Source organism: Anoplophora glabripennis, unplaced genomic scaffold (genome assembly GCF_000390285.2).
Source record: "Anoplophora glabripennis isolate ALB-LARVAE unplaced genomic scaffold, Agla_2.0 scaffold87, whole genome shotgun sequence".
NCBI lineage: Eukaryota > Metazoa > Arthropoda > Insecta > Coleoptera > Cerambycidae > Anoplophora > Anoplophora glabripennis.
In genome coordinates this window covers 975,795-1,119,973 of record NW_019416928.1, presented here as the reverse complement: position 1 = coordinate 1,119,973, position 144,179 = coordinate 975,795, and the positions used below count along the sequence as shown (strand labels likewise).

At 31.5% G+C, this 144,179-nt stretch overlaps 11 protein-coding genes and 1 pseudogene across 11 annotated transcripts in view; 8 read left to right on the top strand and 4 right to left on the bottom strand.

Annotated features, from left to right (window-relative positions):
- Positions 1-4,833, top strand: part of LOC108907179 (antichymotrypsin-2-like) — an 11,133-nt gene extending 6,300 nt beyond the window's left edge. The window contains exons 3-7 of the mRNA XM_018710728.1: positions 536-827; positions 906-1,226; positions 1,330-1,505; positions 3,308-3,431; positions 4,619-4,833. Coding sequence (XP_018566244.1) covers positions 536-827; positions 906-1,226; positions 1,330-1,505; positions 3,308-3,431; positions 4,619-4,734 — 1,029 coding nt within the window. The 3' untranslated portion in view covers positions 4,735-4,833. The remainder of the gene's footprint in view (positions 1-535; positions 828-905; positions 1,227-1,329; positions 1,506-3,307; positions 3,432-4,618) is intronic.
- Positions 4,834-25,766: 20,933 nt separating this feature from the next.
- LOC108907177 (venom carboxylesterase-6-like) lies at positions 25,767-45,056 on the top strand. The gene is made up of 11 exons (XM_018710726.1): positions 25,767-25,854; positions 26,038-26,175; positions 28,674-28,796; positions 28,849-28,999; positions 30,814-30,999; positions 33,233-33,429; positions 38,226-38,400; positions 40,152-40,321; positions 42,328-42,469; positions 44,627-44,753; positions 44,816-45,056. The coding sequence occupies exons 1-11, from the start codon at positions 25,786-25,788 to the stop codon at positions 45,000-45,002; spliced, it is 1,665 nt and encodes a 554-aa protein (XP_018566242.1). The 5' UTR covers positions 25,767-25,785; the 3' UTR covers positions 45,003-45,056.
- Positions 45,057-47,314: 2,258 nt separating this feature from the next.
- Positions 47,315-51,954, top strand: LOC108907191 (heat shock 70 kDa protein cognate 3). Its single transcript, XM_018710750.1, has 4 exons — positions 47,315-47,419; positions 47,804-47,952; positions 49,853-50,723; positions 50,825-51,954. The coding sequence occupies exons 2-4, from the start codon at positions 47,828-47,830 to the stop codon at positions 51,800-51,802; spliced, it is 1,974 nt and encodes a 657-aa protein (XP_018566266.1). The 5' UTR covers positions 47,315-47,419; positions 47,804-47,827; the 3' UTR covers positions 51,803-51,954.
- Positions 51,955-54,524: 2,570 nt separating this feature from the next.
- Positions 54,525-60,705, top strand: LOC108907175 (integrator complex subunit 10). Its single transcript, XM_018710724.1, has 13 exons — positions 54,525-54,726; positions 54,783-54,850; positions 54,901-55,034; positions 55,092-55,207; positions 55,257-55,475; positions 55,589-55,698; positions 55,751-55,950; positions 57,003-57,188; positions 57,256-57,443; positions 57,503-57,673; positions 59,595-59,744; positions 59,801-59,895; positions 60,150-60,705. Exons 1-13 carry the CDS (start codon positions 54,589-54,591, stop codon positions 60,307-60,309), a joined length of 1,935 nt encoding a protein of 644 aa, XP_018566240.1. The 5' UTR covers positions 54,525-54,588; the 3' UTR covers positions 60,310-60,705.
- Positions 60,706-77,929: 17,224 nt separating this feature from the next.
- LOC108907167 (protein atonal-like) lies at positions 77,930-78,310 on the top strand. Its single transcript, XM_018710711.1, has one exon. The coding sequence runs from the start codon at positions 77,930-77,932 to the stop codon at positions 78,308-78,310; it is 381 nt and encodes a 126-aa protein (XP_018566227.1).
- Positions 78,311-89,303: 10,993 nt separating this feature from the next.
- Positions 89,304-89,746, bottom strand: LOC111692025 (annotated as a pseudogene).
- A 2,012-nt stretch (positions 89,747-91,758) lies between these two features.
- On the bottom strand, positions 91,759-92,288 carry LOC108907166 (cuticle protein 19-like). Its single transcript, XM_018710710.1, has 3 exons — positions 92,274-92,288; positions 92,129-92,194; positions 91,759-92,073 (listed from the first exon to the last, which is right to left on the bottom strand). Exons 1-3 carry the CDS (start codon positions 92,286-92,288, stop codon positions 91,759-91,761), a joined length of 396 nt encoding a protein of 131 aa, XP_018566226.1.
- A 4,806-nt stretch (positions 92,289-97,094) lies between these two features.
- LOC108907165 (adult-specific cuticular protein ACP-20-like) lies at positions 97,095-97,552 on the top strand. The gene is made up of 2 exons (XM_018710709.1): positions 97,095-97,139; positions 97,238-97,552. The coding sequence occupies exons 1-2, from the start codon at positions 97,095-97,097 to the stop codon at positions 97,550-97,552; spliced, it is 360 nt and encodes a 119-aa protein (XP_018566225.1).
- Positions 97,553-99,480: 1,928 nt separating this feature from the next.
- Positions 99,481-99,992, bottom strand: LOC108907163 (cuticle protein 19-like). Its single transcript, XM_018710708.1, has 3 exons — positions 99,978-99,992; positions 99,848-99,916; positions 99,481-99,795 (listed from the first exon to the last, which is right to left on the bottom strand). The coding sequence occupies exons 1-3, from the start codon at positions 99,990-99,992 to the stop codon at positions 99,481-99,483; spliced, it is 399 nt and encodes a 132-aa protein (XP_018566224.1).
- A 5,873-nt stretch (positions 99,993-105,865) lies between these two features.
- Positions 105,866-106,378, top strand: LOC108907162 (cuticle protein 19-like). Its single transcript, XM_018710707.1, has 3 exons — positions 105,866-105,880; positions 105,942-106,010; positions 106,064-106,378. The coding sequence occupies exons 1-3, from the start codon at positions 105,866-105,868 to the stop codon at positions 106,376-106,378; spliced, it is 399 nt and encodes a 132-aa protein (XP_018566223.1).
- Positions 106,379-116,744: 10,366 nt separating this feature from the next.
- LOC108907161 (adult-specific cuticular protein ACP-20-like) lies at positions 116,745-122,338 on the bottom strand. Its single transcript, XM_018710706.1, has 3 exons — positions 122,330-122,338; positions 117,253-117,321; positions 116,745-117,185 (listed from the first exon to the last, which is right to left on the bottom strand). The coding sequence occupies exons 1-3, from the start codon at positions 122,336-122,338 to the stop codon at positions 116,745-116,747; spliced, it is 519 nt and encodes a 172-aa protein (XP_018566222.1).
- A 6,971-nt stretch (positions 122,339-129,309) lies between these two features.
- LOC108907160 (sarcoplasmic reticulum histidine-rich calcium-binding protein-like) lies at positions 129,310-139,496 on the top strand. The gene is made up of 5 exons (XM_018710705.1): positions 129,310-129,324; positions 131,437-131,511; positions 132,981-133,315; positions 133,993-134,047; positions 138,837-139,496. Exons 1-5 carry the CDS (start codon positions 129,310-129,312, stop codon positions 139,494-139,496), a joined length of 1,140 nt encoding a protein of 379 aa, XP_018566221.1.
- Positions 139,497-144,179: the final 4,683 nt, after the last annotated feature.

Sequence of the window (144,179 nt, the reverse complement as noted above, 5' to 3'; positions counted from 1 at the left end):
AGTTTCCAACTTGCACCAATCAGATTACTTTTTACTGTATACATTTTTAATTTTACCTTTTCCAATACCATTTTGTTTTCTCTTGCTGTATTTTACTATTTGATCTCTATACTTTATTAATTTAAACGGATATTCTCTCTAAATTCATATTTTCTTATAAACTGTCACTTTATTCTTAACTGTCACTCAAATTAAAATTATTCTCCTGTCACCATTTATCCTAGTATGTCTTTACTTAATGTATTTTTCATTTACTTTCAATTTCTACTTAATAATAAAACTTTTAATCAAATCCAACCTGTTACAGTATATTACCCCAAATTTAAGAGTACCTAAACACAGGGTATTCCATTAAAGAAAAAGCAACATTGTTTCTTCATAACTTTTTTACTGATCCTGTGTACTTAATTTTTCTTTATTGTAATAGATCTTAAAAAACCCTAAAACGTTTATGACTTATGATTTTTCGATAGCTTTACCTTTAGCTTTACTTTAGCTTTACTTTAACTTTAGTACCTAAATTTAATTATTTCAGGAACTTTTTAAAAATCAACAAGGTAACTTTGTCGTCAGTCCGCTGTCAGCTGAGGTAGTCCTAGCTCTCACCAATGAAGCCGCAAGGGGAGAAACAGCCGCAGAACTGACGACAGGTCCCTCTCTGCCCAGTACCAAAGAAAATACACAAAAGGCAATCAAATCTATTTTACTAAATCTGAAGAGATCCGATAGACGATTCAAGATATTCACTGCCAGCAAAATCTACACCGACAAAAGCCTGAAACTAGAAGATGACTTCAAGACAATCGCGTCAACAATTTACGATTCAGGTAAAGATCGATTATCAACTGTTTAATTCTTTTGGTTGCGGTTGTGACTTACTTAACATTTACAATTGTATTTTCTAGGTGTTGAAAGCGTTAATTTTGCCAACAAGGAAAAATCGTCTGCAACAATGAATGATTGGGTAGAAGACAAAACCAGTCATAAAATTAAAAGCTTAATCAAACCCGACGATATTCAAGACAATACTAAGGCTATTTTAGTCAACGCTCTTTATTTCAGTGCTAAATGGACTTCTCCATTCAACAACTACACCACAAATAAGAAAAAATTCTTTAAAACCAAAGACGATTCTGTTAACGTCGACATCCTGAGTCAAGTCGAATATTTCAACTACTATGAAAGTCCAACCCTTAACGTGAAATTTTTGGAACTCCCATTCGATGGTAAGATTTACTCGTTTTCCTGTTTTTTTTTTCTGTGCACTGCGTCTATAATTTTACACGATTTATATATGTATATTTTTAATGCATCGTACAATTTTTTTAGGCATTGACATGCAAATGGTTATCGTCTTACCGAACGAAAAGGAAGGATTAAAAAGTGTGGAGCAAAATATAGAACAACTGTTGGCTCCTCAGCCACTCAAGAACGAAAGAGTTCATGTGGAGTTTCCCAGTTTTACTATAGAAACTAAAATAAAGTTCATTCCTATTCTGAAGAACGTAAGTAAACATAGGAACAAAAAAAATGTTCGAATTATTCGAATAATGAGTTTAACAAAATGTAGAAACTAAATTATTAGTGTCCGGTAAGTGTTTATTAATCTTTTGGCAGCATAAGACCGTTAAAAGATGGGTCAAACTTTACCACTAGATTCTAGGATGAAAATTAATGGGGAAAAGTCAAATTGTAATGTTGTTCATAAACGCTTAGTTTTCGAGATTATAGTGTGTTGAAGTTGAAAAATAAAAACGATTCTCAGGCATATCTCGGAGATACGTTATGGGATTTTTTTCTAATTTGGTATGAGAAGTTTTAATGGGGACCTACATCATTTGCTGCGATTTCACGTCAATACAAAAAACCAGTGGCGTGCAAACAATATTTTCGAAACCTTTTTATAAAAAATAAATGTTACGACACTGCGTAAAGCGGAAATAAATAACATTTTTCAAATTTCAACACCCTGAATCTCGAAAACTAAGCGTTTATGAGCAACACTGTATATAACATTTCCCCATTAATTTTCGTCGTAGAATCTAGTGGTAAAGTTTGGCCCATTCTTTAATGGAAACCCTATAGAGTTGTAGAGGATGTCAAAATAATACTAAGCCTTTTATAATTTCTTCTATCCTCAACGGAGATAACTGATCCCAAAGGAGTGTGTACCTACATTTAGATCCTAACTTTGAAACCGCCTTGCATAGGTACTTTAATAAAATTTCGGTGTTGTCTGTTATAAATAAATGTCAATGAGTTGATGTTAAAACTGATCTTTTACTATTAGAAGGAATCCAGAAACGGACTGGTCCCAACACATGTCGTTTCAAAATTTTGACAGACGACTATCAACAGAAATTATTATTATCCAATGCTTCTAAACGTTTCGCTGTTGCCATCTTCAGTGGTGACTCTCAGTAGCGGCGCAGTGAAGGACGTCGAAACGATTGCAAACTTTGGATTGGCGACCAGTTGCAGAGGTCACTACGGAACGTTTCAGAACGTCACAATTGCCTGAAGAGCGGTTTCGTCTGTAGTGGCCTTAGACCCAAAAAGAACCGAAATGAACATTAGGGCGGACCTAGGCGTTGTACTAACGCGTCTGTTCCCACAGAGCTTAGCCCGGTAACAACAAATGGTCAAAGATTCCTAGCTAAGGTTAAAGAACAAAGATTCCTAGCTAAGGCTAAAGAAGTCAAAGGTAATTCTGTAAGTGGCAGCGACCAAGTTCCAGGTCCCAGGTCGCGGCCATAATATTAAAAATGATCACTCCGACAAATTAGACTTTTTAATTCTATGAAATGACATTCCAGGATTGTGTTGAATCTGATTACATTTTTGTGTTATTTTCAACAAAAGTTCTTTTCCAGTATTTACTGGTGTTGAATAAATGAGTTCGTTTGAATGACTCCACGTTAAAAGGACTAATGGAATTAGGTCGGACGACTTTGGCGTCTACAAAATAGGTCCGTCTCGACCTATTTATAGCACTAAAAACATTTTATAAATATTGACACACTAAATACTCAAAATGAGATGGTGCACAATCGAGTACGTAGCTACTTTTGAACAGTTGTTGAGGTCAATTTGTTTCTGGATAACTTGTCATATTAAAATATCGATTTTAACGTCAAATCATGGACATTTATTTGTATTACACTGCGTCAAAATGTATAAAGAGGTTTCAAAGCTAGAACCCAAACGTAAGCCTCTAGGAGGAACATTAGAAAAAAATATAGTGTTATTTTAACTTCTTTTATATACCTGGGAGAGAGACAATGGCTTGACTATCTCCTTTTTGCAGTTGGGAATAAGCAGATTGTTTGACAATGCCGACTTAACAGGACTGTCTTCAAATTTTAAAGAGCTTTACGTCAGTGATGTAATCCAAAAGGTTTTCGTCAAATTCACCGAATCCGGTAGAGCAAGTTAGTATTTACCTACCTACTAATTTTCAAATTTAAGAACTATAATTTTGTTAAGATTATGACTATATTTCACTGTGCGACAAATATCAAAGTAAATAACAATTTAAATGATTTTAATAATTTGATGTTTCAAATCATATGAATCAAAATTTGTATGAAATTAATCGTGGTTAATTAACATCGGTTCGAACTTTCTGTGACATAAATTTGAGTATTATCAATTCATTGAAGCGATAGTAAAAATTAATAAATACAGGATACTGTTAGGTTCAGATTCGCGAATTTCTATTTATATTTTATCTCTATCCATCTATTTCTGATCTATCTCTTTATCCATCTCTCATCTATCTGATTTATCTATTCACCTGGTGATCATCCAAGTTTCTACTTCAGTTTTAGTCAGCAAGAAATATTTTTACAGAAAAAAATATTTAATACTGCGATTGTGTATAGAAATTAATATGTACTTTATATTTTTTGCACAAAAACTATTATATTTACGAAGAAAAGAGAGAGATAGTGACAAGACAACAAATTTGTTTCATATAAATCAATATTTCTAAAATATCTCCGAAATGCAACTTTTTTTATATCGTTTCTTGAGATCGCAAGAAAATTTCCTAAAATTTTGGTCTTTTCTCCTAAAAGAATGGTAAAAAAATAAGAGAGGGAAAATGTTGTGTAATTATCTTTTATATTATCCTTTTTATTTTCGAACTTGGAAAAAATTGTACCGGCCAAAGTTGTAGACAATTTTCTTGTGATCTGAAAACCGTACATAAAAAAGAATGGAATATGGCATTTTTCAAGATACAAGTTAAACTTTATACATTACATTATTTTTATATATTTGTATAGAACGCTTTAAGTGATATAATGTTTGTTACGTCTATCCCTAACATCTTATCTCTTATTATTAACAGTCTCTAGACTAGACTTCCTTATTATTCGAGATATCCTTATATGCTGTAATCTAGAGGAACCTTTCTATCCAAATAAGTGTGTTCAAAAATGAAGAAAACACAGGTTTAATAAATATATCCGATGTGCAACATTAAATTGTTTTTCTAAGTACAGTTTTGAAATCACGAAAATTTTGTATAACTTTGATCCGTGCAATTTTTCTAAATAATTATGTATACATTTATTTATATCATTTATGTTCATTAACAAAAAATTATTTTCAGGGGAACGCGAAAGATCGGCAGATGGTTGCACTATCTTCCATGCCGATCATCCATTTATATATTTGGTCAAATCGCATGGAGTGGTTCTTTTTGTCGGGCGCTATACAAGTCCCTGAAGTACTTGCTGATGAATAGATTTTAAGTATAGAAAATGTAAAACGTTCCTTTGATCTATTGATTAATATGTACAAGTAAATAAACTGTTGTTCATTTTTTTGGGGATCTTTCTAAGTAAATAACGTTCCAATATGAAAGTTGTAAATTGTATAAATATCTAATAATCTACCTATAATATGCATTTTAACAGAAAAAATTCACAGTTTATGTTATTTTCTTTTATTTTACACATTTTTGTGTAAATTCACAAATTGTTTTCATAGAGATACAATAATTTCTTTCACATTTAGAAGTTTAGACTCGATTGTTATAATCTTTACCTACGACCACTACTGTAAATACTTAAAAACACACCGTCTGCGATCAATGCAAGATTCCTATTACGTACAGTAAACAAATCGCACAGTCTTCCTAGCAACCGCCTAGCAACGGTCAATACAATACTGTTTGTATTGACCGTTGCTAGGCGGTTGCTAGGAAAACTGTATGATTTTTTTACCAAGCTGTGCGATTTTTTTACCGTACGACGTAATAGGAATCTTGCATTGATCGCAGACGGTGTGTTTTTAAGTAATTAAAGTAGTGGTCGTAGGTAAAGTATAGTACGTAATACGTGGTGTAATGCAATTACGCACTCATTCGTGCGTAAAATGCTTTTTACAACACTTATTACGTAATATACTATAAATAATTGATGTTACTGTACGAACAATTTTTCAAGATGTGTATATGCTTATATACTACACTCAAAAAAAATTATGTAAAATTACACACTAGATCTTAATTAATTAACACAATACACAATTATTAAGTACTAACACTTTCATAACTAGTATTAGTCGCATAACATATGAAGGCGATTGCTTAACTAATTCATGTTAAACGATAATTGAACGCAAAGATCTAACTGTTCAACTGTATACAGGGTGTAACTTTGAATTGGGGGTCATACAGAGTGACCCTTTTTAAATTACGGGCCTGAATATCTCATCGGGGAAGCCATTAATCCCAAATTAAACCTTATATAAGTTGTTGGGTTCGGAGGGGGACATCGGATGGTGACCTTTGACCTTCAAGGTCATCTGAAGGTCAAATTTAATTTTTTAAATAGGAATATCTATTTTTGACCCGGGATTCAGAGAGAGCGTAAAATTTTACGTTTAGACATACCCTTCTTTGAATTACGTTTAAAAGTTATTTCAATTACAGAATATTTTAAATTACGCACCTGAATCCGGGGAAGCCACCAATCCAAATATAACGAAAATATTACGAAAGTTGTTGGGGTTCGTAGGGGGATACCGAATGACAACTTCAAATTGACCTTGACCTTGACCTAAACCTCCTAGGCCAAAGGTCAAATCTATTTTTTATTTTAATAAATACCTCTATTTTTTGATCTCGGATTCAGAAAAAGCGCAAAATTTTACATTTAGATAGGTACTTAATGCTGGTTTACTTATAGATAGATACGTTTACTTTAAACTCTTCTTTTTCGTGAAGGTCAAAGTGAAGGACGCCATCCGATGTCCACCTCCGAACCCAACAACGTTCGTAAGGGTTATTTTCGGATTGGTGGCTACCCTTACGAGATATTCAGGTACGTAATTTAAAATATTTTGTCCTTGAAATAATCTTTAAAGGTCATCCCAAAGAAGAGCCTTAAGTACCTATCTAAACATAATTTTCTCCGAATATGGGGTCAAAAATAAGAGGTTTGTATTTAAAAAATTAGATTTGACTTTCAAATTACCTTGAAAGTCAATGTCAAGGTCAAATTGAAGGTCACCATACGATGTCCCTCTCCGAACCCAACAACTTTTAGAAAGTTTATTTTCGGATTGGTGGCTTTCGATTAATTTAATATGTCTATCACCGATTGGCTACGGAAAGGGCCGGATAAGAAAAATGGGTAGAAACATACCGTATTTTGTTTTATTTTTTTTTTATTATGTTCGGTTTAAAACAGCAAAAATAATTATTTTAAATTTGTTTTATTTACAATTAGTAACATACTTACGACGAATATTATTATAATTATAGTCTGTTTGGAAATGAAAGAGAGTAATAAAACCCCGAGATAAGAACCGGCCATGAGCGTGGTGATATTTCGTTTCAGGTAATTATCGGGTAACACTAATGCTAACAAAAATGACAGGGATTGGAAAATGGACTATCTACAGACTTTTAAAGGAAACAAAAAATGAACAAGATACTGTAAATCCCCCAAATTCATCTACAGGGAGGTCAAAAGTCGTTATAGATGATTTCTTCAAAAATGTCATTCGCAGAAAAGTACACTCATTTTATTTTTAAAAAGAAATACCAACGCTAAACAAAATTTTATGTGAACTTTCAGAGAACAACGATTTGCCAAAAATCAGTAGAAGCAAATTATGGGTCGTCTTACGAGAGTTGAATTTTTGCTGGGAAAAGCAGAACAGGAAGTCAGTTCTTATCGATAAAGATGAAATTATTTATTGGCGAAGATCCTACTTAAGATCAATTAGAAAATTCCGTGACGAAGGGAGGAATATTTTTATTATCTAGACGAAATTTGGGTCAACGAGGGATATACTGTAACAAAAGTATGGCAAGATAAAAATGTAAAAAGTTTTCGACAAGCATTTTTGGATGGACTTTCAACAGGGTTCAAGGCACCTTCAGGTAAAGGGCGAAGATTAATAGTGACACGTATCGGTAGTGCCAGTGGTTTTGTAGATGGCGGTTTACTTTTATTTGAATCTAAAAAATACAGGTGACTATCACGAAGACATGAACGCAGATGTTTTCGAAGAGTATTTTACACAGATGTTGGATCTTATTCCTCCGGGATCTGGAATTGTCATGGATAATGCCAGTTACCATTCACGGCAGACCGAGCGGACGCCTACGACTGCTTGGAGGAAAGCCGATATAATTCAATGGTTATCCGGAAAAAACATTTCTTTTGAAACAAATATGGTGAAAAAGGAACTTTTGACACTTCAATCTTAATAAAGATCAGAAAAAATATGTTATCGATGAAATGGCAACAAATCACCAAATAACGGTACTACGGTTACCACCTTATCACTGTGAACTTAATCCAATCGAATTAGTCTGGGCGCAGATAAACGGAGATGTAGCGCGAAATAATACGACGTTTAAATTAAATGACGTGAAAATTTTGTTAAAAAATTCCTTGGAACGAGTAACTGCAGATAACTGGCAAAGATGTATACATCATGTACAAAAAGAAGCGGAGAAAATGTGGGAACTCGATAATTTAATTGACGTTACTGTGGAACCTATCATTATCAATCTAGGAGACGAAGATAATTCATCAGAATATTCAGAGGATGAATTTTAATATACCTACTTTTTTATTTTCTTTATTGTACATTTATACAACACTACATTTACTCACCATAATTTGAATTTTCAAAATACATATATTTTTGTGTGGAATACAAGTCTATTCATTAAATTTAAATAAATATTTTGGTAATAATATTGAATAATTTTATTTGAATTACTAAAAACCCTCTTAACACGGTTATGATGCTTAAAGTAGCCTCATGTTTTGAAATGCTGTTTTTATATTGTTTACTTATAAGAGAAATGGACCGAGAAATTGAAGCGGCACACAGTGGGAAATATTGGAAAAAATTGTCGCCACTCGCCAATTTTCATCGTCTCGTCGTGATTTTTTTTTAATAATCTCGTGGTAATCTGAGTTTTCATATTGCGGTGAGGTTTTTTCGAAAATTCTTTTTTTTTATTTTTCAATGCTTAGGGAGCGCCCAACCTCAATGTCGAAGAAAAAATTTTTAAATACTCGATGTTCAGTTGTAGAAAAAAATGTTTAAAAAGTATCTGCTATTAATAAAAATGGATTATTATGACCCTTGATGATATATTTGGAGTTAGGTTTTTGAAGAAAAAACATCAGATATGTCATCAAGAGTCATAAGGGGCGCTCCCTAAGCATTAAAAAAAAGGGTTTTTCGAAAAAACCTCACAGGAATATCAAAATTCAGATTACAACGAGATTATTAAAAAAAAATCACGACGAGACGATGAAAATTGGCGAGTGGCGAGAATTTTTTCCAATATTTCCCTCTGTGCGGCATAGACAAAGACGGATTGTCGGGGATTAAATAATTTTAGCTACCTGCTACAATTTAGTACAGTCCGATCACACAAAGTTTTTTTAAAAGTACACCTCATCTATACGGAAAATACATAATATAAAAATATTGAATATAAGCACCAGTAGGTACTACATTTATTTACGATTTGCATACATAATAAGCTTTTATTACTCTCTTTCATTTCTAAACAGACTATAGTGTTTGATAGATCATGTCAAAAAAATATGATGACTTTAAAATGACACGTCGCTAAGCCATACAAAAGCAATCTGTCTTACTAAATTATTTTAGAATATCTAGAACTAATACAATTTATCTACTCCCACTATAGTAAATATACTATTAATACCTTGTTTTTAAGGAGGTATGTGGATTTTACCGTAGAAGTGGAAGTTGCTATTGACAACGGCAGGTAAGTAAGGTAACTTACCTCCCTATGAAAAAATGCGATTTCGAATTATAAATGCATATTTTATGAACAAGTAAATAGAAATATTTGATGAACATTACATTACATGAATGAATATTTATAGTATTTGTACAGTTATTATATTTAGTAACATTTATAAAATCTCGCGGTGACTAATTGTCACATTTTTCTCAAAATGATTTGAGCGCTCTATTTCAGTCGCCGGAGGCTCAATACTATCTGACTGATCCATTAAAACAGCATGATGTTACGAAATACTAGGACCTGGAGTTGAAGTGTTATTTAAAGAATCCTATTGGGGATTTCATTTTTGTTATTTAAACTGTCAGCAACATAACTTTCTGTAATTGTGGCTGATTTCCACCCACCATGTGTGTTGATTGCTAATACATCAACTTCTGTATTAGCTAGAAACGTTGCCGATGGTCTTTGGAATGAATGGCCTGTATATGTTTCAGGATGTTCTAATTTCAAAAACTGTGCAATCTTATTAGGAATAATAGAAAGGGTATTCTTGCCGAATAATTGGTTGTAACATCTACCTGTTTGACAGCGCGTAACAAAGCGTGAAATTTTAGTTTTAATTTCCAATCTAATCTTGATATTTTTCTTGAGAATTTCTAGGTGAGAAACAGAACCCAGACGAGAAGTAATTGTAAACGTACGTGACATACCATTTTTAGAATCTGGAATTGTAACTACAATAATGTCATCGAAATTTTTGAAATTGACGTTGTCCTAAGTAAGTTTGCATAACTCATCAGAACGGCATGCTCCTGTCTAAGGCCTTTATTAGCAAAAATGTGTTATCGGATGCCTGAACGAGAAAATCGTTGATTTTTTATTGATTTCTCTTGTAAAAACGTTTGACTTTCTATGTGCATAGCCGTCATTTATTACGTTTCAAAAATCCTCTCAACTTGGGATATTTTGATATATCTACATTCTCCTATACGAAAATAGTTGAGTTAATCATTGAGTCATAAACTCGCCGGTGACTTTAAAGTTCTTGACTTCTCCATGAAATATGCTAGCAGTGACATTTCAGAAACACCAGTATTTTTGTTCTGTCACCATTCTTTGAAATTTCTATATGCTCGTCCGTAGCGCATTTTCGAGTTCTCGGGCAATAAAAATTCGCAGGCAACATTTGCTGCACTTTCTATTTGAAAATCACTCACTTAGAAATCATAATTTAAAACCAGCAAAATTGCAACTTTTATGTAGTTTTGTTTATAAATACCTTAGAAACGACAAAATCCAAACAACCAAGGCGACTTTGCAAAATTTCGAATAATGTCAAAATGAATTGATTAAGAAATGTCAAAAAATAAAACCTAATCCTTATTTCATGAACCATTTGATGAACTGTGGGAGCAGATAAAATGTTATACACCACGCAGCAAGCTATGTATAATTTACCAGTTTCGGACTCTTTTGGTAGCTAAATAATAAAATAATTTGGGAGGTAAATAATACTTACCTCCTTTATGGTCTAAATAACGATTCTAGTCGTTTTAAAAAGGTAACAATTTCAGATTCGTATTCAGGGGAACACGTACCTACCAAAAAACGGACTCCGACGTAAAGTTACACCCTGTGTATTATAATTATTAAATAAATAGTCCCCTTGATATTTTATTTATAATTTTGGGAGGAAAATTGTTAAGTAAATTATAAAAATATCACCGATTTTGCCTTATTCTCGTATCATTGAAAACACAGCATTGCAATGCATTTTATGTCTAGTCATTTAATTCACATAATAGATTTCAACCTTATACTCTTTACCAAGCAGCATCCACAGCGCCGCATCCATAACAAGGGCGCCGTGATGCCTGGCGTCCTATTGGCGTCTTGTGCCCTTAGTCCCATTTTCAATTTATTGACAGAGAAGTGACGGAAAAATATATATTTGTTTATAAATTGAGCTGCATATTAATACAAAACGGTACTAACCAGGTATGGCAATGTGTTATTAGTGTTTACCGTGTTTTAAATCAAGTGTTAAATCATGAATAAGAAGACTCATATTAAGCTGGTGTGGTTTTTAGTGATATTCGTCAATTTTGTAAGTATTGCTTTAATTTAACTTAAATGATAAATGTGCGGAATTAAAAAATAATTATTATTTTAACTAAATTCAACAAATATCTGAAAAAAACTTTGGGAAAATTCGTTTGAAATTTATGTATAACAATTATTGTAATCGATAGATAAGTAAATAAAAACTTGTCACATACGAATATATTGATTGTAATAGTAATAACATATTTTACCTTTGTTTTAATTATTTCTCAGTAGCATTTTTTAAAATAATATACTGCCCTACTTCGGAAGAAGACCGTATGTGCACATATGACAGTTTAAAAAAATTGCAACGAGATATTAGGCATTGAAGGTAATAACTTAAGAAATGAAAAACAAATATTTTTTATGTAGGTATTTCAAGAATGTTAGAAAACTTTGCAATTTCAATAAAAACTGCGTCACATATGTTGTTTTGTCTTAATTTTAAGATTTTGTTAGGTAAAAATGCCGTATGTGCAGTATGTGCTACATTTTCAACAGAAATTAATAGGAGAACTAGAACATGTACATCGTATACATGATATTTTGGATGTTTTTACAGGATATTTTACAATTTTTAATATATTGTGTTGCAAATAATGTTTAATTAAAAACAACGCATGTGAACACATACGAATTTAATTTGTTAAAAAGTTCGTATTTCAGCGCTTCTGCTAGAGAAGAAAACCATATGTGGTTACATGCGGCGTTTATACTATGTTTAAAGAAACAAAAACGATATTTTTTGATATTTATAGATGGGTATAATGCGATGTAGATTTCCAAAATGTAATTATCTCAATTTGTCACAAAACTGCACATACGGTCTTTTTCCGAAGTAGGGCAGTACCTAGATATTGAAAGTTTAGTAATTACTGTAAAAATAATTGAAAGTTTACTCAAGTAACTAAAAAATAAGGTTATACTCGTGATTTAACCAGGAAAAACAAAAACTTCTGAAAATATGTTCTGACAAATATTTTCTTACTATATACTGTGATGCTCCTATTAAGATAATTAGTTTTTGTAGTTCTATGTAATATATAGTGTCGAGCGTCAGTGGAAATATAAATTTTAAATATTATTTTTAGAAAATATATTTTTATTACTTACCAGGCTAGCTTTTTTTTGTTATCACTCAATTTGATTCTGAAATATAAATTGTAAATTAAAAAATTATTATTTATTTTTTTTTATCAAGTGTTCTTGATTTGAAATGGGATTCTATTTCACGTTTGATAATTTTAATGACAATTAGATTACCTATGTCAATTTTGTATAAATAATAGACATCAAATTTAATAGAACATGAGGTCTTATCTCAGTAGTCGGTTCAGAAAATAGGTTTTACTTGTAATTAACTTTGTTCAAAAAATTAAATAATATTGTTGTAATCTGTGTTTAAATTTTTATATTGACAATTAATTATAAATATATAATCTTTTTTTAAATGTCCCTATTTATCCTGCGATAACTTATTTCTACTCTACAAACTTACATTTACTTATTACCTATACATACCTATTGTCCTTTCTTTATTTTAATGTCCACGATTTTAAGTAGTAATTTTCTTTCTGCTATTTCTCTCCTGTCTTCTTCCTTCTTTTCGTCCACTCACTCTCCCCTTTTTGTCAATTTGTTCCTTTCTCTGTCTCTTGTATCGCTCTACTGGCTGCAATTTCCTGACTCGCCGTAATAGCTCCTACTCCTTATCTCCTTTATTCCTAGCTACGACAATTCAAATAATTTTACTAATATGACTATTTGATTATTACTCTTTAGTTATCTGTCAAACTTTGTGTACACCCTTATTCTTTCTTCAAACACAATTTTTCTCTAATTTTAATTTTCTCTGTTGTTATCTTCGTTTTTTTATAGTTTCCTGCACGATAAATAACAATTTTGTATTCTCCTTACTCCTTAAGAACATTTCCTTTCTTTTTCTCAGCAACTGATTTTCACTATCAGCTTCGTGTTCTTTTCCTTTCGTCTTCTTTAATTTATTTAACTTTTTCTTATACAATCTTCTTTTTCTGTTTTGACAATTATGTATATCTCCTCTCTCCTGTCTTATTTATTCATTTTTTCTGTCTCCATGATTACCACTGCACTGCACTCTCTTTTTTAAATACAATTTTTTTCTTAACTTATTCTTATTAATTTAACCAGTCAGATTACTTTTTAATTTTACACTTCCAATTTAACCTTTGCAATACTACTTAATCCTTATTTTACTATATACCCTTATTTTATAACCACTTTTATTAATTTAGATTGATATTTCATCTAAATTTATATTTTACTTTAAATTGTCATTTTGCATCTAATTGTCATCTTAATTTCAAATCTATTACTTAACTCTTAAATCGTCATTATTTGACATTAATCTATTTTCATCCTAATTCTGAAACTTAAACTTTTGATTCATCTCAATACATACAGTGCCCCGCGGTAACGAAACATTAGACATATTTCAGAGACTGCTTCGATTTTAATTTTGAAAATTTGTGCAATAGTATTTTCGGGCATGCCCTCCTCAACTAAAATAATGGCGTCCACCTAACTCTTCCGGTGATACCGGAAGTTGACGTCATCTTATTATTATTAAATTTTAAATTTTTTTGAATGGAACACCCTGTATATTATTACAATTTTGGATTCTACATCAATTTTTAGGTGAACTTTTATAAAGGTTTCCTATTCTTAAAGTTAACCGTTTTTGATATATTTGTTTTTTTTTTAATTAAAAAAGCACTGCTTAATTCAAAAGGATGTGTATTTTACAATAATAAAGTTAGAGCGATAAAATTTATAGGGGACATAACTAAAACTCTAAGTTTCCCTGCCATAATTTCAAAATTACTTAATTTCATACAGGGTGGTGGAAATTTAATGCCGAATTTAGTCAACTTTAAACCATCTTAACTTATTTTTTTTAATGGAACACCCTGTATATTTTTGCGCAACTTGATAAACAATTAAACGCCTAGAACCCTGGGATTGGCCACCAAAGTCTTCAGATTTGTCACCACTAGATTTTTATATCTAGGATACAACAAAAGAGAAAGTGTACTCAATGCCAGTTTATTCCAAAGAAAGTCTAGTTGTCCGTATAAGAGAAGCCTTTGAAACTTCACCTACTACCCAAATATCCGGAGCTGTTACAGATGGGGTAACAAGAAGGACGCATAACTGTTTACAAGTAGATGGCGGTCACTTCGAGGAAATTAATTAAATTTCTGAAAATAATTATTATTAGTATTATGTATACTTCTGCAAAAAATTAAGGGAGCAAAGAAATTTTTCGAATTATTAGTGATTTTTCAGAATGCTGTATCTCAGTTAAAAATGATCGTATCAAGGTTTTAAAAAAAGCATTTTAAACCGCCGAATGTCTAGTTTCCAGATTTCTTAGTTCAAAATTTTTAGGAGCGATAGTCATCGCGAGATTCTAATAAATAAGACTAAACAAATTTTTTTTCAATATTTTGCGTTTTTTTTCTCGGTCCACGGGCTTGGAAAAATTTTTTTCACAAAAATCATGATATGGACTTGATAGCCTGTTCATTCAGCTTTAATTTCTTTTTTTTAATTTTTCTCTACGTTAATTTGACCCGGAGATATTCGACTACGAATACAAAAGCATCCTTTTGGCTTTAACCATCGATATCTCAGCAACTAATGATCAGACAGAAAATTGACGGGCAGTTTCGAAATCTCGAATAAATTTCCTACAAGGCTATGTAGCGTTCTTGGAAGAAAAAAATTTTCTTTCATCCTCAACATTAACTTGAAAAAAGTTAAAAAAAGTTACTTTTTAACTTGTTTTGTTAAGTCGACCGCATCTTTGCTACTATCGACGGAGAGTCTAATGCTTGAACGAATTTTTACACCTCGATGTACTTCCAAAGGCTCCGTAAATTGGCAGGTCGATCTATCGAACGGTTTTTCCGGACCGCTTAATAAAAATTTCAGAAAAATTTAAAGGAGCAAAATTTACATTTCTGAGCACCCTGTAACGTTCGTAAAAATGAAAAATTTGATTTTTTTTTCAATTCTTTCACAATTGGGCATTTTTTGCTCATTGAATTTGAAAAAAAAAATAATTTTTGAAAAAAAAACTTTTTTAATTTTTGAAAATTTTTTGAAAATTTACTCTTCTTTATTTTATGACAACCCAAGATAAAAATATTGAGTCATTTTTGAAGCGATGTACTGTTTCCGTACCGTAATTTCCTTTATTTTGAATTAACGAAATTGATTAAAAGTTGATACCCCCCAAAAATTGGTGTAATCCTCGATCTGCGAAAAAATAGTGCGTATTATCCTAAACTTTCTTATGAAGCTAACAAGTGTGAAAAAAACTGTTTTTTTAAACTCTATCTTTGATTCAAAGGAACCAACCAACAGTTTTTCTCAAAACTAACAATATTTTTTGTAATTCTAGTGAAAAAAATTAATCAAAAGTTATTGTAGACTACAAATTTTTTAATTTTTGTCATGCCTAGACGGCATTTATCATTTTTATTTTATTTATCAACTTTTAATCAATTTCGTTAATTCAAAATGAAAGAAATTACGGTACGGAAACAGTAGTACATCGCTTCAAAAATGACTCAATATTTTTATCTTGAGTTGTTAAAAAATAAAGAAGAGTAAAATTTAAAAAATTAAAAAGTTTTTTTTTCAAATTTTTTTTTATTTTTCAAATTCAATGAGCAAAAAATGCCCAATTGTGAAAGAATTGAAAAAAAATCAAATTTTTCATTTTTCAGGGTGCTCAGAAATGTAAATTTTGCTCCTTTAAATTTTTCTGAAATTTTGATTAAGCGGTCCGGAAAAACCGTTCGATAGATCGATCTGCCAATTTACGGAGCTTTTGGGGGTACATCGAGGTGTAAAAATTCGTACAAGCATTAGACTCTCCATCGATATTAGAAAAGATGCGGTCGACTTAGCAAAACAAGTCAAAAAGTCACTTTTTACACTTTTTTCAAGTTAATGTCGAGGATGAAAGAAAATTTTTTTCTTCCAAGAACGCTACATAACCTTGTAGGAAATTTATTCGAGATTTCGAAACTGCCCGTCAATTTTCTGTCTGATCATTAGTTGCTGAGATATCGATGGTTAAAGCCAAAAGGATGCTTTTGTATTCGTAGTCGAATATCTCCGGGTCAAATTAACGTAGAGAAAAATTAAAAAAAAGAAATTAAAGTTGAATGAACAGGCTATCAAGTCCATATCATGATTTTTGTGTAAACAATTTTTCCAAGCCCGTGGACCGAGAAAAAAACGCAAAAAATTGATGACTATCGCTCCTAAAAATTTTGAGCTAAGAAATCTGGAAACTAGACATTCGGCGCTTTAAAATGCTTTATTTAAAACCTTGATACGATCATTTTTAACTGAGATACAGAATTCTGAAAAATCACTAAAAATTCGAAAAAATTTTTTGCACCCTTAATTTTTTGCAGAAGTTAGTTTAATTCTGTTATCTTATGAAAATTATTCTTAATTTATCCCTACTGTTCCATTTAAAATAACGAAGATGACGTCAACTTCCGGTATAACCGGAAGTGTTAGGTGGACGCCATTATTTTAGTTGAGAAGGGTATGCTCGAAAACACTATTGCCGAAATTTTCTAAATTAAAATTGAAGTCTAATCTCTCGTCACAGTGGGACACACTTTCAGAAATGATTACAAGCCACGTGATCATATATTTTGTTTGGAACAGTAATTTTATTTTCTTCATGCTGGCAAATAAATTTCGGTAAAATTCAAAATTATTAAAACAATAAGATCAAGATTACATTAAAATACAACATTCTGTTTCACCGGCTGTGATTGGTGTAATTTTTCCAGAGATTCTATTCAACCGATCAGCGATCGCATTAACTCGAGCTTATAGGCGTAACGGTTTGTTACTATTCATTGTAAACGAATCATTAATATTGGTGACGACAAGATTTAGGGATTTTTCGTTACCAAGACCAGTCGTGAAATGTTGGATTGCCTAAGCTCGATGGTCACGTGGTTTGTAAACATTTAAGAAGGCTCCGTATAAAGGCATGTCTCGATCAAGAATGAGTTCATTTTAATTAACTTAATACCTTCAATAAAATAGAAGTTTTATCAGAGCCAACAACAAAATATAATATTTTTTTAAGAAGGTGGTTTCAATAATACCAATAGTAGATTCAAAATTATATACATTTCCAATGATATGTTTTATGTAGTTGTATAATAATAAAAGAAATTCTTAAAACGCTTGTGAAGTGCTTATACGAGTTACGTTTTTATTTACTGACAATTATCAAAAACAATCCCTCCTTTTCAGATGTTCGGTATATCTGGTGTCCTAATATGCACATTCAAGTTAAATTACGTTGATGACGAAGATATCAGATACATTTTTTTCAAACTGTCGATGATATTCGCAGCCTGCAATTTACTGCTAAGTGTCCTTTTACTTGTCCTGGTACTAAAAGTAAGAAATAGATTTAGAATTAAGTTCTTCGCAAAAATAATGACATCATGTTACAGAGGGATCAGAAATATGCCTTCCTATATGCACTGTTTATATTTTTGAGCCTGTTTGCTGCAACTTTACACATTGAGGGCAATCATACCAAGAATTTAACGTTTATTATTATATTTGCTGTATTTGGTAAGTACACAAAAACGATAAAAAATATTTAATTGACCGTAACAGCATTACAAATTTGTGGCAATAATTGAAAATGCCAAAAAAAAACAAATAGCAAGTCTTTGTCGCAACTAGATTCGTGACTTATTGCATCCTCAGGCTGGAAAAAGCTACAAAATCGTTATTAAATAATTGACTAAAATGACATAAAATGTTTAAAACTTACGTGTAGATGTCAAATTAATTCAATTGCATATAATTAATAGATTTTTATAACAATTGTCAACAATTGCAAGTACTAACACAACTGCTACTATTACATCACTCCAAGTTATATAACTGTTTTTTAATAGCAGCAAATGTACCTGTTTAGATTTTTAATAAGGTGTTAATTTGCTCCTATAGCAATTTTGGTATATAAAAAAGCTATTAGAACATTCTAATAGTAAAATTATACGACAATTTTATAAAGGCTATAGCTGCTTCCTTGCTTGTTATAATGTTATATAACCACTTATCGGTCAATTGGTAAAGCTTTAATATAATATATTGATGGCACTATTAATGTTCTATAATATTATCGTTTAAATAGACTATATGACCAAATTATAAATTATTTTAGCTTTTTAAGGTAAATAATATTACAACGAACTTTAAAAAAGAATCTATAAAAGGGTTTTATTATAGTTGTAAGCAGAATAGTTAAACAGTTTCTTCTCAACTAAAAAGCTATTTTTGAGAGATAGAGCAATATACAGGGTGCCCAAATAGAAGGCTATACCATTAACCACATATTCTTTGGACAAAAATTATACGACTTTCCTTATGCCATTTTTTATTTAAGCGTCCCTGTTTCAATATACAGGGTGTTAAAGTTACATTTTAAAAAACTATTTTTGTTAATAATCCCATTGTTTTGTAAGATACACACTTGAAATTTTGCACGTACTTTTATCTTATTCTGGCACACTTATCATGTAATTTTGGTGAAAAAAATCGAAGGGCGAATGGAGGTAACTGAGGGATGCAGTACCCTTTATCCCCTCCCAATTATTTTATTTATAATTATTGTAGTAGAAACATCCTCCTAACGGCCATATTTTTCAAACATGCTTAGGACAAGATGTCAGCCATATTGTACACCAGAATTACGCCAAAAAGAAATTCAATTTTATAATATATGTATCATGAAATAATTATTTTATTGCAAGTCTATTGAATTATATTTAATAACTTATTATGTACATATTCTTTTATTAAATCGAAAACTGTCATCATTTTTCAAAATTTATTATAGATGATTGCCAAATTTGCTTAATTTTAAAGGCGCTTAGTTTTTTTAAAGGTATCGTGGTATATTTCATCAATAAAATTTTCGATGCAAGTAGTTTTTGATTCTCTAGATACATATTTAATTTTATTGTTAATGACTGTATATTGGTAGTTTTTGATTCTCTAGATACATATTTAATTTTATTGTTAATGACTGTATATTGGTAAACATTGACTCTTGAGTATCTATCTTATGTGGCCAACAATCAGCCATAGCCCAAAGCTTTTTTTAATAAAACCATTTAGTATACAGGGTGTTAAAAAAATAGTATAAAATATTTAAGAAGGTTAATAGTATGAACCAAAATAAGCAGAAAAGTCTCAATAAACATGGGTCCGCAAAGTAATGGTTGCGGGGATATGGAATGTTTTATGTTTGTTAGCCCCTTTTTTTATTTTGCAAAATGACAGTTGTTCTCAGTGCACAAGTTTTTTTTCGCTATGGCTGGTTACTCTAACGCAGAATTAACAGACATGCATTTCATGTATGGTCGTGCTAATGGGAACGCCACCGAAGCGCGACGTCTTTATGTTGACGCTTATCCAAATCGCCAGATTCCTTCACAACGCATGTTTGGAAGAATTCACCAAAGATTGCGTGATACCGGTTCCTTGAGCAAACAGTGCCATTTATCCGGAAGACCAAGGTCGGTATCCACTCCTAGAGCAGAAGAAGAAATTCTAGCACTGGTAGAGCAGAATCCAGGTACGAGTGTGCGGAGAATATCTGCCGAGGTAGGAATTAGTGGTCCTCTTGTTTGGAGAATCCTTCACGAGCAACTGCTTTATCCATACCATGTGCAACGAGTACAGGCCTTAAATCCAATAAATGTCATCAAGCACGTTTGGTTTTTTGCCGCTGGTTTCTACGTCATGATGCTGAAGACCCTCGTTTTCTTGCAAACATTCTTTTTACTGATGAGGCCGGGTCCACAAGAAATGGAGTGTTTAATTTTCCTCATGCTCTATTAGAATCTGGACATCAGGCACGTTTTTCATTCAACATTTGGATGGGTATTGTAGGTGACAGGTTTCTAGGTTCTGTTGTTTTACCAAACCGATTAACAGGCGCTGCTTACCTCAACTTTCTGCAGAACACACTGTATGAGTTTTTGGAAGACATTCCTTTGAATCCGAGGCAATAAATGTGGTTCCAGCATGATGGTGCCCCAGCTCATTTTTCCATGGCCGTTAGAGAGCATTTACACCAAACTTTTCCACATAGATGGGTAGGAAGGGCCGGACCTGTTTTATGGCCTCCAAGATCGCCTGATCTGAAGCCTCTAGATTTCTTTGTTTGGGGATATTTGAAGACATTAGTGTATGGTACTCCTGTAAATAGCCTGGAAGAGCTGCAGCTGCGGATTAATCAAAAGTGTCAAGAAATCCAAACCAAGGAGGGTGTTTTCGAAAGAGTTCGAATATCGTTGAGACGAAGATGTTGTGCCTGCTTGGAAATGGACGGAGGGCACTTTGAACATCTTCTGTAACTTTGTTTTTTGTTTGTTAAAAGCTTCCTTTGTCGGTTTATTCCTAATAAAATAAAATGTTTGAAAAACGAATAGTGGTCCATATCTCCGCAACCGTTACTTTGCGGACCCATGTTTATTAAGACTTTTCTGCTTATTTTGGTTCATACTATTACCTACTGAAATATTTTACACTCTTTTTTTAACACCCTGTATAAACGCATATATTATATTGCTAAAAAGTTTTGTTGGAAACATTAATATAACATTCATCGAGTTCAAGTTGAAAAAATAGCTTTTATAAAACACGTATAAAGCTTTTCTTTGGAGACCACTATACAGCTTCGTAAATAGCAGGCCAGAAAACAACAAACCAGCAAATTTGTTTTATAAGACAACAGTGTACATCGGTTATGCAGCCTATGTTTTCTATATAAAGGTTTTATAGTATATTTTATAAATGCTGTAAGAATGTAACGAAAGAACACTAATTAGTGGAGTAAATATTGTATGCACAGCTTTTATAAAATGGTTTTATAAGCTGCGCCTATTTTGGATTTATAAATGCTTATTTAATACTGAATAACTGTTCTCATCATCTTTTAATAAAGCTTTTACCTGTGGGAGAGTGGTTATATAGATATTCTTAAAGCTATTATAAACTTATTTGTTCTACTTGGGAATGAAATTATTTTCAATCAGTTTTCTATGAAATAACTAAAAGATTACGTTAATACACAATATTCTGTTTCATTGGTTGTTTATTGGTGTAATTTTTCACATTCTATCCAACCATTAGCTTGAGCGTATGCGCAACGGTTTGACCTTGTTCATTGTAAACGGATAATTAAAATTGACTTTTTCCCTTGACAATAAAAATTGTGTAATCTTGGTTGCCTAAGCTCGGCCGTCATGAGGCTTGTAATCATTTATGAAGGGTTTCTAAAAAGTGTTTAAGGAATAAGACTTGTTATTTGGTTCATTGATAAGAATGACGTGTTATGGGAATACGGTTTTGTTAATTACAAGCGTGTAAATTATTTATTTCAGCTGCGCTCTGCTTCATGTGGTTTTGTGTGTATGGGGCTTATCAATACTGGTTGAAGGAAAATGAAGAAAGTATTACTCAGGTCTGATTTTCATTACAAGTGATGAAAATATGCTTTTATATGTACGTGTGTTTATGAATATTGTGGAATTTATATTGGCCGAAGAATTTTTTACTATGCAATAAAAACACATTGTAACAAAACAAATAAAGTTCATTTTGTACTTCCATTTTGTTATTTAATTCAAATTATTTAATATGTAGTTAAACTACAAATCAATAGAGAGTAGTATTTCAGTGCACCGAAGTTAAAAAAAGATAACAACAAAGAACAGCAAAATCATTGTAAAAATTGTACATTTATATCTAATCTAAAAATGTCTAATTGCTCATAAAATTAAGTAATCGCAGTAATATATTCATGAATTAATTCAAACCGACTAATTAAAAAACAGATACATAAAGTGGCTGTCTATGTACAGGGTCGTTCACATAATATTCTATCCCCTTGTCTTTTTTAACTTTCTGTCTAGGAAAAAATGGTAAAAACCAAAATTTTAGGAAATTTTCTTACTATTTCAAAGCAGTAAACTGTTACATTTCAATGATACAGATTAAAATCTTGTTTTTTTTAATAGAACAGAATTTGTCGTTTTTTCGATATGTCTATTTTTTGTGCATATTCAAAATTTTTGGTACCTATTTGAGTTACATGCCTTCAAAGTTGTCAAAAATAAAGCTAATTTAATTAAAATAACTTCATAATCCTTTTACCGACCGCATTAAAATGTGGCACATTTACTTGGACTATTATGGTGTATTATTTCTTAAAGCTTTACTCAAATCGATATACTGGGTGATAGTTTTCTCCGGTTATCTCTCCCTTTTAGAGGTCATAAACTTTAATGTTTTTTTTAACGGGCAGCAACATTGAAAAGGTCGTTTTATTTAAAAAAAATTGTCTTGAAAAAATCGCCTACAGAAAGCCATTCCTGAGAAAAATGGTATTATTTGCAGGTCTGTATGTCACGGATTTAAAACTTTTGAGTTAGTAGGCGATGAAAAACAAGATGTTGATTGCTGTGGCTATCAGATAATGTCATTATTGTCGTGTTTCTTTAAATGAAGAAATTGGATTATACTCGAAGAAACAACTTAAATATTATAAAAATTTTTACCTCAGTTCAACATAAACGCATTTAATCTTCTGCGGCTGGAGTACAATAGTTATAGCAATTGCGATTCTATTTTGTAATGTACTTGAAATTTCAATAGAAAAACACTTTTCAACTCACAGGAATTTTTATAGACTTAGGTATCTCTGTCAAATACCTAACCCACGAGTATGTAATATTAATAACACAGCATTTAACATACCGTTTGATAGGAAAAAGCCAATGTTAAATATTTATTAAAAAATTAAATATATTTTTTATTACGTTTTTATAAATTGTTTTTTTTATCATCAATATCTAGGTTTACAAAGTGGCAACCTTATAATGAGGCCAGAATTGTAAATAATATGAATTTTAAAAGTTTAAAAAATGTAAAAATATAACAGTAAAAAAACGATAATACGTAGAATGCATTAAAAAGATTTGTCGACATTTGAGACATTTATAAGTACCTACATAATAATAATTATATTTAAAATTCTATTAGGTATATTTGTGGTACATTTGTCTTCATTTAAGACATTCTGACTTACCTACGACATTCTGTGACCTACAATTTTCTTTCAAGAAAACATAAGTTTGATTATAATATGCTACATTTTTCTTGAATAATTCCTACATTAATACAAAATTTTAAATATATTGTTATGATTTTAGTAGGTATGTGTGTGTGGTTCGTTTATATAATTAATATACTATGATCTTGCTATAAATATGTGTATGCTGCTGTGTTGGTATGAGGTTGAAACTTTGTAGAAACCCAAATTTTCTTTCAAGAAAACATAAGTTTGATTATAATATGCTACATTTTTCTTGAATAATTCCTACATTAATACAAAATTTTAAATATATTGTTATGATTTTAGTAGGTATGTGAGTGTGGTTCGTTTATATAATTAATATACCATGATCTTGCTGTAAATATGTGTATGCTGCTGTGTTGTTATGAGGTTGAAACTTTGTAGAAACCCAAATTTTCTTTCAAGAAAACATAAGTTTGATTATAATATGCTACATTTTTCTTGAATAATTCCTACATTAATACAAAATTTTAAATATATTGTTATGATTTTAGTAGGTATGTGTGTGTGGTTCGTTTATATAATTAATATACTATGATCTTGCTATAAATATGTGTATGCTGCTGTGTTGGTATGAGGTTGAAACTTTGTAGAAACCCAAACAATACACCACACTAGACAAAAGATATTATTAATTTATTATTTTTTTGTCAACAATAAATTATAATCGTGAAAAGTTCAGGCACAATTTCGGAATATTTGGAATTATTTTATTATGATAGCAATTTTATTGGGAACTTTTCATAAAGTGGTATTCAAATTGACTCTTTATTGTGTACTGTTGGTTGCCTATACTTAAGGCGATAAAACTGAACGTAAAATTTCTTTCCCAATGTGTTACTTTGCCTACTTTTATACTTAAATATCTATCTAAATTTTAATATGGCTACTTTTTATTATTGTTAATATAGTGAAGTTAAAGTTATCTGCTATTTATTAGGTATGAAGAATTTGTATTAATTTCAAACTTATTTTCAGGTAAAACTACTTTAAATTTTATTATTATTATTATTATTATTATTATTATTATTNGTAATTAGAATAAGGAGTAGAGATATTATTATTATTATTATTATTATTATTATTATTTTTTTTTTAATGACTTGAGATTGTATTTATTATTCTCTTTTGTAGCTAGCTTTATCTAATAAGATTTCGTAATTATTTGTGCACAGTCACGTCTACGTACGTCTTGTCGATTTTTATTTTCGAACTGCTTGGTGTGTCTGGAATATCGTCCTGGAATCCTCGTTTTTCTGAAATTACTGGATAGCTGGAACCTGCTGCGCGCTTTGATGCGTTTGCTATATGTCCCTTGCTGTTACTAATTAATTTTGTTTTTCCGATAATACCTTGGCATGTACGCTATTTGACTAAAATGATAATGTTTTCTATTCTTAAATCTTTGAAATTTATATTTCGCTCTAATAATGCGTCTCTCCGATAATAATAATTCACAATACCCTATTTAATACTAACAATTTTTCTTTTTACTCGATTTCTTTTTTTTTTTAGTTTTACAATAATCTCATTTCAACCTTATCTTTTCCCATTGTCTTAGTCAAGTACAATTTTAATTTAAAATTTCTAAATTTCTATCAATACTTTTATTTCATCTCAATAAATATATTTTTTAAGGAACTGATAATTTTGAAATAAATATGTTTGCAGTTGATGATAAACTGTAAGAGATATTGTAGCTAAAGTCCGAGATAATAAATTTTAAAACGATAAAAGGTTTGAATTAAATTATATAGGTATTTACAATAATATAAATTGTAAAAAAAATATATAGATTACAGCAAATATTTCACATAGTTTGACGAAAGTATATACATTTGAATAGAATAAAATAACATTTACGGCAAATAATTCAGATTGCTCATTTGATTCAAATACTTTTTTTTTCAGTGTAGTTAAAAGATAATAACAAATAATAAAAACGTTCTGATGGCAGATAATTTTTTTTATGACTTTTCAGTTAAGCTAGATCGAGTTTATACAGGGCTCACTCTGTATATCAATTTGGTGCAATACTTTTTTATCATTAATGTTAAAATATTTTGAATAATTTTGCATACTATTTATAATAAATGCAATGTTTTGTATATAAATACCTGCTGGTTGTTTACAGGAATAGCAAAAATAATGCATTTCAATAATGGCAATTTACATTAAATGTATTTTATTTCTGTTTTTACACATATTGGTTTTACAAAATGAAGCTAAGGTAGGTATTCAAATTAATTTAAGCAGTAACTTAGATTTGCTTAGTTCACTTATTTTTCAAAAACCTCTTCTATATTTCAAATTATTGCTTAGTTTCGTCCATAATGAAAAGTAGTGTATACGAATGTCATTTATTATGGAATTACAGACAAATAACTATTTACTTGGACCTATACATTTTCAGGAGAACGATTTAGTGGTGACTATAAAAAATGGAAAAGTTATGGGCGGTAAATACACGACGGTGGATAATAAAAAAACTTATTATTCTTTTAGAGGTATTCCTTATGCAGAACCACCTCTAGGGGATTTGAGATTTAGTGTAAGTTCAAATTTTTTATTAATATTTTAAGATTTATCATGAAATTCTTGTCAAATTTGAATTTGAAGTCCCTTGTAGAAGTAAAACATTCATCAACAGTTGTGCAAAAGCAAATCATAGTAAAAATACAGGGTGTTCGAAAACCATGAGTATAAAAAATTAATGAAACGGAATACAAAACCTGGAAATTATTATTATTTATTAATATTGTGTCGATTTTTTCAAATCTGGTACATTTTTTTTGATAACTTTGATTTTATTAACTAGAAAATTATAACTTTTGATTAGTTTTTTATTAGTTATAAAAATTAAACAACTTAGTATTAAAAATCTTTAATTAAAGAATCTTACAAAAGTGTCATCTTGTTCCGATAACATTAACGGTTTTCCATAACAAAAACCGTTTTTCTTTTAATGTTTGTGATGTTGTCCGTTTCAATTCAAGTAAATTTTTATTACTATTTTGAAATTTCTCAATTTTTACACATTGATTAATGTAATTAAAGATGATGTAGCAGATTTTAATGTTTATAATTATATAGAGTAAAATTGTTTTTTTTAATCAAATCCATCTTCGTCTATATTGCAAAATAAGTAAATTTATCTATTTTTCAGACATACCGCAAAATATCAAATACTTAAGTTTTTCGCGTTAAATGGTTAATGCTAATGCGCAAGAGGATTTCTTGGAAATATGTTTCTTAATGATGAACCATTTGAATATTGAACCATTTTATTATTTTTTAAAAATCTAAAAGACAGTTATATCAATTCTTTTTCAGAAGGCTAATCATTTAATTATCTAGATAAATTAAATTTTCTTACTATGAAAATCTCTAGCCCTCCCGCATCAGCCTCCACTGACAAAGAATCTCTTACTATTTACTTAAACTGTCAGCAACATAACTTTCTGTAATTATGGCTGACTTCCACCCACCATGTTTCTTGATTGCTAATACATCAACTCCTGTATTAGCCAGTAACGTTGCCGATGTTCTTCGGAATGAATGGCCTGTATATGTTTCAGGATGTTCTAGTTTAAAAAACTGTGCAATCTTATATTATTAGGAATCATAGAAAGGGTATTCTTACCGACTGGTTGGTTGTACATCTACCTGCTTGATAGCGCATAAAAAAGCGTGAAATTTCAGTTTTAATATCTAATTTAATCTTGATACATTTCTTGAGAATTTCTAGGTGAGAAACAGAACCCAGACGAGAAGTAATTGTAAACGTACGTGACATACCATTTTTAGAATCTGGAATTGTAATTACAATAATGTCATCGAAATTTTTGAACTTGACGTTATTTAAAGTAAGTTTGCATAACTCATCAGAACGGCATGCTCTTGCAGTGCCTAAGACCGTCACTACCTTCATTAGCAAATATGTGTTATCGGGTGCCTGAACGAGAAAATCGTTGACTTGTTCTCTTGTAAAAACGTTTCACTTTTTAGGTGTATAGCCGTCATTCTTACGTTTCAAAAATGCTCTCAGCTTGGGAAATTTTGATCTACCCACGTTCTCCTCTATGAAAATAGTTGACTTAATCATTGAGTATTCACTCCACAAACTCGCCGGTGACTTTAAAGTTCTTGACTCTCCATGAAATATGCTAATTTCTCGGGCAACAAAAATTTGCAGGCAGCATTTGTTGCACTTTCTATTTGAAAATCACTCATTTAGAAATAATAATAATTCAAAACCAGCAAAATTCCAATTTTTATGGAGCTTTGTTTATAAACACCTTAGAAACGGAAAAATCCAAACCAAGGCGGCTTTGCAAGATCAAATAATGTCAAAATTAATTGATTAAGAAATGTCAAAAAATAAAATCTAATCTTCATTTCATGAACCATAAAGAACTGTGGGAGCAGATAAAATGTTATACACCACGCAGCAGTTAAGTGTAATTTACCAGTCTCGGACACTATTGCCGGCCCTCGCTCGGCTCGGGCGCAAAATCTTCCTCGACTGGTAAATAATACTTACCTTCTTTATGGGGTAAATAACTATTTCCAGTTCGATAGTATGACATCAGACAAAAATTTTGAAAAAATATGCATTGGTCTAGTCTGTTTCTGGATACCTCGTTACAGTAAAAATCCAGTTTTAATTAAATTACGGATATATACGAGTACAATATGCCAAAGTCGTATCAAAATATACAAGGTGGTTTTAAAGTTCGAATCCAAAACGTAAGTGTGTAGGAACTCCTTTGATGCCCGATATCTCTGTTAAGAGAAACAAAAAATAAATAAAAAGAGTAATGGCGTTATTTTGATCTCTCCTATACGCTTCCAAAAGATCGGTAGATACTTACCGGACACCCTGTATAAATACTAATTGTCGTAAGTGTCGTTTATTTTACTTTTCATTCCAGAAAATTTTCAGTTTCTACTATTAACTGAAAATTAGTTGAGATTGGTGTCCTATAGCGCTACATTTTTTCAGAAGAGTTTATATATACATTTTTTAAAATACAACTACATTTTCAGCCACCCGTACCTAGAAAGAACTGGACCGGAATCCTAAACGCAACTGTCGACAGAAGTATTTGCGTTCAAAAAAAAATCGAAGGATCCGAGGACTGTTTGTTTATTAGCGTCTACACTACAAATGTAAGTGATACACTTATATTCAAAATAAATACAAACGAAGTACATTTTGTAGTTACGGGGTTCGAAGCCCATACCCGTAATGGTCTGGGTATATGGAGGGTTTTTCCAACAGGGCAGTTCTAGATATACAGACTACGGACCGGACTATTTTCTAGATCAGGACGTGGTGGTCGTTAGTTTTAACTACAGAGTGGGAGTTTTTGGTGCGTAAAAAAATATTTTAACAATTAATATTTAGTTAGGCACACAAAATAAAGAAAGTCGTCTGAGCTGGAGATCCCACCAGGCTGTCGTGCTGAACTAATGGGTATCAGCAATATTTTGAAGTAATTTATTTGGACCGGAAAAGGTCTTAAAGCGCTGAACACTGATTAGTCCTGTTGACTCCCTGTAAGTGAGATATTTGAGAAAAATCGCTGGAAATATACGAAAAGTCTCTAGAAAACGACTTAAGTTGAAATTAGCACCAAATGAAGAAATTTATTTGGACTAGCCCAATTCTTATGTAAGTAATTTACCGTGCTCAACACGAATCAGACACTGGTTAGGCTTCCTGGATCATCCTATATAAATATTTTGGAAAATCTGGATCGATTGAAACCCCAGTTTGCTCATTTAAAATTCTGTAGGTAATCTTCAATGGAAAAATTCGCCCAAATTTACAATTTTCCATTTACAATATACTCTTTTCTTCCCGATCGACCTGCATAGTAGGTTTCGGGCTCTTTTCGAGCTTCAGTTTCCTTTTCAGTAACCAACAGACGTCCGCTATCATATTAACATCTCATTTTCCCAGGGATTTTACATCGATTTCTTTCAGATCTTGATGAAAGTGTTCACTCTGTTCCTCGTTATGTGATTACCTAAGTTATCACGAAAGTAGTGTAGGTGGAAATCCAAGAAATGAACTTTTACATTCATAAACATTCTAAGCATTGGTAGATTCTTATCGTTTCTGCTACACTAATATCGTAGTTCTGGCTTTTCTAGTTCCCTAAAAAGTTTTGAGTGACATTGCGAAATCTCAGCCACGATGCTCTCCCCCATTGTTATGAAATGTTGAGGTCCGTTGAAGGTGTTTTTTTTCCAAATTTGCTTGGCTTATATTCAAAAATTGGCTAGTTAAGAATTGAGACCGATTTCCGTTTATTTATTCAAAGCCTTGACAAATTGTCTGTATAACATTGCAAGTTCCTGGGTTCGGTACTTCTCTTGTCGCCATTATTTTTTTGTAGTGATTTTTTTCGTTTCATTAATCCCATAGCAGAAGAATACTTGGTAAATCCTAACTGCTGCCCCAGAATGATTGATATAATTTTCAAGAGTCTATGATTCCTCGGATTTGTAAACATTAAGTTTCATTGATTCATCTAACCATCACACCAGAGAGCTATCCTCTATTTTGTTGAAGAATTTTCAAAATTCGTTTTCTTAATCTCTAAAAGTTAATTTCGTTCTTGGCACTACCAATCTTCGACTTCAGTCCCGCCACCAAAAATTCAATGAATGAATGTAAAAATTTCTTTTTTAGATTTCCGCCTAAACTACCTTTTTGAAAACTTAAGTCATTATAGTGACGAACACAGTGAATATTTTTACCAATACCTGAAAGAACTTGAAGTAAGATACGACGACAAATGTCAATATGATGGCGGACTTTTATTGGCCTATTAAAAGAGAAGCTGAAGATATTAGTTCGAAAAGAACCCGAAAATCACTACGCAGGTATTTCCAGAACAAAAAAGTACGTAACGAATGTAAGAAATAGTTTGGAATTTGTTTCCATTCAAGGTTATAGAATTTTAAATAATGAAACAGGAGCTTCAGTCATTTCCAGCTTTTTTTTCAAAATTCCTATATAGGAATCAGAAAGCTAAATCAGCCTCAGATTCATAAAAACCAACGACGGATTCGGATTCAGCGCTTCAAAATACAGATGGCTTAGTGGGGTCTCCAGATTAGTCCACTTGTTTTATTTCACGTGCCTGTGTTTTCATTAGTGTGATGATTGTTGTAGGTTTTCTAAGCACTCAAGATGGAGCCGCGTCTGGAAATTGGGGGTTAAAGGACCAAATTCTAGCACTGCACTGGGTTCAAGATAATGTCGGATACTTTGGTGGAGATCCAGAAAGAGTGACGATTTTTGGGGAGAGTGCTGGAAGTGCTTCTGTTTCCTATCTTTTACAGACTCAGTTAACTAAAGGTAAGTGGTCAAATATAATTGAAAAAAAAATCGTTAATACTGTAAACAACAGTTCCAACATCAAACCATAATTTTTACAAGTTCCAATCTGATAAAACAATTTTTGCTTGTCATATATAAAAAGAAAGGCGACCGGTGCTGCATAGTTTCACTTCTCGATTTGTCAGTCCCCAACTTAGGCGTTATATTTTAACATTTGTTTTTATTATATATAAATTTTTGTTCTTAAAAATAGAGTCGTGTCCAAGTGTTAGTAGCCAATTTATTAATAATTTGGATAACCGTAAATGAGCGAATTTAACAGATCAAGAACTTACTTACCTTTTGCTTGTAACAAACGAAAACTTCCGGGAAAATGCGGTAGATAATTACCTCAGGCGATTATAAATAGGTAATTCTAAAAAAGTTCAAAAAATAATGCTCAATATAAAAACTACGTATTCTTCTGATGAGCAAAGAATTGAAAGTGCTGGATATAATAAGAAAATTATAAATTAGACATAAATTACGTTGCTATCAAACTTCAAAATGTCACAAATCTATTGTTTAAAAAGTTGTCTAGCGCCAAGATCGTATAATTCATTATTAAAAAAATTTTAAATATTGTAACTGGAACATATAAATTAAAAAAAGGTTAAAATATACTAAATTATCTTCAGTCCTCAATATTGAATAATTTGGTAGAAATGAGGAAATGAACTTTAAATAAAAAACAATAATAAATAAAAGCCACAACACTCACACATTTTTTTGTAACATGATTTTATAATTTGTGATTGATTGTGAATTGTAAATTATAGTTATTTTATTTTAATGTTATCAATGTATAGGATTAGTCATTATAATCTGACAACTTACTGTGAGTTTATTATTGAAATTACAAAAAAGTTTTAAATACAAAAGTTTTAGCTTGTTTTATGAATTTTTATAATACAGTATTAGAAAAACAATTGAATAGTAATGGAAATCACAAAAAAAAATTCTTGGAACACCCTATATATTAGTGCATAGTTCGTTAAATTTTTCTCTTTTCAAAAATATATAATTTGTTACTGTTTGATTCCGGACTTTTCCGATATATTTCAGTTTAAAACTATTTTTGAAAAAACAGGAGGGAAATTTATGGCTGACGGATCGTAGTGGCTATGGACGAGGCACGCGTAACAAACAAATGACTGACAGAAGTTTTTTTATCATCATTAATTTATTTCCTATAACAGACTCTTTTAACAAAGAAATAATATTTAATGAGAACGAAAAATTTGTTAGTTTATCGGTTTGTTTTATGATAATAATAAAAATCATTCTTAACTTTAACAAGTATTTACTTTAACAGAATTTTAATACCTAATTAATAAAAAACAACTAAAACACAAATGGTCCCAGATGCTCAATGTGACTGTCATTATTATTGATGCACTTCGTAAGTTCGTATAATCCTCAATAATTTTGAGAACAGCATTTAGTATGAGATAGGAATTAAATTCACTTAAATTTTGTATACATTGATCAACTTCAAATTTTTCGTTCCCACTAAACATTATTTCTTTGTTAAAATAGTTTGTTATAGAAAATAAATTATGAATGATAAATAAAATTCTGTCAATGTCATTTGTTTGTTCCGCGTGCCTCGTACATAGCCACTGCGATCCGTCAGACATAAATTCCTCCTGTTTTTTCAAAAATAGTTTTAAACTGAAATATGTCGAAAAGTCCTGAATCAAATAGTAACATATTATATATTTTTGGAAAGAGAAAAATTTAACGAAACTAAGTATGCACTAATATATAGGGTGTCCTATTAAATTTTTTTTCTTTAATTTAGTGATTTCCATTATTCAATTGTTTTTTCTAATACTGTAGTATAAAGATTTATAAAAATAGCTAAAACTTTGGTATTATAAACTTTTTTGTAACTTCAATAATAAACTCACAATAAGTTGCCAGATTATAGTGACTAATCCTGTACAATTCAAATTTTGCCAAGCCAGGTACAATTTATAACTTTGTGGACTAAGTTTAATTGTAAGCAGACGCGTAGCTAGGGGGGCAGGGGTGGTCACGGCTCCCTCTAGAGAGCCCTCCCCAGAAAAACACTCCGATAATATTTTTTGGTCAAGGTCCACCCCAAGCAAAAATCCTGCCTACGCCCATGCTTGTAAAGTGGATGAATTAAAAAAAAACAGCATATTACGTAGGCTTATGTAAACAGAAAAGTTTCTTCAACTTTCAGGTCTGTTCCGTGGAGCTATAATGGAAAGTGGCACCAGTCTCGACTTGTGGGCATTGTCACGGAAACCTAGAACCACTGCCTTTCAGTTAGGGCTACTTCTCGGTATACTAACTACCAACTCGTCCGTCTTGGTGAAAGAATTGAGGGGATACGACTTCAGATCACTGTACCTCGCATCAACTGTTGTAGAAATAGGTGTAAGCCATATTTTATTTGATAATAATAATTTAGTAACAATTGAAGATAATAGAGGGTGTCCCATTCATGTTTAAAAAAAACTTGGGTGCAAGTTCCTCATGGAAAAATAGTAGGAGTAGTTCATGTAAAGTTTTTTTCTTAGATGCCCTGTTCGAGATACAGTGTGTTGAAGGTGTTACTTTTCAAATGGTTTTTCTTAATTATCGACTAAAGATAAAAATGTCAAAATTTGTACACGAGTAAACATCAACTGTATTTTAAGAATAATGAGCAAACGGTTTCTTTCTGAAAAGCAATGTCGCCGATACAGGTAATCTACAGGGCTACAATCGAAAAAAAAATATATGTTAAAGTCAAAATTTATTACATTTCTAAACGATTATGTAAACTCTAAAGCGTACTACAAAAAAAAGGTATACTTGTCGAAATTTGGTAGCATGTACCATTTTCGAGAAAAATGAACTTGCGTAGAAGCAAATGGGGACAATTTCAGCATCTACTGTAGTATTTTGCGTTTTGCTCATTTATTTAATTGTGCAGCTATTTTGTTCTGTATGTCTCCGAGTCTGGTTCTATATATTTTTCTGTTCTTATCACTTTTTTAAGCATTCTTGTCCATATGTCCATCAATAATTCAGTCCATTCAACAATTTTTTATTTTAGTAATGGTAGTGTAGTAGTTTACAAAATCAAAAATTAGTTATTAATAGATAATTAATTACCATAATCTGTTTATTTTGATTTAATTTTTTAAATGTTAGTTTACAACAAGCCGAAACTTAAAATAAATTTTAATTTTTTTTCTTTAGTTAATAAAATGTTTTACAATTTAACTGTTTCATGTGATACGTAAGAAATTAAAATTATAGTCTTAAATGCAAATACTGTTGATAGCTAAATGTCTTCAGCTCATTCAATGGTAAAGTCCTCTTTCAATTTAATATTTTGTTAATGTACTTGTGAGCAAAAAAATGCACCTTCATTTTTCTCGAAAATGGTACATGCTACCGAATTTCGACAAATATACTTTTTTTTGTAGTATGCTTTAAAAACGTAACATATTTTGACTTTAACATATTTTTTTTTTCAGTTGTACCAATTACCTCTATCGGCGACACTGCTCTTCAGAAAGAAACCGTTTACACATTATTCTTAAGGGCCCCATATTCTTTAAATAGTGTTTTCCGCAAAGACAAATAATTTCAAACATTTAATAACTGAATAATAAAGCTTATCAAATAATACGAATGTTATGTCATGCCACCTGAGTATTTTCAAAGACGCCGCAGTAAAACGAATAAACAGGTGCAAAAAACGATCAAACCATCAAGGTTTTAGGTACTGAAATCTACGAAAATACTAACTTTTTTATATACAGGGTAGCCCATCGAAAACGTACCGCAAGGCATTACAGAGTAGTAATGAACTTTTCGGCAAAATCCAAAAGCAGGTAAAGTTTGCTTCTGAGGGGGACAACTTTTGGCGCAAAAAGCATAGCAAAATTTTCAACCCCCTAAGTGGGGGTGCCATCCCCCAATTTTTTTTAAATGGGAATGGGGGTCAAGTGGGGGGTCGTTAGAAAGGGCTTTTAATTCTCTATACATCGATTCTTACTTTTTGAAAATCGATCCATTGTTTTAGAAAATATGCAGCTTTGAACATACGAACAATATTTTTGACGAGAAATGCGAAAATCGATTTAATTTTACTTCAAAAGAATTCGCTGTTTTTTTTTCTGATTTGCGAATTCTTTAGCCTGATTTTGGTGAGCAAAAAATTGTCCGCTTTTTGTTTCGTATTTAGATAGGCCACAAGAAGTTGCTAGATAACTGTCTTTTGACTTGTAGTTGAAGAGTACCAATACTGCCGAGTCTTTTAAATTGATTAATTATGGTGTACTCAATTCCAGAAAGAGTAGAAATTATTGAGCTTTTTTTCAAAAACAATGAATGCGGAAATCGGGTCGCCGAACTGTTCAACCAACGGCATCCTGAGAAACATGCGTCTGGAAAAATTGTTCACGAATTGGTGACCAAATTTCGCGAAACTGGGTCCGTTCATAACAAAAAGAGGCAGGTTGAAAATCCGGTATTAAATGAACCTACGGAAATAGCGGTATTGGGGCAAGTGGCAATGGATAGTACGCTGAATACAATGCAAATGGCTACTGCGACAGGAGTGAGTCGTACAAGTGTCCAACGAATATTAAAAAAATACAAATTCCATCCTTATAAGATTCGGCTAGTGCAAGAGCTAAATGAAGACGATTTTGATCGTCGTTTGCAATTTTGCGAAATAATTACTGAACGAGCGATAAACGATAATTTCCTCTTTAATCTGTGTTTTTCGGACGAGTGTACGTTCTTCTTGAATGGTTTAGTGAATCGCCATAATTGTCGTTACTGGGCTGATACCATTCCAAGGATTTTCCATGAGACACACTCCCAACACCCCCAGAAGTTGAATGTATGGGCAGGTATTTTTGGAAATTCCATTGTAGGCCCTTTTTTCCTTCCTGGAAATTTGACAGGCGATATGTACTTGGATTTACTACAAAAATCATCGACCCAGCTCTAACAAATATCATAGAGGACGACCCTGCTTACAATGAACACGAACTGATTTTCCAGCAAGCTCCTCCACATAACTCGCTCAATGTGCGCAATTACCTAAATGAGACGTTTCCAGGACGCTGGATAGGACGAAGAGGTGCAATTGAGTGGGCCCCTCGGTCACCCGACTTAAATCCTTTAGATTTCTTTCTCTGGGGGCACATTAAAAGCAAAGTTTACAGCACTCCACCTGATACCTTGGAAGATCTGCGAGGACGAATAATTAATGTATGTCGCGAAGTAACACCACAAGTGCTCCAGAATGTTCGACAACGGTTTGAAGACAACCTGTATCATTGTATGCAATTTGGCGGACAACATTTTCAGCATTTACTTGACTAATACCGTGAGTTACAAAAAGTAAGAATCGATGTATAGAGAATTAAAAACCCTTTCTAATGACCCCTCACTTGACCTCCATTCCCATTTGAAAAATTTTAGGGGATAGCACCCCCACTTAAGGGGTTAAAAATTTTGCTATGCTTTTTGAGCCAAAAGTTGTCCCCCTCAGAAACAAATTTGAACTGTTTTTGGATTTTGCCGAAAAGTTCTTTACTACCCTGTAATGCCTTGCGGTACGTTTTCGATGGGCTACCCTGTATAACTTCACACCTTATAACATTTACTTGCTTAGTCCTACAAAATTGTTTACTTTTCTTTATAAGTACGTAAAATTAATTCTTAAAATGTGGGGTTAGGATAACAGAAAACGCATGTTTTACAAACGCCTTTTTTAGTTATTATTTTATTTGGGTAAATTTAAATGGTAACAATGAATAAACAAAACATCAATGATTTTATTTTTGTGTTTACTTTTGTTCTACACGTTTTACTTTTCAAGATTTCAGTACCTAAAAATTCCAGAAATTTCACCATTTCTCGGCCAGGGATATGGCCACCTTAACGCACAGTTGATGTCTACTCGTGTACAAACTTTGACATTTTTATCTTTAGCCGAATTAAAGATAATTAAGGAAAAACATTTGGAAAGTGACAACTTCAACACACTGTATCTCGAAAACAGAGCGTCTAAAATAAAAGCGTTACATCTATTATTTCCCCATGAGGAACTTGCACACAAGTTTTTTTGAAAAAGAACGGGACACCCTGTATAAAACTATCGACACATAGTGAACAATAAGGTTACGTTATTTCAGGTTCATTAAATTTAAAAATATGTTTGATATTAATGTAGGTAGGTAGTAAATATCTAAAATTTGGTTGACTTGAAAACTTAAAAAGAATTGCTCCTTAAAGTTTGTCTAGATATCCAATCAACACTATGTAAAATAAAATTTTCCGTATACAGGGTGTTTCAGGATTAAGTCGACAAACTTTAAGGAGATAATCCTCATAAAAAATAAGAAAAAAAATCAAGTATACATTTTTTTCCAGAGACGCTTCATTTTCGAAATATAGGGCGTTAAAGATTTTTAAAAAATTTGAAATTTTTAAATAACTTCTAAATAAAGTAGGTCACTGGTTACTTGCAGGACTTCTACTTCTATGGAAAAATGGTATCTTATAAGAAGATGTGTCATGCCAAATTTGGCTTAAATAGCCTTCTTCATTTAGAAGTTATTTAAAATTTCGAATTTTTAAAAAAATCTTAAACGCCCTATATTTCGAAAATGAAGCGTCTCTGGAAAAAATTTATACTTGATGTTTTTCTTATTTTTTCATAAGGAATATCTCCTTAAAGTTTGTCGACTTAATCCTGAAACACCCTGTATAAAATGTGGCTGGGTCAAAAATTTGAAAAGTGTGTTCTTAAATACAATTGTAAAACGGAATCACTGACATTAAATAGCAATAAAATCCGTTAGTAATCATGTTTTCTGTATACAATAATTGTTTCAGTTTTCTAAAAATTTCGCAAGTTTTGAAATATTCGCTACGAATACATATAAATATTTCTAATTTATCGCATGTTTCGATTAGACCATGATAAAATTATGACATATCCTGGATTCATAAATAAAAATTCTATTCGATGCGACTAAACTATGCGAGGTTAGTAAAAAATGATTGTGAAATTGTTTTCCAGTCAAACCGGAAGTGAGACAAATGAATGAATACCATACAAGTTTGTACCTACTTTGACCCTGTACTGTATTGTATAAAGTATTGGACATTTATTTAGTGACACCCTGTGCAAAGCATTTAAGTTACATTTTTTTAAGGACCTGGTGCTAACGAATCCCAGGAACGGTTTAATATTTGCACCCGCTGAAGAACCAGACTTAAAAAATTCTGTGGTCGTAAAGAAAAGTCATGAAAAACTGAAAAAAGGACAGTTCAATAGGGTGCCTATGATAGTCGGGTTCAATTCTCAAGAGGGACTACCATTTGCAGATGGTAAGTTTATTGTTCTCCATTTTTATACAGAAAGAAATTTAAATGGCTAAAAAATACTCTGAATACATATTATCTTACTAAATATGTAGGTACCTATATGGCTTTACAGTGTTTTTAAACGAACAAATGAAGGGTGCAGAAAACAAACTAGAATACGAGGCATATCCAAAAAGTAAGAGTACTGACACTCTGATGCTCTGTGGTTTTTGTTTCCAACAAAGTTAGCAGCACTGCATTCAAAGCCAAGGTACCCAACACCAAAGTGTTGGGTATAGAACGCGCACTCATTTGTCTGAGTCAGTTGAGAACTGTTGTTGTAGTAGCTTGTTGAAATGAGTCTTTTCCTTTTCTTTGAAGGTGTTTATGGGTGGAACAAAGTTTTATACCGACGATGAGGTCAACAATGCCGTGAAAAAGTGGGACCGAGAGGCGGCGGGAAATTTTTTTGACGAAGGTATCAGAAAGCTCATCTCTCGGCTTACAAAGTGCATCGAGGTTGAAGGCGACTACGTTGAAAAAATATACTATCGTTTCTTAAAAAATTGAGTACTTTTACTTTGTGGGTATGCCGCCTAGTTACAAAGGTAAATTTTACAGTAGAGCAATTTTGAATTTTAATAGAATATACTTACCAGTCAAAAACTTTACGTAACAATATGAATTTTGTATTTATATCTGCCAGTTTTCTGTCAGAATTAATACATATAAATTACCTTCATTAAAATTGGGGAAAAAGAGAACAGTTTGGTAATAAAAAACAAACAAGTATTGCACTCATCTGTATAGTCTTTCTGAAGTCAGTTGAATAAGTATAAAAACGCCTAGCAATAAAATTTAATTAGTTTAATAGGCGTCCCTAAAAAGGTTTTCTGCTAAAAGTTAAAATTTAAAATAATTTGTATATAATGTGAACAAAATTTATATTATATCTTCATTTGGTCAACAACATATTTTAATTATTTATGTCCTCAAACAATTTTATTATATTGATGGTAAATTTCGTTTTTTCCGTTTCAAAATGCCATGTTGTAATAATATTAGTAAACAAAGTATCCCTCTTATTTCTCTCTTTCGCAATTGCAATATGAATGTTTAATAGACGATGCCTATAATAAGTTAAAATTACCTGAATCACACTAAATTCCGCATTGCTGCACTGCACTGCTAGGCAATTTGTCAACCACTTGTCAACAACTGAGATTTATTGCCCAGTCGCCCAGTGCGGTTTGTTATATGCCCGCTTTGTTTGCCCGCGCGCGCATGCTTCAACTGGGCGTACATTTCTACCACTTCCATATTTAGTTCGACCAGACCTGTATATGGGTATGGGTAAATAAATATGGGAACAAATTTTTCAAATATTTCAATGCCTCTTGGTTATTCAATTGAGATCGGAAAGACTATACTAGGAATTGATTTAATATGACAACGAAAACTATTTAAAAGGCTTGTTTTGATGGTTCAGAATAGTTATCCAACTATATTGTTAGTATGCCTTTGCTTTGATGTTCTTATGAATAAAATGGTCGACTAATTTGAACCGTCCTAAAACTGTTCTCTGTAAAAAACCAACAATATACCACTGTAAATTTATTAATGAAGCAATTTTGGACTAAGGTATATTTGTCCCTATTACATTTTTGACTCCAAGATTATGCGGTAGTATTTGCGCTGCTTCATTTAAATACACCCTGTATATCTTACTAATTTATCTTTTAAATAAGATTTATAATAAACTAATTATTTTTCAGCTCTGGAAAGAGTGCGGCTGTATCTATTAACCTACGACATTAATCCAGTAAGGTTAATTCCGGTGGACATGAACGTAAAGTCGGCGGACAAATTAACAGTGGCTACAAAAATAAAGGCCCATTATTTCGGCATTCGACCCGTGTCTCTAAGCGACAAGAATTTAGTACAGGTTGGTTTGTAAGTTCTTAAATTTAGGTCGCTAAATTATAAAATATTTATCCCTTATAAGACCATAAAATTTTAAAAACGCTTCCTTTTCTGTAGTTACACAAAAAATTTCACTATATTTTGACCACCTCCTTTAACTTTTTTTAAGAGTTATAAAAAAATGTGAAATATAAAAGTTGCATGTTTTTTATGATTTTTTCGAAAATGATAGTAGAAAAACAAATAAAGTCCAAACAGAATGGCCCCGGATGTTAACTTTGTTAAGTTAAATGAAACACACTGTATATTTTTACATATTTGGATAGAACATTACCTGTCGAGCATAGCCATATAGGGTTTGTTGGATTTCTTGATAAGCAAGATACTTTAAAAAACGAAAAGAAGGTTTTCTATTAAGAAAATAATAGACCTCTTTCAGGCATTTCTGCATTTTTCTCAATTACGTAATGATTTACAGATTTAGTTATTTACCATTTCTAGAGAAAATGTTGAAATTGATCCCCATTAACGCGGATACGCCCCCAATTTTGGGGAATATTTTCCCAAATTCCAGGTATTCCCCTAATTGTGTCAGCAGCTTCAAGTATACGGTTTCGCAATTCTTCCACCGTAGCATTGGAGCATTGTAAACCAATGGCTTCAAGTGACTCCAAAGATAAAAGTCCACTGGAGTTAGATCGGGTGACCGAGGTGGCCATGGCATCGGCCCATATGTGAATAATATTGTAATTCACTTCATCACGGGTAAATGTCGCTCATCTGTTACACAAACATAAGCAGGAAGGGTACTTGATTGGCACATTGCCATAAGAACCATCTGCAAAAACGCATTTGTTGATCACAATCCGGGGGTAAAATCTGTTGAACTGGTTGCAGATGATAGAGATGCGAAAGCTGGCGCCTTAAGATGCGATGTACGGTACGAGATGAGGTTCTTACTTACTGTGCAAGTAGTCGAGTACACTGCGTCTTCAACATTAAGGTTCACTTGCTGACCACGTCCTTCTCCTCGAGAAATAATACTTCCCGTATCTCGCAGCCGCTGAATGGCGTAGGATTGTATTTGCAGATGGGGGGTGACGTTGTGGCCATCGTTCCCGATACAACCTAGTCGCCGCGACCGCGATTTCTCCGGCTGCACCATACACTAACACCATATCGACACGTTCGTAAATAGTAAATGAATTGTTTTCTCGGTTCATTGTAAACTACAAACTAAAAAAATAAGCAAAGTAAGAAATAAGAATCTCGTTTTTAATGTAATCGGCAGGCTATTTTTATTTTTTACTTCTTTATAAAAATTACACTGTTACTATCGTGCAAAATAAAAACAAATTTTTCTCTGGAATCGTTTACTTTTTAATACTGATGGGTCGATACACCATGCTTAATATTTAATAATTAAGTGAATAGTGAATTCAATACAAATACAAAATCAGTTGACTGCACAAATTTTTTGACAATGTAACCTAACTTTCTTTTAGTATTACTAATATTAGATTATACCGACTTAAATTATAAGGTTGCATATCGGGTCGTATAAAAACAAGAGTTTTTAATAAATAACACAGGGTCGGCCTTCATTTTCGTTGAATAAATGAATTTTAATACACAAAAAAAAAACGCGAAAATAGAACTTTTTCGTATAAGAGTTTTCTTTTACAAATATCATCAGGAAGCTGTAGTTTAATTTTTATAGATTATACACGCCACACCCACGTCCATATGAAACATTTTGCTCGAAATAATTTGTTCTACTACCCCTTTTAAGGAACGCAATTATTTCAGAAATACTCCATTTAAAACTTTACTTATACTCGAATAAGAATTACTTGAACTTAATTTTGCAATCTTTGGCATCGCGTTAAAAGGTAAACATCCAGTACCTAATAAACTGAGCAATTAATTCCAAAGAAGCAAAAAAATTTGCCGAATTATTAGACATAATACGTCGATTCATAAAAATAACCCATTACTGTACTGAATTACTTTTCTGACATTTTTCAGTATGTTACGGACGATCAGTTTGCAAGGCCCATAAATGAAGCAGTAAGACTAATGTCGAATTATGCCAAAGTGTACTACTATAGATTTTCATACATCGGAAGGTTAGGTCTTGCTGTTGGAGATTCCGCGAGAACTTCACAGGGTAAGCTACAAATTTTTCAAGTAAAATTTTGTTGTTGCTAAACAATGCCAAGTTCTTATTTTGCAAACCTCGTTGAAAATTTTAAAGAGTTAACGTGAAATTAAAGATAATAAAAATAAGGATTGAATTAATTAAAAAACAAAGGCCGAAATATATTTTTTTGAGGAGAAACACTGTACGTTTTACAGAAATTGATACAGGGACAGATATATTATACAGGGTGTTTTGGAACAAGTACCACAAATTTAGAGACTGGAACACAAAAAATAAGAGCATTTATTTCTATGTTAGTGCAATTAAATGGGCCTTTAAATCGCAATTTTGGCCAACTTGCCTGAATTTTTTATATAAGTTAGTTTGAGGTATATTATAACAATAAATATCAGTAAATTTTTTTCAACCCCTGGCCAGGGGTGAAAAAATATAAAGGTGTTTTTCAAGATAACTCAAAAGGGGTAAAAGCTAGAAAAAAATTCTTATAAAAGTTGTAGAGCATAAAATTCTATATAAAAATGGTCTATTGACTTTCTCTTGTACTATTAAAATTAACAGAGTTAGGCTGGCTATAAGTTAAGGGAAGATTTCAGAAATTTAAAAACGAGCAGAAAAATAAATGAATTATATTTTTTTCAATCTACTCTAAAATATGTAAACTTTCTTTTCAGAGAAATAGATATATTTTTTAATTTTTAAGAAAAAAGTTATAACAAATTCAATTTTTTTAATAGTTAATTTTTATGATTTAACAATAAAACAGTTTTCTTCTATACCATTAGATTGATTATTTAAAATAATGAAAAGTTGGTCTCGAAATTTCGTTTTACGACAAAGATAAAAAATCACGTTCGCTTTGCGAAATTGTTATAACTTTTTTATTAAAAATGAAAAAATATACCTATTTACATTTTTTGGAGTAGATTGAAAAAAATATATATAAAATTCATTCATTTTTCTGCTTATTATGATTTTTTAAATTTCTGAAATCATCCCTTAACTTCTAGTCTCCCTAACTCTGTTAATTTTAATAGTACAAGAAAAAGTTAATTGACAATTTTTATGTAGAATTTTATGTTCTACAACTTTCATAAGAAACTTTTTTTCTAGATCTTACCCCTTTTGAGTTATCTTGAAAAAAACCCTTTATTTTACCTTTTTTCACCCCTGGCCGAGAGTTGAAAAAAAACTACTGCCACACTTATTGTTATTATAAATTGCGATTTAAAGGTCCATTTTATTTAGCCATATTTCTTCCAAAAAACCTGCACAGTGTATTGAAACTCGGTACAGGTAAATTTCGAGGGTGCTAAATGTTTTACTGTCGTTGTTTTCTGATCATCTGATAGAGGTCGCTAGCTCGACTTTATCTAGTAATATTTCGCAAACTTTTTGAGGTTATGTTTTTTGCGGCCTATGTGGATTGTGGAATTAGATTGCAACATAAAATTTAATTAAAAATGTGCTATTATTGAAATCACCGAAATCGTACAATTTTTAAGACTGCCCCAAAATTAACCAGTTTCTATTTGTTACAACACAGGGTGTTCGGAAACGGAGAGGCCATACTTTACAGCTTAGCTTTCCGGATGGAAATAAAGATATTTAGATCAAGTTACCTTAGTACAATTTTCTTACTTTAAAAAGTTATCGGCAATCAAAAAATTGATTGTTTATTCATATTAAATCAATTGATCTAAAGTGATTGATTGATTTTCATTCAAGGAAGCCAACTTTACAATAAAGCCCATTCGTTTCAGGATACCTACCCTATATATTTCGGAATAGAAAACGGTGCGGTTTCAACAAGACTACCTTTTCTATGTAAAATGAAATTTCACATTATAATTTACATCGTAGAAAAACTGCCCTAAAAAAAGCTGTGTCATAAAACAAAAGACACTTGTGTTCCTTTAACCTTGTATATGGGTCCAATTTGATTAGTCGTAATCTTATTTGGCGACATGTACCTTAAAAACCATGCAGACTCTTGATCCATATCATCCCCCCTGAAGTTATAGTAGTTTTCTCAAAACACCCTGTATAGGAGGTTCATTAAAAATAACTAAAAGCGCAACTAAATGAATTTTAGTCACCGTGTATACATATACATAGAATAACATATTTGCTATTGTCTATTTACTGTTTTATTAAAAATTCCAGGTGTGGGTCACGGCGAAGAGTTGCATTACCTGTGGCGGGGGTCGAGTAATTTGCAAAATCCTCCGAAAGCTGACCTGTTAATACGTCAGAGACTGATCAAATTGTGGACGAACTTCGCAAAAACATTGTGAGTGGTACAAATAAACGACGTCCAGTTACTGAATTTAATATCGTCAATTTTTATCGTAGGAATCCAACCCCCACAGAGGACCACGTGTTGCAAAACGTAACTTGGACCCCGGCAACACCACAGACGCAATACTATCTCGATATAGGACAAAACTTGACTATTGAAACTAATTTGAGCATGTACAGCATAGACTGGTGGCGGGAATTGTACAACGAGTATGGGAATCCTCCTTATGATACTTATTAATATCCGTTATGTAAGCAATTTAAAACCAAATGAATAAAATGACAGTATAACAGCTAACTACGTTTTATTGAGCAGCCGTATAATCATTGACAATCACGTCTTGGCATTCATGATACAAAAACTAATAGATATGATATTGCGCGCACTCGCGGCCGAGTTATGACGTCACGTGGAGATCAAGTAGCAATTTGTGGATATTGTCCACGTTGGACTGATGGGCAGTGCCATTAATAATGCTAAACTTTGTTATTTGTGTTTTGTGTCAACTATGTTCAAAAATGGTGGTGTAAATGTCATGGCATATATGTATTACATATGTTTGTAATTGACATCATTGCTGTGGTGATTCTAAAAATTACTGCCCATTTAAACTTGCAAATGTAAAAATATATTTAACACCAAAAATAATTTGTTTATACAGGACATTTTAAAACAGCATCCGTAATTCATTCTAGAAGTTGCTAAATTAAAAGAGGAGCCACCGAATTATTGTGGTACTAGGACCTTTTTATTGAAATAATCCTTATAAATTCTCTAAAAACTGAATTTATAAAAGTCCTTATACCTAGTTTATTCTAAAATTTATACGAAAAGAACAATGTTCAAGTTAACACTATGAAATGTTGCAATAAAGTAAATTAAACAAAAGGTGTCATATTAAAGACATATTTATTAAATATTAATCGATTACAACACAAATAAACACTGTATTCAGCATAAAAGTATTTAAGACTAGACACAAAGTTTACTAGGTAGTAAAAATAAATAATTGTTATCTTGAAAATACGATGGGAGATTAGATGGATTACTATAATAGTGATGATAAAGCTTTCACAGCCGTCTAATATTTTGTTACGCCTATGTATATGTATCTAGTCGCTGCTGGCTACAGAATTTCCTTTCACTTATTTATCCTTAGTCAGGAACCTTTGACTTGCCCTTGTTGTCTTCGGGCTGGGTTCAGTGGAGGCTTACGTTCATTTCGATTTTTAGTGGTTCTAAACCGCAACGGATCGAACATTTATTTTTGACAAAGTAATAACGTTGTGTTTAAATTAAAATTGTATTAGGTACTAACAAAAAATGTCACAAATAATTTTGTAGAATGAATTAATAATAGTTTTAGTCATTTCTGATTTGCATAAATAGATGGTAGGCTTATTTTAAAATTAATGTCAAAACTGTAAAATTACTCGTTCTGCAAACAAAATTGAAGGACCATTTTCTCTTAGAAATACCATACCATACCATATAATAGAAATACCATTGGTAACTGAAAACACTAACCGAATTTTCAGAACATTTAGTGGCGTCGAAATCTCAAGCTTTCAGTATGGTACCACAACCACAGCTTCGTTCTAAGCTATAGGTGCCTGTGGTGGCACTGACACACCGCATCTTGGTCACTGATTGTAATATTTGCAAGTCAACTTAGCGGAATTTTACTTCTACTTATATAAATCAGTGGCTTAAATTTCATGTCTGCGTAACTCTCTTTAAAATTGAACCATTCTGTATATATATTACTTAGAAAAAACTCTATGCACATTTGTGCCCTCTGTTGAGAGATAACGAAATTTCACAAACTCTGATATAGTTTTCTTGTTACTACATCATAGAATTCTGTCCCTATGTAGGTTAGATGTGTACTTGACAGATGGCGTGAATAGCAATGTGTATTAAATGATGTAAATTAAATTATAATGTTGAATAATTACATTAAAAAATGTAAGATACTAAGCATCATTCTTTATTGTACAAACTTGTTACCGTAGTACTACGTATATGGTAGCATATACCATAGCTTATAAAATCAGTAAATCAATTTTTAAATTTTATGAACATAAATTAAATACTTGGATTTATCTATTAGGAATTCGCTCCCTCTGTTACTCCTCTATATGTACTAAGAATCAACAGAAAATTTACATAAGTTTAAAAAATCAATGATACCTAACTCCAGAACAACTGTAGGTGGCTCTGATAGTACCCAAAATATACAGTATCTTTTACGATAAAGCTTTATCGGAGTAGTTATAAATTATAAAGTCTTTATATCGAAATCCAGCGGCATTTCTAGATAATAATAATTTGTGATTTCTAGATAATACAGGAATACATGTCAACACCACGTACATTCGTTCCAAAGCATGGTCTAGAACACTTTTCATTCCGTTCCGTCTTGACGTGGGCCAATAGAAACGAGCCAACAACTTTATTTGTCACCAATGAAATCTCGCCTCGTACGGAAATCTTCCAATGAAAATTCTACACGGGTATTTCTCTGCTTAATATACCCTGTGTTAGAAAAATTGAACCAGTTTGCTAATAGACAGCGCAATATAGAGTCGAGTAAAGAATAAAAGTGGTGCTTCAATAATAATAATTTTTGGGAGTTTTAAGAATATAGATTTATCGTAAGTACTTAACCACAATTATTGATTATTACATTTAATTAATTAAACGTGTTCATATAGTATTGATATTGCCGTTTTTATTAAAATTTGAGTTGAAATTGATACCATACTTGGGACTTGACCGGTTGGTAACTATTTTTTTTTAAATAAGATGTATCGAGTTGGTTTAATTAAATACTTTTTACGTCTTATTTATTATTATACTACTGTAGTGCTATAAAATATTTGCAAATTGAATATTTTTGAGACATTTGGAAAGACACGTCATGACGTGTCATTTCTACAGTTATTCCTTTGTAATCAAATCCGTTATTCCAATTACTATTCATTGCACTTATTCATAAAAATTTTAGGAACGGCTTTATAATTCGTTATTTTTTTCAGATAGTGGTGTCGACTACTAAAAAAATGAGGTTATACCTAGCTTTGGGGACTCTTTGTCTTTTGGCCTCTGTTTTGGCCAAAGACGATAAAAAAGAAAAGGATGATGTTGGTACTGTCATTGGTATTGATTTAGGAACAACATACTCATGGTAAGTCATAAGAAACTGTAAAGATAGGTAGTTTGTTAAATGATAACAGATGCAGATTGAAAAAGTACAAATTGATTATAGTAGGTACCATGTTTTAATGCATTTATTTCAACCCAATTTGTAGAGAAATATATGTTTTTATCATCTTAGCAGACACATATTGAGTAGCCTTTTTTTATAATCTTTAGTAAAATTATATGTGTAACATTTTAAAATTACGTCAAACATTTCCTTAATCACCTGCATTCAATATTAATTAATAATATTTGTATCATTCATTTTAAATTAATAACGTAGAGGAGGAAATACTGGAATGCAGCAATTAACTTAAAAATAAAATGACGCTTGGGCGTGATACTGTCCTTTAAAACTTGTGCTCTTGTATTTGTTTGTCCTTTCTGTTATTTATTTAATTTAGTTGTGAAATGTAGGAGATTTACAGATGTATGGAAAATTGCTAGAGTCTGCCCAATTTTTAAAAGTGGGGACGAAACTAAACGAGTATAGACCTATTATTGACACCTTGTCAAATTTTCCCAAAAAAATTGAAATTGTAATATATGTAATTGCATTAGGTATGGAGTCTAATTGGACTTTTCCCACCATGATTTTTTTATTAATAGGTTAGCTTGAACTATTTAGTAGAACTATTTACTCGATTTGTATCAGAAGTTTTGGACAAGTATGGTCAACAAATTCATAGAACATTGTGATCTATCAAAATTAAGTAATTGTGGTTTTAATATCTTTCTTCCTACTTAAAGGAGAATAATTTGTGGCATATAATAAAGGAAAAAATGAAAACTATGCCACAAATAAGTATTTTCAGAAAATATAATGGCTATATTTCTTTATACCAATTTCAGGAGATCCTCAAGGATCTAACTTTGGTCTATTATTCTCTCCTATTTGCAAATGATGAGATACAGTCCCCATGTGTTGAACAACTGTCTTTTTGCTGACTATTTAAAACTTCTTGACCTCAATTGTTATGACTGTTACAAAAATTTACAATCTAGGTTAGGTGATTTAGTAGTTTGGTGCAACTTCAACAAATTGTATCTGAATACAAAATGTAATTATTTTATTCAATAGAAAACATTCAAAATATTTGTGTAATTATTCAATTAATAATTGAATTATTGTTTACTGTGATACTCCTAAAGTCAAAAGTTCTAGCGAACATATAACTGTAAAAATGGTAAAACCTACTAAGGTACAGTTTCATTGTTAGAAATTGGGTCCATTTATAAATATTACAGCATTAAAACTTTTGCATTGCTCTTATGATGGCATCTTTATTGTACTTCCCATAAAATAATAATTAAGAAAGCACAGAGAAATTTTTTAAAATTCTTCGCACATAAAACTAATGCGGTTTATCCTATAATAGATATAGCTTATGAACCGTTAATTAAGAAATTTGCTTTGGTTACTTTAGAATTGAGAGGAAAATCGGCCTCACTTACTTTTTTGTACAATTTCTTACGAAATTAAACCGATTCTTCAGTATTATTATGTAAATTTTGTTACGTAACCGGCGGCTAGATATAATTTCATATTTTACGGTACAACATTTAGAACAATGTACAGTTATAACCTTCTAATAATGGACACCCACGGTAATCCTAAAATATCCAGGAGGTGTCCATTATTTAGAGGTAGGTGTAAATAAATAATGGAAGATGATTTTATTTAATATTAAAATAAAGCATATTACATTATGATTAAAATGCTTAAAAAAAGTTTATATAATGTTTTTTAATTTTACTGACAATATTTTAAATTCATGATGCTTTTTTATTAGAGATCCAATCTGTTGGAAAGTTTTCCTGTCTCTCATCTTTTATCAATACATCCAGTAAATGACGGGTATTAAAACTATTATTATTAATTTCAGTGTGGGTGTTTACAAAAATGGTCGCGTGGAGATCATCGCAAACGACCAGGGTAACCGAATCACTCCATCCTACGTCGCCTTCACCGCTGACGGGGAACGTCTAATAGGAGACGCAGCCAAGAATCAACTTACCACCAACCCCGAAAACACCGTATTTGACGCCAAACGTCTAATCGGGCGCGACTTCACTGACTCCACAGTGCAGCATGACATAAAACTGTTCCCCTTCAAAGTAATTGAGAAGAACCAGAAACCACACATCGAAGTAGAAACCAGCCAGGGAACGAAAGTGTTCGCCCCCGAAGAGATATCCGCCATGGTCCTGGGCAAAATGAAGGAAACCGCCGAGGCTTACTTGGGTAAAAAGGTCACCCACGCTGTAGTAACGGTGCCCGCTTATTTCAACGACGCCCAGAGACAGGCCACCAAAGATGCGGGAACCATCGCCGGACTCAACGTTATGAGGATCATCAACGAACCCACAGCCGCCGCCATTGCCTACGGATTGGACAAGAAGGAGGGAGAGAAGAACGTACTCGTCTTTGACTTGGGTGGTGGTACTTTCGATGTGTCGTTGCTTACAATCGACAACGGAGTTTTTGAAGTAGTGGCGACCAACGGAGACACCCACTTGGGAGGAGAGGACTTTGACCAGAGGGTTATGGATCACTTCATCAAACTGTACAAGAAGAAGAAGGGCAAGGACATCAGGAAAGACAACAGGGCCGTGCAGAAGTTGAGGCGCGAGGTTGAGAAAGCGAAGAGAGCCCTGTCCTCCAGCCACCAGGTCAGGATCGAAATCGAGTCCTTCTTCGAAGGTGATGACTTCTCAGAGACTTTGACCAGGGCTAAGTTCGAGGAATTGAACATGGTAAGTGCAATGTATTATATTTTTGTCTTTTAATTTTTTATTATAAATGTCCAGTTACAGGAGAATTAGTTGTAATTAAACTGTAATTTGTTCCTTTCCAGGATCTTTTCCGCTCAACCATGAAGCCCGTCCAGAAGGTACTTGAAGACGCCGACATGAACAAAAAAGACGTCGACGAGATCGTACTCGTGGGAGGCTCCACGCGTATCCCTAAAGTCCAGCAACTCGTCAAGGAATTCTTTGGAGGCAAGGAACCGTCCCGCGGTATCAACCCCGACGAAGCCGTGGCTTATGGCGCCGCCGTCCAAGCTGGAGTACTTTCCGGAGAACAGGACACAGACGCCATCGTCCTCCTCGACGTCAACCCCTTGACCATGGGTATCGAGACGGTCGGTGGAGTTATGACCAAACTGATCCCCCGTAACACCGTTATCCCCACTAAGAAGTCGCAGATATTCTCCACGGCTTCCGACAACCAACACACCGTCACCATCCAAGTTTACGAAGGCGAACGGCCAATGACCAAGGACAACCACCTGTTGGGCAAGTTCGATCTGACTGGCATCCCACCCGCGCCTCGAGGCGTACCACAGATCGAAGTTACCTTCGAGATCGACGCTAACGGTATCTTGCAAGTGTCTGCCGAGGATAAAGGAACCGGGAATAGGGAGAAGATTGTCATCACCAACGACCAGAACAGGTTAACACCCGAAGATATCGATAGGATGATCAGGGATGCCGAGAAGTTCGCCGATGAAGACAAGAAGCTTAAGGAGAGGGTGGAGGCGAGAAACGAACTGGAAAGCTACGCCTACTCCCTTAAGAACCAACTCAGCGACAAGGATAAGCTCGGAGCCAAACTATCCGACGACGAGAAGACCAAGATGGAGGAGGCGATCGATGAGAAGATTAAATGGTTGGAGGATAACCAAGACACCGAGGCCGAGGACTACAAAAAGCAGAAGAAGGAGTTGGAGGACGTCGTCCAGCCGATCATAGCGAAGTTGTACCAAGGGACAGGTGGCCCTCCACCACCGAGCGGCAGTGAAGAAGACGAAGACTTGAGAGACGAGTTATAAGGGAGCTCCCGACATAAAAAAAGACTGAAAAGACTGTGTGAATGCGTGCGCGTGTGCGAGCTAGGTATTTAATTTTACAACATCCGCGATTGTCTCATCTGTACATGTTTTGTATTATTTAGAGTTTTATAAACAAATTTTCTGTAGTTGAATTTATTTATTTTTTTCTTGTCAGGTATGTGGGTACGACCGTGTTTTATTTCAACTTTTTTTTTGTTGTAGCTGCTGTTCGTACTCTTGTATTTGACTATTGTTCATCAAGTAATTTTTTCAATAAAATTATTTAAAAAAATGTGTTGAACATGATTACGCAAAAGAGAAAAAACAATATATACAGTGTGAAATTGATATAAAAGGCCAAATTTTAAAAATCTTACAAGCAAATTGTTAAATTTTTACAAAAAAAGTTAGAAAGACTAAAGTCGCTTCGTAGTTTATTTTTTATTAGGCACGAGGGTAAATCAAATATAAACTAGAATTCTTCTTTCAAAAATTTATAATTACAAAAAAAAAACGTATTTTTGTAGTCTCCGATTTTTTAAACACCACAAGTTTTTTCTAGTCATATAATTATTTCTTGAAAATTAAATTTTTTGCTTACATTTTCGATACTGTGAAAGTAACTTTTTTAAAAGAATATATTTACATTTCTTTGAAATATCTACCTTAATTTTGTAATATACTAGATATCTACCAATGTCTAAAAAACGCTCAAGCTTCAATGGTAGAAAGTGCATGTTATCAAAAAACTTATTGATCTAGCACCTATTGCATTATTATTAGTATCATTTATCTAGGATTATTATTCATACTTCTACTCATTTATACATCAGAGGGTCACTACAAGAACCTAAATATTGAATAATTCCCTAAACTCCACGAGTCCACGTGTGTCTAGTCAAACATTTACACTAAGAGCGGTACTTAAATTATAATGAAAATGTAAGAAATTTTTGCACAAAAAGAGCACATTAGGTACGATTTGACGGTGTAATATCTTTATGGCGTATTTGGGAGTATTACTGTTTTCATAACCAAGGAAAAATATAGAATTCCGTGCGAGTACACATGAATATTACTTAAAAATTAATACTTTTTTAATTTTGAATAATGTCACATTTTAAAACAACCGCTATAGGAGCGCATTCACTGTCAACGCACTGTCAATCTATTGCGAGTATTGCGTATCCACATTCACACGTAACCATAAAGCATAAACAATATAAAGGTGAATAGATCATCGTAATATATAGAAATTATTAATGCACCAGTGGCACTGTTATACAGAGAGATCCAGAATGATTAAAGCGTTTGGAGAACGCAGTCTGTTTCTAACACCATCTTTAGCATATAAAAATCCGTAGTATTGACAGAGACAGGCACAGGCTGCGATCTCCAAACACTTCAATCATTCTGGAACTCGCACGGTAGTTATTAGCCGCTTTCTTTCGGTTGCCGTTTTTGGATCTAAACGCGTTATGATCCCAAAAACATGTTCGTAGTTGTTTTCTTGTTTCCGGATCATGCCAGATTATATGATCAGGATCAGTAATCCCCTTTCCCCTATGAATCAAACTTTTTCTGCGATTCGAACTATTGCTCACGATCACATATTTAATATAACCTTAAAATTGTGGTGGTTTCTTTTTTCTTTAAGAAGGAAGTTACTATTTTTATTTTAATTGTGCACAGAAGAATAGGTTTACCTAAACAATATTTAAAATCAAATCAAATACCAACAGTAAACAAAATCCTGTTCTCTTCTAAATTTGATTGATGGATCTAGTTCGTGTTTGTTTGATCCTGATTCAGTGATCATGATGCAAAGCTGAGAGCAAAAGAAAACAGCTAATTTATTGCAAAAATAGTGTATACTCTTATGATTTTTATTGAGGGTTAACTTATTGTAAATCAGCAACCGTTTATTAATATGAATTTACTACCCGTGTGCTTCTGACAAGTTTATTTGATTTGAATATATCATTATAGTATGGTTTATTGTTGAAGAAATGGCTTATATAGAACAGAAATTTCCTAGACGGAATCTTGAAATTTTTCATATTCTCTTAAAAACGCAATTGCCACAATATTTTGTTCAATCGCTAATACATGGTATATTTACTAAGATTATTAGCCACGTTATATTTATGAATTTAATAGTTATTTCCGGGGTTTTCGACAGATTTATTTAATTAGCTATTATTTCATATTCAGTGCGGCGATTAATTGTTGAAGACATCGAATCGTGCAGAATTAAATTTTCTAAATGGAATAAAAAATTTCTTCATATTTGAGTAAAAAATGAGGCGATTCTGCCACAATATTTCATTCAATCACTAATTCTTTTATGAGTTCTTGTTTAAAAATAAATAATTTTGTAAATATTCTGTTATTATTATTTAATAACTTATAGTGTGCACTACATTTATATGTTATTAATAGCGTTAGTTTAATATAAACAGCATTATAAAAATTAAAAATCCTTTATAAAAAGAGTTCAATCTTCAATAAGAAAAATAGTTTGTGGTCTACGCGCTAGATGCGGAAACTGCAAACAAACTCAATACAATACCACAGAACAGAGACTGTAACCTGGGACAATACTACAGATTCACTTTATATAGTATAATTGGTCTATGCATTTTGGTACATACGTACCTGTGCTTCACTCATGTGCTCTATTTTATGTTTGTGTATGCTGCTTTCACTCCTGTCAAAGTCAAAAGTGACAAATAAAGCTAAACGTTTCTGCAGGTTATAGTCAACAGATATTTTCAAACTTAATAATGGAAATCGATTTAGAAATATCAGATGAAGACTATGTGATAGAAAGGGCAAAGAATGCTTTAAAATTAAATCCTGTTTCAGCTAAAGCTTGGATGATAACTGCCAAAACTTTATACCCTAATAATTTTGGTGTACAGGTAGTACTGTATTTGTGTGTATCTATATAAAATAATTAAATGTTTTTGTTTCTTAGTTCGAAGCGTATCTAATAGAGAAGAATGCTGGCCACATTAAGGAGGCAGCTAAATGTTTTAGTGACTTGTAAGTTAACTTTTGCAATAAAAAAAATAACTTATGAAAATGATTTCCAGGATAGGAAAATTCCAGCAACAGCCAGAATTATGGAAAGAAATAGATAAAATTACTGTAGCTTTAAGAGCAGAATCAGATACTAATGATTCGGAAAAGCAGTTTTTATGCGAAATGTTTAGACATATTTCGTCAGGTAAGTACAGTGGATTTTTAGGAATAAAATTATTTTATTGACAAAATATGTTTACAGAAGTACAACATAAACTTCTGTTATTCACAGCCGATCACTGTGAGGATACTATGGAGCATTGCAGATTATTACTTTTACTTTTACAAAGGTTTCCTACTGCTATTTCAAGTTACGGAGTATGTTTTTTTTTAATATTGCTGCAGTCTAATAACACATTATTTTTAGCCTCGTCTAGTAGATACCTTAATAAGTGCAGAAAAGCATAGCGTCGATGGCCATTTCCCTGTAAATTCTTACAGGAAGTTACTTGTCTGTGATTTGTTGCCTCTTCTATCTAATGTGAACATAAAAATTGATTTAACCTCAAAATTATTGTACAAATTATTGCATAAAGCTATTGAGTTTTACTTGTGTTATTTAGGCCTCAGTACTACAGTTATACAGGTATATATCATTTAATAATTGCAGTCAATTTAATCATTACGTTATTATATAGTTTATATTAAAGTACTGTGTTAATATATGAATGTAGACTGTGTTTATAATGAGACTTTTAGGAGACTGAGCCAAAAATTGAAGATCCTTGGATAAAACTGTTTGGTGTGATGGAGTTTATTGGAAAACAACTTAATTGGGAATCATATTTGACAAATTTTACAACAAACTGGTAATATATTTTTTAATGTAGTCGAAACAATGTCTATTATTATTTTTTCCAGGTCCAAGGAAAGTTATTGGCAAAAGATCGTAAGTTTCTGTCAGTCGAAGTCGAAGACCTATCCACTGGAAGATAAACAATTGTTATTTTGTTTAGCGATCTTTTTTCTTTATTGTTTATATGAGTACAATGCAAGTTTAACTCCAGAGTCAAGCCCTGGTCAAATTGCCACTTCTTACCTACTGGTGGAAGCATTTACAGGTATGGGTCAGTGTTTTAGTATATATTTTTTAAATGTATAGTTATGTTCTATTGGTTTTTTAAAGTTCACTTAAACTTTTGTCTATGCCGTTACTGGGTAGTTGCACACTGAGAATATGACTCCTATTTAAAGTTACACACTGCATATAGGGTGTTCTGTTTAAAAAACTTATGCAGAAATTTAACAAGCAAAAAATTTATTGGATGTCACAAAAATCACTCGTGCAATAATTAAATTATTTCTCGTGCCGTATGGTATGTGGCAATGTCTATGTCCATATCTTGCAATTTAGGCTCAAAAAAACTGGATTATCATGTTGCAATAACAAGCACCTTTAACTATTATTGCTTAATCAGCCATACTTTCGAAGAAGACTGGTCCGATGATGCCTTGAGCCCAAAATTTGCACCAAATAGTGACATGTAGGTGCATTTATTTCTGAAATGAGACAATTTTGTTGATTAATAAAACCATCAAGGCAAAAATGAAATAAGGTAATTTTGTTTGAATAATCAGCATTTACTTGTTCCATAACCTATTCAATGAAATCTCTTCGCTCTGCGTAGATTTAAGTTCTTGAGTCAATTGAACTTTGTAAGTATGAAGATGCAAATCTTTCGTGAGAATACGCTGTAGAGAGCTTCTCGAAATGTCCAGTTCTTGACCTGGACTCTTAATAATACTCTCACGAATTGCTTTGATGTTTTGTGTTGAGCGACTTGTTGAAGGACAGCCAAAACGTTTAACATCACTAATTGATCCAGTCTCCCCGAATTTCTCAATATTTTGTATGAAAATTGTGCTGTAGTTTGCAAATTGTAGTTATTTTTAAATTATTGCTCAACAATGAAAACTTGTTTTTCTTTCGTGTAGCGTTCCATTTTTAATAACCTTGAACTGGCACAAAATTCAAATCTTGCGTGAATTTTGGGACACCCGATATTTATTCAACAAATCAAAATATCTGTATGCGAGTTACATTGAGTAATTTTTTCTTGTAAATGGATCAAAATTAATTAAATTACTTCAACTTAATTATTGCTCTCTGCAGATCCATCTCTGCCCAATCCTGTAACTGAACCAAAGAGTAAAAAAAGAAAAAGTGACGGTGAAGTGGTACATACAACCGTTCCTTACATAACCGTAGAGAAGCCCGAGCTGAAGTATATTCACAGCAATTTCTTGGTTTGCGTTAATTGTTGGGACCTGCTGAATTCATCAGAAAATCTCCAAAGGGGTAATAATTATCGGATGCAAAATAATTTCTGTATCAATGTAATAGTCTCTACATTTTATAATTTCAGAATTTATTAAGATGAATGCACATTTAAAGCTAGACCCTCTGTTGTCTGGATTCGTCATAGACTACGCTCTATATAAAGGATTGTACGATGAGGCTCTGATGTTCCTCCAGAAGATTACCGATCCAGCTTTATTGCTGTACCGATATTTAAGGATCTCAAGCATTTTGTATATCAAGAAGAATTATAGTGTGAGTAATTTTTTAAATTAGAGTTACACAGAGGCACAAAGAAATTGTTTTCATTTCAGTCTTGTTTGGAACCTATATTGCTAACAATTCCTCTACTGCCGATGAGTAATTTGGGCAATTTGAGTAACAGTTTAATTGTAGGAGGAACCCAAAAGCATCTGCATTATTTGCCGCTTACAAAACTGACGATTTTACAGTACCTGGTCAAAATACTTCTGAGGTGTATTAAAGTAAGTGTGTTATGTTTTAAAATTGGTGCAAAATAGTTCTTAAGGGCACAGACTTAGTGGAGAGTTGTGGTTTCAGTTTCAGGTAAAAGCTAGATACTAGGGATATTCTGAATACTCATATTAGTTTTCACAAGTGCAAATTATTAATTTTAAATTTTAAATTTTTGTGGCTGCAATCACACATTTTGTTGCATATTTTTAGCGAACGTATATGTGTAAACAAAACGTCGCAAATGGTTTGCAAGAAACCTATGATTCGTTATAAAAAATAATATTTTTCGGAGCAAGTTTTATTTTAATAAAAATATGGAATTAGTAATACAACAAAAATACATATTTCCTTTTGTTTAAATAAAAGTTATACATTTTTTCTTTACAAATTACAAAAAAATATAAAATATTTAAAAAATTACAGGAAGTAACTTAAATACATAAAAATATTTCAGACACGATTATTTTAAGAACAAAATTCGTATTAACCTATTTTACTATATAGGGTGATTTAAAATTTATCTAAAAAAAAAATCAAAACGGGCAGTTCGAAAATTATTTAAAAATGCACTTCTACACGGCACGGGAAACTGGTCCACTGTAAAGCAGAGTGCTAGCCTCGATCGCGCCCGGTGGAGTTCCTTCCCATGTTTTCTAATGTATGCATTTGCACTAGACTTTCCCGAGCTCGTTGCGTTGCATCGCTTTCTCCACCAATATTCTTCAAAGAATCTTGGGAGACCGCGATGCGATCCAGACGAGCTTCCTTTTCCATATAACTCATTTTTTTACTACTGAAACAATACCTCGACTATTTAAAGAAGAGCTTGAGCAGGATTGTGTACGATTACCAAATGCAACTGATTTTGTAAAAGACCGCAATCAGCTCAGCCCAGAAGGGACCGCAATGCGACGGGACCTCGACTGCCTAAAAACCTGACCATGTGCAAGGCAAAGCACGCAGTCGGCGACCGGTATGACGGCAAAGTGTAAAAAAAATTCATCTGCTCAGCAAATTCAACTGGTTTTGCTGCTATTGTTATTATTAATTAATAAAATTAATTTGTGGTCTTAAGGTGTGCAACAACTGTTCAAAATTCCATGTCCACCGACGTGTAAACACATTTGGGCCTGTCTTACCCATGTTGTCTAAATTAAAACGATATCCATCAACTCGTGAGTTGCTAAACATGTAAGCCATTTTTGACACTAGAAAAGCTAATGTAATTCGCTTAAATTTTTACATTCCCTCTTACGTAATGGTGTTAGCTTAGCTTATTAGGTATTGTTTTTTTCCCCTTTCTTCACTTTAATACTTGTATTGGATTGTCCTGTAAATGGTTATACTGTTGGACAAATAAAGTGTTATTATTATTAATGTAAATACTATCACAAAAACATTAATACTAAATCGGATTTGAGTATTCGGAATCGCCTGAAGCCACCTGGAGAAAGAGCGCATTGTGCACAGCGCACAACGCGAATAACGCTAGAGACTACGGTAGCCCAGCGATGTAAAGGTTGAAAATACTACAACTTCAATAATTTTTTCTTGGAAACAATAAGTATTTTACAAATATTTTTTTTATGATATTGACTCCATTTCTTATAATGCACCGTATCCAAATCTTTTTGAATAAGTTGTGAATGGCCCCGCATATAATATTTACAAAAATATCACGGAAGTTTAACAAACCTGATGAAACTTGGCCTAGAGCCTTAACTATAGGGATGATGAATAAATTCCTGCTGTTTTTCAACAGATGGCGTAAAATGGTAACGAACCTACAACGAAGTACTATAAGCAAGCTTGAATAAGGTGACTAGTTTCTCGACTGTCATCACTCGATCTCATATATCTCTAGTCGCTTAGTAATTCTCTCTATCCAAATCTGACAGTTTCATACAAGGAATTGCATTTTTTTTAAAGGAAAACATGGCAAAACATAGTTACAACGAACTGTCGATCGGCCATATATTTGCATTGGTCCAACTGGATTGGCCGCAGGAAGAAGATTTCGTACCTCCCCTTTTGGAACTGATTCAGCAGCACAGGTCGTTTCAGTATCATAACTTTCAGGTGAGTGAATGCGGTGGCTACTGATTAGCAATATCAGACGATTTTTTTCTTTTCAGAATTATATAATAAATGTGGATATTTTGGAAGAAATCACGTACCTATGGACGAGTCAGGGCGGTCAAATTCACTTGGACATTTTACCACATTTAGGGTAATATACAGGGCTTAACTTTGAATGGGTGCCTTAAATAGGCTACCGTTGATCTTCAGAATCAAATTCCATCGTGAACACTGGATTTTTTTTAGTAATTTTCATACCTCGAATGTTTATTTCATAAAAAAAAAAATAATTTCGGATTAGTATTCCAGGAAACACGTTCTATTACTCTTAAAACACTGACCCCCACTTAAAGTTATGCCCTGCATAAAAAAGTATAGAAATTGGTGCTAATTGATTTTTTTCAGGCAACGAAGGATAGGCACCAGAGGATCGGATAAAGGGGTAAAAGAAGAGATTAAGCAGGCAATTCGCAGGCAGATCGCAAGGAACAATGAAAGGCTGGATGAGCTGCTGATAAGTTTTATTCAAAATGAAAGAACGATTCTTTTACAGACTTTAGTGTAAATTTATTCCGACGCAAGTAATTTGAGACTTTGAAAATATTGTTTTGTGAGTAATTGTAAATATGATTTTTATTTTTAAAATAAAAGCAATAATGAAATGTGATTGAATTACTTATAAAGTTGCTTCAAATCAAACGCCGTAACTTCTATTACGAGAGATAAAGAATAAAAAGTTACTGTTGTTTAAATTTAAAAGTCATCTTTGTGCACTTGTGTGTAGTTTCGGTCAAACCATGGCGCGAGAATTGAAAATTAAAATTGACAGTAACAGAGTACTATTAGCAAAAGGAACGAGACCCTACGAAGTTCTTTGTAGAGCTCGTATGTGTGGAAAACCTAACCAAAAGAGTTGATGATACTTGAGGGCATCTAGCGAATCATTCCTGTAAAGCAGATTTTAGTTGCTTTGACAATTTGCAGAGCCATCCCGAGGTGATCAAACGTCGACTCTGATATCTCGCAGTTCATTAACCAGAGTGGATGTCTCTGGCTAGTATGAATACAGGACCTGAAATCAAGCCATTGGAGGAAAATAATGTATAAAGTTATACTAAAGGTTCCACATGAAAGTTGCAAAAATCCGGAAAAACCAAAACCAGTTTTTTTTTCGGACTGATGGAAATCAAATTTTAACTAAGTATCAGCATTGTATAGCACCTCTTTACTTGTGACGTACCAATATATTGTAATCATTTGCAGTAATGATTTACTTTTTAATTTCAAAACATAGTTAAAAATTTATTGCAAGCGCACTGCTAGAGGCTTAAAGCAGTCATCTAGTTTCCAATCTGCTTAGGTCCTTCTGTGCCTATGGCGAAGATTCTAAAGGATACAGCATACAGCTAAGCTTAAAAAGCAGTGTCAAAAGTTCACAAAAACGGATATAAACACAGAAATAGTCAAAAAGTAGAAAATTGCTTACTTAGAAGTCAATTCTATCAAGCCAGTGCCGTCCCTGTAGTGAGAGTGTATTCAGTGTTATTAGGTTGACAAAGCAGAGAGACCAACATGTGTCGTCCTCGAGGTATTTAACAGTTTTCAGACTGACTCAACTACGTCGTTACAAAGTAACGGAATTTTTCTGGAGCTATATTGCCTGTAACGTTACAAGTGTGTAACTGGTTTGCCCATCACTGGACAACTACAAAACCAATTAAAATTTGCACAGATATTTCTTTTTATTAGAATTTACAAAATCAAAGTCCCAGTTACGGGATAAGGTAAGACAAAAACCTTATAGTCCAGTCAATGACCATATTCCCGTATAATTTTGCCAAACAACAACAAATTATTCCAAGTTGCTGAATAATATTTTTCAACATCATTTTTTAATGATTACTGTCAGAGGGGGTGACTTTTAGGGATTGATAATTTTCAATTCATCATAATTGCTTATTTAAAGATGATTTCAACATATTACACGCTCGAATTTACAATTCTATAATTATTTTCGAATAGTGGTAGTTTTCACCCAAAAAAAATAAAAAACAATCCTCGGCACTGGGTCAAGTTTGAAGTAGAGGGTAAGTAGAACCTAAATCCAAATTTTGGTGCAAATTATATAGTAACTCCATATTTTACCTTCAATGACTGGACTATTAACTAAATTGAAAAAGAAAAATACAAACTAGCTTAAATATAAAAATATAAGTACTACACAAAATAGAGCAATCAAATTATAAAATCCAGACAAAAAACTTGGGTGTTAATAAAAATATAAGTGCTACACAAAATATATATCAATCAAAATATAAAAATCCAGACAAAATAACTGAAGTATAAACAATAATACACAAATAAAACAAATAAGCTAAGTAACATATAAGATAAGAAAAAATATATCAAGTCGATCTTCATACTTTTGATACTTAATTGGAAATCATTTGATATATGACAGATGCTATTAGTAAATTGGAACGAGGTGTGGGTAATTGTAAAGCAGAGTGAAATCTAGAATTAAGTCTAGGAACATGAGTGATATTTATAATTTTAAAAAGGAATATAATTATATAATATAATAATAGATAAATAGAATATAATTAAAATTAAAACAAAAAAGCAACAACTCTTGAGGTGTACCATGAGGAAGATAAAATCCATAATATAATGTAGTCTTTAAAAATCTTTTTTATCCTTCATAAGCGAAAATAGGCGGCTTGCATGAAAATTTAATTTCCTTTAGAACTGTATAAATTTGTAACTGACAATGGTAAAAAAATAACTTCTTTAATGGTACAAATTAATTATAGATATTTAAAATTATGTAAAAACTTAAATTTTTTTACGTGATCGAGAATGTATTGTGCCGTCATTTAGTCGTGCCGAGACCAGAACACCTACAACCTGGTAGGGACACCTACCTTGTCCCTGTCATTCATCTTCTCGATTCTGGATCGTAGGATCGCACTAAATGACGTCACGAATTAACACTTTAGAACACCAGTTTAAAACATTTATATTGCGTCAAACTTTGATAATTATTATTTGATATATTATTATTAATTATATTATGAATAATTATTAGTTAACAACCTCTAAGAGATTTCTAGGATTTTCACTACATGTTTGAATGTTTATAGATCATTTCTACACATCTGAAAAAATGTATACATGTTGCCCATTATTAATTACGAACTAGAATCATTCAGGGGCGGGTAAAACTAGAGGGAGGAAGATCTGTATATAATTTTGTCCCATCTTTCTTGAAGAAATATTTTATCGGTAAAATGAGATTAGATTTGAAAAATCCAGATTATTTTTATAATAAAATTAAGTTATATGTTATTTCTTTAACTTGAATCGTATCCGTTCATTAATTTTGCACAACGCGTTGCGTCTATATAACGAAGCGTTCTCGGACGCATGTTTATCGAATTTTATGACGTAGATCTGCCATCAATATTTGACAAAATATTTCGCTTACACCCTGTATAATAACATGTACTACTAGGCATTGGTAATAATGGCAATTTGTTTAAGCAGCGTTCAATTGCTAAATGACGCATTTTTAAGTAGCAACAAAGGATCGTCCTTTATTAACACGCGATGGATCCCCGTAGGAGGTGGGTGCTCGTGCAAAGACATCAATTTAAGATTATTGCTCAAAATACCTGTACCTTAGGCGAATCCGATGCATTGTATTCTATACGCGAAGAATTTTGCTTGCATGTAACTGCGGACACGTGGGACGGAACCTTTTTTTTGTTAGACAATTATTTCTCTTTTGAAAAAGTAATTTGGCTTCTGTCTGACTTCGGTATTATACGCAATTTTAAAATTCTTTCCTTTTTCTATGGATTGTTTATAAAACAGGGCCTTACAAGTACGAGTACCTATATAATAATAAGTTTATTTACGAAAATATGTGAGAAATTTGTATAGATGTCAATAAAATAACACAATCATAAAATTGTAAAAGACGATATAAATTAGTAACAAAAATTAAAGGATAGAATAAAATTCTAAATTTTCTGATGATTTTCAAAAGGTTCTATCTTGGCGAAAAATGGTCGTACACTGTAATAAAAAGTACGGTAAAATTCAACGACCTTTCCATGGTAACCTGTTGCCACGGAATGTTCAAGTAAAATCCATATATAATCAATACTTATATGTTTGAAAGGTTTTATTTAATATTACATAAATGTTACATGAATTTTACTTGAACACATTCCACGGCAACAGGTTACTATGGAAAGTTCGAGGAATTTTGCCATACATTTTATTACAGTGTAGAGCAATTAAAAAAAGCAAACTGAAGCTTGAAGTTTATAGTTTCAAGATACGGAAGTAAAAAATTTTATCGTTGACCACGTTTTAGTACAGTCATTGAAGCTTTTCACCTCCGAATTCTTTGAAACTGAACTGAAATTTGGCAGATAGTTAGAGAAAAGGTCAATGAACAATAGTGACATAGCGCCGATTGACGCTTCCACCCTGTTGGGGGTTGACACCCTTTCTCGGGGGTGGAATTTTTTTTTCAAAAATAACGCTGGAAATCGATAGAGAATCAAATTTTCAGCAAAAAATATTCGAAGAATTTTTTCGAGAAATCAATAGTTTTTTAGTTATACACGATTGAAAACTTGGAATTTTGAGTGAAATAAAACATTTTTTCAAAGTATTTTTCGCGAATAACTCAAAAACTACGCATTTTATTAAAAAAAGTGTAATGAACAAAAATGTAGCTTATAAATAAAGAAAATAGTTTTTTAAAAAGTACGTCCTTTGTAAAGTGAAATATGGTTAGTGGAAGGGGACTTGTTTTGGGGGGAATACACTCGAATCGATGTATTTAACGTCAAATAACAGAAAAAGGATTAATTTTACGTGTGCAACACCCCTGGAGTTTTTTGTAGTACTCAAAAAGAACTTCAAAATGAACACTTATAAAAGTTAATTAGAATAAAATTGAAGGAGTTATCGTCAAAAACAGGTGGGTTGCTCATATTTTTTAAGGAAAATTGAGCAGTAAACGCTGTACCATTTCCATCAGAATTAAAATTAATCATAGACCCTCTACAATTAGTTTTGTTTTAGTGTTTTTCATACGATACTGAAGTTAGACCGGTTTAGAATGCGTATTTTTTTAATAATGTACGGTAAAAGTTGAAAACGTACCTATTTTTCATTATTCAAAACTGGACGATTCTAAATTGGAAGGAACAATGTAATAATTTAACATCCAAACTACATTCACTGTGTTATTTTTTTTTCTAAATTTGAAGCGTGTACTACCGTGAAAAACAGTCATGGGCCTGTATCATGCACAAGTCAGTTCTAGGCTTAGGTATGGTATAATATTTTGGGGAAATTCCGTAACTGCGAAAAGTGTATTTGTGGCACAAAAACGCATTCTTAGATATATAGCAGGTGTAGCATTTTTCTGCTTATGATTTTTTTAAATTTCCGAAATCTTTTTTTTCTAGCCCTTACCCGTTTTGAGTTATCTTGAAAAACCCCTTTGTTTTATCTTTTTTCACCCTTGGCCGGGGGTTGAACAAAAAATTACTGTCACTTATTGTTATAAAGTAATGTTTTTTTATACATTATATTATATTATTATATATTTATCCATTTTTGAACAGTAAGTGTTTAAATTTGTAAGTGACTGTCATACACTCCACCCCATTCAATAATACCATATTCAATAATTTCAATAGTACGTAATTTGAGATAATTGAAGGCATAGTAGAGCATTTTTAGGTGGTAGATAACCAAAAAGTCTCTCAAATTCTTAAATCAAGGTAATAATCCCAGAATTTCTTTGACAATATTTGCCGTTTGTAGGTTCCAGCTTGTATATCTATCTACAGGGTGTAAGAAGTTTCACTGCCATTATTTCAGCCATGAGATACAGTAATCATAAATGAACAAAATGGTTGTATATTACAGGGGCATAAGATTAACAGCTTTCAAAATACAGTGAGTATTGGGGAGTTTCATCGCAATGTGACAACAGCGCTTAAACTAACGCCACAAAACATATAATAGACCTAACGCTACACAGCTGATGCATACAACGTGTGCACGCGGCAGACTTGTTCTACGGAAAAAATGTAAACAACTTTCGTGGAACATTGAGTTTTCAAGACAATTGTTTTCGGGTTTTTAAATAAATAAAATAAAATGTATCGATTTCGTAGTACGAAGATAGTGTTGTGTATTTTAGCTCGAATTTGAGTAATTATGAATCTCTTAAAACAGGAACTTAATTTTTAATCAAACTATGAATTTGAAAAAAAAAGATTCACATCATCTAAATAATCATACGTATTAAAAACAATTTAGGTATTTACCAAAAAGCAAAATTAAGTAATTTTTAAACGCATAAGTACAAAACAAACTACGACATGCTCAAAATGTCCACCACCTACGAATCCAATTTTCGTGCACTCGCTGGAAAACACGTGAAGAAAAGGAAATAGTGGTACGCAAAAAACACTCAGACACGGTCCAATTCCAGATACCAACTGAATGGCGTATTGCTGGACGCTTAGTACGTGTTATCCGCCGCGCCGTTGTCACATTGCTCGATATGAATTTTATCGAATTTTAGATTTATTACAACGCTAATTGTTATTTTTTAGAATTAAGCATAAAGAAGTTAAAAAAAGTGATACACATTGAATTTATGGTATTCTATGCAAGCAGTTACATTCCTTAATTAATCGAACCTTTGTACATCAAGTTTGAGATTTTGATAATTTTTTTCTGGGAAATGGTCGAGTTTATGACTCATGTCATATAAGTTTTTTTGTTTATTTTATTGTATTATATCGTCTGTTAAAATTAAGGCATTCAAACTTCTAACACCCTGTATAACTATACCAAGATATTTTGTCGACTTCTTCAGGTAATTTAATTATTGCAATATATCAGGTATTGTGTTTTCCATATAATAATGATTAGAAATAACATTTTGAATTTGTATTTTAGATAATTACGCATTAATAGCTATTTACTAGATATTGCTGATGCAATTCAATGCTAGTCGGGGCATGTAATCCGTAGAACAGTTGTTTCCTGTAATACCATTAATTAAATATATTGTCTGTGATGTTACATATTTTTTACATGTCCAGATTTTTTTACATCAGATAACTTTATTGTTTGACTTCAAATGATAAGAGTTTTTAGGAACATTTTTTTAATTAATTGGAATAAGCCTTTATAATGTTTGATATATTATTTGTACTACACTTGTAGAAAATGATAGATCTGTAATTAAAAGCTATTAAATAATGAATGAATTTTTTAATATTTTACCTAAAACTTGAAAAGCCTTCCAGGTAGGCAGGTAGCCAGCGAGCCAGCGTCCTCTCTACCTAAATTCAATTGTTGCGCAACAATTCGAAAATTATACTGTACAAATTACAAAAAAAATTTGACCGTTCAGCTCGTTCCGTTAACCATGAGAAAAAATCTCTTTTCCGACCGGACCAACCCTTTAATCCCTAAAAAATGACACGATGCCGTTCGGTAACAAGCCAAAAAGACCTAAGTAGAATCAAATGATAGTGATACACAGACCGAGGTGTTATGCGTGCGTGCCCCGTCCTTTGAATATTTCCGTCTTTTCGAAAAAATGATCGCACTTTTTGTCGGACTCTTAACGACTTCGGGCCGTAATAATGCACGGGTTTAAGTAGATTTGAACGAGGTGTGAAAACAAGCCCGCAGTTCCCCACAAAAATTTTATCCCATACTGATTTTATTTCTCCTTATTCCAATAACAATCACCGATAAAAAAAATATGTTCAAAATTTACACAATTATACATTGTCGACTTTAATTTATATAGAAAATACGACTAACTACCATTGATGTAACACTACCGGTAAATTGTATTTAACTTTACTACAATTTTGTTAAATAATACTCGTTTATTTTGCTATAGAGACGATACAATAAGTAAATATAAAAAATTCTTAAAATTCCATTTCTGCGAAAATTGCTATACAGAGTGTCCCGGTACTTGATACAAAAAAGTCGAACAAATAGATGAGATCAAAATAATATCAGTATTTCATATAAATTGTTCGTTAATAAGTTACGGGCCCCAAATGTGAAAATTAAAAAGTTATTTTTATTTACAGTCCCTAAACTATTAACTTCAGCATGATCCAAATTTGGTGATCGATAACACAAGCGTACAGCTTGTTTTTGATGTTGAATTGAAGCTTCGTTATGACCAGAACGACAGGGGCGGACTATGCCCAATGGTTAACAACCCCGAATTTTTACATAGATGACGATCGCAATCTGCCTGTATCAAAAATAAGTTCCCTGAAGAATTTGCCAATGATAATACCCTCTTGGTTCAACTCAGCAAAATTAACAGTTTAGGAAATATCTGTGATTTTATGTCACAGTGCATATCGAGCGGCGCCTTCACCATTTTTTGTTTTAAATTTTAATCGGACATAATTACTATATTAGAACCGTACTTGTTTTTAAAATAAGAGCCTAGACTGTCTACTGTTTGCTAATGGAAAATAGAGAAACAAAACAAGAATAAGTTGAAGTTAAAAAATAATCGACATCCTGTATATATGAATATGCTGTGTGTAATTTTTAATGTGGTCATATTAATTAGGAGACTACAATTGACCTTTAGAAAGTTTGTTTCTTGAAATTCAAAATTTTAACCTTTTTTGCAAGCATAATTGTCAAATCTCATCATCATGGTAAGTCCAAATTGGCATAGGCCACTAGATGTAGCCCTCGGTTACATTTGGATCATTCATTGGCATATGGTATACTGATGAGGGCTAACAAGTCTGAAAGACGTATGCTTTTAATTGCTGATGTAATTCAATGCGAGTCGTGGCATACAGCCGGTAGAGTAGTTGTTCCTGCTAATATCGTCACTTAAAAACTGGTAAAAGCCTTAGTTTTAGAATTTTTTGTTGCGCTTTCAAAGAAATGTATAAAAAAACAATTGATGAGTGGAAATTAGAAAGGGCCAAAATTTACTTTTTGACATAGAAATGGTCTAAATACCCTGCTTTATGTGCTAGGAAAAGTTCCAAGTGCTAATATTAATATTTAAAGTTTTAGCAGTTTTTCTTGATTATCTCAACAATTTGTTTTTGGTACTTAGTCCCTTTCTAATTTCCACTCTTCAATTGTTCTTTTTTTAAACGGAATGCCATGTATTTTTCTCGTCTTTTGGGTTCCTCTCTATTTTCTGATTACAATGATATACAGGGTGACATAGAAAAAAGCATAGTGTCATACAATAGAGGACACTAAAACAAGAAAAAAGTTCCTATGAACATGGGTCCGCAAGGCCTTCGGTTAAAGGAAACGGGGTGTTGAATTTTAATTTTTTTTTTATTTGCAAAAACAATGATAAATACTTCAACAATTAAATTTTAATGGTATGATGAAAAATATGATTAATTAAAATAAAACATTAAGTTTTTAGAAGATGTTCAAATTGTTGCCCTTGTACTTCAATACATTTTTCCATTCTTCTTCTTAATGATTGACGGCATCTTTTAAATATTCCTAGGTTATTATGAAATCTATCTGCCGATTCCATAATTCTTATCCATAATTGTTCTTAATTATGTATTTCTACAGCATAAACTTCATTTTTCATAAAGATATTCAAAAAAAAACCCAAACAAAAATAAAATTCAACACCCCGTATCTTTTAACCGAAGGCCTTGCAGACCCATGTTCATAGGAACTTTTTTCTTATTTTATTGTCCTCTATTGTGTGGCATTATGCAATGTACTTTTTTCTATGTCACCCTGTAGAATGTCATATATTGTTTGATAGTTTGCACAATATTTTGGTTTATTTTTCGATCCCGAATCCCGCATATAGTCAAGATTGCCATGGAACCACTGTGTAATTATCTAAACTAACGCATATTGTTAAATAATAAGTATAATCTTCTATAAATCCTATAAATATCCTGCATACTTAACTGTTGTTTTAACAAGTACGCAGGACAAGGACCAATAAGTAAAAATAGCTACCAAGTACCTTCCTTGCAAATGAAATTAATGAATAGGTATTAGTAGAAAAAAATATACAATGATTCAAAATTCAGTACATTGAATTTAGGGGCGCATTTTATGAGGTCATAATAAGATTTTTTATAAACGCTTGTTTTCGATATACAGGATATAAATTTTTTTATTTTTTATAAATAATTTCCAAACAAATGTGAATGTTGGCATAAAACATTCACATATAACATATAACATATAACATAAAACATAAAACATAAAACATAAAACATATAACATATAACATATAACATATAACATATAACATATAACATATAACATATAACATATAACATATAACATATAACATATAACATATAACATATAACATATAACATATAACATATAACATATAACATATAACATAAAATGGTAGTATTGTCATTAGTCAGCAGTGATTTTCTCAAAAAGGGTAGTTGTATCAAAAAAATATAAAGAAGAAATTCAAGATCATTGCATTACTGATTAGATAGTGAACAAATTTCACGGTAAATAATTAATAAAATTTGAAAATATTTAACTCATTTAACTCCTCGTCGACTTCGGAAACGGTTGGCCTGAGAGATTTCGACCAAATATACCTTTTTTGCTTAAAACTAATATGGGAATAAACGCATTAATACGAAACGTCAACGTACAGAGTAGCAAAAAAGTTGGGGCCAATTTAATTCAAGCGTACCTTCATAGGTGGCGCCCTCTGCAATCAGTGTCAAAACCAATTACACATTTAAATGCTTCACCCTGAATTATTCCATCCTGTGTACAACTCAATTTAACTAACCTTTCGAATAAATAAACGTTTTTGCAATGGATATTTAATAAAAACGATGTGTGTTCCCAGTTAACATTATCAGAAGATTTGTGGATACTTTTATGTATCTACAATAAAATCTGTACTGGCAATGTAACCGGAAATCATTTAATTTTTAAAGGTTTTTTATTAGGTCTCATTTGACCGTGGCACTTTAGCAAATTATCAAATGAATTTTATTGCCGAAATAAGTGACAATAAAACAACTATATATTGCTCAGTCGTTCTAATATTTTTTTAAGCCTTAAACGTTAAGGCATCGTTTTTGTAAATATTAAATAGTTACTATATGTCTTTGCATGCACTTTGATGCTCTATTTTATAACGCAGGAGTGACCGGCGGGCCAAGTAAAAGCCATATGCCGCTTGGGGGTGCATTTAAGGGCAGATCAGATAATCGGGTTTGCGCTTTCACATTATACCTTGTTATAGAAAATCCACCACAAAATTAGGGGTAGCAAAAAGCTCGCCCTGATTTCCGTTCCTATAGAATTAATACTTTCAAATTTTTAACTACGTTAGGTGACTTGCTCTTTGCCCATCCACGTCAATTATTAGAGAAAATCGGAAGTGTACGATTAAATTCTATATGTACTTTAAATATTCGCCTTTTTTTAATTAAGGTCTTGATTTGCTTTGCTCATTTTTAGACGAAAACTTATTTATATAAAAAATACTTCAAGCATGTGCTGACGCATTAGTCGTATATTATGCTATTATACAATTAATTAGAAAACCACGGATTAAAAGAAAACAAATATATAAAAAAATTATTATAAACAAAAAACGGTATGTGTGTGCTATTTATTACATCACAGCAAATAAATGCTTTCGCTTTAAGAGAAAGTCACCTGTAAATTTTATATTAAATGCATTTTTATTAATTTATTCTTCATCTTTTTCAAAAGTCAAATATGTGCTTCTTTTTTGTTTTGCTCCTTTCTTTATAGGAAATCCATCAGTTTTATTCCGTAGGGAGTTATTATTTTAAATTTTAACGAGTAAAATATGTCTCTGCCCCATATGAACACTTTCCAAATACGGTTCATTGTAAAAAGTTGTTCCCGGACATGTTATTCTTGATAAAATATTTTGCTTAAAAAATAAAAATAACAAATTAGAATTGGAATTAATCAGGTTAAAATCTGCATCAAAGTAATAACTATTCCACTTGTAGACCTCCAAGTAATGCACATTTTTTTAGCCTTTTTCTAAATTATGTTCTTTTTGTTTAAGTAAATGTTGTTAACAAAATCATTTGAGTACACTTTTTGCTTTAAGTATCTCCATAAGAAATAATTTAATGGGGACAAATTGGGCGTTCATGTAGGCTAAGGTATTGGTCCATAGCTTGCGATTCACTTATAAGGGAAGTGAACTTCAAGTCAATTTCTGACTATAATTATGAACATCCATCTTGTTGAAATATTAATTTTGTTCTAAACTCTAAATTTTCGTTACTAAATTTTAAGTTTTTTTTACTTTTTGACTAATCGAAAGTTTAGATTCTCTATAGACCAGTACCAACAATTTTGTGACGAAACCACCTCATCAGTTGCGAATGTAAATTCGTCAATAAGTAAAATAATTGTATTAATTAATATTTCACTATTTTTACTAAATTTAAAATAAAAGTTGTATTTTTTTTATAATTTATATCTGAATAAAGAAAGTTATTAAAAATGGTAGCGTCTATTTGTGAAAACGATTATTGTTCTTTCATGGATAAACACATGCATTTATTGACTTTTTAAACAACTTTATTAAATAAAGTTTTTAACAAAAACAAAAAATAAGAACGCTTTGCTTTAGGAATATGTTATATATATATATATATATATATATATATATATGTTGTAAAGATGTTTCCGGGTTCCTCTCCGCGTATGGTTTTCTTGATTCTGGATAGAATCGTGTTCTGGACGACGTTTCNATATATATATATATATATGTTATAATGTTTAAATTTTTTGAACACTCTATGTATTTCACAGGGAATAACCTTCGAAAATTAACAAAAAGAAAACTTTACAAGTATACCATTCCTTGCGATAGATTACGACGTAAGGAAAAATAACATTAAATAAATTTAAAATTTATGAATTCACTAAATGACATTCTGTAGAGCAAACCATACATTTTTAAATTATACCTACTTAAAAATACAGAATACAGAATACAAATCAATTAAACAGCTTTCTTAAAATAATAGTACAATGAAAAACTTGGTATAGCAGGTTTAAATTAACGAAGCCAATAAAAATTAAAACTATATATAAAGCAATCTATGTAAAAACTTCCTACTTATTTAAAGGCCAAAGCATATACATATATTTAATATTACTCACCTTTTTTAGTGACGTTTTCAATGTTTAAATTTCAAAATGATCTAACAAATATGTACGTTTTCATACTATGGAAAACCGTATAAAGCTTGAATTAATCTTAGACTTCTTTTAACAATAAAAACTAATTAAGTAAACAATATGTACGTATCTAAGACAAATTAGATACATTTTCTTCCATTAAATTAATTTCTAATTTTTCTTGGGAAAAGTTTTACAGCTACTTTCATTTATACGAAGACTTTTTCTGGATACAATTTTGCCCTAGTTGTCGCGTCCAGCTTAATTTTGAGGTAGAATCTTTGAACCATTTCGAGAGCAATAGCTACTTGAGAACATTAAACTGAAAACAAAATATACCTATTGTTAAGTAAAACAATAAGTAAAATAGGTCTTAACTAGTAAGCTACAATCTGGACGCCTGTGCGTAAAGGTTAAGCAAAGTTCAATGTGGTTATTATTGATGTTTTTCATAATATTCGACTATAAATGAAGATATACCGAGAGCTTTATATAATTTACAAAAAGTGATACTGTTTACTTATCGCAGTAATTACTTACATTATATTTAGGTAGGTAAAACGCTGGGCTATATTATTACGCCACAAATGAATCTAAACCTGCCTATTGGACAACTAGAATATTTCTCTACACATACACACACACACACACACACACCCCGGGTTGATTGATTAATCTGATTGGTTGAGTCAAATTAGGTCATGTAAGTTCACACTTTGTTTCGTATATTTATATCAAATATAGTAAAAACACATAAAAAATTAGGAATAATACATTTTAAAATGTAAAATTTACATATTTTGTGTATAAAACCCATTACAAATATATAAAAAAAGCCTATGTGGATGTCTACATTTTTTATCAGTGTAGGTATATAAATTTTATTTTACATAATTATTGATTACCTACTAGATCATTTAATGTTATCACCAGTTTAGTTCTTTCTTGCATAATTAGATTTTTGGTATCAAACTTACTCCTTCCTAACTTACTACCTTATAACCATTGCGTTTCAAGGAGCATACTTTTCTTCTGGAGTGTACCTGTGCCCGGACCCAATTTGTTTACTCGTATTACCTTACACCATATGACAGGCCGATACAAAAAAAGGGCCCACTCCCTTCATCTTGTAGTAGTGTAGTAAAAAGTCGAATTGACGTAAATTATCGTGGACTTAGCACGAGTGATCTTTTTTATATGGTAATTAAAAAAACATAATAAGTTTAATGTTAACTAATGCGTTCATTTTTTAATTGGAAGTTCGAGGGTTAATTCAAATGCAGCCTGAACAAACAGACGTAACACCCATTGAAACAGATTAAAAGTTACAATGGTAATGGCCTAATAAAATAACAAAATAACGAGACGAATTAAATTGATATAGTAATCTTCTTGCCAAATTTTGATATTTGGAAACAATACTGGTGCCTTTTAATAACAGACGAAATGCAAATTTAACTGTCAGTAGACACTAGTCGAATTATTTACTTAATTAAATTGACCTTATTCCAATAACCTGTCTGTAATGTAATGTAATAAGTGGTGTGCAAATCGTTTGGCAAACCATTATTTCAAATCGAAATAAACCAAAAATTTTATAAAATTAATGGCAAAACTGCAAAAAATGAGCTGTGGCCAATCGCTATAATTTCAGTTTCACAATGAGGTGTTTAGTTAGAGATATTTCATACTTTTATTTTTAATAATCCAGTTCTTTTATATACAATATACTTTATTTGTTATCACTTTATGATGATATTGTTTTAGTTCATACAATATGTTTTGTAAATGTTGTAAACCTGCTTTAAGACAGTAATAAACATTCTATTGTTAAACTGACACAGAAAAATTTAAAAAAATTCTGTAGGTATATCTACAATATATTCAAATACGAATTAAACATTTTCGTGAGATTTGAATTGATCAAAATTTAAGGTAGCCAACTTTTACAATAAAAATTAATCACGATAACAATAAACCATAATTGAAATTCACTATACAGGATACTTTTAAAGGAGGGAGCACTACCTTGATAGTCAAATAGACAAACATATCGAAATATCTCTGGAAATATTTGCGTATTTGTGAAACTTCAACACCCTGTGACTTGAAAACGAAGTAACTTTGGAGCAAGGTATATTTGACACAGTTATCATATTTTTGGCTCAATATTATCAAGGTAGGTACTGATTGCGCTACTTCATTTAACTTTACCTTATTTCTGTCATCTATTTTTAAATATTTAAAATAAATTAAGTGTTACAATTAATTGTAGAATGTAATTAAAATTATTACTACGTACCAAAACACTAAAAATAACATAAACTAGGCCAATAAATTAGAACCAGTTCTATCGCATTCTTGACCAATTTATTGGGACAAAGTTGTAAATATAAATACATGATTAAAATATAGTTTCATTGTTTGTTTTTTTTTTATTTGTTTGAAGTATTACTATTAATACAATAGTTTTTTTTTTCAACAGACTTTACTACAATATTACTTCTACTTAAAAATTATTTATATAAGCTTTTAATAAATATATTGAGATAGATCTGATCTTGATAAACTCAGTAACAATTATTTGTTATACTTGTAGCTTATATGATGTTTTTGTTGCATTAGATTAGCTTTAGTTTTGTCACATAAGAAGATGTGTTAACTGGTGTTGTTGGTACTCATCCTGTGAATAAAGTTGTACAAAACAAATTACAGTAAATGGGTTTGATCCAAAAACTTTAAGATATTAATACGTTCCCAAGTTTTTTTATATGTGACATGTAAAGACATAAGAAATTCGTTTATTGACTAGACTTGAATGCTGTTTGTTTTTTATTTGAAGAGTACACTATTTTCTTCCAACATTTTTGTTTGTTGCTTGTGTAACTTTAATTATTATAACCATTGTTTAAATAAAATTTGTATGTGTAATATTTTGTGGTACATATTTATTCAGTACCCTAAAACAATTTTTAGAAAATTTTTAAACATTTAAAAAGAATTCTAAACACTTTTGACAGTGATATGGTAGCAAAAGCTGACAATAAAGAGTGAAAAGTTTAACTGGAACAAATTCTGTAACTTAATAAATAAAGGTTTGTCGCAAAATTCCCGAAACACGTCAACTTTTATTTTCAATGGAGCATATAACAAAAAGGTTTGTTAATTCTTTTTAATTATGCAACTTTTTTTTAAATGGAAGGGTAGATTAATTCATATTTTTTTTTCGTTTTTTAAGTTTTACTTGAAAATCAGGCTTTTTTCGAAAAACATAAAAGGGTAGTAATTTGTAGAAAATTGAAAGACGCATCCGAAAATACCATGGTTGTTACCGTAAAGCAGTGGCGTACTATTTTATTTAGAAAAATATGCCAGCGATACCCTGTATCTCCGCCAGTGGAATATGTAAATTTTAGGAAATGCCCTCAGATTTTGGACAATGATTACATAAATATATAGTACGCACCTAAAGTATGGAATAAATTCAGTAAAATCGAAACAAATTTTTTTTGGGAAAAATCCTCGAACAGGTCGATTTTTAATTTAAAAAATATATATTTTAGCAGAAAAGGCGATTTTCAACCGTCATTTGTTTTCGAGTAATGACGTCATCGACCTTTTTTTTAAATAGCAACCTCCTATTTTTTTCCCTGATTCTGAAAGATCGTTTCATTGTCGATCCGACAGTATTAAAATATTGCCATCTTACATAGGAAAGTTTTCGAGTAAACGACGATTGATTGCATAATAATACTTCACGATTGGTTGCGTTAAACAATAAAATTAGTCAGACCACAGTGCTACGTATCCTGAGGCAGGAAAAATATCATCCCTACAAAATTCAACTTGCAGGAACTCAATGAAGACGATCCTGACCGCCGGCGCCGCTTACACTTTTGTGATATTATGTTGGATTTATGTCAAGTAAATAGAGATTTACATCGGCAAATACTTTTTTCAGACGAGGCCACATTTTGTCTCAATGGTACAGTGAACCGTCAAACTTGCAGGTATTGGAGTCGGGAAAATCCTCATTGGATGGCAGAGACACATACCCAACACCCACAGAAATTAAATGTGTGGGCTGGAATAGTTGACAACAGAATAGTAGGGCCTTTCTTCTTTGAAGGAACCCTTACAGGAGAAAGATATTTAGAGTTTTTACAAAATGACCTTGTTCCAGCGCTTGCAGTAATTTTTCCTAACGATAATGACCCTGATATTCCTGATGACACCATATGGTTTTAGCAAGACGGTGCACCTCCGTACTATACGCGCTCTGTTCGAGATTTTCTGGACAATTGTTTTCCTAGGAGGTGGATCGGCAGACGAGGACCGATAGAATGTCCCGCGAGATCCCCAGATCTTACACCCCAAGACTATTAAAAATATTATTTTAAGTTTAACACCCTGTATCTTTTTAACGAAGCGTTCTAGATAAAAACTATATAGGAAAGACCACTTAAAATTCACCGAAGAATACGAGGTTTCATTTTTGGTCACCATTTGTGAATCACCCTGTATTTTTTCCTTTTAGTTTTAAAAGCAGGTACCTATATTATGAACCACATACATTTACCATAAATTCTGTACAAAATTGCGACGATAAACTCAGACATTCATATCAACTAATTTGAATTAGGGAATCCGCACTTGAAAATAATTCCATCCGGCCGCTTTTAGAGGCAGACTGTACCGAAACCCTTCGCCGTACCCAAAAATGCCCATTGGCCGACCGGCACGCGCTACCGGGGCGGTACTTAGCACAAAGGGCCTTACACTGTACCGAGGGGTAGCCATCCACTATAAAAAGCCAACAGGTAGCCCGACTGATCAGACCCAAATCATCGTTCGGTGGTGTTAGTTGTTTTTCCAGACGTCGCCTTCAGTTTACGCGTTTGCTGGGCATTTCGAAAATGGAAACTTATTCGGAGACCTACGGCTACATGTACATGCTGGCAGCCCCTCCGCAGAATGTCCCCGCCAACTGGGGGTCGTCCTCCACGTGCAGCTACGACAGCTACTCCGAGGACAACTACAAGACTGCAAGTCCCGAGTCTTTGGCAAGGAATAAGAGTCGAGTGACGCCTGTAATCCTGAGGAAGAGGCGCCTAGCGGCCAACGCCAGGGAAAGGCGTCGAATGCAGAATTTGAACCAAGCCTTTGATCGACTAAGAACTTTTCTTCCTCAGCTGGGCCAGGACAGGCAGTTATCCAAGTACGAGACCCTGCAAATGGCACAGACCTACATCACGGCGTTGTACGACCTCCTCGACCAACGTGAGCCTGTGCAGTGAAACTATTTCTTTTTTGTTGTTTCTCCCTGCCATTTCCAAAGCCAAAGTGTTCTGTTATCTAGATTTGTAACTAAATAAGGTATCAGTATTAAAGTTTTTCTAGCATAGATTTTAGTTTTTGTGTATAAATTAAATTTATCATGTATATAATGTCGTTAATTAGTTTTTAACTTTACTATAGTATCCTGTAGACTTCTAAAGAGATTGACATCTTGAATTTGTATATATTTAGTGGTTCTATGAAGCTGTGACACCAAATAAATATTAGTGTAGATAATATGTGCCAAAAGCCTATGTTAAGTTAATAAATATTTTGGAAAATATATTGTTTTCTTTTACTTTGCCCTTGTCGATAAAGACATATTGTATGACAATTATAAAAAGTATATCAATAATTAATTAATTATTATTTTATCTATTATTATTATTATTTTATTTATTTATTTATTTATTAATCAAGTGAAACATATTTTACAAGTTGAATTTTAAAAATAATACTCATACACTAAAATGAAAAAAATTAAAGCTTTCTAAATTTCATTGTTCAAGTTGTTTCATGAATTCATTAGCAAGTGAAATATTTATGTATGAATATTTTTAGATATATTTGACCGGAACAAAATCTATTATTGTTGTATTTTACATCGATATTCTTTGTATTGTATTAATTTCTTTTAATTGGTATTTTTACTACACTGAAAAAAAAAGAAAATAAACAAAAGTAGTCCAATTAAATTGGCCTTTAAATAGCAATTTTGGTCAACTTGCCTGAACTTTTGATATAAGTTAGTTTGAGATATATAATAATAACAAATGACAGTAATTTTTGTTTCAATCCCCAGCCAGGGGTGAAAAAAGATAAAATAAAGGGCTTTTTCCAGATAACTCAAAAGCTAGAAAAAAAAGTTTCTTATAAAAGTTGTAGAGCATAGAATTCTACATAAAAATGGTCTATAAACTTTTCCTTGTACTATTAAAATTAACAGAGTTAGGATGGCTTTCTTATAAAAATTGTAGAACAAAAAATTAAACATAAAAATGTTCTATTGACTTTTTCTTGTACTATAAAAATTAACGTTAGGGAGACTAGAAGTTAAGGGATGATTTCAGAAATTTAAAAAATCATAACAAGCAAAAAAATTTTTGAATTTTATAATATTTTTTTCAGTCTACTCTAAAAAAGGCAAAGTTTTAATAAAATAGTTATAACAATTTCACAAAACGAACGTAACTTTTTTTATCTTTATCTTTATCGTAAAACAAAATTTTGAAAGCAACTTTTCATTATTTTAAATAACGGCATAGAAAAAAAATGCTAAAAATTAACGATTAAAAAATTGAAATTGTTATAACGTTTTTAATAAAAATTAAAAAATATATCTATTTTTCTGAAAAGAAAGCTTACATTTTTTAGAGTATGGTAGAGTAGAGAAAAAATTAAATTAATTAATTTTTCTGCTTGTTATGATTTTTTAAATTTCTGAATTCATCCCTTAACTTCTAGCCATCCTAACTCTGTTAATTTTAATAGTACAAGGAAAAGTTTATAGACCATTTTTATGTAGAATTTTATGCTCTACAACTTTTATAAGAAACTTTTTTTCTAGCTTTTGAGTTATCTGGAAAAAGCCCTTTATTTTATCTTTTTTCACCCCTGGCCGGGGGTTGAAAAAAAAAATAATTGTCATTTGTTATTATTATATACCTCAAACTGACATATCAAAAATTAAGGCAAGTTGACCAAATTGTGATTTAAAGGCTCATTTAATTGGACTAAAGGATCAGTTAAGATATTCATTTTATAAATTTAGTTTTGTTTAATAGAAATAGGTATCCATTTCCTCAGTGTAAGATATTTCTAGTCGGGTAAAACTGAATTTATAAAATCAACACTTGACTTTGACCTTTTTGGTTATCTTATTTATTTTTACTTTCAGTGTAGCAAAAATAAAAAATATCTCTTCTTATAATCCACGAATTTACTTGATTAAAAAAAAACAAATTTTGTCTAATCAATTTTTGAAAACCCGTTTTATGTAATTAAAATAACATTGACAAGACTTTTGTCTGAAAGAAATATACAGGGTGAGTCATTAATAATGGTACAGATCTTAACAGATTGTTAATATTTTCTACTTAAAAAATTCAAAATTGTAAAATACAAAAAGTTAGACATATTTTTAAATTGACAGGGCAGTATAACTAGAGCCCCCTAGACGTGACCCCAACACTATTTGCATATTCGTATTTGCCACCTCAACAAATGTTAAACTACAAATTTTCAAAACAATTGGTTCATACGTACTTAAAATATAGCAAAAAATCGAAAATATTTTTTCAACTTTAACACCCTGTAGAACGAAAAGAAGCAACAATTGATTAAGGCATGTTTGGCTAAATCACTATATTTTGACGTTAACAATCTGCCATTAAGCTGCGTACCATTATTAATGACATGCCCTGTATATGTAAAATTTGCGAATATTTTATGGAATGAGTCACCATCTGAAAGGTTATTGTAAAGTTAAATATTAATATACTAATTAGTTTCTTTGTTTTGTGCATCATTTTTTCTATTATTAATTCAATTGCTATACTACAGTCGCTGGTAACAAAAATTTTCGAGAAAAATATTAGACGAAAGTTATTACTTTTCATGAGTTGAATACGTGATTAAAATATTGGCATTTATTTCTCGGAATATGTGAAATAATTCATGAATGAATTACGTCTGTGTTTAATCGTTATTTTTGTAATTAAAGTTTGAAAAAATTACACTTTCTTGTCATGACTTTTTTAAATTTCGATTTATTATATTTTAATTTAGATAAATGACATAAAATTATACAGAATGTTGCAGGAAAATGCGAGGTAAATTGATATGAACTGATTTATTTTCATCCAAAGAAAATACCCTTGAAGTATTTCCATTCATGTGCTGACATTTTATATATTAAGGACAGCCAGTTGCATTTTACTCAAAAACAATGCATTTTCAGCAATTTTAATAATAGTAAAATGATATTTTACTTTTTAATACAATACATAACCTCAAAATATTATGTTTTAAAATGTTACTCTAGCAGATGTCCAAAAACAAACAACACAGTTACAAACTTACCTGTATCAAATATCAATCAATTACATTGTTTTTTTCGAAAAAAATGACTATCTTAAAAACAAAATATGGTTTTATTTTTTGATATTTTATCATCCGATAAACTTTTATACTCACTTCTGCAACACTTTGAATATAAAATTTTTGTGAAATTAATTAAATCAATACAAAAAGCTAGAGATTCATAGTATAGTTCGTTTTTTAAGTTTTACTCGAAAATCAGGCTTTTTTTAGAAAAACATAAGAAAGTAGTAGTTTGTAGAAAATTGAAAGACGTATTCGAAAATATCATGATTGTTGCCGTAAAGCAGTGGCGTAACGTTTTGTTTAGAAAAATATGCTACCGATTGCCTGTATCTCGCCACCGGAGCATCTAAATTTTAGTAAAAGGCTTCAGATTTTGGACAATGTTTACGTAATATGCCAAATTTTAAATTATTTTACTTCCTTAAATTATTAAAAAAAAATAAAAACTTTATACGAAAGACTCCCCTTACAATTCATCAAAGAATACGAGGTTTCACTTTTGGTCACCGTTTGTGAATCACCCTGTACATAAAAAATATCGAAAATTCGATATATTTCAGGTATGTTCTGTTTGGGGACAAGACAAATTAAACAGTGAATCGTTCGAAATGACGAATCTTGACAACAGGAAATTGGCTAATTGTGTTTCTCAAATTAACAGAGCGCATTTTAAAGAATATATAGAATACAACCATCTCAAGAGACTCTGTTATTTGTCTAATTTCCCACGTCTAAGAATACGGACCTACGAGGATATGGCCCCTTGTGACTAATTTTAAATATAATGGCAATCGATGTTAGTTTTCAATTCCGGTGCTTAAGAATGCCTGCTTTGGTTTGCTCAAGAGCAAGCCGAAATAAAAGGAATTATTCTGTTTGCATTTATTTCATTGAAATTAGGTAAAGGAAATTCATAACTAGTTGTAGTTTCTATAACAAATTAAAGATAAAGCATTTTTTCTTTCTCTTGGTGTAAAAAGGTATCTTTCACGCAGAAAAAATCATACTAAAAATTTACACAATTTAAACAATATGAAAAATTATACAAAATTTATACAATGTCGATTATAATTTACATAGAAAATACGACTAACTATAATTTGTATTACATTACCAACAACTTTTTTTAATGCTTGTATTTAATTTTATTGCAATTTTGTTAAGGCTGGCGTTTTATAGATAAGAAATAGTACTTTTAGTAAGACAATGATACAACAAGAAAATCCATCTAAACTATAAAAATGTTGATATACAAGGATTCCTTTAATATTATGCAGGATCATGGGAAACATGGGCATCCACGTAAAAATTAGATTATAACTTTTCTCGTTTTGTCGAGGATTTTATAAAAATACTCAATAATTACAATTAATTGATGTACTAGGCCAAGCAATAAAACATTTCCTCATGACATAAAAACTACCTGGAAACTGATTGTGCGATTATGTAAAGGACAATTAGTAGATGAATTCTGCACACTTTTCAACTCGCGGATCATAATCTTAAATTTGTTATTAACAATTTTCAACAAAAATTTGCATTTTTTAAATTTTTTTTCTTATAAAATGGAAACTACTGAAGAATCTTAATGTTGTCAATGGATGAATCGTAGAGAATGAAATTACGAAGATAATTTGAGGTCGAATGATCTGATCGGATAATTACAATCTGGAGAAAATCCGGAAAAACTGGAAAATTTGACGTTTTCTTTAAAAATTCACAACTCCGCCATTTTTTAATTTTAAGAACTGAAACTTTGCACACAGGTAGATATTTACATGAATTTTATGTGTGCAAAACCCTGATTCTGCCATACAAGTGAAGAGATATTGCTGCTAACTTGCTTAAATTTTCCAAAATCTTCGTCAAGACTGCTATAAATTCACTGAAAACTTTTGAATTCTGACCCCGAAATCCCACGTATACCAAATTTGACGTAGATTGATGATTTTAGAAAATATCGTCCGCCATATTAGATCCGCCATCTTGAATTTTGCATATCTGACTTCAGGTTCGTAATCAGCGACCTCAAAACTCCCGTATGCTAAATTTGGCGTAATTGGAAAATTTTATAATTTTTTTTGTTTAAATATTGATTTGTGATCGATATTTTTGAGGTTAGAAACAGCAGAGACGTGTCAGCTTAATTCTGGAGGTGGATTTGAATTCAGCGGGTCCATTTCCTTATTGGAGAAAAGAAGAATATGAAAAATGTAGGTTTATTTTTTTTCTCGTTCATTTTCGCACTTTTTTAGTGGTTTTTACCAGTTTTTTTGGGATTAGACAAAAATGTGATGTAGTAGCTAAATTCAAATATCGGATTCATATTTAGGAGGTCAAAATACATTGGAAAGCAATTTTTTTCACAAAAATTGAGAGCTTTCACGCGCCACATTGGATCCGCCATATTGGATTTTGCAAAGGTGCACTCAGCATTTGGAAGTAAACTCCCTAAGCTCTAGGGGGGCTTTAAAATGAGCTCTTGGTCAAATTGTGGTAATATGTGCTTTAGTAAATAGTTTCATAATACAGGGTGAGTTTTTTTCGATGTTTAGTGTAATAATCTGGGAAAGTAGCAGAGATACCTACAAAAAAGTTTAATTGAGGAAAGATGTGCAGTTTTATGATCCTTATTAAATGTTACTTCTATTTTTTGAAACAAACATCATGGCTGACTAGATATTTGGAAAAATCCGAATTCGATCAAGTCCTTCAGATGCGTGTAGCTCTGTTGCTATTTATTTTACAAAAAAAAAATTAAATTACAAAGTTGCAGGTTTTTGAAATGTTAATAAGACAGTGTGATCAAATTGTTTGTCTGCACTTTCGTTTTCAAGTTATAACATAAACTTCAAGTTTTTTAAATGTAAACCATAGTTAGCTACGAGTTAGAAAAAAATGTCTTTTTTATGCTTTCCAACGATTAATATTTGGTATGGTTATTTTGAAAAATGGGAGAATTACAGTTGTTTTTAATTATGGTTTACATTTAAAAAACTTAAACTTTATGTTATAACTAGAAAACGAAAGAGCACACGAACAATTTGATCACACTGTCTTATTAACATTGCAAAAACCTGAAACTTTGTAATTTAAAATATTTTTGTAAAATAAATAGCAACGGAGCTACAGGCATCTGAAGAGATTGGCGGAATTCGGATTTTTCCAAACATCTAGTCAGCCACGACATTAACATAAAACTGCACATCTTTCCTCATTAAAGATTTTTTTGTATCTCTACTACTTTCCCAGATCCCTACACTAAACTTCGAAAAAAAACTCACCCTGTATATGCTACAATCACAGAGAAATTCAATAGGACAATATTATAAAACATTACGGTAACAAATGTAAATTTTTACAATTCTGATAGATTTTTGCACAAAACGGAAGACCACCATAATATTAGAGTAATTTTGTATTGGGGATTTTGAAACGTTCTGTACATCTAACCAGATGCATTTATGCAATTCGTTTTTCAAAAACAAAAAAACTAATAGTGGAATCCTTCCTCGCATAACGATTGCCAATGGATACAGATGAGCAGTTATTATGTTGGTTAGAATTTTTTTAATATCGTTGCAACAATTGTTCTTCCTGCAGTATCGAAAAATATATGAAATAATAAATTTTGAGGTTGCCGACTGTGACACTGAAAATAAAACGACTATATGGATATTTTTTTATATTTTTCATGTATTTGGTCATCTTGTTCTACGAACCGTTGAAATACTGTAAAATAGTTGCGTTTAACATTCTTACGTATTGTATAATAATTTCATGCATACTTCGTTAAGTTTAGTATATAAGCCGTAAAATAAAATTTGTTGAGAACATAGTTGCACGGTGGTACCACAAGTAACAATCAAGTGAACATGAGAATTACAATTGTAAGCTAAAGTCCTTATCAAATAAGTTTTAATAGAATAAGTCTTTATATCAGATCTTTATTTATTAAGAATACAATAATTTTTTTTTCAAATTATTGTTTTCCATGTTAGTTTCCTTAATCTTCCGTCCATTAGATTTTACATATATTTGTTTAAATATCACGAAAAATAAACTTAAATGTTCTTTTCAGTATCTACTTGTAACGTTCAGCATCATGGCTGTGGTGCTGGCCGACGCTCACCATTTCGAAAACTTTGGAGCTTTCGAAAAATACCTTGAAGATAAATACGGTTGGGACCTAGGAAGCAATTATGCAGAAAATTATAAGGATGACCATGATGGTGGACACGGAGGGCACGATGGCGGTCATGGTGGTCACGGAGGGCATGACGGAGGCCATGGTGATGATGGTCATGGTGGCCATGGTGGTGGTGGTGGTCATGGAGGTCATGGTGGTGGTGGTCATGGAGGTCATGGCGGTGGCGGTGGTGGTCATGGTGGTGGTCATGGCGGTGGCCATGGAGGACATGATGGCGGCCATGGAGGTCATGGTGGTGGTCATGGAGGTCATGGTGGTGGCGGTCATGGAGGCCATGGAGGTGGTCATGGAGGCCATGGAGGTGGTCATGGAGGGCATGGTGGCGGCCATGGAGGACACGGTGGAGGCCATGGAGGTCACGGCGGTGACGGAGGTCATGGTGGTGGACATGGAGGACATGGCGGTGGTCATGGAGGACATGGGGGAGGTCACGGTGGAAACGGTGGTGGTCATGGAGGTCACGGGGGAAATGGTGGTGGTCACGGAGGACATGATGGTGGTCATGGTGGTGGTCACGGCGGCGGCCATGGTGGTCATGGAGGACACGGAGGAGGTCATGGAGGACATGATGGTGGCCATGGAGGTCATGGGGGACACGGAGGTGGTCATGGAGGACATGATGGTGGCCATGGCGGACACGGTGGTGGTCATGGAGGCCATGGCGGCGGTAATGGAGGACATGGCGGACATGACGGTGGTCATGGGGGAGGTCATGGTGATGTAAGTTTAAATATAAATTAATAACGTTATGTGCCTTTTTATTTCATTTCGTCTATTTTTTGTCGAAATATTTAAACAGTTTTCTTCTATAAATTTTGCTGCCAAAGTCGATTATAAAAAAATAACAATTTTATTTCCAGGATCATGGTCATTACGAAATTCAGTACGATGTTTATGAACCTTATATGGAACTGCCCTCATATCTTTCGTGGTAAGGAGGAAAATTGTGACCGATTGTTTTGGAACCATATAAAAACACATACAAAGGCATGACGAATATGGACACTAAATTGTTGATATATTAGAACCAAAGAATTGATTAGGAATATGTTGTTATGTTATATAGTTTTTCGGTACATCAAATTTGTAAAACATTTTGCTGAATAAATTATTGTTATTATCAGTACTATTTTTTCTTGGGTGACATTTCTAAAAGTATATCTCAGAAAGTATATGATGATATTAGAAAACAATAAAATATTAACTCTATAAAAAATAAGTCAAATAAGAAGGAAAAAATCAAATCTAGAACAGCGTTTTATTTAATTAACTATCACGTAATCCACTGATAGTAAGTTAAAAATTGAACCTGTCTAAAAATATCAGTTTAATAGTATTGATTGAATGATTTATTAAGAAATGGTTTACTGGTACGTTTCGGTCATAATTATGTAATTATTATAACAAATATTGAATAAAACGTTATTTGTAATGTTATAAATTAAATTATAATGCATAATTGTCAGCCAATTAGAGATCTAGATGAATGGAATATACAGGGTGTAACTTAACAACTTCGGGAGCGTGTAGAAAAAGTGAAAATAAATTGACATTATACAGGGTGTCCCACCGGGAACTGCGTCGACCGATATCTAGAGAAGTACTGCTCTGAAAAATTTGAAAATATGGCAACGTAAATAAAATATCTAGAACTCTTCAGCACCTCTGGTTATATCGGATGTCGACACCAACTTCGTTATTTTAAATGGCACACCCTATATATTATTATATTTTAGGATTCTACGTTAAATTTGGAGGTCACTTTATTAAAAATTCGATACCTAGAAGTTCTAGATTTTTAGATATTAATTTTTTAACAAAATATTTAACAGATGCAAGGATCCGCAAAGATGCTAGTAACTCTTTTTACGAGCCTGATATCAAGCGGATTTTTCGTACCTGTAAAGGGCATAGAAAACGGTAAATTATGGTATACCAACAAATTAAGGCATTAATACTAGATGTTTCATTTTTGCTGTTACATTTTGACATCTTCAAACAGTTATAACTTTTTTAACTTAAATGGAACACCCTGCATTTTTTTACTCTGTCGTATGCAGATTGAAATTTCCTTTCAAGCCGTATTAACATTGTTAGGGATACCATTACTGTTTTTAGAAATATTTGCAATTTTCTATTTTTTGGACAATTTTTCTCGTAGCAGACCTGTTATCAAATTGGCCATGATCAGAAACACTCCAAAACAATTAAAATAACTGATATTTGGCAAGTTAGTTGTCAAATTATTGTTATGTCTGTAATATGTAGTTTTAGCTGAAAATTTAAATAAAAATGGTCGAAGATCGTTTAAATTATACTTATGAGGATTATTTTCATTTGTTTGTTATTCATGGAAAAAAGCACCAGATTCTCTACAATGCACTACATGTTCTTGAAATTACTTTGTCACATTTTCCATTGATTGACGCAGTTCCCGGTGGGACACCTTGTATAAAAGCGTCAACCATTTCCGAGATACGGAGTGTTTAAGTTGCACCTCGATAAAAATATTTCAAAAAACTTACTTGTTCACTAGGTTATTCTTAATCTTAGTAAGTTTACGCTTGTTTGCAAGAATATGATACATGATGTAATTTTTTTAAGATCTCAATCCTCCCATTAACATTTTTTATACTTTAAGTTTTGTCTTAATTTTTATGTTAGGATAGGTACATGTTACACTCAAATAAATCAAATCATATATCAACTAAAAAGTCATTGACTTAAACCGTTTTAAAGTTATCTGGAAAAATACTTGAACATTCTATATCTCGGAAACAGTTGAGTTTTCGACATACGTTTATAAAACAAGGTCAATCTATTTTTACTTGTTCTACCTGCTTCCAAAGTTATCAAGATAAAGACTGTTACACCCTGTGTACTTTTCAGTTAGCTCTAATACACATTATTTTTTTAAATAATGTGTACTTAATCAAATGAAGAAATAAGTCAACACTTTTATATACTAAATATATTAATAACAACTAATACTATAAAAAACAATGTAATAACTAAACGAACATATACTAGAACCGTTTTAAGATTGCCATTACGTCACGAGTGTGTCGTAATATCAAAGACAATCGTTGTGAGCGTGATTCATTATTTGTTAAACGCACATTAAAGATATATGATGGTGCTCTGTGGATATGATGGTATAAATGTCTTTATAGCCTTAATCTATCACAGACAATCGTTGGAGTATTTTATTTGTATTAGAGTGTTGAGTATTAGTTTTAGACTGTAGTTTGAGTACCGCAGTTAGCAAAACATTCAGATAAAAAATTTGACAGCTGCTTTGATCGCGTCTCCGCGATTTTGAGGTTATATGTAGAATTAACTATGAACTCCAAATAGTTTATTATATTATTGTAATAAATATTTCCTTAATAGATTTTTAATGAATAAATTCATTTTTTATTAAAAATGTACGAGAAATTATTTCCGTTTATTTTATTCAAAAAGGTACATAAATGTAACGATATAGGCAACCAGTATTAAAATTTAGGAGATATCAAAATTTGGGAATTGTCAAGAAGGCATTTCAATTATATGAAAACGGTGACTAATTTGACTAGGATTTTTGTCTTAGTTCATACGAATATTGCTTGTGACGCATTGAAAAAGATACAGCGGTTTTAGTTTATGCTATCAATGACGGTGCCCTGGTTACTCCAGTGTACAACACCGACGTAGCTTGTACCACCCTCACCACCCTTTTCCCCATGCTTTCCGTGATACGGGGGGTGCTTAGCATGCCCCATTCTTTCCACGGTGGCCTCAAATCCGGTGTGGGAGCCAGACACCCACGACGTTCTTCCCATCCCTGTGCTCCTTCTGTGCTTGGAAGTCGTGGATGTGGGGATCTAGGATGTCGTACTGAAATTGGTCACCAACGTGATCCTATGAAGTATAATTAAAATTTAGTGCGAAGTGTAATTTTCGTCCGTACAAATAACCACTCTGAGCTTGACCTAGTTACTGCATTGTAAACAGTAGATCTGTTGATTAGATGGGACGATTCAAGGACGGCTTCAGTTTCGCGTAAAATTCTTGATTCATTTTTTGGATCACATGACATTTTAGACCACCGATTAGTTAATGACAATTATATATTAAAGATATATTTTTAATACTTATTTTTCCAATATTTCAGAGCGTCTTTTGAGTGAGCTCTCACTTCCCAACAAGTTACCTTCCGAGTTTTTGACTGCCCCGAGATCACAAACGACTTTTAAATTCAGAGAGTTGTCTTTTAATGAAGGAAGAACTATTTTAAATAAGTTAAAAGTAAAAAAAGCAAAGATGCTTACGATTTGAATGTTCCAATCATGGAAACTCTTAAAAAGATTATAATTTTTCCACTATTTAAAGTAATTAATCAATGTATTAGCTCCAACGTATTTCCTACAGCTTTCAAGTTATCCAAGGTTATTCCTGTTTTTAAGAAAGGTGAGAAAGATGATGTATCTAATTACCGACCAATATCTCTTGTTCCCATTCTGGCAAAGGTTTTCGAAACTGCCTTAAAAATGCAAATTGCAGAGTATTTTGAAAACAATAATATGTTCCATTCTAGTCAATACGGTTTTCGGAACAAAAGGTTAACAACTTTAGATATTAACCAGTTGTCTATGATTATTTTAAACAATTTCGAATCAAACAATGTTGCTAGTGGAAATTTTTACGATTTGACTAAGGCATTTGACTGTGTGTCCCACAGAATCCTTTTAAATAAACTAAAATTTTAAAATTTTGATGACAATAGCGTGCCCTTTATTGAGTTTTATCTATCGAACAGAACTCAGTATGTTTTTTATAATTCTTGTTCTTCACACTTAACAAAAATAGTTCATGGAGTTCCCCAAGGCTCAATATTGGGCCCTATTCTATTTCTTATCTATATCAACGATTTCCCAAATTGTGATATAACTACTGATTTTATTTTATTTGCTACCGCTTTAAAGTCAAATAATAACTTAATTAAACTCACAGAGGATTCAGTGGATACGCTGCCGCTGATAAAGGACTGATTTATTGCTAATATTGCTTAAATGTTGACAAAACTCCGTCTTTGCTTTTTACACTTAGCCATATCAATACTTATGATAACTCAAATTGCATTAAATTTCTTGGAGTTAACCTTGACACTAAATTGAGTTGGGAAAAACATGTCAATGATTTATCCACACGTTTATCTAAGAATATTTTCCTACTGCGTAATTTGGATCGTGCAGTATCTAAGTCTGTACTCATATCTGCATATTATGGTCCTTTTCATGCTACCGTGACATGCAATTTTGACCTGGGGTCATTCGTCTCACAGTGACATAATTTTTGGTTTACAACGTAAATGTATTAGAATTATGGCTGGAATAAAATACAGAGATGATTGTCGGGAGCACTTCAAACTGCTAAATATTCTTACAATGTCGTCAGTTTATATACTTGAATGTCTCATTTATATAAAAAATAATCAGAATATAGATTTGTACGACAAGAAAATTTTCATTTCCATCATACAAGAGAGCGACACAATATTAGGCCAAAATTTCCATCCATCTGAGATTCGATCACTAAATTCAGACTGTTTTAAGGCCAGCATTAGAAAATATCTTAAGAGAAAAGCGTTTTACAATTTTGGTTAGTTCCTTGCTGACCAGTTTTTAGATACATAATGTATGTTCGTAATATTCACTTTTTTATGCTGTTTACGTTATATTTATCTGAATGTGTTTTTTTAGCTTTAGTGTAGTATTGCTTATAATATTATGTTGTATCTTTCGCGTTTTTCTTTCTTTGATTACATTTTAATATTTAGACACCGATAAATGATTTGATTTAATTTGATTTATATCATTATTAGAAGAAAGTTAGGTTAGAAATATATACATATTTCAGCATGATCCTAACACCTTTTCATGGTTTACAGGGTTGAACACAGAGAGTAATATTAATTTGATTTCGTATAACAGAGTCAAATAATTAAATGCTCTTAGAGTATTAAACTATTATTATTACTATTACTAACAAATACAACATTTGGAATAAAAAAACTTAATAACAACAAAGCATTTGAATATCATCCACCTATCAATGACCGTGGCTTTCACCCTGATTGCTCCAGTGGGTGATTCCAACATAACTAGTTCCACCTACACCTCCTTTTTCTCCATGGCCATGCTTTCCGTAGTGTGCAGGATGTTGGGCATGTCCCTTCCTTTCCACGATGGCTTCAAATCCGGTGTGTGGGCCAGACACGTACTTGACGATACGCTGGGTGCCGTCAGGTTCGTGCAAAGTGTATTCACCCACTACGTTCTTTCCCTCCCTGTGTTCTGTTTGAGAGTGAACGTCATGGGTGTGAGGATCTTGGACACCGTATTCAAATTTATAAGCTGCGTGATCCTACGAAGAAGATATTTAAGTACATAGAATAGGTAATAAAGGTGAATAGACTTACGTCATGCTGAACGTGATGGTTTTGAGGTACTGCTACTGCCACAATGGCGGAAAAGGCGAGGAATATCTACCAAAGAAATGTACGTTTGTAATAAATTTTAAAATGATGAAAAATCTTGAATTTCAGGTTAATTATAGCTACTTACAATTTTATTTTGCATGGTTACGTATGTGTTTGTTGTTAGCTTGATGTTTTTTGGATAACTGATACAAATTTGTCAAATGTACCGCATTATATACATGGAAGAAGTTATGCAATTTTTTAATGAAATAATAGAACTTGAATTATTATTCAAATTGATTTCCAATCTGTTTAGTTGACACATATCTAGGTACATACATATTATATAAATACATTCACCAAATTTTGAAATGAATAATAATAAGTATTACAGCAGTCATACACTCTCTAATTAAGTTCCGCAAAGATAAAAAATGGTGTATTTTAATATGTTAGAAGTTTAAAAAAGTCTTCTTATTCTCTTTTGTTAACACGCTAATTATAATTTTTTAAATTATACAGGGTGGACAAATGAAAACGAAACCGAGCCATTTTCAGGAACTGCGTCAAGATTGTAAAAAACGCTCGGACCCGTCGATTTTAGATTAAAGGGGGACATTCTTTGCTGGTATTTTTGACTCCGCCACTTTCACCCCCAAGCAAGGGTAAGCATCATCCCAAAATATTTAAATGGCATTGGGGGTTGAGTAATATTTCTTTTGAAAAATCTTACAATTCTCTTTACAACAGACTTTAAATTTTATAATTTCCCCTAATACTTTGAAAAAAAATTACATTTTAAAATTTAAATTATGTTTAGTTGCTTACTTACTACTTAGTTGATTAAATGTTCAAACTGATGACCGTCCGCTTCCATACAAGAATAAAGAGTTTGTTCGAAACGTTCGCGCACATTCCGAAGCATTTCCGGAGTGATTCGACGGCATTCGTCGAGATTTATTTGACGCATATCTTCCAGCGACGCAGGCTGTGTTTTATAGATTTTACTTTTTAGGTATCCCCACAAAAAGAAATCAAGAGGCGATAAATCCGGGGATCGTAGAGGCCACTCAATGCTGCCTCTTCTCCCAATCCAATTCCGTAGAAAACGTTGGTCTAAATACTGATTGACAATTAACGCATAATGCGGAGCAGCACCGTCCTGTTGAAACATCAAATTATCTTCATCATACTCTGAAACATTTTCAATAATATCAATCAAGGCAGGGTCAATAGCGTCTTCCAGTAATTGAAAATACATTTGGCCAGTCAAATTAACAGGTAGAAAAAAAGACCCATCAGCCGGTCACCGAAAATTCCAGCCCATACATTTAATTTTTCCGGTTGCTGTGTATGTACCTCGTGAAAAACTCTTGGGTTTGAATCGGACCAATAGCGGCAATTTTGACGATTTACCGTCCCGTTCAAGACAAAACTGCATTCATCAGAAAAACAGATGTTAAAAAGGAACTATGGATCATTCCCTGCTCGCTCACTCATTATTTCGCAAAATTACAAACGGCGGTCATAATCATCCTCATGAAGTTCCTGGACTAAATGTATTTTGTATGGATGGAGTTTATTCTTCTTTAAAATGGTTTGTATGCTAGTTCGATTGATCCCAGACACAGATGCCAGCTGCCTCGTACTTAATGTAGGATCAAGATGAACTTCTCCCAAAAAATTTATTATGGTGAAAAATACACCTGCTTTAAACAATTTTTATTACAATTCGTAACATCAAAATTACTAATGATATTTATTTTAAGCATGGCAACTTGATTAATTACAGAAAGAATTATCAAAAATTTGGTAAACGGTTACATTTAATGGCTTGAACAAAGAGTACATGATTTTTTCGGATATTATTTCTCTTTTCAATAATATTTAAATTTCGGTGATAGAAAAAAGTTATGAACAAAACAAATTTTGAGTTCTAGGTAAAGGTCCAATAGAGCTTCGTCTACTTAGCGGGTATGCCAAATGAGAGACTAATCGAACTTGAATTAAATAAGTTATTTAAATAGAAAATTTAAAAAAATGAACTTTGACAAGCTGTAACTTGCAAACAATTGACAATTCGAAAAAATTTTTCATTACATACTGCTATTATTTTAATCCGTAGAATCACCTCTTGGAATTTCCTGAGGGACTTTCAGAACACCCTGTATATGGAATACTTTCAATAAATGTTATATTTATTAAATAATGCATTTTTGATGCGAGTTGGTTCTGCGTACATTTATGGGTATTTACTGTATAAAATATAGATAAAAAAACGGTGCAGAAAAGTTAACTTTCCCGTATTGTTTGCTGATAGTTGCCTAGCAACGAACTAAAATACTAGAATAGACATTTCCGAACAATTTCAGAAAAATATATCTTTCGAAAACTGCCATCAATTAAATTCGTTAAATTCTTAGTTGACAGGGAGTCTTTTTTGTCACCTAGCCGCTAAATAATGTTATGTTCTAGAACGCCAAAGTCTTTTTCGTTCTAGAACATAAAACAAATGTCAAAATAATTTTTCATAATTTGTCATAGTTTGAAATTGACAGTGCCCATATTGCAGTGAGTTAAATTTATTCCAGATTCAGTGCTGTCAGTTATCGTAGCATTTAGTTTTAGGTGCTCAATGAGGCTGCTGTTAAAATTGTTTAGGTTTACTGCATTGGCAAGACCTGTAGGCTTTGCTGAAGTTCGTAAAAATTTATTTACGATTGAAATTTTATGTTGTATATAATCTTCTATACAGGGTGTCCGGAAATTCATGCAATAAAATTTGGTCATAGATTCTTAAGACAAATTGAGGGGACCTGTATTTTTTCTTTTTGCCATTTGGCCCCCTCTTTTGGAGTTACAGCCCCCTGAAATCTGCCCCTAAGAAGTCTTTTTTATATCTCAAAACCATGTTGTACGAGAATCACTAAATTTGGTACACAGGGGTTTTATGACACGTGGAATCTCACAGTGCCACGTTTTTTGGCAAGAAACCCCCTTAAGACACTTTTTCGTAGCCCCCCTTGTCTTTGGAACCAGAAAAATTTGGTCGCAAATTTGATTTTTTTTAATTATTAGTTAGCTAGAAACCCATTGAATTTAGAACTTTTTTGTCTCTTGATATTTGTTTCGAAAAATGCAATGTTTTTGAGGAAAATGGCGAATCACAATATGCATTCGATCACATTTTGACATTTTTCTCGAAGACATTGCCTTTTACGAAAAAAGTATAAAGTGACAAAAAGTTTCTAAATTTAATGGCTTTCTAGTGGACTGATAATTTTTAAGAAATTTAAATATGCGACCAATTTTTTTTGGCTCCAAAGAGAAGGGGGCTCACGAAAAATTGTCTTAAGGGGGCTCCCCTCTAAAAAACGTAAAACCATTAGATTCCACTTGTCATAAAACCCCTGTGTAGCAAATTTAGTGATTCTCGTACAACAGGGTTCTGAGATATAAAAAAAAGATTATTTATAGGGGCGGACTTCAGGGGGCTGTAACTCCGAAAGAAGGGGCCACTTGACAAAAATAAAAACTACGGGTCCCCTAAATTTGTCTTAAGAATCTGTGACCAAATTTTGTTGCATGAATTTCGGGACACCCTGTATATGTCTCCGCTGCCGAACTAGAACGCCATTCATTCTCAATGTCGTTTAATGGTGGTAATATCGGCCCCTGCGTCGGCTAACAGAGTGGTGGAAGAACGTCTAAAGCAGTGCCCTGTATAAGTTTCCGCATGAGGCAATTTGAAATAAGTTGCTATTTCTTTTGGCACATTCCTTATTTTGTTCACTCCAACCACTTGGTAAACACATTTTTCCCTGACATACTGCATACAAAATCTTCAACTTGTGAAACCACAAAACATCTTCGAGTAACAGTTTTGGAATCGGGAATTCTTATAATGACAATTGAATTTTTGTCTTCTATATCATCGATTGTTATCTTTAGTAGCTTATCTCTTCTCAAAGCTCCACAAACACCAATTATTAAAATGACCTAAGAAGTTGTACAAAATTAGTTAAATCGATCAATTTATATTAATTTGATTTAGGTACCTTTTATAGCAGAAATCTATTATCAGCTGCTTCTTGTAAAAATCTCCCAATTTCCTCTTTCGTTAGAATTCTGACCTTTTCCGGATATTTACATTGTTTTTGATACTTTTTAACATGTAATATATTGACCATAATGTAGTAGGTTAAATTTTATTAATTTTATGTTCGAAATATGCCAGTAACACCGCTTCGGACACTTTTTGAATTTTCTGCGAAATACCTACCACCCTTTGAATTCGTTGTAGGCAAACTCGTAGTGTCTCGACGATTTTTGGAGATTAATTGCGAAACAGCACTATGTGCCGCTTCCCCTGGTAAATGTTCGTCTTTCAAACACGATTCAAACGATTTCAAATATACATTAAATTATCGTATATAACACAATTGTCTTATTTTCTTGCAGTTTTCGAAAAAATTTTGATTGTATCTCGAACTAGAAATGCTTTTGCGTTCTCGAATGAATATTTTGCCTCGCTATGCTCGGTAAAATAACTCCATTCTTGAACGCAAAAGTACCATTTCGTGTTCTAGATACAAATAACTATACATATAAACGATTAATTTGACATAATAACGGAAACATATTTAAGTGTATTAATTATAATAATCTGGGGTCAAGCTGAGAACAAATTGGGAGTCAATTAAAAAATAATTTAGAATTTAGTCGTTACATAATTACCTATACTTTTACAAGTATATAAACTGAGATAATTAGAAAATATTTATCAGTTACATACGATCTTACGAGTACAACTACCACAGTAACATATTTTTCGATATGCAAAATACAATTGTAAGTTTCAATTTTAATCTGATTATTCTGAAATTCTTCCGGTTTATTTTAACAAATTGTTTTCTAATATTTGCTTTTATTTTAGGTACTTTTTGTTCTTTCTGCTGTAGTGGTAATGGTAACAGCTCAAAACCATTACGGTGCACAAAGTAAAGATGAAGTGAGTATTAATTTTCTTTCAATTGGATTTAATTTTCATTGAACCTATTAGTATCTGTGAAAGTCAAGATGTGTTTTTATAGAAAAATATAGTTGCAGGGCCATGCAGCTTATGAGTTTGCGTACGGTGTCCAAGATCCCCACACTCACGACCTACATTCCCAAAAGGAACACAGGGATGGAAAGCATGTGGTGGGCGAATACACTCTACATGAAGCTGACGGCACCCAGCGTATCGTGAAGTACGTGTCTGGCCCACACACTGGATTTGAAGCCATCGTGGAAAGGAAGGGTCATGCTCAGCACCCTGCACACTACGGAAAACATGGCCAAGGGGAAAAAGGAGGTGTAGGTGGTACCAGCTACGTAGGAATCACCCACTGGAGCAATCAGGGGGAAAGCCACGGTCATTGATGGGTGGAAGATATTCAAATGCTTTGTTTTTATTAAGTTTTCTTGTTCCAAATTTTGTGTTTGTTGGTAATATATATTTTTAAACTGAGTTTAAAAGCGATTAATTAGTTAACTTTCTTATGAGAAGTCAAAATAGATATTTTTTTTTGCCTTCTATATTCGGTTATCGATTAAGCAATAATTTTAAATTATACAGGGTGTTCATTAATGATATACGAATATTTAAGGGTTTTCTTCAATAATTACATTAATTTATTACAGACAATACAACGGGTTTTATTTTTTTTAGTCAGGACAAAAATTCAAGAGAGGTCTTATCTTTCGTACGGGGATTTCAAAAATAATTTTATTTGGGTAAAAATCATTGGCGTACCATTTTTTTTCTTTAAAAATGTCAAAGACGGTGCTCGTACGCACGCCCCTGTTAGAGCTAAAAATTATGCTCCTATTGAAAAACATGTGTCTTTATTAACTATCACTACGTACTAAATATCACTGAAATATTTCAATATATTCGAAAATATTAATTAATTTCCTTCTTTTTCTTACAATTTTAACACCCTGTATTTTCGCAACGGAACATTTTTGGACCATAGTTTATAAAGCAAACTATTATTAATTTTCCATGTAGAATCACACCCTGAATATTCGCATATTATTAAGGAACACCCTGTATAGGGCTTTCACTGAGGTCATGACCCGACCATGTTTAATTTTCCTGATTTTTTGATATTATTATGTACCCATCTAGAGTAGCTTTCATGAATTTTTTCAAATTTTTATATCAACACCTCAAGTAAGTTATGAGCATTTGAATATTTTGGGTAAAAAACTTGGCGAAATCTAAAGAATGATAAACTTTTTTTGACAAGGACCAACAATGTATTGCAGTGAATGAATGATTGTTGGGCGCCAAAGAAATTATTGTTGTGATTTTATTTTAAAATTGTGAATTTCAAGAATTTTTTTTAAAATTTTAATCCAGTCAATATTTTTGTTTCAACAGAAACATGAGATCTTATCTCAGTAGTCAATTCTAGCAGGAAGTTGTTCACACAAAAAAAAACAGAGGATCAATTTTTTTCAATTGTGCCAATATCTGGCACAATGTAAAGAAAAACCACTTTCAGTGCAATGAATGAATGTATGTTTAAAGAATATTTCCCAAAAAATCTTATATCTATACCATTCAAAACAAATCTGGCACTTGGTTAAAAATTTAAATTCCTTTTTAACAACAATGTAAGAGCTTTTTTAATTTGTACAAACAGTAGTCAGAAGTGTTTTGATGTTACTTACATATTTTTTAAAATTAAACTAATAAATCATGTAACTATGTCTTCTTAGGTCATAAAATTGTTCAATGCAGTCTTTAAACAAAAATTTTAAATTTAAATATTATAGAGCTCTTTTTTCTTTTACAATATAAAGTAATGCAATATTTATACTCAATTTTGTTGTACAATGCACTTTTAACTTATAAGTTCCTCGTTATTGTTTGATTTCATTACAGTATAAAATTAGTAATAAAGTTTAAGCAAATAAAGTTCGGTTATTTTCTGAGCAGACCCCGTATGTAAATAGTAAATATTATTGAAAATACAAAATTTGATCCAACACTTATCCAAACATTTGTATATTTATGATTTCTATAAGTCACTAGTGGGTCACTTACTAGTGACTTATGACTTATAACTCACTAATGACTTATAGGCCATATTATTCCTTTAAAACCAAAGAAATTATAGTATTGTTATATACAAGTGTTGGATAAATATTATTAGTGGTTTGTGTTCTCATAACAAGGATAGGTAGTCAATAATAAAACATAGTTCATTGGAAAACTGTGTGTATTATTTATATTCTTAACTATAATAATACTGTAACATCTAGAAATACTTATAATGATTTATAATTTACAGATAAAATTAATGATGGTAGTGTTCTTCGGGTCCTTGGTTATTCCAATGCGTGGTCCCCACATAGCTGGTGCCTCCCTGTCCCCCCTTCTCTCCGTGTTTTCCGTAATAAGCGGGATGCTGAGCGTGTCCGTTTCTCTCCACATATGCCTCGAAACCGATGTGAGGTCCGGCCCTGTACTTCACGATACGTTGTGTACCATCGGCTTCTAGCAGGGTGTATTCACCGACGACATTGTCACCTTCTCTATGTTCTTGTTGGGAGTGGACGTCGTGGGTGTGGGGATCCTTCACACCGTATTGGAAGTTGTAGCCGACGTGGTGCTGAAAAAACGAGTTTATTAGTTTTCAGGGAATGGAAATGTGAAATAATTACGTTTTCGTGTCCTGCCAAGTGATGCTGCGCAAGGGCTGTTGCTGCCATGGAAGAAATTACAAGGAGTGCCTGAAAAACAGTTAAAATTATGTAATATTTGAAGAATTGTCAGTAAAGTTTGTACACATACAAGTTTCAGCTGCATGTTGATTTGGATTTTGGAATATGCAAATTGCAAATGATACAAATGTTGAAATTTTCGCCGCTTATATACTAGTATGATATCGATGTAGGGCGTTATGTAATGGCAAGTTTAATATGGTTCCAATTAATTTCAATATCAATAACCTTGCGATATATGATTTGTATTTGGACAAATAAAATGTAATTGTCTTATTAATTCTATATTACGCACTCTTTGTAGGTACAGATAAATATAATTGGTATCCATTTCTAGGATAATTAAGGAAGAATTTAGTAATTTAATCTTGATTGTTTCAATAAAAATTAATTTATACGGCGTCAGAAAAAATGACATAATATATACGGAAAAAATATATGTATAGTATTAAAAATTTATACAACTGTCGCACCGCTGACTATAATTTATAGATAATATACGTCTAACTACAATTTATGTGGCATGTTACCAACAAAGTAATCCACTTGTATTTAAATTATTGTTAAAACTTTGCTAAATACTTTATTTTTAGATAGGATAACTCGTATGACTGTATTAAATTAGTATTAACAAAATGTGAATATATAATAGGTTTTCTACGAGTATCTCTATAGGTATATTATACCTTTTGTTACTACATCAGTGTTGAAAATTATTTTCTTTTGTATTTGTTAGAGAATAAAATTGTAGTGTTAAACTTTACTGAATGTGGCTGATGACAGAATAAGAACAAAAAATATATGGTAAATTACATTACAAGAAATTTAATGAGAGTAAGAATAGATACTAAATTAAATGAAAAATTTGCGGTTCAAGAAGAGATAAGACAAGAAGACCATCATAATCTTAATTCCTTTTTAATTCTGCTCTGGTGTATGTTATAAGGAACGCTAATTTAAATAGAAACCGCTTAGTTTATTACAAAAGGAATCACTGTCTAGCATTTGTTTTCGATTTGGTAATATAAACAAGTAGTAAGGCAGAATTATGATAATGAATGTTAGAATTAGAAGAAGCAGCGCAAGGAATAAGATTTGAACTTAATGAAGACAAAATGTAACATGGACAGAAGTAGAATTTGATAATCAAGAATGATTAAGAATAAGTACAAGAAGAGAAAGAGAATACAGGTTTGATGAAATAAAAGGTTTTACTTCCTTGGGTACGGAATTTTATAGAAAATCAAATATATTATCTAAATATAAGTATAAAGAAGAATAATGTTTGAACAGCAGTGTATAGAAAATTATGAATAACAGGAAAGTATAGCCACGGCTCTACTAAGTCTAAAGTGCTACTATACAGGGTGTTCCAGATATACCTTCAATTAGACGTTTCTGGAAAACTACGCGTACTGGAATTCTGAAAATTTATGTACGGGGGTTTCTCCTAATGTTCTACCGATTGAAAATATTGGCGTCGCCGTGGAACTTCCGGTTCTACCGGAAGTAGACGTCAACTCTCTTATTTCAAATGGAATGTACTATTTTTTATTTAATTTCTGAATTCCACATCGAATTTTAAGGTAAGTTTCATAACCTTACTTTATCCTTAAACTCAATAGTTTTTGAAATATTTTGACTTTTTCAAAATTTTTGAAAAAAACATACCTACACTTAATCGGTTCTATCTCCTCCAATTTTTAAGATAGGAAGCTGAAATTTTAGATGGTCAATACCAAAACGTGTCCAAATATCTGGAATATTCGAAAGTTGGTGCATGTTACACAGGGCGTCTAAAAAACACGGACCAATTGTGTCAAATTGAAAGTTTAATAACTCGCTTATTTTAAATAGAACACCCTGTGTTTTATAATGCCAGTAGATGCACCTGTTAATTCTCTTTCCATTGGTATAAGCATTCCCTATACCTAAATCCCACCGATTTTGAGATATTTGAACATAAGTACAGAGACGAATATAATCCGACAGTTAGCTGTAGGTTGGCTGTGGAAAAACATTTAAATGTCACCAAGTGTCATTACTTATTTAGCAGATTTGCTGTCGTTGCCGTAAAGCGAGTTTGTCGATTTTCCAAGTGTTTTCAATAACATTGGCACACTCTGGGTACACACACGACGACTTTTTAAATTTAATTATCATTTACGGGGAGTGTAATAGAATTGTTAGTAGAACATGTCGCGTGTTTGCAGAAAGATATCCAAATAAGCACAGACCAAGTCATGATATGGTCAGAAGACTATTAAAGAATTGTTCTGAGAATGGAAAGTTTCTCCCGAAACATGATAAAAGTAAGACATCAGTGGACAACGAAGAAAATGAAGTAAATGTATTGGCATTTTTCACCGCTTATCCACAGGCGTCAATTAGAGATGCATAATAAATTCACGTCTATCAATAGGAACTATTCACAGAATTCTGAAGAAGCATAAATGGAAGCCATTTTCATTTATGTTAATACACCATTTGCAACCTGACGATTTACCCCGACGTGTAGTCGTCGTGTGTGTACCCAGAGTGTGCCATTGTTATTGAAAACACTTGGAAAATCGACAAACTCGCTTTACAGCAATGACAGCAAATCTGCTAAATAAGTAATGACACTTGGTGACATTTAAATGTTTTTCCACAGCCAACCTACAGCTAACTGTCGGATTATATTCGTCTCTGTACTTATGTTCAAATATCTCAAAATCGGTGGGATTTAGGTATAGGGAATGCTTATACCAATGGAAAGAGAATTAACAGGTGCATCTACTGGCATTATAAAACACAGGGTGTTCTATTTAAAATAAGCGAGTTATTAAACTTTCAATTTGACACAATTGGTCCGTGTTTTTTAGACGCCCTGTGTAACATGCACCAACTTTCGAATATTCCAGATATTTGGACACGTTTTGGTATTGACCATCTAAAATTTCAGCTTCCTATCTTAAAAATTGGAGGAGATAGAACCGATTAAGTGTAGGTATGTTTTTTTCAAAAATTTTGAAAAAGTCAAAATATTTCAAAAACTATTGAGTTTAAGGATAAAGTAAGGTTATGAAACTTACCTTAAAATTCGATGTAGAATCCAAAAATTAAATAAAAAATAGTACATTCCATTTGAAATAAGCGAGTTGACGTCTACTTCCAGTAGAACCGGAAGTTCCACGGCGACGCCAATATTTTCAATCGGTAGAACATTAGGAGAAACCTCCGTACATAAATTTTCAGAATTCCAGTACGCGTAGTTTTCCAGAAACGTCTAATTGAAGGTGTATCTGGAACACCCTGTATACCATTTTATTTATTTCAAGAATTGTAGGGAAAATTATGAATAGTCAGATATGTGAACATTTAAACAAATATAATATTCTTCCACAACAGCAGTCTGGATTTAGACCTGGATATCGTTGCACAACGGCATTACTTAATATAGGTAGTTGATGACATTATTAGGGCTACAGATGAGGGGAAAACCACTGCTTTTGTACTTTTGGATTATTCCAAAGCATTTGATAAAATTGATCATAACTTGTTACTGCCTATTTTACATTTCATTGGATTTTCGGAGAGTGCAGTTGAACTTATGCCTAATTACCTCAATAATAGGGTTTAATTTGTAGACTAATAAAGGGGAATCGTCTCGGGATGTCGTTTCATGTAGAGTACCTCAAGGTTCTATCCTCGGGCCACTTTCATTTAGTATATATACATGTAATTTGTATAGTGGTTTACAAAATAGTAAGGTAATTAATTCAGACGATACTCAGATCTATTTATCTTTCGATTCAAAAGAAGTAACTCATGCTAATATGGCCTTAAATATTGCCATTAGTAACTTGGTTGAATTCTCTGTAAAACATCACCTTGACATAAATGGGACAAAATCTTCTGTTATGATAGGAACACCATTGAACTAGAGTTTAATCTTAAATAGTAGACACTACTAATACTAGACAAGGGGTTACGTTTTAAACCACATATTAATAAATGTATTCGAAAGGCTTATGGTAATCTGAAAATGTTATAGTCAAGTCGTCATATTCTTTCACGTAAACTTAAAATTCAACTATCGGATGCTTTGGTTCTCAGTCAATTTAATTACTGCGACGTTGTTTATGGTCCTTGTCTTGATAAAATAGAAATCATTAGAATCGAAAAGTTACAGTGTCCTCCATATTTAATTAATAAAATAAAATTTCGTACATACACTTAATTTACGTTACAGGGGACTTATCTCTTTTCATAGGCCCTCAATTTTTTGTACCTAGATGTTTTTCATATAATATTTATAAATTATATAATGCCATTCCAATAGATATTAAATTATTGAATCCTCCAGCTTTTAAAGTTAAATTCAAGGAATACATTTTTAGTTATGCATAAATTTTTACTTATATCACCTCCTATCATAGATCATAGATCCTCATTTTTTTGTAGATGTTTTTGATAATATTTATAAGTTATATAATGCCATTACAATAGGTATTAAATTATTAAGTCCTCCAACTTTTAAACTTAAATATATGGAATACATTTTTAGTCATGCTCAATGAGACAAGTGTTCACATGAATTTTTAATTTATGTATTTTTCCTCTATTTGTAGTTTCTTGTTCCTTCCAATAATAAGTCTACCTTGTAGTGCAGACAAATTTATTTATGAATATTTTAGATATTGGAGCTAAATTTTGATTTTTTTTAATTGATTTTAGCTCCATTTTACAATGTATATTAATGTAACCATTGTTTTCTTTTTATTTTGTTACTGTTTGTACTTACATTGTAAATAAACATTATTACTACGTATACAGAATCAGAGTGGTTGTTAACAACACTTATCACACCTGAATACATGACAGAAATAAAGCTAAATATTCTAACGTAATAAAAGCGTAAAAGCGACAGATGGAACAAAGAATATAGTATGTCTTCGTCAGATGTATATCAATATTTAAATTTTAAATATTTTAGTTAATATTTTCACAATGTACTATAAAGAGTAAATATAATTTGCATAATTTTTTTTGTGGATACTTCCCTTTACTTAAAAGAAAATATAGAAAATGTAAAAAGAAAAAAATTATTTCGACTCTCTACAGGTTCGCTACTAATGGAAATAGAGGTTATCTTTATTTGTTTAAGCTTCTTTCTTCAAGATAATGTTCCTCACCTTCCTACTAATAAGTTTGATTGTTTAAAAGCAGCACAACCGTTGAAAACTTTATTTTTACAATGTTTTTGCACATTTGTTCCTATTATGTAATAGTCTTCATATAAACTGACATCAACAACTCTGAATTTGATTTAACATATAAAATTAACAATTTTCAATGGTAAAGACCAAAGATTTTGAAATTTATTTTGTCATCTCGAAGATTATTTATTTAACTTGTGTGCTGCTTTTAATAAACACACTGTATATGTGTTAACTATAATAATATATTGATATCATATATTTGATTTGATAGTTTGCACATTTTGATTTATTTACTGATTATCCACATAATTAAAATTGTAATGAAACCAGTATATGGGTGTGCTTTTTGCCGTTATATTTCCTAAACGATTCTTTAAATTCTACTGTTCAATTCACAGTTAATTTCAGTTATTCAAATATATTTAATATCTATAGGAAACAGACGTGCTCTAAATTCGTAGGCAACCTTAAACTTTTTATTTATTGACCTAGAAATTGACAATATATCAATAACTCAAGTTATGTAGTCAATATAGTGTTAGTAAAAGTAAATATTAGGTACATTTTAATATATTTTACGAAATATCTAAATCGTATGTGGTAATACACTTACTATTAATGAAAAATTTAATTATTAATTTTAATAAACCCGTTGTTATATAATCCCCCACATTGATATCGCATTAGTATATAAGCAGCGAAAATATTAACATTTTTATCATTTACAATTTGAAACTAAAAAATCCAAATCAACATGCAGCTTAAACTTGTATGTGTACAAACTTTACTGACAATTCTTCAAATATTACATAATTTTAACTGTTTTTCAGGCACTCCTTGTAATTTCTTCCATGGCAGCAACAGCCCTTGCGCAGCATCACTTGGCAGGACACGAGAACGTAATTATTTCATATTTTCCATTCCCTGAAAACTATTAAACACGTTCTTTCAGCACCACGTCGGTTACAACTACCAGTACGGAGTGAAGGATCCGCACACCCACGACGTCCACTCTCAACAGGAACACAGGGAAGGTGACAATGTTGTAGGTGAATACACCCTGCTAGAAGCCGATGGCACACAACGTATTGTGAAATACAGGGCCGGACCCCACATCGGTTTCGAGGCCTACGTCGAGAGGAACGGACACGCTCAGCATCCCGCTTATTACGGTAAACACGGAGAGAAGGGAGGACAGGGAGGCACTAGCTACGTGGGGGCCACGCACTGGAATAACCAAGGGCCCGAAGAACACTACCATCATTAATTATATTTATAAATTAGTATTTAATCGTTTCAGTATTACGTAAAATATATTCATTTTTATTAAATAAATTCCGTTGTTTTATTAGATACAGAAAACTTCGAAGCAACATTTTCATATTTTATACGATTTTTACTGAAAAATTAACTCTTCTTGGCAATTTGTTGACTTAGATGGATGAGCTAGCGTAATATTAATATGAGAATTTACTGAAATAAAGTAAATCGTGGATATGCTAAATAATGAAGGTTTGGATACTCTGAAATCAGTACATTAGTATTTTTTAAGAATTATTACATCGGCTATGTACAATTATAAAAATAATAAATAAATGCCAATTGCATTTAAGGAGGTTTATCTGACTTGGAATTGACAAACAGATATTCATAAAAAAATTAATATAAGCTTATTAATATGAAGAAAATCCTCAAACAAAATTATGACTAGTTTGGATACCTAAGAGACGAGATATTAATAAAATAATTTTTCACGATTTAGTATGAAGTCTTATGAGAAAGCAGATTTTTTGGTCTTTCCACTTAGAATGCGCAACAATTGACGAACAGTTTCCACAGCAACTTGTATAAATAGGAAACCGATATCTAAGGAACCGTATGATAGCTCGTAGAAATCGATTAGGTATTTGTAAGATACATAATTTATAATAATTCTCCTTCAAACTGCTGTCGTTGACTAACTTACCCTACATATGGGTGACAGCGGCAACGCCGCGGTCTCGACGTAGCGTATTATTTGAAATTTGCAAGTGTCCAAGCAAACAAAATGATCGAACGCGAGCGAGCGAACCCCGAGACGAGCGAGCCAGCCAAGTGCAACGTTGACAAATCTAAAGGCTTACTACTTTAGTCACTAGCGAATCTACAGAAACTCTCGTTAGACTTTAGATGTACCTCCGTACCCGATAAACCTCCTTAACAGAACTGGTTTAATTAAAAAAATAATGGGCTTGATGCGTTGTATGAAAAAAGTACCAAAATCAGACTTGATTACAAAATTGTATTACAAATCTGAAGATATCTATACAATATAAATTATTCCAATTCAAAATCTAAATGGGATTTTGAAAATGTTGGTTCTGGAACTCTTTTGTTCTTCTATTTGTCAAATGGAAAGCATTTATACCAGCCATGGTATTCTGCAGGAATATTGTTGCCCTTTTTGCGCAATAAAGATAATCGGAGCAACACAATAACTCAAAGTCGTGAAAATCTGACTTTTACAGTGAAATATTCTTTAATTGCGTTTATTTTCATTGTATTATTTACAAGTAAAATGTGATTTTTTTAATATACATAACAATTTTTTAGTGTGTTGGTGATATTCCACTTCATTAGACAGAATTTTCTTCAATGAGGTGATAAATAGGACATATTAGATATCATTTTTCTTGCGTGTGTATTAAGATACCGGCAAGCGGCATATTGATTTGAGTTTATCTAGGTTTGTATGTATAATTAGTAGTATTGTGCTTAAGGCAAGTAAATTGCTATAGAAAAACCTCAAAAATATTACATTTTAAATTTAAACGTGACCTTTGTGTAAATATTTCAACTTATATGGATTTTTTTTGTCTGTATTGTTAACCATTAAACCAGTTTACTTAAGTTTGTACGATATAAAATAAATCGTTTCGTATTAGCTTTTGTAGCATTTTGAATTTTAATGCACTGTTAGGTATATGTAGTGCTAAGTCCTGTTCAGTTTAGCGAAGCCCTATCACAATTTTTCTTAATCTGAGCAAGTTAAACCATTTTTATTAGTATATTGAAGATTTCAGTTTCAATATATTTGTATTTTTTGTGATAAAAAATATTTTTTTTAAGTTGTGTTGAAAACTTATATTATTAAACAAATCTCGTAATTTGAACCTTATGATAATATTGAAAAAAAACAGCTTTTTCATTTTAACAATAAAAAGATTATAGTAAATAAATGCCCATAGTATCTAAACAAGCATATAAAATATAACAGTGTTTTGATAGTTTGTCAGTAAATTACTTAATTAAAATTTTGAACCTTGAAAATAATTGATATGTCATTGTTTTTCAAATACCTCCTTCAAAATGTTTTCTTTTAATTTAGTTTTTAAAAAATTTCCCCAGTTTCTAAAAACAAGTAATGTCAGTTTTTGCTCTTAAATTTAACAATGCAAAAGTCAAACAACGCAATAGGTGAATTTGAGATGTGTTTGTGAAAAAAAACTGCATCACTTATTTCATAAAGACATTCGTAGTATAATCAAATCGTTTCAGAGATGAATTGACATTGAATCCTAGGTACTAAATGGAAATTTTCAATATATTGTTCAGTTCAGTAAAATTCTCCTTAATTTTAAGAAATTTTGTAAAATCACCAAAAAAATTTACTCTATTAAGGAAAATATAAATATTTAACCTTTTTCTGCACTAATTTTTATAATTTCTAGATAATTTTGGAGATTTATTTTCCTGTGTACTGTATTAGACATGAAAGAGACTTTGAAAACTAAAATAATCTTGTTTTCCAGTTATATTCAGTTGGAACCTAAGTACCTACTTATCTATTTAAGTATTTATATCCATATATTTACTGCATTTATCTAAATACCTACCAACACCGATCCACATTTTCAAAATTATATAAAAAATCATGGTATCTTCCATTCTTAAATGGAAAGCCAAGTACAGCGAAAGTCATCCTGTATTTCTATCTACTTTCGCTCTCGTGTAGTTAATAGTACCTACAGTCCAGACGAAACTGACAATAATTTTTATTGTACCTGTTTAAATAATAGCATACTTACTCAACATATGAAAGCGTTTTGTTTGTATTTAGGGTGATTAACAACGCAACGAGCAGTGTGAAAATCAACCTGTAAATAAATCAATGCATGAGAGACTTCAATGATCGATGAGAAAAATAACCTACTTATATCGACAGGAAATATCGACGAAAACACCTATATATCGCATATAAATTTATATCAGCATATACTCTGGTACAATATCTTTATTCTAAAAGGAGACTTCAACGATCAGTTAGAAAAGGAACCAATTTTGGTGAAACAATGCTGTATTTGAAAAAAGTGACACTTGATAGACATTTCAATAAAAAAATTAGGTATGTTGTGAAAAGCAAATTGATTGAAATTTGTCGAGTTTGAAATGATGTCGAGTAACCCTTGTAAACTTCAAAAGTTGGTGTGAACTAAAAAATGTGTTTGATCCCAAACTGTGTTTTTTTCTTCTTATATTAACGAGAGTGCCAGTGTCAATGATTTGTAGAATGTTTGTAGTCAAGCTCCATCATTGTACATTTTGTGAATATAGATATTTAGTTGTTCATGTACTAGAAAATAAAATAAAAGTCTTTATTACGGGCACTATATCAATAGGCATACAAATATCCAGAACCAGTACCAGAAGATTCCAATGGATATGCTGTAAGCAATACAAGTTGCAACAGAATGAATTCCATATTACTTATATTATATTATTTTTATTATGAAAACCTCGGAATAGCAGGCTTAAATGAAGTCTCTAAAATAGGTATAATTTCTTTAAAAAATCTCCCTACGTACTTGTTTAAACAATAAAATACTTTACCTTGTACATATTGAAATTTACACACGTTGTTTTTAGTGACATTATTCAATTTACCAAATTTGTTTTCATACTCTCGAAAACCATATGAAACTTGAATTATTCTTAACTTAGAGGACAAATTAAATAAATAAATAACTGTGTCCCTGAATGATGGAACAAAACTCATATTTTTTTTCCAGTTCAAATTTTAAAAAATCGCTGAAACAGGCCAATTAGTATATAAAAATTGTCAGTTTTCTGCAATATTTTCTATTTTTTGAGCCATGTTTGACAGACCTATAACATTACCGACATTTTTTTTAATAGCAGCGACAGAAGGTTATACCTACTTTTTTGTCATAGTTGTCAAAAAATGGAAGAATTAAATGAAAACAATAATTTAGTGCTACTTTTTATTTTATTACAGCAAATGTTCAAAGTGCCCCCCATTAACCATTGCACAATGCTCAATTCGGTGTTCAAAGTTGTCAATTATTACATTTTGAATAACGTTTGGTGTTATGTTTCGAAATTCTTCCATGTTACGATTTTTCAATACTTCGATAGTGTTTGCTCTGTTCACAGACACTTTGCTTTTTAAGATAACCCCACAAAAAAATCTAATGTGGTTAAATCAAGGGAGCATGGTCGCCATACAAGTGGTCCTCTTCTGCCTATCCATCGATTAGGAAAACTTCATCAAGGTAATTTTTTACATCGAGGCGAAAATGTGAAGGAGCACCATCTTGTTGGAACCAGACATCACCAGTAATTTTTTCTAACCTTAGAAAAAATTAATTCCAGGACTGGAATCAGCTAAAAACGCAAAAAATCCATAATCCAATGCGGATTTTCTTGGCTTCAAAACCTAGTATTTTGCCTATTTATGGTTCCGTTTAAGTAAAAAGTTTCTTCGTCAGCGAAAATTATGCCATTTTTTAAGTTGGGTTGTCTTTCAAATAAATTTGATTTCTTCGCAAAACTGTAATCTTCTCTCTGTGTCATCTGCCCATAGTTCTTGTAAGACGTTGACTTTGTAAGGACTTCTGAGACTTCAGAGTTCTGTAAATTGAGGACTTTGAGAAGTTGAAGTTGGCTGAGATAGATCTAATGGATGAGTGAAGATTTTCAGTAACGGCGAGCATCACATTCTGTCGGTCATTTTCGCTTACCGTTCTTAGCCTTCCTGATTCAGGTAAATCTTTTATACTTCCGGTTTCTTCAAACTTTTTGGATACTTTAATTATTGTAGTACTAATTCTCTGGTCTGGATACTTATGCTGAAATAAATCGCATACCCCGGATTTTATCTCCGCGTCCCATCATAATTAAAATTTCAATTCTCTGTTTTTCGCTTAAACAGGCAACCATTTTTAAAAATAATTTAACAACGAAAGAATTGGAACTAAAACGATTCACGTTATACCTAAAGTACTCGGTGAATTTTATTTGTTTATCGATGTGTTTTTTTTAGAAAAAAAAGGTTTAAAGTAAGAAGAAAAAGATTAATAGAGAGTAGGTACGTTTTTTAAAGTACAGAAGAGATTATGATTGTTTGAAATAGTAGTCAGTACGACATAAAAGACAGTTTTTTACATTTTTTTGACAACTATGACAAAAAAGTAGGTATAACCTTATATCGTTGAATTCGCCTTTAGAAGGGCTATCTATTTGTAACTATAAAATATAGAGCGTCCTATTAAAAAATATATCGGTAATATTATAGGTCGTTACAAATACTTATGTAAAAAGTCTATGTGTAAATTTGCACAATTTTTATTAGACCTCTCGCTTTTTTTAGTGATAATTTATAGTAATTTAAAAATAACACATAAACCATGAATTGCAAGTAGTTCTACTCAGACAATAATATAACATTCCAAAGTTTAAATATCTAGTATTAATGTATTAATTCTGTTACCTAACTGTAATTGTTTATAATGCTAATTGCTCGATAACTTTTGTCTATTCTTTTGAATTAAAATATAGCAAAATACTACTGAACACTAAATCATTTCATTTAATAAATAATTGGATAAATAATTCTAGTGTTAGCGATGCCACAAATGCGACGTTGCCAAAAGTAATTTTGAAATATATTGCAATCAAATTGAATTTCAAGGTTTTGAAGTCAACTGTTCTTAGCGCAAACCAGTTTTCCCCAAAGTTGGAAAGTAAGTAAACTTGTATCGAAAATACTACAAGATTGAAATTAATTTCATTGATTTTACAGCATACGGTTGATAAAAAAATTGTTTGCAGAAAATCACACTCCCGCCAACAATACGAAATTTAGGTAAATTATCAGGAAGATCACTGACTTCAACTTAAAATAGCTGAGTATGTCAGTATGTTGTTATCTTATTGAGGTAGATTTAGACAAAAAGGTCTTTAAGGATATTAGAAAGGTGTTGGGAATTCTTAAATGAAATTACATTTAGCTGTATCCAGAAAATAAGGAATATGGCTATATTTTAACAGATTGTTAAATTAGTAAATAATCAAAACATATACTTACCATCAGTCTCTGTCATGTATTTAAAGAAAAGAACTGTTTACCAATATTCCAGTTCGTGAATGGTTAAACAAGACATAACATTCCAAATGTACAAAGAACTTTTCGTATCTAGGACCTACCTAAAATTTCATATTATTTCATTAATTAATTATTCGAATTGTCACAAATAAACAATTTCTTAACGCTGTAGCACTATTACAACGCAAAATATATGATTGATCACCTACAAATGGTCATTAGTTACTTGTTAAAGTCTATTTATTTTATAATGAGTGCCATTGATACGGTATTAAAAACTACCTATACTAAGTAATTAAGTACATGAAATTTATTTATTTTTTTATATAATACTTGAGACACTATTAACATTAAGCTATAATGTCAATTGAGCAATTGTTGGTAAACTATATCGATAAGTAGAAAGAGAATGAATGCTCTGATTGTATTTTTAATCGACTGAAAAAATTAATTAGTTTTGTTTCAGCAAAAGTGTCCTACATAAAAATTAAACGTTCGGTAATTAAGTGAATTAAACAGCCGGCATGCGTGGTAGGTTTTTCGGTGGTTGCACAATGAGCATTAGCCGACTTTTTAATAAGAATAAATGCTCAGTGACCAAAAGTGCATTTCACCATGTCTAGATTTCTAAACAAGAACTTTTTACCCAATAATAATGCTGACGTGTTACTTTCCGGACGTAGAAATTCAGATTACACATAAAATTTTGGCAAGACTTAGTTAATATTTTGATTTATTTTTGTTATTATGCGTATAGGTACAATAAGCGAGCGGTTCACCCCTAAAAAGATGCTTCTAAATGAAGGTAACCGACTAAATTTTTAAAACAAAAACCTATAGCAAGAAACTTTTTNCTCTGGGGGTTAATACTCGTCGCCTTCGTCTTGATAGCCTTGGTGTCTGGGTCCCAAGTATCTGGCAATATCCTCAGGATCATGGACACTGTAACCTTGACTAGCAGAGTACTGTCCGTGATCTCTATCATTTCCGTGACCTCTATCATTTCCGTGACCTAAATGAAGGTAACCGACTAAATTTTTAAAACAAAAACCTATAGCAAGAAACTTTTTTATTTTATAAAGTGTATTTTTCTGATAATGTACGTATTATTTTAATATTTTTCGGCGTGATCAGTCAATTGTTATAAACAAAAAAGTTGTAAAAAAATTACTCGCCGAATGGCTTTGAAAATGAAAATTGTAAAATAGACTAAAATAAACACAATTTGTTCTTTGACAAAAATTCGAAAAATGCTTTGTTTCCGAGATATTTACAATTTAATGTGAAAAAAGTGACGAAATCGACAAACTTTCGGAATTTTTTTGTCAAAAACTACTGAACAGATTTTAATTCTAAAAAAAGCAAACAAATCGGCAGATCTTCTACTTTAAGATATTTTTTTTTTGGTATAGGTCAATTATTTTATTCAAGGTCTAAAGCGAGTAAATAAAACAGTCTACAAATAGTGAAATTGTAACTCTAGATCCATTGATTGATTTTAATTATTTCGAAGGAGAAACTGCGTTAGATATGCTTCAAAAATATTTTTGTTCATGTAGTGGAAAATGTTCTGTTTGTCATCGAATCTGGAATGCTGTGCAGTCTGGGCGTGCTCAGATGAATGTCACAATGTTCCATCCGAAATTGATGATGAAACGCTTAATTCAACTCAAGAACTTGTCGAAAATAACGAAAAACTTATTATTTAAAAATTAAATAAACAAGAAATTAATATACTTTTATTGCTCTTAATATTTTTGTAAAATAAAAATAAATTAATTATCCTATACAATAAATTATTCAATAACTTTTTAATTTTTCGAGACCGCTAGGTCAATTATTATTACTAGGTTAATTTTAAGATTTAAAAAGCTTATTTAGTTTAGTTTTGGTATAACTTTCAAGTCAATTTTAGTCATTCATAAAACCAAAAATCGAATATTTAAATTTTACTAATTCTTGCAAAAACCTTACTCCGGCTACAAAACCAAACAAAATGATCTTTTGAACATTTGTACTGTTAACATATATCGATTAAAAAAAATCATAATAATGTTTATTGTAAATATAATCTAATCCAGGATATTGTAAAAATAAACTTTAAATTTGAAGTGTTATCATAATTTTCTTTAAAAGACTATTTTACTTGCTTTAGATGTTCAATAAAATGATTGACCCATACCAAAAAATAACGAGCGTTCAAATAAAAACGTGGTCGAAGTTGGCTCGGACACATTGGACGTATGGAGTAGCTTATAGCGACCAACTTAACCTCATTTCTCAACGAGCTGTATAGCAGCTGTCAGTTTCAATAACGTTAATGACTATATAACTTTATTTTAAAGAATAATCGTGATAACAATAACAAACAATTAAAGGAGCTGCGGAAAGTGTCCCCCTCCTTGTTATAACAATAAATTAAAGCAGCTGCTGAAAGTGTCCCCCTCCTTGTTCCAAGCACTTTTCACACCTGTTCCTCAAAGAATTAAAGACATTTTCTAAGATGCTCGGGGTATTGTTAATTTCACGAATCTTGTCTATAAGTCGAGCCTGCAGATGGTTTAAATCAGGAATAGGCAGTTCAAAAATAGTGTTTTTAAGGTAAGGCCACAAAAAGAAATCACACGGCGTAATATCACATGACCTCGGTGGAAATTCATGTTCAGCATTGAGACTTATTAGTCGATTTTGGAAAACTTCCCTCAACATATTCATCGTCTCGCCTGCCGTATGTGCCCTTGCGCCATCTTGTTGAAAGTAAAAGTTTGTAATTTCGTTTTCTTCCAGCTGGTTAACAAAAGGAGCGATAATTTCTTCTCTATACCTTTGCGCAGTAAGAGTACCATTAAAAAAAATAGGTCCATAAATCCTCCTTCGATTGAGAGCACACCAAACTCCAATTTTTTGAGCGTGTAGAGGGCCCTCGACAAAAAAGTTATCTGGTTTTTCAGAAGACCACATTCTCATATTCTGTGAGTTTACGTAACCACTTAAATGAAACCAGGCTTCATCAGAAAAAAAGGTGATATTATGAAGTTCACCGTAGTTGTTTAAAAACCATTCACAAAATACAGCCCGTCGCGGAAAATCAACTTCATGAAGTTCTTGCTGACAAGTTAAACGATAGGAGAACAAACGCAAATCTTTTTTTAACACTGTGTGGCAGGTACCGACTGATACTCCCACCATTTGTGATAAAACACGTACAGAAGTTCTTGGCGCATTTTCCATTATTTGTTGGACATTTTCTTTTAATTCTTCAGTCCGCTTTTTAGGTCGGCCGCTTCCTTCTTTTCTTGTTACACTGCCCGTTTCACGAAAAACATTAACACAACGCTGAACTGCACTTTGAAAAATTTTGTACTCAACAACGCCGGGAAATTGATTTTGAAATTCTATGAAACATTCCTCAATAGAATACTTCCATATTCCATCAATCTTGCGTCCATTTCTAAAGTAGGACTCTATGATAAACACTTTTTGTTCTTGAGAAAACACCATTTTAAACGCTTTTTAAAACGAAAATATTCAAATTGATAGCGGCGATATAGCGCTTTGACAGATGACGTTTAAGTTCATTTGCTATACGCTACGCCCTACGTCCAAATTTTCAGAACCAACTTGACCACGTTTTTATTTGAACGCTCGTTATATCTTAAAGTAGAAAATCTGTCGATTATTATGCTTTTTTTAGAATTAAAATCTGTTCAGTAGTTTTTGAGAAAAAAATTCCGAAAGTTTGTCGATTTCGTCACTTTTTTCACATTAAATTGTAAATATCTTGGAAACATCACATTTTTCGAATTTTTTTCAAAGAACAAAAAGTGTTTATTTTAGTCCATTTTACAATAAAAAACTATTTTCAAAGCCATTCGGAGAGTATTTTTTTTACAACTCTTTTGTTTATAACAATTGACTGACCACGCCAAAAAATATAAAAAAAATACATAAATTATCAGAAAAATACACTTTATAAAATTAAAAAGGTTTTTGTTTTAAAAATTTAATCGGTTCATGCCTTTTTTTTAGGGGTGAACCACTCGCCTACAAGATATTACAAGAAATAATACAAACACAGATGGATATAAGACTTTAATTTCTTATAATAGTAGGCACATGTAATAAATAAAAAAATTGTCGGAATAACAGCTTGTACAAAAATATAAACAGTGTAGGTCGAGGACCCTCATAACAACGATAATTTTATAAAAATTATAACACATTGTTTCATAGCACAACCCTCTGGGGGTTAATACTCGTCGCCTTCGTCTTGATAGCCTTGGTGTCTGGGTCCCAAGTATCTGGCAATATCCTCAGGATCATGGACACTGTAACCTTGACTAGCAGAGTACTGTCCGTGATCTCTATCATTTCCGTGACCTCTATCATTTCCGTGACCTCTATCATTTCCGTGACCTCTGTGACTTCTGTGATCTTTCTGAATTACCTGAGCTTTGTTGCTGGCATGACCCTGATGGGAATCATGATGGGGATGCCCTATTATCTCTACTTTGGCCTCAAACCCGGAATGAGGTCCTGCTCTGTAGTGGACGACGCGTATGGTGCCGTCGGGCTGTTTTAAAGTGTAGTACCCAATCACGTGCTTGCCACGTCTTTCTTCGTGGTGTGCCTTGATGTCCTTGGTGTGGGGATCATGAACACCGTACCCGAACTTGTAAGCGACCTGGCCCTGAAATTTCAGAATTGGGACAAGCAAAACTTGGCATACTTTAGAAGAGAAGGTAAAATGTGCTTACGTCGTCACTTTCCTGGTGTCCTTCGCTGGCCGCGACAATGGCTACGCTGGCAAAGCCCAAAAATATAACCTGGAAGAAAACATTGTGCAAGTATTTAATAAAAATTTAAGTGTTAGTTTTTTTCAAACACAAAATTCTCTCGTAAAAAACTTTAAATGAACTTTGGTAAAACTTTTTGGGTAAAAATTTATTGTTAAAAATATTTAACATATTTTTTTTATTCATATTTGGAAAGAACACATCTTAGTTAGTTATGTTACAAAAAATCGGATATTTTTCTTCAATAATTTTTCCCTGAAAGTAATTAATGAACATGGAGTGCGGGAAAATGCACGGAAGCCATGTTTTGACGTCATATCACCCGTTAGCGACTAACACACATACTTGACTTGGTCTTACATGGAACGTAATCGAATAATGATTTTTTGCTATACAGACTGCCTGTGAAAGGTTGGGAAATCTCGAAGTTGGAGATACTGGTGACCAAAATAAGTCGATTGAGCCAAATATGCTTTATGCAAATGTTGCTGGTTTCCTCAATAATTTTCAAAACTGTCAGAGTATAATAAAAAAAATTGGCACTATTATATTTTTTGACATGATAAATAAGAATTTTTAACTAATTTTGATGCTGCTTGTACAGGGCGTTAGTTATGTCCTATTCCTTTGATAAAAAGGGAAAAAACTTGTTTTTCGTTCGTTTGTTTCATAAAAAAGTTATTCTTATTCGATTTAGATATCTCCTTTTGTTATATTTGCATATACAAGTTTCAATGCATTTCGTTTTTAAGCGACTTTTGATCCATAAATTAAACTAATGCGACTTAACAACTGGTGTATGAACAAAATTATTTACAATTTTATAGAGTAAAAATTGGTGAAATCATTTGAATACATATTATTTTCTATTTCCTGGCTATGGTGGAAAATCCTAAACTGTATTAAAAAATGTCATATCATAACGGATTAATCAAGTGACTGAAAAATATCTGCACATAGCGTTACTATGGTTTTTATTACTTGTTATGATACAATTAAAGTGTCGAGTTGGCAATAATTGTTGAAATATTTTAAAAATACCTAGTTATGGAGTATACCTACATTTACAGAATATTGTGATATGCACTTAATTTATGGAGAACCACGAAGTAATGCATTGAGAGCTCAAAGGCTATTCGCTGAGAGATTTCCCATTAGACAACTACCGAATTCAAAAACATTTCAACGCGTTAATCAACGGTTACGGGAAACTAGTATGACATCTCTATTAGTTTATTTTGAATAATAGGTAGGATTCTAATTTGTAATTGTAACACATTTAATATTATTTAAGGTAGTTTTATGCCAAACATGGGCCGACATGGTAAAGTTCAGAGAACTATTCGTTCAGTTAAACTTGAAGAAGGTGTTTTGGATTCTGTCGCTGAATATCCTACAGTTAGTGTTACGAATGTAGCGCGACAGTTTCAGATTTCAAAATGCATGGTAAATAATATTCTTAAAGAACAACTTCTACACCCATACCATATGCAAAAAGTTCAAGATTTAAGCATAGACGACTATCCTGCAAGAATACAATTTTGCACATGGCCCTCGGAAAAAATTAACCAAGCTCATAATTTTACCACCTCAATACTATTTTCCGATGAGGCAGGTTTTCCTAGGGACGGACCCATCAACTTGCATAATCTACATATTTATGCAGACGAAAACCCTCGTGGTATAAGGAAAACCCGCCATCAAGTGCAGTTTCAGATCAATTTATGGGCCGGCATAATTGGACATCATTTAATAGGACCTGTTGAATTACCACCTAGACTAAATGGCCAGAGATATTTACAGTTTCTCCAAGAACAACTACCCAATCTTCCCTTACAAACACGCATTAATATGTGGTTTATGCACGACGGTGCTCCACCTCATTTTAGTTTAAGAGTTAGGAAACACTTAAATATGGTTTATCCAGATCGGTGGATCCAGGACCAATGTCCTGGCCTCCTAGTTCGCCAGATTTAAATCCTTTGGATTTCTACTTCTGGGGTGATTTGAAAAGACGTGTTTACTCAACTCCTGTAGTAAGTGAAGATGAACTGCGGCAAAGGATTTTCCACCGTTAGTCAGGAAATAAAGAATAATATTCAAATGATTTGGAGAGTACAGCCATCATTAATTAGAGGCGCTCGTGAGTGTATTAGGCAAGGCGGTGCTCATTTTGAACAATTTTTATAGTAAATAGTTATTTTTAGTCCTAAGTAGATATTTCTTAAATTTCCATTTTTTTCTGTTTTCTGTAAATAACTTTGTTCTGTTAAAAAATTTAATTAAATTTCTGTTCATTGAATAACAAAGAAAGGTTCATACACTAGTTAGTTGTCAAGTCGCATTACTTAAAAACGAAATGCATTGAAACTTGTATATGCAAATAATCTCGATAACCAAGGGAGATATATAAATCGAATAAGGGTAACTTTTTTATGAATGAACGTTCTTTCATATTTTAAATACACAATGCCCGTAATTCTAAAGGCAAAAAAGTTTTTCTCCTTTTTATCAAAGGAATAGGGCCTAACTAACGCCCTGTACAAGCAACGTCAAAATTAGTTAAAAATGCTTATTTGTCATGCCAAAAAACATAATAGTGCCAATTTTTTTGCTCATATTCTGACAGTTTTGGAAATTATTGAGGAATTTCAAAATAAAATTCAAACATTGAACGCCCTGTATCTTTGAAACCAGCAACATTTGCATAAGGCATATTTGGCTCAATCGACTTATTTTGGTCACCAGTATCTCCAGTTTCGAGATTTCACAACCTTTCGCAGACACCCTGTATACTACCATAGTGAGAAAAGAGACAATATGAAACCTCTAGCTTTGAAAACAGCCAAAAATATATATAAATTGTTACGGAGCAAAAAAATGATTCTATTTTGTATTTTTTGTTATATCATTTGGTTAAATTCATTCGCATATGAGTTAAAACCCAATATTCGCATAAATATTCCTGAAAATCGTTAATTTGATTTATTATGATTTATTGATGATGCATAAGTGATGGAAGATATCAAGTTTCTATTAAGCTCACACAGACTTCATATTTGCGTCAGACGAAAAAAGTACATTTTCAAATCTATATTTCTATCTATATAATTTTTAAGTGCTTCATATAGTGATGCTTATTTTTTACTTATCTGCTAGCTTTAGTGTGCGAAGGCAAAAATAGTTTAATAAAAACAACCCTCAACTGATCTTTTTGGCATAAAGTACCAAAATACAGGACAAAAACTTAAATTATACCAAAAATAAGGGAAAAGCCAGTTCAGTGGTGTGACAACAAAATTACGATTTGGATTGTTTCAAATAATTTACGAATTACTAACTACTTGTTACGGTTAATAAAAAAGCTTTTTTTTTTAATCTAAAGTATTGAGGCAATTCAAATTCGAAATTATTATTCTATAATTAATTCGATATAAAAATGATATGTGTAGAAAAAATTAATACAAAAACACATTCCTGATACACTGAAATAGTTCAATAATGCAATCATTCAAAGAAACATCTTGTATTTTTACTGTTTTATCACCCATGACAAAGACTAGTCACGTAACAAACAGCTGCTACTACAAAGAGATCTTTTTTTTAATATTAAATCTAATGACCTGGATTTTTCACTACATATTTAGGGGATTGAGTGACTATAGAAATATTGAGCTTATTATATATGAGTGAAATTTTTCGATACTGTTTTACTTAATATGATGATTTTGTTATGTCAAAGAGAAAATGAAATTTTAAAGAAACGGCACTTTGTATCAAAAGAAAAAAGGGATTGACTTTATCAACTTATTTCGCCTAACATATAATATCGCATACTGAAAAAATTTGATATTTGTTCACAGTGCAGTAAGAAATTGTAACATATGGCAATTTCCCAAAATTTTCTAGTTTTCGTTCTCAAAATTTTTGTTACCAAAACGATAACTTATTTTGTGTTATAGTATTTCAGCTCTCAATTTCAATTTTAGATACTCGCTGTTTGATTTTAAAATTTTTCTGTTCATTTATAACGTAAACCTACGTTTTTTTTTAATTATCTCATCTCAGCTATATTTCGCGTTATTTTCCATAAACCTTGATTACAGGGGAATCTGTTCTTTGAGTGCCCATAGTATATATTTACTAAATATATTAAATTACTTAATATATAAACTAATTGATTTATTAATTAAATATTTCAAATTGAAAGTTGAAAAAAAAATTAACTCGATGGTTTTTTTATCATTTAATTTTGCATCGTTAATATGTTAAAAACTATTTGGTCAGCCATTATACCATTATAAATTAATATAATGTACAACGAACATTATTAACAATTTTCAATACGATACAAGGATATTTTCAGTTTTCGCAGATTTGATTCAATTTATCTCGTGAAATAATAACTTTGCAACTTAGATACTAAGGACCTTTTTTATAGCAAATTTCTTATAAAAATGGCATTTACGATTTTGCTGTAAATCTAATCGCTTATGAGAATCGATAAAAATTGTAATTATCGCCTATGGACAATAAAATAACGTGAAATGTAGCTGAGATATAGATACCAAAAAAAAAAAAACGTAGGTTTAGGTGTTACACGAAGAGGAACATTTTAAAACCAAATAGCGAGTACTTAAAATTGAATTTAAAAGCTAAATGTTTAGAACAATATTTCTTCAATAGAGCACCCAAGTATATATATTATTTTAAATATCATTAACTTTTATACAAAATTATCTATTACTTCTTAAAAATGTAGCTGACAGGTCTGCCGATTGAGAAATCTTACAAAAGACGTCAATTCGAATTTTATTGCATAATTGACAAAGTGAAAACATAAAAATACATATTATACTTTACGCATCGAATTAATGTAAATTGTGGTTAAATAATAAAAGAATACTATTTTTTTTTTGCATAAAAATCCTCTATTTTAATTGAGACATATGTTTAAGTTTTCTCCAAAGTTTGATGATCCACTCTTTGCCGCAGTAGAAAATGTTACTACATACCGATAAAAAAATAATCCACTCACACAACACATGCTTTACACTTTTGCTAGGCCTAGTCGCAAATATTCCGTTTATTTCACATATACACTTTTTGCGAGGGCGCAATACTGTATCGGCATCGTTTAGTAATGAAACCACAATACATACCGCTTTAAGCTGCATAACGATAATTTTTAATCTGATCCCTATTTACTTAAACAGTAACTGGCATACAGATTAGGCGAATAGACGTTTAAATATAAAAATGCCTAATTATTAGGTAAGTAGTGTGGTTTGATAATCTCTCGTTATGCAATGAAAAGCATAAATTTTCGTTTAATTACATGGTTCAGCTAGAACGTCATTGCTAAAGAACCTACTATATTCGCGGACAAGTGGATAAAAGGCGTTTAAAGTCGAAAAGTAATGCAGCATTTTTATAATTGTGACGGTAATTTTCAATGGGTCTAGTTAGACGGATACCAGTTGGAAGACTAATGTTATGGTGCATTATGTGCCAGATTAACTTTCGCTTTTGAAGTCATCGCAGTTTAAATACCAACTTTTTATGGGTCCGCGATTTGCTTCTCAGGAATATTTTGTCGGAAATGTATTACAATACGGTTAAATATGTACGGCAAACAAAGCACGAATAACTATTGTTACGTGATCGGTTGCAGTTTTTAATTTCGGGAAAATTATAATAAGAATACAATGACGGAAGTTGTATTTACCTAAAATTGATAGAAGAGTTCTTGTCGAAATATTACGGTTTGGAAATGCCCATTAAAAACACAAAATACCTCGAAATCACTTTCGTACATTAATTAGTATAACATTTAGTTAATAACATTATAATCGTCAGTATTTAGCAGCTTCCTCTACCGACAAAACTTTTACAACTGAAGTTTAATAGATCAACAACCGATTTTTCCAATTCTGTACTCCAGATACACTAAAATTTAAAAACTGCCACATCTATTACACTGTAAGAAAATTTCACTCAAATTTTACTCAATAATGTATCAATTTTTGTCCACACCCATTTGAGTGAAATTTTCAGTCTATTAGTCTGAGTATAACTGAGTGAAACTATTGCATCAGAAATGAGTGAGATTTACTCAAATCCAAGTTACTGCTAACTATCAATTCAGTGACTCTATTCTGAGTATATAAAACCAATTTAGAGTTGACCTTTTCTCTAATATAATTTAAATTTAACTATTATTGAGTAATACATAGCTACTTTTTCGGATTTTAGAAAAGAACCTGATTTTTCTGGAAAACTGTTAGAGATAAGTATGGACAACCTTATATCAGTCGAAAAGGTATTCAATTTTGCATTCAATCATGCCAATTAATATGGGTCATTCCATTTGAAAAAAAAAAGTTTTTCAACTCGTAAGATTATTAAATGTAGGTCTCAGTATTTCCGAGTCTGAATAACGTACACGTTTTGCTCACAGATGACAAGATAGAGTAACTTATGCTAAAACGGACTGTGAAAATTGCAGGTTTCTAACTCTTACTGTTTAGACGCTATCTAGCCTCATTTAGAGAGCTGAGATCGTGATTTTTTTCAAAAACAACTGATTATCTCGAAAACGGTAAGTTTTAAATACCATGTACATGTAATAAACTCTACCTAATATTAACCAAGGAATTCAAAAATGCAATAATATACAGGATATTCCATGAATTTGAAATGGAACACCCTGTAAAGTTAAAAATATTTTCTTTACTTGGCCCACATAATTCCAGGCAACTTTTATTAAAGCCTTTTTTTATAAATTTTACAGTTGCAGAGCTACAGAAGAATCCCTCTTCGGTGGAACACCCTGTATATTTGAGTGAAAATACTCAGTTTTAGTTTGAATATTTATTTATTTATTTATTTATTTATTTATTTATTTATTTATTTATTTATTTATTTATTGCTTTCACTCACATCATTTTTTTACAGTGTACCTTCTCGTAACTGATAAACCGAAAACTAAAACAAACGTTATAAAATGAAGTGGTGGTCATTCTTGTTTCATCGAATTTACGTTAGCCGTTTATTTATTGGTCGTTTACCACTGTTAACATATCACGTCACGTATAAAATCAACTAGCCAATCGTGATGATCAAGCATACGAAACTATTGGTCAAAATCCGCCAAAAACACGTTTTCATACAGAACAGGACTGTACATTGTATAACAGTTTTCATATCGTACATATCCTTTGCGGCTTAATATTGTTGATGTTTTATGCTGCTGAATTAATTTGAGATGTCTAGTACCGATTCAACTCTCAAAGTGACTGAATAAGAAAAAAAAGTAAAAACATGTAATATTTTCTTTAGAAGTTTATAACTTTTTAATAGTGCTGGTTGTAATTTTCTTAAATGCGTCTCTGTCTATTGTTATGATCACGCCGCGGCTACGTCCAATATACTACGTTTTTTTTAATATTTGGTTAAAAATTCGTGGAATTTAAACGTTATGTTTTGATCCTTTAACGTTATATTAACCAGAACAACGTCTCTGTAAGAGTTCTTCAACCATCATTTTCTCATTGGGTGACTAATAGAAAATTTCAACGATCAGTTAGAAAAGCAACCACACAATCTACTATATTTCTGTTAACAATTTGCACTGTAGATAAATTGTCAGGAAGATTTTTGAGTGTAACTTAAAATAGTTAAGTGGATCAATTAAAGATTAGAATACTGGCAATAACTAATCAGTCTCTGTCATGCAAATTAAAGAGAAAAATGGAAGATACATAGCAATGTTACATTTACAGATCAAATAAGACTTACAAGAAATAAGACTTATACTACACCAAGACACATTTGGTCAAAATTAAAGGGTGAATAGAGAATGTAGGTAGGTAAATAGCTTTATAATATATGCGCCTAACAAATCTAGGACGAAAAGAATCCTTTATGCCCGAAATTAATATTGGCCGTTTGTTTTTTGCACATTTAGTATATCATGTCACCTGTAAAGTCAACTTGCATATTTCAATCGTGTAAACATTGATCGAGCACGTGTTGTTGCAAAACTATTGGTCGAAACTGATTAACGGCAGTCTTCCCCAAAGACAAGCCCTAATATAAAACCGGACTTCATGCGATATTTTCAATTACTACCTTAATTTTGATGCTGTTCTCTGTTGTTTACTTTGTTTTGAATGAGAAAAAAGAGTTGTTTGGAATTATATAAGATTTTAATAGTACTTGTTTCAACTTTCCTAAATACGTCTCTGTTTACTTTTTTGATCATTCTGTGGCTGTGATTCGTGATGTTTACTTCATTGGAATATGTAAAGTGACCATAGTAAAGTTCACCTAAATTAGGTCTGTGACAGAGAAAAATACTTTTTTTATCATTTCGTGGCTGTGATCCGTGATGTTTACTTCATTGGAATGTGTAAAGTGACCATAGTATAGTTCACCTAAACTAGGTCTGTGTCAGAGAAAATTTTCAAAGAGCATCACAAACTAACACACTGTTTAAAAACTACTAAAAACCTTAAATTATTTTAAAATATAATACAAATTTAACAAATTGAAATAATGAACTTTAAATAGTTAAATCTTTTTTAAATTTCAGAGCTTCGTCGGCATCGACATAAAAAATTATAGTGACTTTAAAATAATATGCTGCAAAGCCATACAAAAAAACATCATTAGGTGTAGATTAAAAAACGAATTACAACACGATTTGGTTAAAAAAATCAGATTAGAATACTATTTGTAACCTTTTTGTTTTTTAATATTTTAAAATTTGAAATTATATTATCTTCACCGAATTTGGTTGCAAAATATAGAAAGGACGTCTACCACAAAGCACTAAATACCTGGATCAATGTTTGGATGTCGTTAACCACTTAATAATTGTTTACAGCTGAATTCACATTTAAGTACAGATGCTCTCTGTCGGCCTTCAATATTACTATTACAGATTTTATATAAAATTACTTTTCTGTGGTTGCAGAACCTCTTTGTGGCTAAGCATTTGTAATTAAATTAATATGTTTTGTTTGAATGTTTTCTAATTTACCTAAAAAAAAAACAAATGATTAAAATGAAAGAATCAGAAATCCATCTTGTCTTATATTTTCTTTGTTCTTTAATCCCAACATTTAAACCTTGTGTTTCACAAGAAGCAATTCACTACACTGATAAAAATTGTGGAAATTCACACAGGTTTCTTAAATATTTGTAATGGTTTTTATATACAAAAATTGTAAATTAGTACAGCAGATGATACATTGTGCAGAATATATTTTCTTTTTGCGATGTATTGTTACCTTTTACGTTGTTCTTTTGCATTTTAAAAGGTATTACTCCTAATTTTTAAATGTTTTAACTATATTTGATGTAAATAGACAAATAAAGGTGTAAATTTACATGACTTAATACAGAGTATGTGTAGAGAACTGTTATAGTTGTTCAGTAAGCATGTTTAGATTCATTTGTGGCGTAATAATATAGCACACCGGTTTGACTATCTAAACATAATGTTATAAATAAATATTGAGGTATATATTCATTTAAAGTTATTGAAGAGTATGAGAAACATCAATAATAACGATATTGAACGTTTAACAGTTACACGCAGACATCCGGATTGTACTTCACTACTTAATTATTATTATTATTATTTACTTACACTATATTTAGTTTTCAGTTTATTATTCTCAAGAAGTGACAATTACTGAGAGTTAGGGTAAAATTTCATCCAGAAAAAGTCTTCATATAAATAAGAACCCTATTAAAACTTTTCTCAGGAAATACATGATGAATGTTTTTCCTTACACTTAATTATTAACATTCAAACTTTATACGGTTTTCGAGAGTATGATAACGTAAAATAAAACAAAATGTGTAAAATTAAACATATAGTTTGCCCTTTAAATAAGTAAGTTTTTACAGAGAAGAATATACATAGAAGGTGTTCTATTACAAAAAATCAGTGATGACTGCGTATGTTCTTCTTGGGACACCCTATATACAATTTTCTTATGTCAAGAAATCCGCAACTAAAAATACTAATCGACATATCCGAGCGTTTTTCCACAAAATAATTACCTGAATTTTAAACAAATTTGTTCCTTTTTTCATAAACGCTCTGCATATCGGTAACATATTTACATTTTGTCTACGTTAAGTATCTAATTTAATTATTAATAATGTACTTAATAATGCAGTTTTTGCCGAAATAATAATTATTACAGTTAGATAATAGACACATTTAGCAAATAAATAAAGTATCCCACCTAGCAAATTGTCATATTTATAGAATTATCACAGTATATGAATGAAAAGTAAATACAGCATATACTAATCTATGATACAGGATGATTCACAAGTAGTGACCAAAAATAGAATGCTTCGTTAAAGAGATACAGGGTGTTAAACTTATTATTTAAAAAATATTTAAAATTTTTCTAATTAATTTAAAAACTAGTAAGTGAAATAATTTGAAATTGGGCACATGTATTTATGTAAACATTGTTCAAAATCTGAAGGCTCTTCCTAAAATTTACAAGCTCCAGTGGCGGAGATACAGGGTGTCGTTGCCATATTTTTTTAAATAAAATAGCACGCCACTGCTTTACGGTAATAGCCATTATATTTTCGGATTCGTTTTTCAATTTTCTACAAATTACTATTCTCTTATGTTTTTCGAAAAAAGACTGATTTTCGAGTAAAACTTAAAAAACAACTGAAAACACTTCGATATTCGAATATAATAATATTTTCGTTACTAAAAAGATGTCGAGCCCGTGTTCGTGAAAATGGAGGTATTTTTGAGCATTTACTCAAATAAAATCATTTAAAATGATTACTAATGTTATTAATTTCTTTATTCGAATAAATAACCGAATGATTAGTGCTTGTCATGTCAATTCAGTAAAAGTGTTTTCAGTTGGTTTTTTAAGTTTTACTTGAAAATCAGGCTCATTTGGAAAAACATAAAAGAATAGTAATTTGTAGAAAATTGAAAGACTAATCTGAAAATATGATGATTGTTGTTACCGTAAATCAGTGGCGTACTATTTTATTTAGAAAAATATGCCACTTATGCCCTGTATCTCCGCCACTGGAGCATATAAAGTTTAGGAAAAGCCCTCGGAATTTGGACAATGTTTACATAAATACACGTGCCCAATTTCAAATTATTTCACTTACTAGTTTTTAAATTAATTAAAAAAATTAAAAATATTTTTTTTAAGTTTAACACCCTGTATCTTTTTAACGAAGCGTCCTGGATACAAACTTTATAGGAAAGACTCCCTTAAAATTCACCAAAGAATACCAGGTTTCATTTTTGGTCACCATTTGTGAATCACCCTGTATAACAGATTAGTATTATTTGTTGCATACTCTAATTCTTTTCATTCATATACTGTGGTTTCACCATTTGTGAATCACCCTGTACTATAATTTTTTATTTTTAGATTTTTTATTTCATTCCTAAATTAAAAACACAAGTTGTAAAAACGTGTAACAACAGTTTATATGATAATTTTAGTTCATTGCTCCCACACGTACTGCATCACAAAATCGCGGTTACATAGAAAAAATATTTTTAACCGCAACATGGAACTTACACGACGTTTTCTAGACGGATTTGTGAGCTTTCCGTTAACCAGCAGCGCGTATTTATAATTTTCTACATTCTCTAAAGAGAAAATAGCCAGAATTAAAAGTTAAATTAATCAATGAAGGTCGCCTTGAATTTTATACATCTTATGAAAGACACCTAATATTGCTCCAATCCATACGCATATTTCTTTTCGTTAAGCATAGGGCTGTAACTGAGTCTAATTACTAATTAGATCTAGCCGTATTTCAGCTGTATTAGAAAATTTCATACAAAATTTCTGCAATAGGCGAACCGTGAAAGTAACTTTAACATTTCATTTATTGTTATTTAATTGTTTCATATGTCTCGTTTATTTTTGTATATAAACTTGACCGTTGGGGACATAGTGTCAGTTTTCTGAGTGGTGAACAAACAGCAACATGCATTTCAGCAGTGTAAGTATAAGACTTTTTTCGCTTATCCTTAAATAGTAACAAAATTTCAAAAACAAGTACCTAAAATATTTGGCATATTTATTTAAAAAAACACACAGAAGATATCACATTTAAATATGAAAATTATTAGAAATAGTAATTCGTAATACAATACTTAATGTACCTAGGGTGTTATATGGATAATAATGCGCCTATAACACCCGTGATGCCTTCAACGTTAATGTCTTGTTATTTAATTCGATTTGCATGTATGCGTACTCATAGTACTATTAAATAATTTTATCCAACACTTGTATATAATAATACTATAATTTCTTTGGTTTTAAAGGAATAATGTGGCCTATGTCACTAGTGTTAGTTATAAGTTATAAGTCACTAGTAAGTTATGACTTATAACCCACTAGTGACTTATACAAATCATAAAAAGACAAACGTTTGGTTTATTTTTCTAGTTTTTATTAGAAAACCAATTTGAAACAGTAATAAGTCAACAAATAACCTAAAATGCTACAAACTTACACTCTACCTACTTATTAATATTAACATTAACATTGGAATCATTTTGTGATTGTGGTAAATTTATAGTACAGGTTGCCCCTTTGCTTATGGTTGCTTCAGGAGTCTGCACCCCTTGTATCTTTTTAGCAATATCAATTTTGATGGAAGTTGACTCTTCTATAAAACCTTCTGCCACGGTAGATGACTTCCATCCACCGTGGCGATTGAGTGTTGTAATATCCCCTCCAGCATTGCCAAGAGAGTAGCAGATGCGCGACGCAAGCCATGCCCTGTATATAAATTAGAATCTGTCAAGCCCAAAAATCGCGCAACAACATTAGGAATTTTTGATAGCTTATTAATACCAACACATTGACGTGTGCATTGTCCCTTTTGAAAATTGCAAAAGAACCGTTTATGCTGCACATTTTGTGGCCTCAGCTTAGAATATTTTCTAATTAATTCAATTGGATTAACACAAAATCCTTCATTTATCATCGAAGCTTCTTGGTTTGTTCGTTTTAGTATTTGAAATCATGATGTGGATATACTGCCCTTTGTCCTCTATATTGTCTATGCTTAGATGGGTCAATTCCTCGCAACGGCGAGCGCCAAAAACTCCTAATATCAACGCCACCTAAAAACACTAAATTTAATAAATATAACTCAGATAAACTATTCAGTAGAACCTACCTTATTCATAAGATGATCTTCGTCTAGGGCTTCACGCAAAAATAGTTCGATTTGTTCTCTTTCTAAGACCTTGGATTTTTTTTGGTTGAAAATGTTTGTGCTTAGACTTTAGAAATGTCAATGTTCTTGTACACTCTCAAAGTTGATTTCAACATGGAATATTTTGTCCACAATGTGGATGGAGCTAATTTCTCACTTAAATTGAAAAAATAAACCAGCAAGACATCTTCATTTACGCCTTTCACCCCTTCTTTGATTTTCCAATCTTGAAATTCCTTCAGTTCTTTCTTGTAGGTATATAGATTTTGATTTCTCCGGAATGATACCTACAGTAGCCACATTCGCTTTTTCTAAAATTTCAGATGGAATTTCCACCTTTTAAATTTTTTCAGTCTTAGTTTTAGGATTTCAACGTGATTTCAACACAAAAAAATATTGTTTGTTTACTGAAAACCCTTGGTTACAGACACACTTTAGGTTGACACTCGCATCCTTTGTAATATTTAAAAATACATTCATTTCGTTAAATTACTTTTTCTGACATTGACGACTTGAAATTTTAAGTTACTTTTGGTTATTATTAAAACGTAATTCTATGAAAGTGTTGGATAAAATTTTGTATGGCACTCGTGTGTTACGTCATATAAGTCACTTGGGATTTCCCAGCGTGACTTATATACCGTAACACACTAGCACCATAAATAACTATTAATATCTTGATAAAAAAAATTGGCTATACTGCTTTATACTTATTGAATCAATCGAGGACCTAGTTTTTTTTAAATTTCATAGTAAATATATAAATATTTACGGAAAATTATATTTTTCCTTGTTAATCAGTTTGATTTTTTAATATGTATATTTATATTATTAATTCTGTCAACTTTCATCTGTTTTTTAATTAAAATTTTTTATTTTCAGGTATTATTTGTGTGCTTTGCTATCATAGCAGCAGTCTGGGCAGATGGTCACGATGATGGACATGGTCATGGTCATGTAAGTGTACATATATTTTTACTTTTTATAAATTAGTAGGAAAAGTGGAACAGTTGGACCCATACAAAACAAAAAAAATGTAATTTGTCGGTCAAGAATAGGTGCAATTCCGAAACATTTTGTTTTTTTACTGAATTGGGCAAAATTACTGGAATCTAAAAAAATTACTGTGAAAGTTGCCATACAAATTTTCCAAAATATTAAAAGACCATAAAATATACGTAAAAAAAGAATTAAGTGAATGAAAATTATACTAAACTAAACATTATATTGAAAATTTCCATCGTCATATTTCACTTAAAGCTGTATATTGACATAAAGCTCCTAAGCATACTTATCACTATCTCTTCTCCAAGTAAACTTTGACTGTAAATTTAGTGAATCTAGTGTCGATTTAAATAAAAAAAACATAAGCAGGATAACGTTTTGTTCCCAAATAATTTCATCCTTACAAATCATTTAAGTAAATATTGCATTGGTTGATTTTTGCATTACTCATTTTTTTCTTTTCGCCGAATATTGTCAAATCTGTAACAGAAAAAAACATACCCATTAATTATTTTTAGAGAATAATGACTCTTCAAAAACTTACATTAACTATTTTCATGGCTGAATGTGTTTTTTTTGTGACAATATTTATGAGAGAATATGCGATTCTCTATATAATATTTAAGAAGTTTAGATAGCAATTTACTTTTTTACCTAAGCGAAATATAACGTATAAAAAGCTGAGATGGACACAAATCAATATGCTGCTTGCCGGTATCTTGGTGCACAAGCAACAAAAATAACTAAGATGGCCGATTTATTGTGACATTTTTCTTATGAAGAAAGCTACACTGGAATATATCGGTATAATGAAAAATTACTGCGGTTATTCTAAAAATTCATATTTTATTTGTACATATTCACTAGGTGGTTCATAAAAATACAATACAACATAGTTAAATAATATATAGTTTATTTGCGTAAATTCTCATATTAATGTTACAGCAATTACGTAATTAATTTTTAAATCAATAAATTTCCAAATAAAGTGTTTCTCTCAACAAACTGAATGAAAAATTTACAAAATGTGGGAATTTTGCTAAGAAATTGTACCTTTATTTCTTGTAGTTTCAAAAAAAAAGACGAACAATTGGGGATAATTTCTAAAAAATGACGACATAGATTTCCAATGTTAATTAATTTCACGGCTAATAACTTCCTTGTTTCATTCATTTATACGAAGCAGTTTATCATTAAAACCTTCACTCGAACAAAAAATTTGTAATATTTGTGCACATTTTCAACCTCAATTGGTATGTCACTAATAAATAACTACAACCTGTAGGCCATTAAGCAAAAATATTACTTCGAGATTGCTTTGTAAAGATCAGTTACGTTTCTGATATATGTTTAACAAATTTTAATTTTACACAAAGTAAATTTATTGTTTTTCAAATGATACATTTTATTAAATTATTCAGGACAACGCACAGTACAAATTCGAATACGGCATCAAGGACCCCCATTCGCACGACATGAAGGAACAGCACGAGCACAGAGAAGGAAAACACGTCAAAGGGGGATACAGCTTGAGTGAACCCGATGGTACCCACAGAATAGTCAAATATATTTCAGGACCTAAGTCAGGATTTGAAGCCGTCGTAGAAAGGAAAGGACATGCCAAACACCCTGCGGTTTATGGCAAACACCATATAAAGGGGGAAGGTGGCACCAGCTATGTTGGAATTACCCACTGGGGAAACCAGGGTAAAGAGGAGCACCATGGAGACCATGGGCACCACGGAAAGCACGAAGGGCATGGGCATTGATGCGGGCTCTGGTACGCCGAAGAAGCTTTGTTTTTAATACTGTTATTTCAAGTGAAATTGTTATTTATTTTTATTTTGTTTTGTACTCTAAATGTTGTATGTAGTAACCAAATACATGCAGTTATTGTTAAAAGTTATCTTATTATTCCCTGCATTATTTATTTTATACTTATTTTTCTATTATTCATAAAAATCAAAGTTTGGGATGTAAAAATTATAGTAGTGATAAGCTTGAAAAAAGTTGAAACAAAAAAAAAACATTAAAAAGAAATGTCAATTTTTGTTTAGAAAAACCATTGAAAATAAAAGAAAAGTAGACACGTTTCAGACAGATCTGCTAAATTTTAAAGATACTAAGCTAATTCAAACAAATTCAAAATATTTTGTTAAATCTTATCAAATAATGTCAGTTTTTGGATACCTAAGAAATGTACTGGTATGTCTTAATTATATTTAGACATACCAGTACATTTCTTAGGTATCGAAAAATAAAAAAGGCATACCTGATGTATTGAAATTTGTTAATAATGCAATCATTCAAAAGATATCCTGTATTCTTCCTGAATGATTATTACCATCAACAAAGACTAATCACGTGAAAAAAAATAAAATTTAGTTACTAAGACGTCTTCTTGTTTCCACATCATACATGGGACTCTTTCAGGACTCAACAAATCATGGTAGTCAAGAACGTCGCCATCCAATGGGCTAGAGGAGTGGCAAGATAAGAGAGAGGATGGGAGAAATATAAATTATAGGTAGAAATAGGTACAGTGAATAAATTTTTTTAGAAATATTTTTAATAAACAAGAAAAATATAAAATATATAAATAACGAAAAAAATAAAGAATTTCAACGAAAATTAGGCAACACATAATCTTCCCGGAGTTTTTGAAAATTTGTCGATCACTTTATTAATAAAATCTTCATGGTTGTCAAAAATAAACTAAAAATTAAAAATGGTTTTCATTCCCCCTATATATAAAATTGGTGCGTTATATATTGTACAGGGTGTCCCACCGGGAACAGCGTCGATCGATATCTAGGAAATTTGAAAATTTGGCAACATGGCAATCTAGAACTTTCCAGCACTTCCGATTATACAGGAAGTCGACACCAACTTCGTTATTTTAAATGGGACACCCTATATATTATTGTATTTGCGGATTTTACGTGAAATTAGAGGGTCACTTTATTAAATATTCCCTATATCTAGAACTTATAGAATTTGAGATATTAATATTTAAAGAAAAAATTTGACAGATGCAAGGGTCCGCGGAGATGCTAGTAACTCTTTTCAGGAGCGTGCTATCAAGTAGATTTTTGGTACCTGAAACGAGCATAAGTAGCACTAAATTATGGTATACCAACAAATTAAAACATATAATACTAGGTGTTTCATTTATGCTGTTACATTTTGATAACTTTGTTAACTTAAATGGAACACCCTGCATTTTTTTACTCTGTCGTATGCAGATTAAAATTTCCTTTCAAGCCATATATGCATTGTTAGGGTTGCCGTTACTACTTTTAGCGATATTTGCAATTTTCTATTTTTTTGGACAGTTATTCTCGTATCAGACCTATTGTCAAATTGGCCTAAAATACTCCAAAAACAATTAAATAACATGACATTTGTCAAGTTAGTTGTCAAATTATTGTTGTGTCTGAATAGTTTTTGCCGAAAATTTAAGTAAAAATGCATATGGATCGTTTAAATTAATGACGATTATTTTAATTAGTTTGTTATTTATGGAAAAAAACAGCAGATTATCTACATGTTCTTGAAATTACTTTGTTACATTTTCCATAAATAACAAACAAATTAAAATAATCCTCATATATTTTTTTTTTTTCAATTTAAAATGTAATGTATTAGACCATCAGCTGCTTAATAATAGTAGCTTATTTTCGTGTCTATACCTTTTTCAAGGAACCCACTTATTCCAGAAACACCCTGTATATTGGAAACGTGTCGTATGAACTATCCCCATTATTTTGCAGGAGATTTTTTTTTTAAGTATAATCGACAATCTCTTGAATATTTGGAGAGCTGTTATGGATTCTATTCACTACTTACAGTTCTAGTCTACGATTGAGAATTGATCTAGAATAAATAAGAAAAAATCCGATTTATATTTTAATACAATGTAGGTGTCGAATTGCTAAATTGAATTATACTTCACGGGTGGTCTTTCTATTATTAATTACCGTATACTGTGCATGGTAAATAAGGTGTGAAATCAAATAAAATAATTGCATTTAATAGGCTAATAACAATACATTTTGCTAATTGCACCGTAACGGATTGCATTTAGCTTTATTTCAAATTTGTGTAGATATTAATTTAGAGCTTGTTAACAATCATTAACAGTCACATTAATAAAACGATTATACATAGAATGATTATAGATATATGAGGTTAGTGTTTTTGTAAATAAATGGATATAATTTTAGAATATATTTCGGTTTGATTTGAGTTAGCTTAAAGTTAAGTAAAATTATGATACGGACTGGCTTTTATTAATCTAATTTCGAAACATTTCGATAAATTTTGAATAAATCGATTTGGATGACTGTTAATAGTAAAAGTCATACAAATACTGACATAAATGAAATTAAAATTGATTAGTTAAATATTACGGACAGATCGCAAATTGTAAATCATTTTAGTATAAATTATTTTAATATTGGTTGAGATATGGCAAGAAAAATTAAGAAACCTGTAGAATTCGAAATAAGAATAGATTATTAATCAAAAAAAAATTTTTTTCATAGCATAGATCACCATGAAGTACAGACTTACATATAATATTTAAAAGGAAATAAGTCTTCTAGATATCATCTCGTAACATCAGAATCACTGAAAGTCAATTCGGACTATATTAAATTTCCATTCGTAGAAATAATAAATAAAATAACACAACAAGAATATTTTCCATCAGCTTTTAAAATTGGAATTATTGAATCTCTTTGTAAACAAAATTCAACCAATAAAGTATTATCAAATTACCAATCTACAACTCTCATGTCAAACCTAACTTCAGTAAAAGGGCTAAAAAAATTAAGGAAACGGTCAATGGGGTAAAGGTAAATATATTTAAAATTTGTTTTTTAATCTTAAGTCAAACAATGTTCTTCGATACCAGAAATATAAGTGTGCCAAAGATATTTAACTGCAGAAACTAGACTCCTAACTGTTGATATTGTGGGAATCAACTACTCTATGGGCTAGGCTCAACCCTGTATTCTTGCTATTCTGTTATCACCCTTGACAAGACTGATGAAGTAAAAAATAGCTGCTATAAAGAGATCTTCTTGTTTCCACATTTTACTTGGGACTTCCCCCCTCGTATGAAATAAACATATATTAACAGAATATGATATAATATAAACATCAAACTTTTAGGAAAAATTACATTTTCAAGGTGTCCAAAGCTTTAACATGACTAGATTTTATATTTGTCGTTCTATCTAAAAGATATTTGCCCATTTTATTAAATTTCATTTAAAAATATATATATTTTATTAGCTCTGGCATTTTTAAAACTATATTTTAAAGGTTCAAGAATCAATTCGAACAACTTTTAAAAAAATCGGACCATGTTCTTCGGTATCAAAAATTATTTTTTAATTGATTGCATTATTTAATAATTTCAGTATATCAGGTAGTAGGTGTTGGGGTATATTTTGCCGGAATATCAGCAGTTAGGAGTCTTGTTGAGATTTTCTTTTGTTTATCTAGATTTTAAAAAATTGAAAATTTTTTTTTTAATTTGTTTAATATCTGCCTGTAAATTACCTGAAAATATAAAATTAGTAGTATAGAGGGTGTTTGAAAAAGTTTGTACAAAATTTGAGGAGGTGAAAGTGAGATAAAAATAGTAAAAAAACATTCTATAAATATTGGTCCTACGGATCACCATTACTGAGATATGGCTCTCCAAAGGGGTCTTATCATTTGGACATTTTTTAAAATAACTTTCTTTCTGATTAAGATAATGGAATGAAAATTGTAGGTAATAATCACACCGTAAGGATCTTAAATAAGAATAGTTTTCTACCCTTAACAGAAATTTTTCGCATTTTTTTATTCATTTGAATTATCAAGCTAATAATATCATTTTTAATGAATTAGACTTTTTTTTAAGGAAAAAATTCCCTACTTTTTTTTTCGAATTCTGCGTAGTTTAGTCAGAAATAATTATTTTTTAAATAATTATGGCTCAGAACAGTAACTTTTTGTAACATTTTCACATAGTACGCATCTTTCATGGTGACAGTTTCATTGTAATGATACTAATGATTGTCACTTTCGCGTGTTATCAATTAAATTCCTACATTTCTTTATTTTCTTAGTTGTGATCTTTGTGCTTGACTTTGCATTTCATTCGATTTTTTTACAGCCATGAACTTTTACTAACCGTGAATATGCCGATACCTATGAATTTTATTTGTGGCTTCTGTAATGGAAATAGTCTCTCAAAGAATAGAAAGATAGAAAGAATTTTAATTCATTAATTATTATGAATTAAATTCTTAGTTAGGTATAAACGAAACGAAACTAACATTTATTTTTTAGTTACTGATCAGTTTACTGGTTACAAATCTGGAAATATTTTTTAAAATAGGTAAAATTATAATTATAATTTATACATTGTATTTAATATCTGTGGTACGGTTTAGTTATTTTTTTATGTTAAGATATTTATATTAAAATATGTAGTTATAGTCTCAGTGAAGTGGTGAGGAATTCTTAGTATTGTATTAATCATTGGAAATACTTTGTCCAGTAACAAAAACGAAACAAAAAGTAAACATTACTATTATATAAACATCATCTAAAACAATGAAATTTATTAATAATATGACAAACAGAAGAACAGTTCACTTTTTCTGAAGATTAATTCTTACGTGAGCACTTTTATGGCGGCTATACAAGCGAATTATTAGAACTTTTATCTTCTTAAGGACATTACTGTGGTGATCGATTGGTCATGGCATCGTAGTGTCCGTATTGAACATTTTTTCGCACTTTTAATTTATATTGAAGTGAAATTCGTATCCAATGTACTTGAGGGATTCTGTCGAAACAATCACAATTTAGCTGTCCTGATACTTTCTAATAAGTATTGCTTCAGTAATTAGATACATATCACTTTTATAGGAAATCAGAGTTTACCCAACCGTGAAATAATATTAACGCGCTTTTTTCTATTTTATGCATACTTCATTAACTACCGTATATAAGCCATATACCAAATTTATATTTTTATTGTCATTCCTGTTCGCAACAGCACAACACAATATGCTGGTTTCAACTGTAAGTAAATACATCATTTCAACAGTGTATTTGTGACATTAGTGATTTTTAGATACTTTTTGTAGTGATACTCGCAAGCAGTGGCACGTCCCTAGTTGTACACCCGAAAAGGTTCCAGGGGCGCGGAAGTGTAAGAAAGACCACCGTCAATCTTTTAATGGAATTATACCAGTTTTACGTTTCAGGGCTACTTTAACGACTTACAACCAAAAGGGACTGGTTCCAGTGTTAGTGACGAACAGGAGGAACAAAATGATAACTCTAGACTAGGATCCTATATGAGCGAAAATGAAGAAGAAAACGCAAACGGTAGGTTTCGAAGTGACCAGCGAAAACTCGATGACGTTTCAAAGTACGACAGTTACAGAGCAGCTCAGAAAGATGAAAAGGAAAACAACGACGGTGAAATAGATAATGCAGAAAACGACGAACGTGGAGAATACCGTGAAGAAAATTTAGAGGAAGCTAGTAACGAAGAAGAGGATGATAGTGCTAAAGTCAATAAGTCGGAGAATGTGAAAGAAGTGGAAGCAGAAGAAAACGATGAAGATAGTGGAGAGAAAGAGGAAATTAATAATGAAAACGACAATGAAGAAATAAACGATGACAGCAGTGAGGAAAGCGACGGTAAAGATAATGCGAGCTACGAAGATTCTGAAAAAGAAATTGAATTTAAATGGCCGTTTGGAAATAAAATGTATGAGGAATACAAAGGATACGATGATTTTTATAGAAGGAATGGTTTTGGAAAGTTCGCTAAATTTGGAAGTTTAGGAGATCGGACAGGATTCAAAAGTGGGTCGAAATTTGGTTGTTTGGAACTCGGCCACGGAGAATACTGTTAACGCCCGGAAGAAGATCTAGGCACTTCATTGTTATTTATTTTATTAAATTAATTTAAATTGTTTATTGAAAACATTAATTTATTGTTTTTGATATTTTTAGAAATACATTTTTAAATATTTATTTGTTTTTTTATTAATTCTAATTTTCAGGTAAACAATTCATAACATTATTTGAATGAAATTAAGAAAATACTTTTTGCTTTCCTTGATTAAACTCTGATGATAATGTAAATTAATTTCAATACTAAGAGCATAACAAATGTCTGAAAATAAATTTCCTGATAACCCTAATAACAATTCAACCATAAATTTTCAAATCAAGGAAATATTTCATTAACTTTTATTAATTAACCCCCTTTAAAAGACTTTTTATATCGACTTAATAAATATAAAAGTAAAGAAAATGCATTGCTGTCTCAGTTACGTCTCATCTCTGAAGAAAATCAAAATGAATTTTAAAATCGTACGTTTTATTTTAAATTTATAATTATTTCTATTACCTTATCAAACATTTTATTTTAACAGAAGTGATTTTTGGTGAATATAGTGAATATTTAAATTTTAAGGCGTGTTGTGTTTAAAATTTTCAAAAGTTTTAGTTGCTTGAACATTTTATTTTAGACCAGGGCGAATCTGTCGAAATATCCCACTTTCTGGATGTAAGAGGGGGCAAGTTAATTTTTTCTGGAATACCTTCAGTACAATTCACATAATAAAAGTGTAGATCCCTAGCTCTGGGCGAGGTCGGGAAAATTTTCAAAATTGCAAAAATGTTTACAAAATTTAAAAAAATAACCTATTTTATTTGAGTTTCTTACTTATATCTTGGAACCTATGCATTTTGGAAGAATATTGAAGAGAAAAAAAGTTTTAGAATTGAATTTTGCACAATACACTATAAGTTAAAAATGTTTAAATTTATTAGCGATGATGCAAAATAGCAATAATTGATGAAAAAAAGGCAAAATATTTAAATTTTTTCGATAATTTTTTAAAAATATTTTAATTTCTCCGAGGGCATTCTAATTTTGGTGAAAATAAACTTTAAAGTATAATAAAACAATACACTAAATTTCTTTAAAATCGGTTCTATAGTTTTCGCAAACTAATTGAAAAAAATTTTTCGAATTTTTAAAATGTTTCACAGTCCCAAATAAAGAATCTAGATACTTGAAAATTTTTTCACATAGAAAAGACCGATCACACTTTCAAATGGTTTTTGAAAAATTGAAATCGGTTGATTAGGACGGCCAAAGTAAATTTTTAAAGTTAACTCTTCTTTTTTATTTTTAAACAATTAGATTAAATTTATCAATTTGCAATTTAGTTTTTTTCGAAAATTATAATTTTAAAGTACTCGGAAAGGCGCTTCTTTTTTTTAAATAAGTTAAATTTTGTTTATTGGTTCTCGAGATATAAGCGGTCAATGTTTATCGGCATTTACCGTCAATTTATAAACAATTTAGCAATAATCTTTGATCCAGTGGCTTCGTTTTTCCCAGTTCTAAGTTGGAAAAAATTTTCAAATCCATAAGTTATCGGCAACATAGATAAATCAACAGAAAAGCTGTCGCTCGCACGCGCGAAAAGTGACTCAAAACACGAAAAGTGGAGGAGGGGTCTTTCGCTCCGAGACTGAATACGGAGGTTCAAAATGCGGAGGTACGAAAAAAATTGCATTATCTCGGCTTCTAATGGACCAATTTCGATCTTTTTTTTAATCCGATGTCTCGCGAGCCAAGGAATTTGAATATCGTAATATCAACTATCTAATTTGCACATATTTTGTTATAAATAAAGTATATTATTTATGCATTAAATATACTGTATTTTACCCTATGCTATTGCATTTTTTTCGATGAAAAAATTTGTTTACGTATATATTTCAACACTCTGAATATGAATATACTATTTAGTTATAATTATTACAATTATTTAAATAATTATATTTTTAAATTTATGTCAAACGTAAATGTGTGAACAATTTTAATTAACTTAACAATTTAACTTTATAATTATAATTAATAATAATTTAACTTTATTTAATTAATTAATTCCCAATAAACTCGAAATAATCATAATTTTCAATTCAGATTTTTTCAACTTCACTTATATTTTCAAAAATATAGTGCTACTTATAACTAAAAAAATATGGACTTTTTGCACTTAACTAACATGAAATTTTTTTCTTAATTTTCTTTGTATTTAACAAAAAAATTAATTTCCAAATAGAAAAAAAAATTGTTTAAACAAAAATTATTTAAATAATTGTAATAATTATAACTAAATATATTCATATTCAGTGTTGAAATATATACTTACGCAAACAAATTTTTTCATTGAAAAAATGTAATAGCATAGGGTAAAATATACAGTATCTTTAATGCATAAATAATAAACTTTGTTTATAACAAAATATGTGCAAACTAGACAGTTGGCATTACGATATTTGAATTTTCAAGTATCTAGATGCTTTATTTGAGGCTGTGCAATATTTTGAAAATTCTAAAATCTTTTTTCAAAATTTTTTTAAAAAAATTATTTTGCGAAAACTATTGAACCGATTTTAATGAAATTTGATGTGTTGTTTTATTATACTCTGAAGTTTCTTTTAACAAAATTAGAATACCCTCGAAGTATTTCAAATATTTTAAAAAAATTATCCAATCCAATTATCGTATTTTGCCTTTTTTCCATCAATTATTATTATTTTTCAACATCGGCAATAAATTCAATATTCTTCCAAAACATATAGGTTCCAAGATATAAGTAAAAAACTATATAATAGGTATTTTATAAAAATTCAAAAATTTTCACAATTTTGAAAATGTTCCGAACCTCGCCCAGATCTAGGGATTTACACTTTTATTATGTGAGTTGTACTCAAGGTATTCCAAAAAAAATTTGCTTGCCCCCTCTCACATCCACCTCAAAACAGATCCGCCCTGGTCTATTTAGTTAATTTAGTTCTTTATGTCTGTCATAAGTTGAGCAGGTTCTTAACAAACGAAATCTAAATACACTGCCTTTCCAGACAGAGACTGTCTTTGACACGTTTATTCAAATACTTCTATTTTTAATTTAAAATTTGAATTAATGACATATCTAATTAAAAGTAAACATCCATTGAATTGTTGACTTATGACAATGACAAATTGATAACCAGTGACGGAAATATTGAGAAACCGTCAAAAATGCCCTGGAATTTTTACGCCAGCGAGTGTTTTGGATAAGTGCATGGAATTATATTTATATTACGTAATATTTCTAAGGAGAAATTCTTTCAATTTATTCGACAAATGAACCGTTGTCGATTAAAATAAGGTTTTTTCTTAAAAATACTATTATATTATGCACTTAGCAAATTTATAAAATGTTCGGAGTCGAAATTCCAAAATTCTTGATAATATCTTTCGGTATCAGAAGCAAATACCGCTTAGTATTTAATTTGTTAAGTCGTTAGCTTAAGTTTCGTTTATTTGTTAATAATTAGTAGATATTTCAAGATATTTCTATGGATCTCATATTTTTTTATTTCAACATCTTATATTTCCAAAACTAGTGATATGAGAACCTTTATTCATTAGTCTATTTACTTTATAATGATCTAAGGAACAATTTTCTGAAGCCACTGAAAATATCCTGAATAAAATAGTGGGAAAGATAATATATCTATGAGGTAAAATTAAACTTATCTTTTTTAAAGCGTGGAAAAAATCTACAATATCGTCAATTTTTTCTCCTCTTACAATGTCGGATAAATTAATTAAAATAGAATTAAAATACAATGTAGAGAAAATGCAAATAATATACGGGGGAGAAAATCAAGTGTTGTTATGCGATTTTCATTTGTTTTCAATATACCTAGCGTAATAATTACAAATTTTAAAAATTTAAAATCAGAGTATGTCATGTTCCAAATTTAAAATTAGTAAATTTGTCAGTGTCATTTTATGTTGCAATAGTTTAACATTTGATGACACGTTTGTACGATCAGAGTTTACAAAATTGGAAGAACTTATTCAAATTTTGAGTATGCAAGTATGGTGTTTGTTTATGGTTTACTATTACCTAGTGTTAATTAAGGTGTTATATTTTATAGGCTCTCTTTCTTTTGCTATCAATGGTTTCGTTTGTCTTAGCAGGAGGGCATGGGCACAGTGATGGACATGTAAGTCAAAAAGTAAAAATCTAGTAAAAGTATATCAAAAGTAGTTTTATATTCTCATAATAATTTTTACTTATCAATTCCACTTTTGAAGTAAACATAATACTAGAAGATTTAATTCGCTATTTTCTAGGGAAAGAACCACGACCACGGCCATGGACACGATGGTGGTCATAAGCACTACGGACACTGATTCTTAAAAGTTATGGAAAGTGTACATTACTTTTAACATAACCCAATATAAAATACGATATAGACAAAATATATGTATGAAACACTAAATGTAGTATTAATAATTTTACAAATAGTAAAATATCTAATCCAGAACCGTCAAAAATGTATTTATTATAAGCTTTAATGAACTGCTAAATAAATAATTTCTTTAGACGTTTTTTTTTACTGTCTATAATTTGTTTCATTTCATGCACTTTTATTCAAAATTTATTATGAGAACTATATTAAACTATAACAAATTTTTGTCAGCGTCATTCAATCAATGAAAAATATATATTTGT

What these genes read in the sequence shown, in the direction of transcription:
- LOC108907177 (XM_018710726.1), top strand. Translation starts at nt 25,786, where the DNA reads ATGGCAATTTACATTAAATGTATTTTATTTCTGTTTTTACACATATTG. An exon ending in CAACTGTTGTAGAAATAGGT is followed by an intron (nt 33,430 to 38,225) that starts GTAAGCCATATT and finishes CATTTTTTTAAG; the next exon opens with GACCTGGTGCTAACGAATCC. An exon ending in GCGACAAGAATTTAGTACAG is followed by an intron (nt 40,322 to 42,327) that starts GTTGGTTTGTAA and finishes GACATTTTTCAG; the next exon opens with TATGTTACGGACGATCAGTT.
- LOC108907191 (XM_018710750.1), top strand. Translation starts at nt 47,828, where the DNA reads ATGAGGTTATACCTAGCTTTGGGGACTCTTTGTCTTTTGGCCTCTGTT. An exon ending in TTAGGAACAACATACTCATG is followed by an intron (nt 47,953 to 49,852) that starts GTAAGTCATAAG and finishes TATTAATTTCAG; the next exon opens with TGTGGGTGTTTACAAAAATG. An exon ending in AGTTCGAGGAATTGAACATG is followed by an intron (nt 50,724 to 50,824) that starts GTAAGTGCAATG and finishes GTTCCTTTCCAG; the next exon opens with GATCTTTTCCGCTCAACCAT.
- LOC108907175 (XM_018710724.1), top strand. Translation starts at nt 54,589, where the DNA reads ATGGAAATCGATTTAGAAATATCAGATGAAGACTATGTGATAGAAAGG. An exon ending in TCAGTACTACAGTTATACAG is followed by an intron (nt 55,476 to 55,588) that starts GTATATATCATT and finishes TGAGACTTTTAG; the next exon opens with GAGACTGAGCCAAAAATTGA. An exon ending in GACATTTTACCACATTTAGG is followed by an intron (nt 59,896 to 60,149) that starts GTAATATACAGG and finishes GATTTTTTTCAG; the next exon opens with GCAACGAAGGATAGGCACCA.
- LOC108907167 (XM_018710711.1), top strand. Translation starts at nt 77,930, where the DNA reads ATGGAAACTTATTCGGAGACCTACGGCTACATGTACATGCTGGCAGCC.
- LOC108907166 (XM_018710710.1), bottom strand. An exon ending in ACCATCACGTTCAGCATGAC is followed by an intron (nt 92,074 to 92,128) that starts GTAAGTCTATTC and finishes TCTTCTTCGTAG; the next exon opens with GATCACGCAGCTTATAAATT.
- LOC108907165 (XM_018710709.1), top strand. Translation starts at nt 97,095, where the DNA reads ATGGTAACAGCTCAAAACCATTACGGTGCACAAAGTAAAGATGAA. An exon ending in GTGCACAAAGTAAAGATGAA is followed by an intron (nt 97,140 to 97,237) that starts GTGAGTATTAAT and finishes ATATAGTTGCAG; the next exon opens with GGCCATGCAGCTTATGAGTT.
- LOC108907163 (XM_018710708.1), bottom strand. An exon ending in ACTTGGCAGGACACGAAAAC is followed by an intron (nt 99,796 to 99,847) that starts GTAATTATTTCA and finishes TCGTTTTTTCAG; the next exon opens with CACCACGTCGGCTACAACTT.
- LOC108907162 (XM_018710707.1), top strand. An exon ending in ACTTGGCAGGACACGAGAAC is followed by an intron (nt 106,011 to 106,063) that starts GTAATTATTTCA and finishes ACGTTCTTTCAG; the next exon opens with CACCACGTCGGTTACAACTA.
- LOC108907161 (XM_018710706.1), bottom strand. An exon ending in GACACCAGGAAAGTGACGAC is followed by an intron (nt 117,186 to 117,252) that starts GTAAGCACATTT and finishes CTGAAATTTCAG; the next exon opens with GGCCAGGTCGCTTACAAGTT.
- LOC108907160 (XM_018710705.1), top strand. An exon ending in CACCACGGAAAGCACGAAGG is followed by an intron (nt 133,316 to 133,992) that starts GCATGGGCATTG and finishes GGACTCTTTCAG; the next exon opens with GACTCAACAAATCATGGTAG. An exon ending in TCCAATGGGCTAGAGGAGTG is followed by an intron (nt 134,048 to 138,836) that starts GCAAGATAAGAG and finishes TTTACGTTTCAG; the next exon opens with GGCTACTTTAACGACTTACA.